The sequence below is a fragment of the Cricetulus griseus genome, chromosome 6 (assembly GCF_003668045.3).
Source record: "Cricetulus griseus strain 17A/GY chromosome 6, alternate assembly CriGri-PICRH-1.0, whole genome shotgun sequence".
NCBI classification, from domain to species: Eukaryota; Metazoa; Chordata; class Mammalia; order Rodentia; family Cricetidae; genus Cricetulus; species Cricetulus griseus.
In genome coordinates this window covers 86,732,098-86,876,276 of record NC_048599.1, presented here as the reverse complement: position 1 = coordinate 86,876,276, position 144,179 = coordinate 86,732,098, and the positions used below count along the sequence as shown (strand labels likewise).

Genomic DNA, 144,179 nt, shown 5'->3' with positions numbered 1-144,179 from the left:
TGATAAAGATGAGAAAATACCATATATGGATAGTAAAAAAGAAAAATTGATATGAAAAAAATCCTTCAAAGTAGTGATCATTATAAATATTATTTGCCAATGTTGAGCTGGAAATTTTAGAGGAGAAATTTTTCCCATTTGACTTTCACATCAAGGGGATATAAAGCATGAGTACTGGAGCATCCAGGCAAATGATTTTAAATTGCGCTGTAGACATGGGCACTACACATCTCAGAAGAATTTTTCTCTTTCTGTCTCATTTGATCTCACAAACCTTGATTTTGAATTATATCGAACAGCTCCAATGTTACTGAGCACATCACTGCCTGTAGCAACTTCTTCATCTGACTTTGTCATAACTTTCCAAAGCTATAACTCTGTAAGTTCCTCATTATCCAAATTGGTTCTTGGAAGATTTACATATACTAACATAATTTTCACAAATATTTTTTTGCCTAAAATGATTTTACTTATACCTCTCACCAACCTTCGTGCCAGCAGCCATGATATATTTTTATAACCCTTGGGATAAACAAGGCAGTAAGATGATGGAAATAGAAAGTGAAAACAACATGGTTTTTAATAGAATGCTTCCTAGGTGATGAGAGCTCTTGCATAGAATTCAGCATCCAAAACCCCAAAAGTATAACATTCAAAGAAAAATGCGTAAAAAGTATGAGAAGGCATGGGATTGGATCATTTTTAAATTGTGATTAAAATAATTGGTTGATACAAAGTGGTCAGCCCTAAAACCATACACACACAAACAGCAAAAATGGACTTAGCAGGTGGTGTTTGCATATTTATGCAGCATTTACATATTTGTGCAAACATACCTCTCTCTCTCTCTCTCTCTCTCTCTCTCTCTCTCTGTGTGTGTGTGTGTGTGTGTGTGTGTGTGTGTGTGTGTGTGTGTGTGTCTGTGTGTCTGTGTGTCTGTGTGTCTGTGTGTCTGTGTGTGTGTAGCCATCATAGTTGAGGAGGAATCTATAGTTTGAGAGTTAGAGGAACATGAAAGGAGTTAGAGGAAAGATACTTGGAAGGGGTTAAGGAGAAGTAGGCAAAGAGGAACAGTAATGCAATTATACTTAATTTAAAAATGTATGAAAATACAAAAACATGCCTCAGTCTGCACCTGAAAAACAAAGATTAGTTAAGAATATTTTAGGATTCTCTCTGGCAAAAAATCTGCAGCACTCTTACTTTATTTCCATCTGTTTCTAGTCCACTATCACTAATTTATACATTTGCATGGTTGACTTCCCAAATACTTTTCAGGTGTAAATGGATACAATCATTCTGTGATTAAGTGATGACTGTAATTCATTTGTTTGTGGTATACCAAAAAATAATCAGCCACACATTGAGGGAGAGAGTAGCAAAGAGGTGAATGCTGGGGTTTCTGGAGCCATACACCTGGATAGAGTGTATAACCCATTCACTTACCACCTTCATAACCCTGAACAACTTATTGACGCTGTCTTTGCCTTCATTTTTACCACAGGGATATCCATGCCATCTACTTCCTAGCATGTTTTGTTTGGCTTTCTTATTTCCTGTAATATTGTCTAAAGTACTTCTCAGCACCTGTGACATCTAAATGAATGACAGACAGCGTGATATTTCTTAGTGTTTCATTGTGAATATCAACTCACAATAAGTCATCAGGATATCATTCAACTTAATAAGAATTTTGGCATACTCAAGTATGTAAATAACAGAATACACATAGCTCCTGAACTACTTCTTGAACACTGATCAAAGTTATGTCTTAAGAATTATCAATTTCTTTATATACCAATATCTACCTTTTAAGAAGTTTATTTTGAATAGCAGCAAGCAATTCCATTCATGTGTACTTGTGGTGAAGACATATGCAGATTTTGAGCTCTCTTAAATGTCATTGTGATGCAGCCTCAACATGCCTCATTCACGTTGCTACTTCCACTTCACTCAGGAGACTTACAGTTGTCATTATTAAAACTTCAAACTCTCCGACTGTTTAACATAATTTACATCTAGCACTGTCTTTCATTTCCTATACATCTTCGTACCTTTTTTATTCATCAATATTGGGTTTAATTAAAACAAGTCTTTAGAAGCCAATACAATTATTTACTTAATAAAGTAAGCTACACCGTAGTTAAGTTGTATGAACCATACTGTAAATTATCAGATAATTGGTCTTATAAAAATTGGAGGATACTATAACTGCCTTCAAATTGAACTACTGTCAACAATTCTCTAGAAAATGATAATGTAAACTTACTAAGATAGTGGGTAAGAAGATATAAGATTACAATATCATGTATATCAATGGAAAGGCTTTCAGAAGGATAACTTTAATCATTTGCAGGAAAAAGGATACAACTAGAAACAATTCCATAAATTGAATTGAATCAGTCTCAGAACATCAAATGACATATTTTTCTACTATTTGTTGCCTTTGAACTTTCAATAGATACATGAAATCATCAGTGTACAGAAGACATAAGAGTAGAAGTAACACTGTCCATGGAAACAAGTAACACATAGTGAGGAAGAGGTGTGAAAGAGAGAAACATAGCTGGGAGTTGGGCATACACTCAAAATACACTATATGCTTATGTGAAAATGGAACTGTGTGAACATGTTATCATAAAATAAATGTGTTTATTCAAATATCCTATGTATAACTACATAATAGTAAACTAACAAATCTGAACAATAACATTTCTAATGCTTCTTTAGGAGTTTCTCTGTGCAAACATACAAGTGTATCTACAGGGGTGATTTTAACATATCCATATATCCTACATTTTATTATCAGAAATAATAACAGATATTTGTTTCTTTATACAACCAACATATGTAATGATATGATATTTCAAATCTTCAAGTTTATAAACCCAATCAGTACCACAAAGACCAAACATACATACTATGCACAGTTTTAAAACAAATTCCCCATTCAGCCATCTTTGTGAGAATATGTAGACTTTAAGTATTTGCAGTATATCACAGGAAAGTTTAGTTAGTATCATTTCTTGGGTGTATCACAAACTCACATGTCCAATCTTATTCTTGTTACAGAAAATCTAAGGTATTGTTTAAACTGGGTTTCCTGCAAAGGCTTTGTACAGACACATGCTGTAGGGGAGGACTGGATGGAGAAGGGAACTGGGATTGTCATGCAAAACAATCCTGTTTCTAATTCAAATAAAAAATAAAAACAAAGATGTGATAACTTACAGATTCTCAGAAAATAATAAAAGACTGGATGAAGAAAATGTACTTCCACATGAATTTCTGTAATCTCTCAGAGGAGTATAAGAGTACTAAATTGAATACCAAAAATATATATTAAAAATAAAACATTAAAACTTACTTAAGCCAAAGTTACATATACATCCGGGGAGAATGTCTTCATGAAAAAAGAAAGACACTCTGTTTCCAGAAGTCTGCAAAAACTCAATTTGGTGAGTATTAATTAACTAGTTTTAACACTTTTATCTACTAGCAAAAATTAAAAGTTAAACAATACTATAATTAACTATGAAATTTGTCTCACTTTATGTAGTTGCAGTGAAGCCATCAGAACAATCTTGGCTTTCAGAGCCTAAAATAGCATTCACAAACAGTCAGTCACCTAATGAGACAAAGGTGCTGGTTTAAATTTTTGAAGACACTAATGATTGTTTCTCCTAAGCATATGTCATGAGTATTTAAATCATTAGAACAAATCTCACTAAGTGAGATTTCTATCTTATCCTTTCTAACTATAACATGTTCCTATAGATGAAAGGTCTCACATACCTTCATAAGTGATGATGAATACAACAACAACAAAAAATGATACCTCAAGAAATAAATACCAAATAAGGCATACTGCAGCTTGGCCAGATTTGAGTCTTCAGAGATGTCTTGTGACATAAAATCAAGAAAGCAATCTTCCATTTATAGTCTCTTTGCAGCCTATAATATTTTGTATCATTTCTATGTTAATAAATAAGCTTGTTAGAATATTTGGAACAAATTCAAATGAACAGATCTCTCTTGAACAGATTTCTTTACCTCAATAATCCCTAGAGCTAAAAGACTTGGATCTTGCCAAGAGTGAGTAACTGACTGCCAAGTTGACTTGAAAAACCTATCAAAGTATATCCAAAGTGTAATGATGAGGATGAAGCCAATTAAAGTAAGACAAGAAATATATAATCTAGCCAGATGGAGGCAGTAGCCTTGGTCCATATACTCAACCACACCCTTGCAACACAATCTCCTGCTGACAGAAGAAATCTGCCCAAGAAACATTGAAATGAAGAAGTGGAGAGATGGAAACTGCAGTCTGTTGAAATCAAAAGTTAATTATCTACTGAATGGAAAGACACAGACATGGTTCTTCCATTCAAGAATGTGGAAGCTTTAAAATGAGTCATGGATCTAAGTGACATGGGATAATAATGGCCTTCAATCTGTTCATTTAACCCCTCAATTTCTATCCATTCTCAACACTGCCCGAGGTGGATGTGCGGGATACCCAGATTGAAATCTAGTGACATGGATGAGGGAAAGAAGCCTTCCCTGTCCACCCCTTGCTACCTGAGACAAGTGAATCAGCTGGCCCAGGGGTAACAAGGGTGAGAGAACTAGCCATGCCCCATACCAGCTGCAGCACACAGGAGAGTGAGACCTCCTTGTTGTCAGTGGTACAGAGGGTATGAGATCAGGAGATCTGACCCTGCCCCCAGTCCTCTTATTCCCTCTGCAACAATCAGGAGAGAGGGCCTTAGACCTTGTCTGAGCAAAACAGTAGAGCTGGCCCTGGGGATGTGAGTGAGGGGGACCCACATCTGAGGGCCCTAGAGCAGGAAAACTGACTCCACACCTTGCTGTAAACTTCCTTGAGTGAGCTAGCAGAGGCAGTGCTGGGTAGTTCATCTGTGTAGTCATGATGAGGCAAAACTTGCAGGCTGATCAACCCAGCTACCACCCAGACACAGAAACAGGGCTATGAGTTGACCCACTAACATCCACCCAATCTATGAACTGTAGGAACATGTGACGGGGATGAACCTACAGATGCAAAACAGCAGGATCTACATGACACCTGACAACAAAATATCAAAGAGGAATCCCAGTGAGCACATTATTGGTGATGTAGCAGAAACCAGGGGCCTCGACCCCGACCAGTGACTTGTGGCAATGAACACTTGCAAGTAAAGATAAATGGACTAAAGTGTAAGGTATGTAACTCAATGGGCTACACTACAGCTTCCATGACAAACTCTTCTTCTTCTTCTTCTTCTTCTTCTTCTTCTTCTTCTTCTTCTTCTTCTTCTTCTTCTTCTTCTTTTCTTCGTTTGCTAGTTTTTGTTTTGTATTTGTTTTTTTTTAATTTGGTTTTAATTTGAGGAAAGTTAAAAGGGCAGAGTGCAGATGTGAAGAAATGAGGAGATAAGTGGAATTGGAATGCATAATGTGAAATTAGCAAAGAATCAACGAAAATTAAAAATATAATCTGATACAGTAACAGTTATTGCTAAAGATTTTTGAAAAGAACATACGTAAAACAACCTTTGTACTATAAACAAATATCCCAAAATATATACATACTAAAAATTTAAATGTTATCCTCCTATAATACAGGATGATGCTCCAACTGAACACCACATGCTAGGAAGTAAAATCCCCAGGAATAGGTTAGCTCTTTTAGAGCTATTGGCTTATGGGGTCCTATAGACCCCAAACAGTAATCTATTAGACAGTTGGCATTTCTCTTTGTTAACACACCCCTAACACTTGACAGTAAGACCCTAATATTGAAGATAACACACACTGAGTCATACAACATGGAGAATGCAAGAGGATACTGACCTGGCTAGCACCTATGGTCCCAGAAGTCGTCATACATGGATCTGAATAAAAAAGTAATTAATCTCACTCATCTATGAATTGTGCAATCTAAAATAATGACTATCCTGAAAAAATATGCCCACTGTTGAAACAGTGGCTTGACTATTATGAGAGTAACCAGCCTTTTAGATTGAATCAAAGGTTCATGAGATGAGACCAAACTTGATTGTTGACATGGCCAAGGACATGTGGCAAGATAGGCCCTAGTGTAGAACCTAAAATTATTAATCTTATAAATAGGGATAATATTAAAATACTGTCTAATAACATATTATAATATCCATAGATCAGTGTATCTCTCAATATTACCCAGAGAAGATTCTTATGCAATAAAGGGAAATTAACACAGATACCTGAAACTGGTCAGCTTGCAAAGAAATAGAATTGGGAGCATTCATGCCTAAATGGGACATGTATATCACATCCCTCCTTACAAGGTTCAGGAACTTTATGGATGATGAGGCAGAAAGGGTGTAAGAGGCAGAAATGGACACAAACTGGCAGCTGCACATATTAATTCACATCTGTTGTGACAACATGTACAGGACTGTACAAGTTCAAGTCATACAAAATCCCAATGTAGAGGAGAGGCAGTGGGAACACAACATCACAATTAGCTGAGGTGTTACTGCTATTTGATAACTTCTAGGAGAAAAAGAATCAATTTTCACTAATGGTGAGATCCTGGGATGTGAATTACACTGGAGGACAGGCCTTACTCCCAAGAAAAGCTGGAAAACACAAAGTGAACTCTATACATCTAGGGGCAAAAAAGAAAACTTGAAGTTGGGCGAGTAAGAAGAAAAGGGTGGATCTGGGAGGAGTTAAGAGAAAATAGTAAATAAGATCAAAACACATTATATGAAATTCTTAACACACACAAAAATATCCACATATGTTTATATGGTGGTTATTCAATTTCTCCATATTCATCCATACAATGTGGCAAGTCATTTTTAGAGATTGAATAATATTCCATATTATTCATATATATATATATATATATATATATATATATATATATATATGGGTAGACATTATATATACATATGTATATATGGGTAAATATTATCTCTTTTATTTCTTCCTATTATTAGTCTCATAACTCTAGCCAGAGTTAGCTAGAGCTTAAATTACTTTGTTATAAAGGAATGGATAGAATTATACACTTGCCTCATTCCTCATCTTAGTGGAAATGGTTTGAGTTTTTCTGCATTGAGCATGGTGTTTGTTGTAGGTTTGCAAATATGCAGCCCTTATAATATTGAAATAGATTCCTACATGCCTAGTATCTCAAGAATTTTCAATGAAAATCTGTTAGATTTTATCAGTTCTTTTTCTGTATCTACTGTATCTATTTCTGTTCTTGAGGCAATTTATGTGATGAGTTACACACGGAATTGCAAATACAATTCCCTCCCTATTCTAGATTTAATGCAACTTCATCATGATAGATGAATTTTTGGATGTTTTTCAAATTTTAATTTTCATTTTCTCCTTTTTTCAGTCCACCCCTACCCTAAGCCCCTTACACCACTCCCTCACAAATGTTCACCCTCTTTTCCTTTGTTATTGTTACATATAAATATATATATATATGAATATGTTTATATATATATGAATAAAACAATGATTCTCTCTCTGTGTGTGTGTGTGTGTGTGTGTGTGTGTGTGTGTGTGTGTGTATGTGTGTGTGTTTGTGTCTGTGTAAAACCTACTCAGTCTATTTGGTGTTACTTTTATGTACATTATTTTCCAGCTCTAAACAATTTGAATTGGATAAGAAAGGAGGGGTTCATACCTAGGAAAGACTAATTTTTCTGCTTTCTCTTTGATAAGGGGTAAAGGCTACATTTATCTTTAGCTATAAAGAAAAACATTTATAATACAATTAGGAATTATTCTGATTTAATAAAGTAGTGGGAATGGGTTCTCAGTTATGATCCTTAACTTTGCTAGCTGCAGGTAATTAGCTAGGTTTCCAAAACCAGGAGTGATTGCACTCCGCTCGATAGTTGTTGGTTACTTCCAAGATATTGCTACAACTATTGCACATTTAAGGATATCTTGCCATTCTGGTAATTATTGTGGCTCAAAGGCATCATAGCTGGGTAAGAATTGTCTGCTTCCCTCCATTTGTAGCTTGTAGCACCTTCCAATACTATGAATGCTTGTCTTCAGGAGGGAAGATTGCAGGTCACATAGAGCCTAGGTCCTCTAATTCCTGTTTGAAACACATGCTGTCTTCAGCAATAGGGACTTATCTTCAACCTCTGGGAAGCAACTAAGAGCAAGACCAACAGCCTACATTGTTTAGGGAGTCTCTTCGATGCCTTTGTCCAACAAATAGAAAGGTGTTTTTGTCCCTGGTCCTGGAATTTTATTAGGTAGTCTAAGGCTTTGGGGTGAATCATTGTATGACCAAGGAGCACATAATTTCATATAACTTATATCTGTATAAGTATAAACATACACTTGTATTAAATGTAGCTTTAGGTAAATAAAAAATATGATTCCTTATGACTTTTTCAAACATGTTTATTGTTATTCCTACCCCAAGCTCCCTTTCCTGTAATGACTTGCCATTTCCTTTCCAATTGAAAATCCTCTCTTATTTTTCTCACATAAGCCTTCATATCAATTACATGCTGGTGTTCACCTCTCTATAGCCACCCCATGGTAACTTTTTACTTTTCTGGTTTCTGCACTAAGTCCAGGTGTCCAGGCTATATGCCCACATCTAAAGGTTGGAGCTAGGACCTATGAATATGAGAGAACATATAATGTTCATCGTTTAGGGTCTGAGTAGCCTCACACCAGATATTTTCTAGTTCTATCCATTTATATGAAAAGTTCATGCTTTCACAATGTATATCTACTTCATTTTTATTATCTACTCATCAAATGATGGACATTTAGGTTATTTCCAATTCCTAGCTATTGTGAATAAAATAGCAATGAGTATAATTGAGTATCTGTGGACTAGTATGTTAAGTCCTTTGGGTATGTTCCAAGGAGTAGTATAGCCTAATCCTGTGTTTTTTTAGAGTTCCACAGTGGCTGTACCATTTTGCCATTCTATCAACAGTATAGGAGGGTAGCCCATTATGTTAGTATTCAAGTATTTAACTAATGTGCCTTTGAAGTTCTGACAAGATATACCCTCAGCTGCTGCCACTAACATCACCACCTGTGCCTATTAAATATATTCCTTTTAAAAGAGCCATGCCCACCTCACATCTCTCTCTCTCTCTCTCTCTCTCTCTCTCTCTCTCTCTCTCTCTCTCAGACACACACACACACACACACACACACACACACTGCTCCTCTCTTTCCTCTCTTCTGCTGCTCCTGTACCCAGAGGCCAGTCGCCCACATCTCCTTTCCCCCTTTAAAGATCTTTTTCCCTCAGTTAAAATCCTCTCCACTTGAAATCTGTTGCATAGCATCTTTCTCTCTTGAGCCACTTTTTCAAGATCCTCTCCAGCATGTGTTGTCAATTGTTTTGTTGATCTCAGTCATTCTGGCTAGAATAAAAGAACATATCAAAGTTGTTTTGATTTGAATATTTTAATGTCTAAAGATAATTAACATTTTTAAGATATACCTTAGCAGCTTTCATTTCTTTTATGAGAACTTTCTTTCAGATACCAAGTATAGTTTCAGAAGGGGTTGATTGGAATTTTTGTTTGCCAGTTTTGTTTTCGTTTCTTTGTTTTTAGTTCTTTATATATTGTGGTGATTAACACTCTGTCAGATGTATGTATAACAAGGATTCTTTTTCCTGTGGTCTCCTCTTAACTGATTATTTTAGGATGTGCAGAAGAACTGTTCAGAAAGTCCTTTTTTAAAACTATAGCTCATAGGGAATACCTGTATTTTCTAAAATCTCTAGGAATAAACCTAAGCACAGAGATAAGTCCTTCACAATGAAAACTTTAAAAAGGCACTAGAAATGGAAATACAGTTCATTCTCATGGGATGGTAGAGTTAATTGTATGGAAACAAAAATTCTAGAAAAATACATTTACATATTCAATGCAATCTCAATCAAAATCCCCATCCTATTATTCACAGAAATGGAGAAAATAGCCAAATCTCAAAAAGAATGTGGAGGGCCAAAACAATCCAGAGCAAAAAGAACAATGCTGAAGGGATTATCCTTCCAGTTTTCAAGATCTATTACAGAGCCATAGTGCTAAAAACAGTAATAATAATAATAATAATAATAATAATAATAATAATAATACAGGCATGAAGACCAATGGAACAAACATGAGTACATTTAACTATAGCCATGTAATATTTGACAAATATGCCAAAGACAACTGGAGGAGAAAAAATAGCATCATCAACAAATGACTCAGGTAAAACTTGATGACTACATGTGAAAGAATTCTATTAAACTTATATCTATCACCTTCCCAAAAACTAACTCTAAATGCATCAAAACCTAAATGAATATGTTTCTTAAATTCAAATTTCAAATATAGTATAAAGAGATCAAAGACATACTTGAGGACAACACATTATACAGCAGTGAATAAATGGACACTGGGAAAACAAGACTCATGTTACAGGCTCGGGCCAATTCATTTCCAATGAGGGTGACTTTGGGCCATCAAATTAACTATGTCTCCATTCCAACATATTACCAAGAAGACATGCTTACAATCACTCACTTTGCTTATTTTATTGTTAATATCATTACTATGTAAAATGTGCCTAAAGTAATGCTCAAACCTTGGGAAAATATATACAGATGATAGGTCTGACCAATAGTTTTGAGTCTTTCACTGTGAACAAAGAGAATTATTTCATCACAAACCCTGTACTCAAGATAAGAAAGACTGTCATAGTTCAAGGTATAAATAAAGTATACCTTGCAATTGTTGAATACATTTGAGGGTGTAGAAAATTATTGTTCAAATCACTAAAAGTAACATAATAAAAAAAAACCCTGCATCAATAGAAGCAGTGGATTTGGATCATTTTGAAATACGACTACAAATGTATCTCAGTTGTGCAATGAAAATTAAGGGACTAAACAAGTTGCTTTTAGAATCCATTCCAATTAATAATCTCAAATACTGATGTTCAGAACTATCCTTTTCTTCTCTGCTATCATTGCTTATGCTTTTCCCATATTTCTATAATCATTTTCCACAATTTCTCAGATTGATCACTTGACAAACTAGAGTGATAGGAACTGAGCTTCAGACACCCACTCAACAAAACAGATCAGATTGGCCTTCCATATCCAAGAAACACTACCAACAACATAATCCAGACTCCTAGGTCTCATCATAAGTAAATAAAAATTAATAACTGAAACAATACATCTGAAACAGAAGTTTGTACTCTCATATTAACGTGCCCCTAAAAGTGAATTAGATGATACATAAGACAATGAAGTCATTAGTCTTAAGGAACCACAACTGCCATGTTACTAAACCAACATAATCCCTAACTACATTCTCCATATTTTCTCTTATAATCCACAGGTAAGTGAAATCCTCAGCCCTCATTAAGAAAAATTCTCTTTGCAGCAGGTGAAGTCCATTACAGAAAATCGAAATGCAGAGGTGAGGAACCTAGTCAAAATGGATTTATCTACAAAACACTCCCATACCTGAGCCATATGGATCAGGGGAGATTATGAAAGAGGAGAAAAAAGATACTGAAAACCAGAGAGGACAAGGGAGTTTTCTGTGGCACTTTGTCTCTTTGTAGTGTCAGAAGGTGCACCCATAAAGTCTCACCAGAATAACTTCATAAGCATGAGCTGAACAAGGACAATAACAATAAATATGCCAAAGGAGATAGGGAAAGACCATGTGGTTTCAACTGTACAAAAGAACAACACGCATGCACACACATTACAATAATTAGTTACAAGAGATGCCATGAATTTGAAAGAGAGCAAGGAGGGATATACAGGAGGGTTTGTATGAAAGAAAGGAAAATGGTAAATGGTGGAGTTGCATTAATCTCAAATGTAAAAGAAAAACAAATAGAAAAGGTACATTCAACTATATTGATTCAAATTATAAAATAATATTTGATTATATTCAAAGACTAGTAAACATAACATGTAAGCAATAAAGCAAATAACATGTTGAGCTGACACAGTGAGAAGGTTTCAGCTGTTATCACATAAAAATAAAGAACATGGACAGCAATTTGAGTGGACAAATTAATATTTTCACTTGAGTAATTCTTTTATTATCTGCATTCTCTATCACTATACTGTGTGCCTTACATACACATGATACAAGATTTATATCAAATCAAGAATACAAAGCAAGGGAACTCCCTTCCTGGGGTCTATGGGCAGATCAACTTGGCCCCTGAGGACCAAGCAACCCTGAATCTGATGAGATCACTGAGCTATTCCTGCCCCCACTCAGGGCATAGGTGAGCTGCTTTGGTCCCTGCATTGAGCCCAACTTCCACCTGGCCACTCTGGGAACTCCTGTCCTGGGGTATGCAGGCTGATAGATTCTGCCTCGGGAACCAAGCAACCCAGAGTCTGCTAATATCTCTGTGCTAGTCCCGCTACCACCCACCTGGAAAGTGAGTGCCTCAGACCCATCTGCACCCAATGGAGACCCATCAGACTATTGGAGGCAATTGCACCCACCAGAAGAGAACCTTGGACCCATGCACACCAGGAAAGGAAGAGACACCACCTGTACCCACTGGAAGAAGAGATGGGAAGACAACAATATAAGAACACATCCAACAACAGAAAAACCAATGATTCCACCAGACTCTAGGGACTCTACACAAGCAAGACCTGAACATCCCAACACAGATGAAGCAGAAGAGAACAACCTCAAAATCAACTTCATACAGATGATAGAGACCCTCAGAGAGGAAATGAGAAAATCCTTCAGAGAAATGGAAGAAAAGACAAACCAAAAGATCCAAGAAATCAAAGAAAGCCAAGGAAATATGATTAAACACCTGAAGGACTGAAATAGAGACAATAAAGAAAATACAAACTGAGGGAATGCTGGTAGTGGAAAAGCTGATTAAACAATTAGGAACCACAGATGCAAGCATAACTGACAGAATGCTGCAAAGAGAAGAGAAAGAAGAGAAGAGAAGAGAAGAGAAGAGAAGAGAAGAGAAGAGAAGAGAAGAGAAGAGAATGATTTCCTGCTTGTACCTGCTTATATATTAACTCTGTCCTGCTATATCACTTCCTGCCTGTACCACATAGCAACTTCTCTTTACTACATTTCCCAGAATCCTCCTCAATTCCTTTCCAGCTGTCTTGCTTCCCTATTGGCCAACAGTGCTTTATTCATCAACCAATAAGAAAAACATATACACAGAAGAACATTCTGCATGATATACTTTCTTTTCAGCACCTCATGGAACCTTGTCAAAAACAGACAACATACTCAGTAACAAAGCAAAACTCAACAAATACAAAAAAAAAAACTGAAATAAACCCCGGTACTCTATCAAATCACCACAGCTTGAAGTTAGAATTCAACAACAGCATTAATTTCAGAAAGCCCACAAATACATGGAAAGTGAACAATGATCAACTGAACCAACACTGCATCAAGGAAGAAATAAAGAAAGAAATAAAAGACCTCCTAAAATTTAATGAAAATGACCTCACAACATACCCAAATTTATGGGACACAATGAAAGCAGTGCTGAAAGGAAAGTTCATAACACTAAATGCTTGCATAAAGAAGCTGGAAAAATCCCACACTGGTGAATTAACAAAAAAAAAAAAAAAAAAAAAAAACTGAAAGTGCTAGAACTAAAAGAAGCAATCTCACCCAGAAGGAGTAGACTGCAAGAAATAGTCAAATTGAGGGCTGAAATCAATAAAATAGAAACACAGAACACAATGCAAAAAATCATTCAGACAAACAATTCTTTGGTTCTTTGGGAAATTCAATATAATAGACAAACCTTTATCCAAACTAATCAACAAACCTTTATCCACACTAACAAAGACAGAGAGAGAATATACAAATTAACAAAATCAGAAATGAAAAGGGGGGCATAACAACAGATACTAAGGAAATCCAGAGAATCATCAGGTCGTACTTCAAAAACATATACTCCAAAAAACTGGAAAATTTTAAGGAGATGGACACTTTTCTGAGATAACAACCCCATACCAAAATTAAATGTAGAACAGATAAACAACTTAAATTCACTTATAATCCCAAAGGAAATAAGAAACAGTTATCAATAGTCTCCCAACCAAAATAGCGCAGGTCCAGATGGATTCAATGCAGAACTCTATCAGATGTTCAAAGAAGATCTAATACCAATACTCCTCAAAATATTCCACACAATAGAAACAGAAGGAACATTGCCAAACTCTTGTTATGAGGCTACAGTTAACCTGATACCAAAGCCACACAAAGACACAACTAAGAAAGAGCATTACAGACCAATTTCTCTCATGAACATAGATGCAGAAATACTCAAATAAAATACTGGCAAAACAAATTCAAGAACTCATCAGAAAAAGCATCCACCGTGACCAAGTAGGATTCATCCCATATGAAAATTCATCAATGTAATCCACCATATAAACAAACTGAAAGAAAAAACACATGATCATCTTACTAGATGCTGAAAAGGCCCTTCAACAAAATTCAACACCCCTTCATGATAAAGGTCGTGGAGAGACCAGGGATAACAGGAACATACCTAAATATGATAAAGGCAATATACAGTAACCCAACAACTAACATCAAACTAAATGAAGAGAAAATCAAGGCAATCCTACTGAAATCAGGAACAAGACAAGGCTGTCAACTCTCACCTATATCTATTCAACAAAGTACTTGAAGTTCTAGCTATAGCAGTAAGACAACAAAAGAACATCAAAGTGATACATATTAGAAAGAAGTCAAACTCTCGATATTTGCTGATGATAGGATAGTTTAATAAGTGATCCACAAACTCTATCGGAGAACACCTACAACTGATAAACACCTTCAGTGATACAGCAGGATACAAGATTAACTAAAAAAAAAAAAAAAAACAGTAGCCTTTCTATATACAGATGACAAATGGACTGAGAAGGAAATCAGAGAAACATTATCCTTTACAATAGACACAAAAAACATAAAATATCTTGGGGTAACTATAACCAAACAAGTGAAAGACCTATAGGACAAGAACTTTATGTCTTTAAAGAAAGAAATTAAAGAAAATATCAGAAAATGTAAAGATCTCCCATGTTCTTAGATAGGATCAATAAAGTAAAAATGGAAATCCTACCAAAAGCAATCTACAGATCCAATGCAATCCCCATCACAAGTCTAGCACAATTCTTCACAGACCTTGAAAAAACAATACTCAACTTCATATGGAAAAATAAAAAACCCAGGATAGTCAAAACAATCCTGTACAATAAAGGATCATCTGGGGTCATCAGCATCCCTGACTTCAAGCTCTACTATAGAGCTATAGTAATGAAAATAGCTTGGTATTGGTATAAAAACAGACAGGCTGACCAATGGAATTAAATCAAAGATCCACTATCATCAATACACACACCAATGAACACCTGATTTTTGACAAAGAAGCTAAAAATATAAAGTGGAAAAAAAGAAAATATAGTCAATAAATGGTGCTAGTATAACTGGCTGTCAACATGTAGAAGAATGTAAATAGATCCATATCTATCACCATGCACAAAATTCAATTCAATCCACACTGATCCTCATAGAAGAAAAGGTGGGAAATACACTTGACTGCACAGGCACCTATATAGAAAATCAGTAACACAGACACTGAAAGCAACAATTAATAAATAGAACCTCCTGAAAATGAGACGCCTTTGTAAAGCAAATAAAATGGTCAATAAGAAAAAACTGCTCCGTACAGAAAGATCTTCACCAACCCCACATCTGACACAGGGCTGATCCTCAAATTATACAAAGAACTCAAGAAACTAGAAATCAAACTACCAAATAATCCAATTAAAAATGGGGTACAGATCTAAACAGAGAATTCTCAACAAAACTATCTCAAATGGCTGTAAGACACTTAAGGAAATGCTCAACATCTGTAGTCATCGGGGAAATGCAAATCGAAACCAATCTGAGATCCCATCTTACACCAACCAGAATGGCTAAGATCAAACCACCAGTGACAGCTTATAGTGGAGAGGATGTGAAAAGGGGGGAGTACTCGTCCATTGATGGTGGGAGTTCAAAATTGTACAGCCACTGTGAAAATCAATATAGCAATTTCTCAGAAAATTGGGAATTAACCTACCACAAGACCCTGCAATACCACTGTTGGGCATATAACCAAAGCATGCACATTCACACCACAAGGACATTTGCTCAACTATGCTCATAGTAGCATCATTTGTAATAGCCAGATCTGGAAACAACCTAGATCCTCCTGAAGAATGGATAAAGAAAATGTGGTATAGTTACACTATGGAGTACTACTCAGCAGTAAGACACAATGAAATCCTAAAATTTTCAGGCAAATGGACAGAACTAGAAAAAAAAAAAAAACTAAGTGGGGAAACCCAAATCAAGAAAGACAAATACAATACATACTCACTCATAAGTGGATAAAAGACCTAAAGTAACCCAGCCTACAATCCACAACCCCAGAGAAGCTAGAAGCCTCTTCCAGAAGCAAATCCAGAAATCTACAACTAACCATTGGACAGACATCCTGGAGTACCATCAAAGTGAGAGAGGAGTGATAATATGAACAAAGAGTCAAGACAATGATGGGAAAACACACAGAAGCAGCTGACCCCAGCTAGTGAGAAAACACTGACTCAGATCTGATAAATCATGAACCTACATAAGACTGAACTAGACTCCCTTGATATAGGTGACAATGGTGTGACTGGGACAATATATGAGGACTCTGGCAGTGGGTCCAAAATCTAACACTAATGCACAAACTGACTTAGTGGAGACCATTCTATTTTGAGTGATACCTTGCCCAGCCTAAACACAGGGGTGTCTGGGTGGAAAGGTACCTTGGCCTGCTTCAACAAGATGATGGGACAGACTTAGTAGACTTCCTAAGAGAGGCTTTATCCTCTCTAAGGAGCAGATGGGAGGTGGGAGGGTGGGGGTACCCTTTGGAGAGGAGGGAGGGGAAACTGGGATTGGAATGTAAAAAATAAATTAATAATAAAAAATAAGTTTAAAAAAATAATGTTGGCTTTAGGAGCTACAATCGAATTTATATGACTCACAAATAAGCCAGATGCCCAACAAGGCAAAGACAGCAACTTAAATTCTTCAAAATGCTAAGATATACACCAAAGTGGAAATGGAAGTCTTCAGTCTTTAATCATTCAGACAGAATCCCCTGGGATTTTTTTCCTTTGTAATTAAAAACATGGCCCTGCATGTGGAAGGTTCCAAGAAATCAAGGCTTATCACAAACTTCATAAGCAATGATAAACAAAGCAAAAATATAACATACCTCAACAACTAAGAATACTCTAACTTGGGCAGATTGTGAATTTGCAGAGACATCTTGAGTCATACAACCAGAAAACATTTCTTTCACTAATATTCACTACATGATCTATGATAATTTTGCATCGTTGCTATTTTAACAGATAATTGTGTTGGTGTATTTGGAACAGATATAAATGAAGTCATCTCTTTGTACAGATTTCTTCACTTCAATAATCTCTAGAAGTGAAAACCTTGGACCTTGCCAAGAATGAATTGCTAACTGCCAAGTTCCTTTAAAAACTCATAATGTTAAAGGAAAATTTCAAAAACATGTAAGAACAAGTTACTCATAATGCAATATTTAAGTAGGCAAGCAATGCTAAACAAATCTGAAAAAGGAAGCAACCTCAACCAGATTACCCAACCATACCCCAGCAAGATTCAAGTCACACTGCCTACAAAGGAGAATTTGCATATAAAGTTTCAGGTGCAGAGATGAGGGGCTGAGAACTGCAGGCTCTATTGCACCTCATGATTCTTAGAAACCCTGGCAATCATAGTTCTGTCCTTCAGGGGTATGAAAGCCTTAGATGGAGGCCTGGATCTGTGTTAGATGAAATCAAAACTACCCTCATTCTTTTCATTTATTCCCTTGATCTATGTTCAGTAGTAGTAGGATAATGGTTTATAAAAGAAATTGTAATTTTCTAAGAAGCAATGGTGCCAAAGGCTTCCAATGTTATTGTATTCTATCAGCTCCAATAATGTATTCTAATGTGTTTAGTTAAACACTGAACCTTTGCTGTCACAAGGGTCTAGATACAAGATCACCAGTATGTGAGGTAAAAGGATTCACCAAAAGGTTTTTTCATTAATTTTATAAATAAATTAAATCCAGCATTCTTAAATATATTATTTTGTAAGATAAACAACATGGCTAATCTGTATTTCTTGTAACTGTAAGTGGAAGAATCATCTGATGTGATTAAATGTCTAAGGAATCCAGAAAACTTTATGTAGTATGTAATATAGTTATAATACACATAAAATAAAAATGATACAGTTCAAGAATACATATATATAGTCAAACTGTATTTTAAAATATGTTTTAATTGAAATAAAATTACATCAATCTTTCCCCTCACTTTCCTCCCTCCAGCCCCTTCCCCCCAACTCTCCTTATGCCCCCACTCTCAAGTTAACAAGCTTCATTTTCTTGAGGTATCATTGTTACATGTATGTATGTGTATGCACAAATATATATTTACTGAGTCCAATTTTGTGTTTGTAAGTATATGGTTTCAGGGCTGACCACCCTGCATTGGACAACCAAACTACAATTAACAAAGTGAGTATTGGAATTAGGTTTCAGGAAGGATGGCTAAAAGATAATCAGGAAGACATAAAAAATCTCATTCAATGATTTCAATAATCTAATAAACTAAAAACATGAATAAAATACATATATTACCAGATATGTATAAAATTATGATATAAAATTTTTAAATAAAAGCTGCAACATACACCTACACCTGGGAAAGTGAACATAATTTACATTGGACCTCCATACCTATTCACTCTTCATATCTAAAACCAGTCACATTGTATACTCCCCCTAGTGAACATAATTAAACAGAATGAAATTGTACTGAATTGGGATTAATATTAAGTATGTTTAAGCTGCTTTTTCAACAAAACATATATTTTTATATAGTTTTATATATGAAATATATGCTTATAAATATATCATACAAAAATATAAACATATATAAATGTATTTAGAAATATACATATAACCAAGTAAAATTATACATAATTTATTATCTTCAATTGCCTTTTCACTGTCTATATCCTTATTACCATATTATATGTCTTAAATATACATACAAAGATTGATTATAAAACAAAAATACAAAGCAAAACAAAATTGTGCAACATACATGAAGTTTCCGTATTAAAATGAGAGCAATTTTATTTTGTTTTGTGATATTACAACCTTGATACATAAGGAAATTTTATAAGGAAAATTTAATTGCTACATGAATCAAAACACAAAAATTGGTTTATAATAACATAAATTATTTGAATTCTACAAATGAAATGTTGAAGCTGAACATAAATGTTAGGAAACATGATGGTTATGCAAAATGTTTCTTTTCCAATTTCTTCACCACAAGAAAGACAATATGAAAATGACTAATGTTTGAAAAATAACAAAATCAAATATGTTAAATAGTACAGAATACTAAGAATATTCTTCTAAGTGGGCTTAGTATGGTCTTTGAGAACTAAAATCTGGTTTCATTAACTGAAAGCTATCTAACAAAATGTTCACTTTGAATATTGCTAGTTAAACACATCTTCTCTCCAAAAGCCCTGAAATGAAACGACATAGACAATTGGGTACAGAATGGTGGTAAGCCTAAAACAATGCTCACCATGTAACTACATAAATATCTTTATGTGCAGGAAGAATAATAACCAACTTCATCTAAGAAGCTCGTTCAATCCCAGAAATTTGCATGTTAGCCGTATTTCCTTCTAGTTAATTATGTGATTAAACATTTCCAAAATTATCACTGTTTCTTCATTTAAAAATTGTCTTCTAAGTCCTACATAATTGAAAATAGCACTCAAAATCAGTTTGTTTCCTCTCTTTCAGCATAATAGTAACTAAACACTATTGTAACAGTAATTAAACGCTGTGCCTTTATTTCCCTTGTGGAAATTCACTACTAAACTGAACCTAATCATAAATAAAAAACCTATCCTGCATTTATATTTTGCAGATAAAAAATTACCCCTAGTGAATTCATTCAGCAAACACAATCACTTACTGTCTGATTATTGCTTTAGAATGGCTATCCTCTTTAACAATGAGACTTTAATACTTTATCTGTATACAACATTTTAGACCAGAGTTTTAGCATAGAACTTTTTATCTCTGAATTTCTTAAGGTGTATATTAAGGGATTCAACATAGGAGTGACAACTGTATAAAAAATAGTAACAGATTTATCAATAGGAAAGTTAGATACAGGTCTAACATACATGAAAATGCAAGGAACAAAGAAGAGGACAACCACCATGATGTGGGAGCTGCAGGTGGACAGGGCTTTGCGCCTCCCTTCCTGACTGTGAGTCTTAAGAGATCTTAGGATGATTCCATAGGAAGCTAAGAGAATAATAAAGACTCCCATACAGATTGCTCCATCATTGGCAATGACAATAAGACCAAGGAAATAGGTGTCAGTGCACACAAGTCCCAATAATGGATACATGTCACAGGCAAAGTGGTCAATGACATTGGGACCACAGAAAGGAAGGTCATATACAAAGAGAACTTGAGCCACAGAGTGTGCAAATCCTCCAGCCCAGGTTGCCACCAATAAGAGGATGCAAACACGGTGATTCATGATGGTCAAATAGTGCAGTGGCTTACAGATGGCAACATAGCGATCATATGCCATTGCCACCAGAAGGAAGATCTCAGTTCCACCGAAGAAGTGTTCTACAAAGAGTTGGCCCATGCAAGCTGTGAAAGAGATGGTCTTTCTATTACATAGTAAATCTATAATCAACTTGGGTGAGATGGTAGTGGAGTAAATAACATCCATGAGTGACAAATATGCAAGGAAAAAGTACATTGGGGAGCCCAAGGAGGGGCTGGCAATGACTGTCACTATAATGAGCAAGTTGCCTGCCATGGTCACAATATATGTGAGTAAAAACACGATAAACAATGCTTTTTGGCCAACAGGATCCTGAGTGAGACCAAGTAGAATAAATTCTGTAACATTGTTATTCTTTCCCATTTACTCTTCTCTAAGGCAGGCTTCAGAGACAGGAGATCAGGAAAACAGTACCTGCCATTGACAGTGAACAAGACGTTGAATTATTTTGGCACAAAGCACATATTCATTACTACCTCCTATGCTGTGTGTTGGAGTTACATGGTTGGCAAGCCTATATTGAGTTCCTCTTGCAAATATCACCACAGAATTCAAATTAATGATGTCATCAGTACTAACTTCTACTGTAGACTTCAATTCATTAGCAACTGTAGACATCTACACAACAGTATCTCAGTCATTCATGTATTTAAAAACACCAAAACACATTTCAGTCTGGTTATCAATCAAAAGCCACCTAAAATATGTTCAGTGCTGGTGTTCTTAGCTAAACCATACACAACCCAAATAGCATGAAATGAGAGGATATAGACACTGAGGTGAGGAATTGAGGTAAACCTAAAATAATGTAACTAATGTTGCTACATAATTCTATTCATGTACAGAGAGAAAAAACATTCAGGGAAAGAGCTCTCCTTTTAAGAATGTTAAAAATGTGTTAAATGCTAAATATGTTGACTAAGAGACAGCAGTCTTTCTAGTTGATAATCTTTGTGGAGGGTCCTTCAATATGATTTGTGCTGCATCCCAAATAGCATGTGTCCTAAAACAACCAGATTGATGCAATATTACACTCCTAGACACAGACCCTCTACACCTTAAAAAATACTTTTATTTATAAATCTCTCTTTCGATCATGAAAATCTGAATTTGAACTGTATCAAATAACCCCAACATTAATTAACTCATTACTGCCTATGGCAGTTTTCTCATCAGACATTGTCTGTCAGCTGTTTAAGGAGGTAAAACTACATTCATCTATGCATGTATCAATACTTATCACAATAATAGACTATCAGAATTTTTGCCAACAGTTTTACCTGACTTCACGTCACCTATGAATGTTACCCAGTATTATATCACCAGCTAGTGTATTTGTTTTAGAATTCTTAGACTAAGCTTAGAAGTAAGAGAGGAGAAAATAGAAACTATAAAGAAAGATACTACAGTAGAGAGTGGTTTTAAGTATAATGCCTCCTAAGTATTGAGAGTGTTCAAATATAAATTCAGCATCTGGATGACCAAACACAACACACTCAACAGAAAATGGATAATCATGGTGGCAAAATATTTGTTTAGATCATTTTTTAATGTTACTACAAATATGTCTCAGTTTGCACTTTGAAAAAATAAAAGGATTAAATAACCTAATTTAGACTCCTTTATAATTTAAAATTTATGACAAAACTTAGACGTTTCATGTCGAGGTACCTTGGCTATCAGTCCCCAGATTTCTTATGTGTGGTTTGAGGTAGAAGCTCAGAATGAGGAAGTGGGCCCTTCCAGGGTTTCCACATGTTTAGTGTCTTTTATATGTTTCCAGTCTGGCTGATTGAGGGGTATTGTACTAAGAAATATTAAACATTAGCCCCAAAGATTTATTTCATTTATAATTTTAGTATGTCTCATTATGACCATCCTCACTCTAAATGATTCCATTTTATGTTATAAGAAGCTTATACTATAAATGTTCACATATCTTCATTATTTCATATACATTTCAGTAAATCAGAGATGCTTACATAAGTGATTTCCATATGGGACTCACAAGGAACCCTAAAATTTAAAGGTAGGAGGCATTTTCAAATGCCTGGTTTGAATAATCAAGGTGACTGACATCCTGCAGTGGGAAAGCTAGTTGTAGATCTGGAGGAGGCATCCCTATGCCCTCTTTCCAGTTCCTCCATGCAATGGTGGACAAATCTTTAACTTTATTTCTTAAATGAGAGTAGAAATACATCAATTATAGTCTGCCTAAAAGGAGCAAAGGGAGCCAAAAGGAGGCAGCAGACAATCCCATTGCCTACCTCTTCTCATTTGATGGGCTTTATAACTCATGGAATGTCGTAGAACTATCTGGAGTTTAGTCAGGAAGGGGAGGAAACAAAAATATGATTGTAACACTTCTCTATTTTAAAATATTCTAAGACTTTCACTACCAATTACTAAAGTACACCTTCTAGGGATGGAACACAGGATTTACTCTGAAGCCACACTCTAGCTTTACTGACTCTCTTGCCCTTTACCCTTTGGTCTCAATCCCCTTGATCTGCTTTACAGTTCATAAGGACTTGGCTCTAGCACTGCTTAGGTTTGACCATGATCAAGTTCAGATCTATCTTTATGTATTGCCAGAAGTGGCGATTTTTATTCTTTTTTCATATTTGTATAATCAAATAAGTTTCCCAACCTTATTACTGTTTGCTGTACAATGTTAATAAAGAAAAAATGGGATGTGGCAACTAGTGTGACCAAATAATACTTTAAATTTCTTGTCCATATGAAATAAGAAGCAAGGCACACTTGCAGAGAGGGAATGAATCATGATAGTGAGCACTCTGGAGTGCTCTACATGTGTGTAGAAGTGTCAGGTTCATTCACTTACTATGTGACACTGTGAAACTTCATCATCTTTTTTGTTTTCATTATTCATCTTACCATACAAACATCAACATCCATAGGGTATTTGATTTGATTTTTTCATGTAATGTGCATAAAGCACTGGTAAAATCGAAATGGATGATAACTCTTGTTGATGTTCATGAGTGTTTCACTGGAAGTATCAGCTCATAACTAACTGTAACATTCTCAGTCGAAAAAAGATTGTGGATATAGCCCAAGACACAAAGAATAGTATATTTAATGTAATTCAGGAACCACTTCAGGAAATGGGTTTAAATATGTGTCTTAGAAATTGTCCATTAAGTATACAAAGATGTTGTAAGTATACAGAGGTACCAACAGCATTTACCTGGATGAAATTATGTTGACTTAATGAATGTAAATTCCATTTACATTCACTTGTGGGGGAGAAGGACTTGTGCAGAGTCAGAGCTTTCTTGAGAGGCCAGTTGTGTATGGGTCTTCCACAAGTCTTGTCCACATCACTGCTTCCATCTGACCCAGAAGGTATTAGTGTCCTTCTTGAAGAAACAAGACTGAAAAAGTATACTTCTTGTAACTCTCAGGAACCTAAAAGAACATAGTCCAACAATGTCTCTCCAATATTTTGTTTTCTGCATAATTTACATTGACATTACTGGATGGCCAGGGTAAATTTAGTGACTAGTGTAATTATTTACATAATAGAGTATAAATGGGGTACTTAAACTATATCATGTTTAAATACAAGTAAACTAAACTGGAAATTATCAAAGATATCATTCTACTAAAAACCTGAATAATATGAATAGCTTCAATTCAAGCTATTGTTAACAGTCTCAAAATAAAAATAATTTAATACAGTTTTTACAAAAATTTTTAAAAACAGATATGTAACAATAATAACGAAAAAGAGCTATTCAATTTGAAAGGGAAAAATGGACACAGAAAGGATTGGAGGGAAAAAAAGGAAGGGGCACTTATATAATTATGTTCTAATTTTTAAAAATATTTAAAACAATAGCAAATATTCATGTGTCATGTGTCAAAATAATGAAACATTTCCAGCCGTTTAAAAAAAGAGCAAAGATGTGTAATTTGAAAGAAACTGTATAGATTGGAGGCAATTGTGTTAAACTCATTAAATCAGTCTCAAAATGATAATTGCATTTTTCTTTAATTTATATGTCCTATAATGACATAAATATAAAACCAAATCTGTGTACAGGAATCAACATGACCAGTGGGAAGAGAGCTGAGTGAGGAAGTAGAGGAGAATTGGCTCAAATTGCATGATAAACCACATGAAAATGCCTTACTTAATCTGGCACAATCAAATCCTTTACCTTGTATAATAACTCTATGTGACAATACACAAAGCATTGCTCTAATTCCAGAAATTATTTTAGGATAAACTTATAAAATCCCACCTAGAACTATCAGAAAAAATAAATATCAGTTTAGCTACACTGTAAACAGTATGGAGGGTCTGTAATTTAGAATTTCCTATGTGTCTGTGTGTGTGTGTGTGTGTGTGTGTAAGTTCATGATACTTTGTTAATATATCATGTAATATATGTTAGCCCATAAAATATAGTAATAGAGGATGGGTTTTGATGTATGGAGCATGTTCCTCTTCTGTGTTAGCATGATAGAAAGTGAACCAAATCAATCTGCAAAAAATACTGGATACAAGATTATAATCTGATTAATCTCTAAGTGTTTCTCCATTAATTTTCCCAGTTTAGAAACTTTTAGCATATATACTAAAGTACCCTCTGTATTTTAGTACATCCCAGGAATATTTAGCTAATTTCTCTTGGTGGCAGGCTCACAACATTCACATCTTGAATCATATTTTTCTCCAAGAAAAAAAAGGCTTTTTTTTTACTGTTTTGGTGACAAATATTTCATTTACCTTTGTGTTTTTGTAAAATGTCTAATTCTGTGTTTTTGTTTAGCAAACACAGGATAATTATCAAATTTAGCTTGTTTGCAGCAAACATGTTTTAGCAAGAGTTCCCATTATCTCTGTCTTTCAAGAAAATGTAAGAGAACCCAAATGAACACCTAGAATATAAAAAGCACTTAAAATTTTTCAAATTTTAAAATAAAAAGTAGTTGAAAATTCTTACCTTCAGGGAAAATGCTTTCATACAAAAACAGTGACACTACATTTGCATGCATATATAAGAAGTTAATTAAGGAAAAACTAGCATGTCCTGCTTCCTTATTAATACTGACAATTATTAATAAAACTTTATCAACCCTTTTCTGTTTTAAATCAGTAAAGCCCTCCAAAGGGACATCTATTTAAGAAGGTGCAAGAGCATCAATGTGCCTCATGAATATGTCATGCAAACAAGAAGCAAAGGCTGTGATCAGTCTTTAAGGAATTAGAGCAGAATCTTTCTAAGGCCCTCCTCTCCATAGCAAAACATATTCCTATATATGGAAGATTCCAGAAACTGAAACCTTCCATCAACTCTGATAAGCAAAGATGAATGCAGCAAAAATATGCACCTCAAGAACTAAATACCAACTGAATGCATACCCTAAATTGAGTAGAATTTAGTTTTCAGAGACCTTCGGGGTCTAACTCTTCTATTTATATTTATGACACAGTCTATGATTCATTTGCACCACTACTATTTTAATAGCTAAAGCTTGTTGTACTATTTGGAACAAATTCAAATGAATTAGTCTCTCTTGAACAGATTTCTTCCTTTCACTAATCTCTAGAGGTAATAAATTTGGATCTTGCCAACAATGGGTAGCTAACCACAAGTTGAATTTAAAAACCTATAATTTGAAAAGAAAACTTCCTAAGTGTAAAATCTGGGAAACTATGAGTTGCACATCATGAAATATTTAAGTAAAGGAAGGAATATTTAGACAAGCCAGAAGAGGAAGCAGTCTTCCATCCATATGCCAGAAAATCATAGTCTTCCACTAAGTATGCTAGACAGTCTGCCCAAGAAACTTTAGTTGCAGTGCTGCAAAGTAAAGAGTCTCTTAGAGTTGGCACTTGAGTTTCTAATTCATGGAAACATAAGCAATAATAATTACTACTGAGTATGTATGGAAACTTTTGCTGTATCCCAGATCAATGTGAGATGGAACCACAATGATATTCATTCTCTTAATTTAATTCTTTTATTTCTATACAATATTAATTGAATAACTTTCTACTGGAAAGAAACTATATTGTCAAAGATGAATTTATTATAAGGTTCCTAATGTTATTCCTTATCTCATGTGTTACTTGTTCCAATGAGCTTGTTATCATAAGTTTACTTACACACTGGATCTTCTGTTTCACAAAGCCTTGATGCAGGAGCTCAACTATCAAATGATGGGCTCCCCTAAATGATGACAGATTGAAGCTTGCATAACATAGGGCCAGATAGGTTATGGTTAAGAACACTTATTATTGCAAATCTGAGTTCAGTCTGAACACACACATGGCAGCTCACATCTGTAACTATAGTTCCAGGGATCCAATGATTGTTTGTGGCCTCTGTGGACACCAGGCATGCACATGGTGAACATATATGCCTACAGACAAACACACACACACACACACACACACACACATAAAATAAAATAATAAATCATTGTCTATGTAACAAATGGAGGGTTAAGTCTACCAGTTTCAAAAGTATTATTTCTTAGGTAAACAGAATATTTACTCCATATGCTTCTTTTATTGGTAATTGGTAGCATCATCAAATACAATCAAGTGTCTGAGAGTTAATTATCATTCAAAGATAGAGAATTAATTCATGTATTTTTAAAGCATCATTCTCTTTGTCTCCCAAAGTTCAAAGAACTTCAGCATTCTGAATTATGTGAATGAAGTAAAAGAACTTTTTAAATTAGATGATGCTCCAACAACCTAGTTGCTGAATTTTTCTTCTGTGAGACAATTATATATCAGCAGATAATGTTGCCTGAAAATTCCTATTCCTATATGCTTGATAACTAAGTGATACATTTTCAGTCATACTGGGGATTCACTTTGTCTATGATATAAAACACACATGGTGTAGCCATTGGAACAGTACAAGGCATATCTATCTATTCATTCCTAATGCATTTCATTGAACAAAGGTATAAACCCTCTTGTGGCTGATACCATGAGTTAGCTGAGAAGTAATTATATAGAAAATGGTTTTCTTCTAAAATACAAAGTAGTAATTTTATCCTTTGCTAAAATTGGGTACAATTGGTCATTAAGATGATAATTATGGCATGTAGAAGAAAAATACAAAAATTGGTGTAAGTACTAGGAAGGATATTATTTTTGTACTACAACTATCTCCAACTCTAGAAAGCCAAATTCTGCACTATTCTGATGTGCAAGGAGAAGTCTATTGGAATAAAGAAAATCCACTAGACTTCTTTTACCTATGTGGGATAACACTACTGAATTTTATTTACTAATCTAATAATTACATGATTTGTACAAAAGATATGCTAATGAGTGGGAAAAGCTATGATGTGATGGGGATAAAAAGATAATCAGTTGGGAAGTTTTAATTAATATAGAAATGCCAAAATCCTATTTGGTAGTATATCATTGAATGTAGATATTTATATTAAGACAAGGACTTTCTTGAGTTTGTTCTGTCTACCATGCCAGGGATTACACACAGGGCATTGAGCATGCTGGGTAAGCACTAATCACTGAATTACAATATTAGTGCAACTATAGTTTCCACTTAAAATTTGAATTGAAGCATTTAATGTGTCATGCCATAAAGAAAAGCTGGAACTTCAAACTCTTAGAACACGAATCTGTCATAGGTGTTGCTAGGTTTTCCATTCAATCATTTTTGATCTTGGCATTTTTTCCAACTTTTATTTCTTGGCAATGAAGACTATCATCTCAGTCTATCTATAGGCAATTTAGTAATCAACTAAATACATGAGGGTTGGACAAGATCAGAGCCAAAGTATCAGCATTGTAAGGCATGAAAAAGTACTTCATAAGGCAGACAGGAACAGTATCATATGCAAATTTAGATTAACAGGAAAAATGAAAAAATAAAGGGAAACAATGTCTCTTATTTAAATAAATCATTCTTTCCTTAAACATTTTAAAATATTTAAGGCAGTATGCTAAGTATTTATAACTAATCTAGCAATAAAATGCAAAATGATTTAAAAATTCTATGGTAAATTAAAGACTTCCCAGAATTCAATGAGAATGAAGACACAACACACCCAAACTTATGGGACACTTTAAAAGCAGTGTTACGATGAAAGTTCATAGCACTAAGTGCCCACATGGAAAAACTGGAGAATAGTCATACTTGAGAATTAACAACACAACTGAAAACTCTAGAACAAAAAGAAGCAAACTCACCCTGGAGGAGTAGATGCCATCAAATTGAGGGCTGAAATCAATAAAGTAGGAACTAGGAAAACATACAAAGAATCAATATAATGAAGAGTTGGTTCTTTGAGAAAATCAACAAGATAGGCAAGGCTTTATCCAAACTTATCAAACAGCAGAGAGTGAACATGCAATTTAACAAAATCAGAAATGAAAAGGAGGACATAACAAGGGACACTGAGGAAATCCAGAGAATCATCAGGTCATACTTTGAAAACCTGTAATCCTCAAAATTCAAAAATCTAAAGGAAATGGACAATTTTCTGGATAGATATTACCAAAATTAAATCAAGAACAGATAAGCAGTTTAAATCCACCTATAACCCCTAATGAAATAGAAGCAGTCATCAAAAGTCTCCCAACCAAAACAAGCCCAGGGCCAGATGGCTTCAGTGCAGAATTCTACCAGAAATACAAAGAACAGTTAATATAAATTCTCCTCAAAGTATTCCACACAATAGAAGCAGAAGGGTCATTGCCAAACTCTTTTTACAAGGCTTCAATAACCTTGGTACCCAAGCCACACAAAGACACAACTAAGAAAGAGAACTGCAGACCAATATCCCTCATGAACATTGATGCAAAAATTCTCAATAAAATACTGGCAAATTGAATCCAAGAATACATCAGAAAAATCATCCACCATGATCAAGTAGGCTTCATCCAAGGGATGCAGGGAAGGTTCAACATAAGAAAATCCACCATATAAACAGACTGAGAAAGAAAAACCTCATGATCATCTCACTAAATGCTTAAAAAGCCTTTGACAAAATCCAACACCCCTTCATGATAAAGGTCTTGGAGAGATCAGAAATAACAGAAACATACCTAAACATGATAAAAAGCAATATACAGCAAGTCAACAGCTAACATCAAACTAAATGGAGAGAAACTCAACTTGATTCCTCTAAAATCAGGAACAAGACAAGACTGGCCATTTTCTCCATACCTCTTCAATATTGTGCTTGAAATTCTACCTAAAACAGGAAGATTTGGTGGATTTTGCAGAGCCCCTGTTGAGGACCCTACCCTGCCTGGGGAGTGGTGGGTGGATGGGGTGGGGTGTGGATAGGGGTGGGGAAGGAGGGAAGGGGGTGAGGGGAGGGAGAGGGAGAAGGGACTTACATGCGAAACAAGCTTGTTCCCTAACTAGAACTAATAAATAAAGAAAAAAAAGAAATTCTAGCTAAAGCAATAAGACAAGAAAAGGAGATCGAGGGGAAACAAATTGGAAAAGAAGTCAAACTTTCACTATTTGCAGATGATATGATAGTTTACATAAGTGACCTGAAAAACTCTTCCAGGGAACTCCTACAGCTGATAAATACCTTCAGCATAGTAGCACGATACAAGATTAATTCAAAAAAATCAGTAACCCTGCTATATGCAGCTAGTCTTCAGTGTATACCAAAATCACAAAAAAGTAGACAAATACCAGTGAAGGAATGAAGCTGTCAGCAAGAGTAAGGGCAAGCAGGCAAAGAGCAAAATCTTTCATCTTCCATGTCATCTATATAGTTTGCAGCCACAAGGTGTGGCCCAGATTATATATGAGTATTTCCTACTTCAAATAATTTAACTATGAAAAATCCCTCACCTATATACTCAGTCACTTGGATTTTAGTTAATTCTGGAGGTACTCCAGTTGACAAGCAAAAAGAGCCATCAAAATCAACCACACACCTTTTAAAGACTATATGATGAGATGATTTGAATGAGAGTGGCCCCCATGGGCTTACATGATTGAGTACTTGGTCCGCAGTTGGTAGAACTATTTGGGAAGGATTCAGAGGAGAAGGTGCATTACTGGCAGCAAGGTTTGAGATTTCAAAAAGCTGGCACATTCTCAGTATGCCATCTCTCTGCCCCCTGATTCCAGATCAGAATGAGAGCTGGCAGCTGGTCCTGCCACCATGTCTTTGCTCTGCCTTTGTAGACTCTAACCCTCTGAAACTGTAAGCCCAGTTAAATGCTTTCTTTTAGACTTTGGTCTTGGTCATGGTGTTTTACAATTGCAATAGAAATGTAAGTAAGACATATGGGCAGCACAAGTTGACTCAATGGGTGTAAAACAGCAAAAAGTATATATAAAATATAACACAGAAGTCTGGAGAAAGTATCGTTATCAAATGTAGCAACAATGTTTCAAGAAGTCATGAATCAGAGAAGAGATTGTAACTGAAATGTGCAAATGTTTAGACAAAATGGAAAGAATATTAAAAGTACAAATACAATTAACCCAACACTATGAGAAAAGTGGATAGCCATGAGACTGCCTTGTCCTTAAGAAGGTTGTGGAAATGACATTCTCCCCACTCTGGACAAACCCTTTACTGATTTGACAACTGATTTCTCCTTAAGCACCCTGCAGAGTTTGACTGCCCTAGTAGAATGAACTTATCCTCCTAGGTCTAAATGGACAAACCATGTACTCAGTGGATTCCTCTGGGTTGTCAATTCCAACCCTCTATAAATGACAGGTGATAAGAGATGTTTGAGACACTCCAGAATAAGGTATTTAGCTACAAATAGTAAATAGTAAATCTGAACTTCGTTATTATTTAGTTTGTACAACTTAGGTACAAACTAAGTAGTACAGAGCATGTCCAGCCCATGCCATATACCATGGGAAAAATGCACAGCTAAAGCCTAAATGAATTTTTTTATGATAAATGCCTTTATTTTCTTCCTCCATTTTTATTACTAACATTTTTTAAAAATAAAACAAAATGGAGTTTTTTTTTTTAAAGACAGCATAGGAAATGTGGAATCTTGGGCCATCGAACAGTCTAAAAGTATAATGCTGAATAACAAATATTTATAACATGTAGGAACAATGGTTTTAGCCACAGAACAAAAATGGCCACTGGAAGGCACTCTAGGACAAGTAATTGTTAAATGGGACACAATGTACTTGGAGATAGGAAAAAATATACTTTGTTAACATTTACTGGAAAAACTATAGCAATGCTGCCACCTACTGTAATACAGAAAATAGGAAACGTACTTAATTTTTTTCTGCTATAATTTCCAAGTAGAATGAGTGCTATGGTACATGGAATAATAGGACACTGATGAACAATGATTGAAATGATTTTTGATTAATTTTTAAAGAAGACCATAGAAGAAAACAAAAGGATACAGTATTTGCAAGTTTCAAAACTAAACCCAGATCTGCTTCTGACCATCTCTAGCAAGACCTTGAAAGTAAAATAATAATAATAATAATAATAATAATAATAATAATAATAATAATAATAATCTCAAGTTTTGAATGTATGGCACTGTGGCTTTTTTAGAAATATAAATGTGTGTGTCTCACAAATCCATAAAGCCAGACAAAAATATTTCCAACAAACTTAAGGTTCTATGCCATTGCACATGGACTTTGCCCCTAAACCTAAATAACGGCAAAATTTAAAACAATGTGGCTTTTATAAAATATCAGTAATACACATGACAGTTCCACATTTCTTGTATTTTATCCTCTTTCTTCCTTTTTAATTTTTTATTTAAATTTGAAACAATCTTATTTTACATATCAACATCAGTTCCCTCTTCCTCCCATGCCTCCCACCAATGCCCCAATCCATCCCCTTTCTGCTCCTCAGGGAGTATGAGGCCTTCCAAGGGAGAGCATCAAAGTCTGTCACATCATTTGGGGCAGGCCCTAAGCCATCCCCCATTTATCTCATCTGAGAGAGTATCCCTCTATGAGGAATGGGATCCCAATGTCCATTCGTACACTAGGGATAAATACTGTTCCACTACCAGATTCCCCATAGACTGCCCAGGCCTCCTAACTGACACACATGTTCAGGGGGCCTGGTTCAGTCCTATGCTGGTTTCCCAGCAGTCAGTCTGAGGACCATGAGCTCCCCTTTGTTCAGGTCAGCTGTTTCTGTTGGTTTTCCCAGCATGTTCTTGACCCCTTTGCTCATCACTTTTCCATCTCTACAACTGGATTCCAGGAGTTTAGCTCAGTATTTAGCTGTGGGTATCTGCTTCTGCTTCCATCAGCTACTGGATGAAGGCTCTAGGATGGCATATAGTGTAGTCATCAATCTCATTATAGGTGAAGGGCATTTAAGGTAGCCTCTCCACTATTGCTTAGATTGTCAGTTGGGGTCATCCATGTAGATCTCTGGACATTTCCCTAGTGCCAGATTTCTCTTTAAACCTATAATGGCTCCCTCTATTAAGGTATCTCTTTTCTTGCTCTCCTCTATTCTTCCTCTGACTAAATCTTCCTGATCCCTCATGTCCTCCTGCCCCCTCCTTTTCTCCCAGACTCTTTCTCCAAAATCCTTCTCCCCTCCTCACATGCTCCCTATTTGCTCAGGAAATCTTGTCTCCTTCCCCTTCTCTGGGTGACCCTCTACATCCCTCTTAGGGTCCTTCTTGTTTCCTAGCTTCTCTGTAGGTGTGTATTGAAGGTTGGTAATCCTTTGCTCTATGTCTAATATCCATATATGAGTGAGTACATACCATTGACTGTTGTCTATATGGCTTTCCAACAGTGTCTGTTGATGGATCCCTTGATTAATTTTATGATTAGCTGTGGTGAACAGTGCTGCATTAAACATCTAAATAACGTCTCATTGAAATACACACTTCAATACATTTGGCTATATAGCACTAGTGGGATATATATATATATATATATATATATATATATATATATATATATATATATGGAGAGAGACATAGATATCACAGAAGTATATTGTGTAGATGTATATCAATTAAATTAAGTTACATTCAAGTGTTAATGCCTCCCTATCGAACAGATACCCCAGTTCCAGGCAAAAAAAAAAATCCTTTGAAATTGTTGGTCAGGAGAGTCCAAGGGACTTCTAAAACAATGCAGACTATCACTGTTACCATTTATTGCCTCTAATAAGTTGAAGATAAGTCTGTGCTGAAGATACCACACACTCAGAAATACAGACAGAACTTGGGGCAATTCAGCTGAATTTGACCCCACCCCAAAAAATTCTTTCTTGATAACTAGATTTCATAACATTAGAAGGTGCTATGCAAGCTACCAAAGGAGGACAGCATTTAGTAGTCCTACCCAGCTGTGAAACACAACAATGACCGGCATTGCAAGATATCACTAAAGGTGCAATAGTGGCACTCATATCCCAGTGGTTGGTAATCAACAGCTGTCTAAATGGATTTAAGTAATCCCTCGAGCACGAGGAAGATCATACCTGGGTATACAAAAATCTAGCCAACCATACATAGTTAGAAAAGTCCTAGGTCTCAGAGAACCTACTGTTGCCACATTCCTAAGCCACCATATTGTCTTACTGCATTCTAAATAGTCTTATTTATCCCCACAGATGAATATGGTTCTCACCATCATTAAACAGCTGAAAGAGACTATGGAAAAAACCAACAACTAATCAAAATGCGGGAACAACTGACTAAGTATTGAGCCCCTGCTGAAGCATCCATGGCACAACACCAACACCTAAGAACCACAGAACACAGTGGAAGAAGAGGCAGAGGAACCATATAATCAGAAAGTCTTATGTAAGTTTGGAAGCTACACCAATAAATCTCTACAATAATGGCTATGCAAAGAAGACCTAAACAATAATATATCATCTAACATGCCAACATGGATGAGGGAAATAGCATGGGGCTCCACCCCTAAGATGAAGAGCTACTGATAATTAAAGATTGCTGAGCTGGGAGAATCAGTCTTCCCCAGGGAGCAGTACCCACAATAAATACCCAATCCCAAGGTGTCAGCCCCCCCCAAAAAAACTACATACAAAAACCATGAACAGGCTCAGCAGATCGAATTTGTATATTTATTTACATATATATGCAATAATAATAATTAAAGAATAAGAGCCATGAATTTTTTTAAGGGAGTGGGGATTCATGTGAGGTGTAGAAGGAGGAGAGGGGAGGGAAAGTTATATAACGTTTTGGCTTTTGTTTTGTTTTATTTTTGCTCCTTCAAGTCTTTCCAAACACTCCCCTCATTTCTACCCACCCAACTTTAAATTCTTTCTCAAAAATTCAATATAACAACCTCCGAATCAGGAAAACATAATAAAACCATGCCCCCACCCAAGAAAAATGTAAACAAATGAAAGCATACACACAAAAAAAGAAAAAAGATGTGAAAAACCTGTGGAGTCCATTATATGTTGGTCAGCTATTCCTATCCTTGAGTGGTTGATACGGCCAGTGTCACTCTATTAGAGAAAACTGATTTCACCTCTCCCAGCAGGTACAAGTGACAGTTCAGTTGTTAACCTTTACCTTTGTGGCTAGGTTTTCATTCATTAGTTTCTTAAAATATGACAAAATAAAATATAATAAGATGAAACAAAACTATCTCTTCCGAGTTGGACAAAAGAAACCAACAGAAGGCAAAGAACTCAGGAGAGGGGACATGAATCAGGGACCCATTCGTTCAATGACTCAGAAATGTCATAAAAACACTAAACTAGAAGCAATAATGCAGAGGACCTGGTACAGATGCAGACCCAGGCAGGCCCTGTGCTTGCTGCTTCAGACTATGTGAGTTCATATAAATTTTGTTCTGTTGATTTAGAGGGTTTTGTTTTCTTAGTGTTCTCCATCCCCTCTGGCTCTTACACTCTTTCTGCCTCCTCTTCTTCAGGATTTCCTGAGCTCTGGGGATAGATATTTGATGAAAACAAACCATTCAAGGCTGAGTGTTCCAAAGTCTCTCACTCTCTGTGCAATGTCTGGCTCTGGGTCTCTATATTTGTCCCATCTGCTTTAGGAGGAAGCTTCTCTGATGGTAGCTGAACAAGGAACTGATTTATGAACATAGTAGAAGTCATTTTATCACTACTTTTCTGTTCTTTCTTTTCAGATTTTAGCCTGTATCATTTGGTTTTTACCTAGGTCCCCGGGCTACCAAGTCTCAGGTTCTTGGTCACCCAAGCAAGTTTAGGTATGGATTACATGGAGTGGGACTTAAGTCAAATCAGTTATTCATTGTTTGCTCCCACAAGTTTTGTGCCTCGATTACTGTAAAATATCTTGCAGGCAGTACACCATTATAGATAATATTTGTGGCTGACATTTATGTTACACTTTTGATAGCATGCAGAATACCTTCATGTACCAAAGATGCTGAAATACAGGGATAAAAGCTCTATGTAGACACCAGCTTAACATCTCCATGTTCAATATAGGGATCATCTTCAGCAAAGGGGCTTTGCTGTCATTTGTGGAAACCCAGGCAATAGCCTGGGTTGTTTGGGGTCTTGCTCAGGGTCCCTTTGATAATAGCTCTATTAGATGTAACCCAATCCTGGTATTGGAAGTTTCCATGGATGACAAGAGATGGCCAGTTGGTATTCTGTCTCCCCCATTATTTTGTGACTTCATTTAGATCACATATATAGATATAGATATTAGAAAGTATCTATTATATTAGGTTTCCATATATTTCTCAATGCCCCTTAATTTTGGCTAACTCTCCTTATATTTACTCCCACATCCCATTCTCCTTTCCCCCTCACTATTGAAGCTCCAATTACAGCACTCCACATCTATCCATATAATCTATTTTATTTCCCTTTTCCTAATGGGATCTATCTGTTCCCTCTAGTCACTTACTGTATATGTACCCTCTATGGTTCCATGAGTTGTAGCTTGCTTATCATTGACTTAACAGCTAATATCCACATATATCTTTCTGGATCTGGGATACCTCATTAAAGATTCTATTTTCTAGTTCCATGCATTTACTTGTGAAATTCATTGTTTCTTTTTTAACAGCTTATTGATACTTCGTTGTGTAAATGTACCACAAATAATTCTTTATTCATTTTTCTGTGAAGGACAGCTAGGTAGTTCAATTTCTGGTTATTATAAATAGATCAACAATGGAAATGGCTGAGCAAGTTTCACTGTGTTAGAATGAAGCATCCTTTGGGTATACGCCTAAGAGTACTGAAATGTATCTTGGGGTAGATCATTTCCCATCTTCCCCTGAAGAGCCTCTACACTCATTTCCTTAGTATCTGTATGAGTTTGCACTTCCACCAATGAATTAGTGTTCCCCATACTCCTCATCTTTGCCACCATGATCTGTCACTTGTTTTGTTGATCTTAGCCATTCTGATGCCTGTGAGATGGAATCTCACAGTGTTGATTTGCAGTTCCCTGTTGGTAAACAATGTTTAACATTGTTTACCTATTGTCTTCTTCCTGATTTTAGAGCATTTAAGCAATTCTCAGCCATTTTAGTTTCCTATTTTGAAAATTTTCTGATTATATCTGTACCCCAATTTAAATTGGGTTGTTTGTTTTGTTTTGATATTCATATTTTTAGTTCTTTAAATATTTTTTATATTAGACCTCTATCAATGTATAGTCGGTAAAGTTTCTTTTCCCCTTCTGTAGGCTGCCACTTTGTCCAAATGACAATGTCCTTTCCTGTGCAGAAGCTTCCCAATTTCGTAAGGTTCTTTTTATTGATTTAGTGCATGTGCTGACAGTGTTCTGTTCAGAAAGTATTTTTCTGTGCCAAGGAGTTCAAGGCTATTCTGTACTTTCTCTTCTATCTAACCTTTCTAAGGGTTACCTGTATTTCCAGGAAATGCCTGCTGGAGTTTGGAGTTAGGATAAATCAATAAGGAGAGGGATGGAAATTTGGAGGGGAAGTTCTATAGGATCCACTGGAGATGGGGGAAGGTAGAGGGGGCTGGTGGTCTGCTACAGAGTTAAGGATGAGACTGGGGGATTGGATTTGGAATAATAGAGGAAAAGATGAAGATTTGCAATTAGCCCACCTGCTTTCCTGGCTAGAGTGGGCTGGGTGTTCCTTTGGAATGCCAGGTGGAGTTGGGAGATATCTGGGGTCTTTTTCAATTAATTAAATTTGGTATTGGTGGAACTGGTCAGCTCTTTGGATAGGTAGTCCTAAAACTGTTTCAAGTTATTGTGAATGAGAATATTTTACTGATTCCTTTTTCAGCAATCTATCCATTTTCTTGGGGATTTTTTAAATATTTTAAATATAGGATCATGCCATAGATAAACAAGGATAATTTGATTTCTTCCTTTCCTGTTGCACCTGTTTCTTTTATTTGTCTTGCCTTGTTGATCTACCTAAGATGTCAAAGTATATGGAGTAAGATTGGGTAGAATGGGTGCTATTGTCTTCTTCCTGATTTTAGAGAAGTATTTTTGTCCTCCCTAGTATAATGTTGGATGAATGTTTCTCATATACATATTTTATGGTTTTGAGGGTTCCTCAGGTTGTTATTCATGAAAGGGCTGTATCTTCACCAAAGACCTTGTCTTAATAAAGTGAGGTGATCATATGTTTCCTATCAGTGTGTTTTACATATCCTTGAATACAATATATTGTATTTTACATATATTGAAGCATCCTTAAATCCTGAAATGAAACAAAGCTGACCTTCATGTTGAATAGTCTTAATGTGCTCTTGGACTTGATTTGCAATAATTTCATTGAAAGAGTTTTAATCTTCATTCTTCAAGAAAATTGCTTTTCAGGGCTTATTGTTTAGGAGGATTTATTCTTATATTTTTATTTAATATATTTTCTTTTTAGAGAATTTCTTATCTAAATAGTAATTTCACCCCTACCTCTCTCCTGACATACTTTCTCTGATCCCTCTACTCACTCTCAAATTCATGAGACTTTCTTCATTGTTGTTTGATATTCATATATGGTTAACCCTTTTCAGGGAAAAAGATAATAATTCTTTCATTTTTGCTTCTGTTTTGAATGATCCTTTTAATGTGTTGTTGAATTTTGTTTGCTAGCATTTTATTGAGAATATTTGCAATTATGCTCATCCAGAGGTTCAGATGTAATTTTCTAATTTGTACAATTTTCTTTTCCTTGTTTTAATAACCAGGTATTGTTAGCTCATAACAACTTGAAAGCTTTCCTTACTTTCTATTTTACAGAATAATTTTAGGGTTGTTGATATTATTTCACCTTTGAAATGTTTGTAGAACTGTGTAGTGAACCCACCTAGCCCTGAACTTCTAAACATAGTGTCAGTGGAAAGGCAGAAAATCAGGAAAGACTTTTGGTTTCTACACTAGGAAAGTTGACACTAGAATTTTACCTTTTATTTAGCAGCTAGCTCTAGCTAGCAAGCACAATAATTGAAAGTGTGTCAGTTTCCAAAATTCATTCCTATGGACTGAATAAATCCTAATACGTTCTAGTTCAGTTCAAAGATTAAATCTCTCTGTCTTCTACATGACCTCAGACTGAGAAAACTTCCCCAGGGACACAACCTGAACAAAACTCTAGGTTGTTATCCACACAGTAATGAGAGTCCTTTATGTCCTAGTTCATGGTCCTCAAGGCATTATGAGATATGTACTTCATCACATACTATCTAGGACCACAGATATAGCCTGTTGATAAATTAGTTTCAACTTCAGGGAAAAGAACTAATCAGTGAGTTGTTTATAAATAAATACATCAAAACATCTGTTCCTAAAATAAAATCTTCAAAAATCATCAGTAATTAATTCCTGTGAGGGTAAAAGTGAGACAGATCCATCCATTAATAACATCCTCAGAAGTCTTTCCATACACAATGATTCCAGAAGAAGCTGTTTGTTTGTTTTTATTTCATTGGCCAAATTAGGAGTTAGAAATATTTGCATCTCTTGTTCTGTAATTGTTTTCATAATAACAGAAAATCAAAAGATTCTCTAATTTCCCCAAGACTTTCAGTTTCAAATTCAACATAGCATTTGCCTTTCTTTCATCCTTTCTTTCTTTCTTTTCTTGTTCATTTTAATAAGAATTTCAAAGACATCAGAGCTCTGAAAGTAAATGTCAAATTCAACTGAAGAATTTTGTGTCGTTTGGCAGTATCTGCTTCCTGAATTGTCATTTAGTCATTATGGAATGGGGATGCAAACCTTACCTGAAATGCTGTCTAAGTGGCTGTATGCAATGATTACTCTGTGGTGCTCTCAGCTGCAGCAGCAGCCAAGGTAAGCTACCAGAATTCTGATTTTTAAGCTATTCATCATATTTTCATTCTCGCCATGGAAGGAGTTTGCAATTAAAATAATTGAAACATTACATTTGAATACCTTCAACTGTTTCAGGAGATAATGCACAAATATTTGATCCCCTAACTACGAATACAGATACATACCTATATGCAATTTATGGAATCTAGGTTTTGTACTATGGTACAAAGAGAATGAAGTGGCAGGGTGGGCCACAGAATATTTCTTCCTGCATAAGACATGTGAATTGTACGCGGAGGTCTGTGCAATTTATTAGTATATACAAAGTCATACATATTATCTTTTGTATTGGCGTTTTCTCCTTTTTTATTTATTTTTCTTACCCACCACAGTTTCCCCTTACTCCTAGCCTTCCATTCCCTCCTACTACCTCCCTTTTACACTGCCCCAATTCACTCCTCTGCCATCTCCATTCAGAAAGGGACAGGTCTCCGATGGGAATCAACATAAAATAATCCATCAACTTTTAGAATGGCTGAGAGGGAAATCTCACCGTATATTAGTAGAAGTAGATATGGGATGCAACTTAGAATTTTGAAATGCTTATTGAAAGTAGGACGCTGACAGATGCATGGCCTTTATAGCCATGAAAACAGGTCAGAGTGGGAAGAAGAAAGAACTCTTTTCAAAAGAACCCTTTAAACTCTGAAGCTAATATCCAATGGTTAATGCATTAAAAATTCTCTCTGAGAAGAGGATTTATTATTCTTAAAATTAGATACAGCTATTTTTTAAAGAATCAAAATAGCTATTGGTAAATATGAAGTGGAAGTTAATCTCTCTCCTTGAGGGCTATTGTTTCCTTGTAAGTATTTATATTGTATTATCCTAAGAAAGGTGAGATTCAGAGGCAGAAAATATCAGTGTTAGAGTTTACCAGACCTGGCTGTTCTTGTCCTCTCTCACTGACTGATAAACTCTAGTTCCTTAAAACTCACCTGCCTGGCCCTTGGCTCTTCAACTTTAAAGTATAATTTCATAAAACACAAGGAATTCTTTTTTGGAGACAGGGTTTCTCTGTGTAGCTTTGGAGCCTATCCTGGCACTTGCTCTGGAGACCAGGCTGGCCTTGAACTCACAGAGATCCACCTGTCTCTGCCTCCCGAGTGCTGGGATTAAAGTTTCCCTTCTTTTCTTTAAAAGTCTGAATTTAAAAGCATCTGCAAATTTTAGACACTGTTGAGATGAATAGGTGAAATATTACACTCAAATCACTCATTATAGTGCCAAGTGCACAGACAGTACTCAATGTAAGGATGTCCCACAGGAAACTTGTGCAGAACATGTGAGCCTCAGCATGCTGCCACAAATGTGGAAAAGAAGAGCACAGCAAAAGCATTATGCCCAAATAGCTGAGCACAGGAATTGAAATGTGACCAGGTTTTCATAGTTTGAGATGAGGTTGCCCATTTATGTCCTTTCTTCTCCATTGTATTCTTTCCTTTTATGGAAAACCAGTCTCTCCTTAATATAACTAAATATATACCACAGGGTATGCTATTAGTCTTTGAACCAGGACAGGGAATAAAACTCATTTATACCTTGAACCAGCCATTGAGCACCAAAGACTTCAGCTTTGACATACTGCTGAATTATTCAGGTTGTCTTTGTGTCTGCATGATGTGAGGAAAAGGGGGAGATCTGAATATTTTCAAAGAATTAAAACATATTCAAATAACTTGAAAATTTGCAGAAAATGGAACTATTAACTCAAGTAATCATGAATGAGACATTACATAAGTAATGATGAATGTGCAGTTTTGATTATGAAATATGATTTTGGCATATGCTTTCTAGAATTTAGGAAATACACTCCATTTTAGTCTCAGAGGTTCTTGTTCCTGGGTGGATTCTCTGATACTTTAGGCTGTTTAGAAGGGAGACTGCAATCCCAGGCTTAAAGATATAACGCTGTTGTGTCAATGAAATATTCATGGGATCACAGAGAACAAGTTCTCTCTTCCATAGTCTTAAATAAGTATCATGCTCTCATGAGGTGGGGACAAATAATCTTACTATTTATAGTCCTTTTGTGTTGGAAAAACATAAAATATTGTAATAAATCTGAAGTCCAGGAAAAATGTAAGACTTAATAATAACAAGGAAGTTTTAAATACTATTTTGAAGTCTGAGTGATATATTCATTCATCATCAAGCAAATAAAATATATTTTATATTAAATGGATTCTAGTTGATTGTTCAGGGTATACTTATTGGATACGTAGGTAAATTGTTGATTGATGATATTAGTTAAAACAAAAGAACAAATTTAGCTGGAACAATAAAGATGACATCCAGCTGAGCACACTATCAAAAAACTTACAACCTAACCTCCATGTATAAGAAAAAAATATAATTTATCTTTTGGGGTCTGGGTTACTTTTTGTTGAGTTTTTATTTGTTGTCTTTTAGTTTGGTTTTGTTCTTTATTTTGGAGGTTGAGATTTTGTGTTTGTTTGTTTGTTTGTTTGAAGAGATAACATAAAGCTGATGACGAGGAAAGGGAGAAGGATCTTGTTTGAGTTGGGGAAAAAGGAAATACATGATACAAATATATTGTATATATAATAATTAAGAAAAAAGATGGCATCCATGATAATGCTAGGTATTGTGGGAAACATTCATGGCAAACTCCCTATTACAATCTTTAAGGCATTTTGTAAACTGGCAATTACAATTTTATAAGCATATTATATTTCTTGAATCCTATTAAGATGTTTCCTGTGTTTCCATGATACAATGTCCTCTGTTCATATCTCATACTTTACTCAACTTAAATATTCATATATTCAATTACAGGCCCCTAAGAAATTATATTTATTTTGTAATCATAAAATTAGTAATTGAATCTGAAGAAATTTAGGAAATAATTAAAATTTAAAAAGGAAAAAAGACAGCAATAATCTCATATCTTGAGCTAAATATCTTAAGTATGTAAATTTATTTATTGTCTACATTTTTACAATGTAGGGACCAATGTGCTTTCAACATATGCACATAGTATTGAACAAGTGGCACTATTTCCCTCTCCTTATCATTCATACTGTGGCACACACACCAGTACTATCTCTGCAGTTAACAGTGTTGGGAATGTGTTAATTTTCATTCTCATGTTTTAGGAATCGCTGTTCTACCTTTATACCGACTTTATTTTATTACTCACATATGGGAAAAAAACATGTGATACCTTTTGGCTTATTTCACTTAACATAATGTCTCCTAGTACTACTTATTCTAGAAAGGATGGAAAGAAAAGGAAACTCATTAACTATGGTTTAATATCCGAGAAATTAAATCTATTTGCAATTTTATGGGAAAACATTCTATTTTAATTTTATTCTTGAAATAAGCCTTCAAAACACAAAGTATTTGAATATTGATTCCATAGTCATTATCACTAACTTTTGCCTCTAGAATATTTACATAATTAAAACTAGGGTAAGAGAACTATTTTACAGTTCTAATTCACCTTATTTGACATATAGTTTTAAGTCTTTCTAATGTCTAAAATTAGTACTTCTAATGATTACACTGGTTTTCTGGAGGAAAACATATTTGCAATTTCTCCTTTGACATTAATAAATGTGATTCATTTCTTCTTCTTCTTCTTCTTCTTCTTCTTCTTCTTCTTCTTCTTTTTGTTTTGGTTTTGGTTTTGATTTTTCGAGACAGGTTTCCTTCTGGCTTTGGAGGCTGTCCTGGAACTAGCTCTTGTAGATCAGGCTGGTCTCGAACTCACAGAGATCCACCTGCCTCTGCCTCCCGAGTGTTGGGATTAAAGACATTCACCACAACCACCCGGCGATTCCTTTATTCTTAAGAATACTTTCTTCTATTGTATCCTTTGGGATAGGAAGGCCTCACTATCCAGGGGGAGCAGAAAGGATATGTGATAGATAGGGTTTTAGTTGGGGTGATGGTGGTAGGGGAGGAAGGGTGGGAGAAGGGAACTGGGATTGTCATGTAAATCAATCCTGTTTCTAATTCAAATAAAAAAAAAAGTTGAAAAAAAAAAAAGAGTCTCTCAGACCTGCCTCGGTGTATGAGGCTCTTATAACAAAATCTATCTTTTCTTACTCTTTTCATTGTATGGTTATAATTTTTTTATGCACTGATTAAGGAGTTCATCATGTATTCTAGCAGTAAAATCACCCTTTATACTAAATACTTTATATTTGCTTTACATAAAAAAAGAATACTTTCTTCTAGCTGGGCATTGGTGGCACACACTTTTAATCCCAGCACTCGGGAGGCAGAGGCAGGTGGACCTCTGTGAGTACAAGGCCAGCCTGGTCTCCAGAGCGAGTGCCAGGATAGGCTCAAAAGCTACATAGAGAAACCCTGTCCCGAAAACAAAAGCAAAAACAACAACAAGAATACTTTCTTCTATAAGAATACTACTAAGATTGAGGAAAAAAAAGACAAAAAACTCAAACAAGAAAAAGATTTAAGATTTTTATTTCTACAAGACTTAGAAAAAAACAGGGTCTCATCTTTAAAACAATAGAATGATGAAGATACAGAATTTTTGGAATATTTAAATTGTTTTATAATTCTTTTTTCCTAAAGGTAAAAATTCCCCTTTCTGAGTTCAAAAACAAATAAACCTCACTACACAGATGGAAAATAAGAGGAACGTGACTGAATTCATCTTGATAGGTCTTACACAGAACCCCCAAATGCAGAAAGTAGTGTTTGTTATGTTTTTGGTTCTGTACATGGTAACAGTTTCAGGCAACCTGCTCATTGTGATCACCATCATCAACAGCCGGGCTCTTAGTTCCCCCATGTACTTCTTCCTGAGCCACCTTTCCTTGATAGACACTATTTACACTTCTTCTTCAGCTCCAAAGCTGATCGCGGACTCCCTTCGAGAGAACAAAGTCATCTCCTTTAATGGATGCATGGCACAAGTCTATGCAGAGCACATTTTTGGTGCTACTGAGATCATCCTCTTGACAGTGATGGCCTATGACCGCTATGTGGCCATCTGCAAGCCTCTGCACTACATGACCATCATGAGCCACAAGCTATGCATTCTCCTGGTGGGAGTGGCCTGGACAGGAGGATTTCTCCATGCAACTATTCAGATCCTGTTTACAGTTTGGCTGCCTTTCTGTGGCCCCAACATCATCGACCATTTTATGTGTGACTTATACCCATTGTTGCAACTTGTCTGCATGGACACGCATACCCTTGGTCTCTTTGTTGCTGCCAACAGTGGTTTCATCTGCCTGTTTAACTTCCTCCTCTTGATGGGATCCTATGTGATCATCTTGCGCTCTCTAAAGACCTATAGCTTGGAGGGCAGGCACAAAGCCCTCTCCACCTGTGTGTCTCACATCACAGTAGTGGTTTTATCCTTTATTCCTTGTATATTTGTGTATCTACGCCCAGTGACCACTCTGCCAATTGATAAGGCTGTTGCTGTCTTTTACACTATGGTGGCTCCTCTATTGAATCCTTTAATCTATACCTTCAGAAATTCTGAGGTAAAAAATGCAATCAGGAAGCTCTGGAGGAAAAAAATGTGAATTCAGATAACAAACAATTAAATAGGGTCTTTGAACATTACAAGCACAGATAATACATTAAATAACTTCCAACTTTTTTATTTATGGATGGGATTGTCAACTATTATGCAGGGGTGGATACTACTTGAAGACAGTTACTAAAGCAGATGGTTAAACTGAAGCATTACATCTTTTCTCTTTTCTCATTCTTTTAACTTCATAGCCAAATGTCTCTTTCTTTTTTAGTTTTGTTTATTTATTTGTTTGTTTAATAAGCATGTGTTGTGTTGTGTGTGTGTGCAGCAGGTGGGTGAAGATGCCCATGGAGGACAGAGAGGCATTGAATGCCCCTGGAACTAGAGTTACAGGGTCTTTTAAGCCACACATCTTGAGTTATAGGTAGCAAACACTCATCTTAAAGAGAGGAGAAAGTGCTCCTAATTGCTGAAGCATTTGTTCATTCACAATTGATTACTTTTTAGTCAATAAATATAAAGTAACTGGAAAAATATCCATGTTCTAAACAATCTAGAATATTAGGTTATTAGTAAAAATAACCTTATGTAATACTGAGATGTTGCTTATTACATACAATGGATAAAACATGTTTAATTATATCTTTTTACTTTAGACTATGGGCTTCACATCAATTCTTTTGTTGATTTTATTATTTATTTAATACCAATTGTACAGCAAAAAGAGACTCTGCTCATCTTATGCCCACAAGCCTGGCATTGTTTCCATATTTTATAATTTAGGGTCCAATTGCAGAACAAACTAAACCAATTCTTTGATTTGAAAATGGAGTTTACACACAGTGCATAAATTTTTTTAGAGAACTAATGATATGAGATTATAAGGTGAATATCTAAATATGGTATATGTTTTGAGAGTAAACTCTTCCCTGATTATGGGATTCTGATATTTTAGAAATATGTAGTTATTATCCATTATATTTTGAAGACATTCATTATATTTTCTTGGGCCAGAATTTGCTTACAGTAGATAGTCAGAGCTACTAAGTAATAAATTATTCTGTGACTGCCAGATATGTGTGCACCTTCTGATAGGATACTGGACAGTTGAGACTGATAAAAGGAACCTATATATATCCTAAATTAATAGACAAGCTAAGTTACAAGTGTACCAATAATGGTAGTACATGTCCAACCTAATGCACATAGACAGAGGACATGAAGTTGAGATGAGTGGGGATAAGAGGTAAATCTGAGTCAGAATGAGGAGCATAAATGAATTTGATAAAAATGCATTCTCTGTATATGCAAAATTCTCAACAAATTAGGAAAATATATGAGTTTATGGGCATCACAAATTGGATCAGATAGATGACAAAAAATTAAATCCTATTTATAGAAGCATAATAAATTAAATATTCAGGAGTGTATTTAATTGATGAGATGAAAACTAGTAATATGTGTACATTTATTACTATAAAGTTAATAAACTGTACTAAAGGCTATAAAACATTTATGTGTGCCATTGAAGGTAATATGCATAAGTGAGATGATATCCCATGTTCATGAATTATAAGTTAATAATATTAAAATCTTCATACAAAGCAAACATGAGTCTTTTTCTAGATAAATGTGGGTCACTAAGAAAGCTGATACCATGTGAATCACAGGGTACCCTAAATCCCATGTGTATCTGTGGACTCATACTACAGAAAGTTGGGTTTTTATCATTATTAAGCAAGCCTTCACTGGAAAGTCACAATTGCCTGCTATTTAGGAAAATGATGCCATAAAATTTATTAGCATCATTTTCCATATTGATTTTGAATTTTCAATTTATCTTCAAGCAGCTAAATAGCAAGTGCTCTATAAATTTAAGTGTAACATTTGATGTGTGTATACATTGCATAAAGATGACAACAGGCAAATGAACCAGGATTGATGTACACTGAATTCCCCAGAACTTGCTCACTCTACTCACCTATGGTCTTTAACACTAGGTAGGATCTGGTCTCCACAATGGCTCTGCAACTTTTCCTTCAGCAACTTCTGCTGCTCAGCTGTGGGTTTCTAGTATGCCTCTGTAGTTATCTTTTTTGTTGTTTTATGCACACAGGTTTTGCATCAGCATGGTATTATTATTAGGTGGTGCCTCTTTGCCAGGTGTTTTGGGTTAAGCAAAGAAGAAAAGTTTGCTGTGATGCTGCAATTAAGTCATTTATTCTTTGGATTTTATTTCTTAGGAAACTTTAATTTCTAATTTAACTTTGTTACTTATTGTGTTACATTTAATGTTTTATATAAATGTATATTTAAATATTAACATTTTAAAAGAGATTTTTAGGTTTTTTGAAAACTGAAATATATTATTTTATTATCCTGCAATCAAGTTATTTTTGTCTCAATAGTGTTTTTTAACTAAATAAGATATAAAATAAAACTAAAACCATCACACCAAAGTTGGACAAGACAAATGAAGGAAAAGAGCCTCCAAGAAGAAACTGTGACCCACTCATTCACACGTACAGGAGTCCCATAAAAGTGCTAAAATGAAAGCTACAATAAATACATAGAAGACCTGGTAAAGACCCCTGAGCTTGCTGTTTCAGTTTCTGTGTGTTCATATGAACTTTATTCAGTTGCTTTAGAGGGCCTTTTTCTCCTGGTGACCTCCTTCCCATCTGTCTCCCACACTCCTTCTGCCTCCTCTTCCACAAAGCTTGCCATGATCAAGTAGATTTTATCCCAGAGATGTAAGGATGGTTCAATATACAAAAATAAATGTAATCCATTATATAAGTAAACTAAAAGAAAAAAATCACATGAGTATTTTCCCCTGGTGTAAGAAGGGACTTTGAGCGCCCATCCCACATGAAGGGATGCACTCTTGGCCTGGACACATTGGGGAGAGCCTAGGCCCGGCCCAGGATGATGTGCTATACTTTGGGGAGCCCCCATCGAGGTCCCTACCCTGCCTGGGGAGTGGAGGGTGGATAGGGTGGGGGATAGGTTAAGAGTAGGGAGGAGGGGGAAGAGGAGAGGAGGGAGAAGGGATTGACATGTGAAACAAGCTTGTTCCTAATTTGAACTAATAAAAAAATTACAAAATAAAAATTCAACACCCCTTCATGATAAAAATACTGGAGAATACAAGGAACACATCTCAACATAATAAAGGTAGTTTACAGCTAGCCCATAGCTAACATCAATGTAAATGGAGAGAAACTCAAAGGAATTCCACAAAATCAGGAACAAGACAAGGTTGTCTACTCTCTCCATCCCTATTCAATATAGTACCTACTGTCTTAGCTAGAGCAGTAAGACAACCAAAGGAGATCAAAGAGATATAAATTAGAAGTAAAAGTATCTTCATTTACACAATATATGATTACATACAGGGAACTCCTGCAGCTAATGAACACTTTCAGAGAAGTAGTTAGGTACAGAATTAACCCACAAAATGACGAATGGACTGAGAAAGAAATCAGGGAAATCACCTTTTATAATAGCATCAAATATAAAATCCAAGAAAGTCAAAGACTTGTATGATAAAATCTTCAAGTCTTTGAAGAAAGAAATTGAAGATATCAGAAGATGAAAAGATCTCCCATGCTTATGGATTGATAGCATTTACATAGCAAATATGGCCCTCCTACCAAAAGCAATCTACAGATTCAATGCAATCCCTATCAAAATTCCAACAAAATTCTTTACAGAATTTGAAAGGTCATTTCTGAAATCTTAGCATTTTTAATATGGGGAGAAATTAATTCATTTATTCTAGATTTTTCCAAACTGCTATTGTATGTTTGTTTATTAAAATCCTTGAAAGGTATTTCCATTTCTCAGGTAATATGATTAATCCCTTTTTCATCTCTGATATTATTTATTTCAGTATCATTGTCCTTTCTTTAACTTTCTAAACTTTACATATAATAAAGGTTTTTATTTTTTATTACTGATTTTATTTATTTATGCCCTGATACCAATTGTTTATTATTGATCTTTTTTGTTTGTTCTTGCTTTCTTAGTTCCCCAAGATGTATTATTATGTTATTCATTTTAATTGGCTCTTGTATGGAGACACAGATGTTTATTGATATAAATTTTCCTCTCAGTTTTTTTTTTCTATTCTGTCATTTTGGTATGCTATGTTTCAATTTTTTGAGACATGGTCTCTACATAGTCCTGGCTGTTGTCAGAGAAAATACAATTGGATTGATTTTGACTTTGTTGTTAATTTCTTGATATTGGATTCACAGGCTAACACAATTTCTATCCTAAAAAATATTCTATGTGCTGAAATGAATATTCTGCAGCTACGGGAAGAAATACTCTGTAGATGTGTGATAAGTATTTCATCTGTGCTGTGTCTAAATTTTTGTATTTTTTTGTTCTTTTGAAGGGGACAGGTCCCCATTTCGGTAGCCATAACCTTGCCTTGGTCACTTAGAGGTCAGATGCCTGCCTCAAGGCAAGGAATTAATCAGAAGTTAGCTGTTGGTGCTGTGCTTTATGGCTCTGGGTGTGCTTTATGGACAAGTGCACAGCAATGATGCAGAGAGCATAGCAACCACCCTGGGAGGGCCTATGGGCCATTACAACCAGTTGACCAGTCAACACAGGGCAAAACCGCCAAGCCTGGAGGCACACTAATTCTGAGCCTGTGCATACCCCTAGACACTCCCCTTACGCTGCTCTATAAAGATCTGTATGCAATGGCTTCGAACTGTCTTTGCTAGCCATCCGACATGGCGGGTGGATCAAAGACCTGAGCTAACATTGGGTTAGCTCGTTAAACTACAATAAAGCCTCATGCAATTTGCATCAAGCTTTTGCCTCCATTCTGTGATTGGGGTGGCCTCGGTCCTGGGCTAAGATCCTGGAAGCCTCAGCTTTTCGAGGGTCTTACATTTGGGGGCTCGTCTGGGATTTGCGACCACCCCTCACCTGAGTGGAGTCGATCTTGGAGGTAAGCAGGTACCCTGTATTGTCTGTGTCTTTGTGTTTTTGTGCGGGCTGAAATCTGGTTCTGTGCTTTGCAGTCGCTCGTGTCTCGGGAGGAGACAGAGTGTGATCAGCAGACGTGCTAGGGGATCACCAACTGCCACCCTGGAAGATGCTCCAGGAAGTCTGTGAGAACCTCAGGGACGCTTGGGAGATTCCCGTCTGGGAGCCAGTGAGGGTACGGTAGTTCTCCTGGATTGGGGAAGTTATCCGTCCTCCCAGCCATCTGTATTTCTGGAGTGGTTTTGTCTGTCTAGGTGGAGACAGACATCTGATAGTTTTTGTCTGTGTGTCTTGGGTTTGTTTTTGTCTTATTTGTGACTTTGATGATGGGACCAACCGTAACCAACCCCCCTCAGTCTGACTTTTGACCACTGGACAAACGTTAAGGACCATAGTCAGTTAATGTTACGACACCCCCTTTCGTTGAGTCACGTGGTGCCACACTACTTTATTTTTCAGTCTTTGTTTCTATATGGTTTCTGTACAAGAATTGTTTAGGGCAGGAGGTTCGGATGACATCTTCTGCAGTCTGTAGGAGCGGGACCTAGTAGGACCAAGTTGCTTGCTCCATCTGTAAGGGGACCCAAGCCGGTCGCCCAATCTGTAGGACAGGGACTTGCTGGGAGCAAGTTGCCTGGTCCATCTGTAAGGGGACCCAAGCAGATCGCCCAATCTGTAGGACAGGGACTTGCTAAGAGCAAGTCATCTGAAATTCCGAATAGGACCCTAGTCTGTGTTACTGTACTGTCTGTCCACGTTTCACCTTTGTGTTGTGTGTTTGTTAAGCATCTCTTTCTGTCCCTACTGTCCACGCATGTGGCATGCATGGGTCAGGGGGTCTTTTCTTGTTGCCCTGAGCACGTGGCACGGGAAAGGAGTTCGGCCATGTGTCACGGGTTAGAATGTGTTGTGTTGGAGTCCCCCGAGGCTGCTTTTCTGAACTCGAACCGCTGCTGCAGCCCTTACAGCTGAGCCTGGCCGATGTAGGTGAGTCTTTCCCTATCCCCACATGCCGGTCTGTGAGGCATGCGAAGTGGGGCTTTCTGTGCCCCAACTACCATCCTGGCTTGCTGCAGGAGTTTCCCTGCTCTGAGGGAACATGGCTGCAAGGCCACCATCTGCCTGGCTGCCCGGCCTTCTTTGTGTTCCACACACGTGGTATGCAGGGGGACTGCAGGGGTCTTTTTCCCACCCCTGCATTGGCCGAGGGTCTGGGATAAACAACCCCCCCACACCCAGGTCTCTTCCCTGACCACATGGAGCTCAGGCAGGTGAACCACCTGTCCTCATCTGGATGTTCTAAAAAAAAAAAGAAAAATTTTGATAAGAGTATATGTAGGAGACTAAAGTAATAGAGAGAAAGAAAGAAAAAAAAAGAAATTTGTTTAAGAATGTCTATGGGAAGTTATAGAAGTTATAGAGGGTTAAAGCAAGTAGTAGAAGGTCAGAGGAAAGTTGTTGAAGGTCAGAGAAAAGGTTGTTACAAGTCAGAGAAGAATATAAACTGTAAACTGTTATGGTTTCTCATGTCTACAAATAGTAAATTTTAAAATTGGTAATATAAGTTAAAATTCTAACCATATAAAGTTAATTCAGTTTTTAAAGTTCTGTTTATTTCTCAAGTAAATTATGTATACTTGTTTTAAAATGTTCTGTTGCCTGGCATAACCTAAGTTTTGTTACAAGACTGACTGGTAGCCATTTTGCTGAAGTTGAAAAAAGATACTTAAATCGCTATCTTGACTAAAGATGATTGCATGGAAATTACAGGTACTATCTTAGAAACAAGTTTTTCAATTAAGATTTAAAATGTTAACGCTTCTGTATATTACAGAAAGACTTTAAGGGAATTTAAATTTTTTTAAAACCAGTTTTTTTAATGTTTGTTTTTATTAATGTTTGTACTTAAGGAGCCTCAATTTAGAATTATTTTTAAGCAAAGCCTGACAATGTAAAGTTCTTGTTTTATAAAAAAATGCTAATCTATTATAAGATGTTACAGTTTATGTTTTCAGAAGTTAAGTTTAGGGTGTTGGTGGCACACGCCTTTAATCCCAGCAGTCGGGAGGCCTAGGCAGGTGGATTTTTGTGAGTTCAAGGCCAGCCTGGTCACTGATCGAATTCCAGGACAGGCTCCAAAGTCACAGAAAAACCCTGCCTCAGAAAAAAGTTAAGTTTAAGCAAACAGCTAAACTTAATGTACAGGTAGCTACTGTTTAAGGAATATAAGGTAGCTCTATGCAGTTTTAAGTTCAGCTGTGCTAAGTTTCAAACATTTTACTAAGTTAAAACCAGTTACAGTCAGACTGAAAATTAATTACAGAAATAAGACATTACCTAGCCACCTGTGTGCTTAATGTGTGCTTAAGGAAAGTAACTAAAACAGACAAACAGACCTCTAATGCTTCAGAGACCTGGAGAATATGGCATTTAAATTGTTATTTTAAAAGTTTATAATATCAGACAGACTGCCAGATCCTGACAGTGACCCAAAGTCTCCAAAGATACTTGTTGCCATTCACGACCTGGCTGAGACTGTGGACAAAGTTGCTGGACACTGGAAAATTGATTGTACCCCTTTGCCTAGACAAAACAAGGTCAGTCTTTTCCATGTCCCTCTTCCACAGAGAGGAAAAAACCTGTCACCTTATAGGCCTGGCAAAGATTGCTGTTCTCGGTCCTGGGCTAAGATCCTGGAAGCCTCAACTTTTTGAGGGTCTTACACTTTTTTAATTATATGGCCTGTCCAGTGATGAAAGTAGGGTTCAGCTCTTCAACTAATATTATTATTATTATTATTATTATTATTATTATTATTATTACTACTATTATTATTATTGTTATTATTATTATTATTTGTCTGATCCTGCATATCTCAGCCTTAAGTCATGAGGTTTGGCCAGAGTGGGGGTGCATGGACCTGGAAACTCCTAGCAACCCAGCGGCAATAAAGACCAAACACAGGCATCTTGTCATCTTTAGAGAGCTCTCAGTTCCATGCTGTAAAACTAGAGTCTCTTGTTTATTTAGCATCTTTTTGGCTGTTTCTTAACCATGCTTCTATGGCCACAAGGAGGCCATTTCTGTCCTTCTGTTCTCTCTGCTAGATGGCTCCTAACTCTCTGTCCTCACTTGTTATTCACACACCTAGCACCTCTGCCCAGTGCAGGCCTATTCAGACACTTAGGAACATAGAGATGCAAACTAGGAGGCATTCTATACTGAGGCTATGGTAAACAATAGCAGACCTGCTAGTATTAGCAATACAATAGTGGGCCAGAGCTTTCGGGTGCTCCTGTTTAGTGAAACCAGAGGCTGGACCTCAAAACATTCCATAATGGAACTATTTGGTCCCCAACAATTATTATTATTATTTTGAGGCCTTTCACTTTAGATATAATGTTTTGTTTGCTTTATAAATTTGGTGTCCTGGTATTGTGTGTACATATATTTTTGAGTAATATAACATCTTGTAGAATTGGTCATTTTATCATTATGACCCTCTATGTCTCTCTTTGCAATTTTGTTTTCAAATATGTTTAACCAGAAATAAATATAGATAATCCTGCATGTTTTTTAATTTTTCTCTTATTATGTGTATATATTTTCTTTTTCTCTTGAATCTCTGTTTTAAATACAAACACCATTTAGCCTGCAAACAATGGAATTGAGTGAGGTTTACATTAAGACAATGAGACTGGTATTAACAACATGAATTAATGGCCAACAGCAGTGCTCTGATTCTATTTCCCTTGTGCTCATATTCACAGACTTGAAATGACTAGTATCACTTATTAGTGCCACTCACAAGCTGGCAGCAGTTCACTCCACTGAAAGCATAAGTGATAATTAGTTTGCATGAAGGCAAGTACTAGCACTTACAGGTGATAAGCTGGATCCTCAAAGCATGCTTGTGTTTCACAGGAAACATCATATTCTTAGAACTGTATTGTTTTTTAAGAGAAAGGAATGATTTTAATAGTGATTTTAATAATGATTTTAATAATGATATGAATGTATAAATCTTAAACCCAGAGATGCATCATTTTTAATATTGAAACACTAAAACATCTCTTAATTCCCCCAGGGTCATTTTTAAGTATTCTTTTTAAGATTATAACATGATTACATCTCCCCATACATCTTTCTCCCCTCTAAACTCTCCCATATATCCCTCCTTTACCTCTTTCAAATTCATGGCCTTTTTTCATTAATTGTTTTTATATGCATATGTGGATATGTATGTGCATATGTATTTCTAAATACATTTCATATGTTGTTTTGTATATATGTTTCAGGATAGATCACTCGATATGGGATAACCAATTGGTATGTTGTTCCCTGGGGAAGACTATTTCTCCCACTCTCAGAATTCCTTAGTTACTTGCAGTTCTTTGTTTAGGGTTGAAGCCTGTAGGTCTTTTCCTCATTTGCTGTGAGATTGTGTCTCCTAGTATTGTCCAAGGCAACACTCATAAAGCCCCAGGGTCATTTTAAGAGCAGAATGCTCACCCTCTTCATGTGAGTATTCATGTAATGACAGAATTAGATTTCTAATGTTAAGAGACTCCTAGCCACCGGAAATCAATTAAGGACTTGTACAGGTTTTCATTGAGTGAGTGAGGCAATGGGATGGGATAATGAATGTCTCCACATCCACAGTCTTTTACAATCTGGCTGACATTTCTGCACTTACAACATCTCACTACAAACCAACTACATGGCCTCCTATTTCCTGCTAGAAGTACCCATTAGAAACTTTTGGAGACAAGTACCACTTGAAGGTAAAGAGCAAAATGAAATCCCAGATACTCCAATATATGTAGCCTGCAATCTATTAAAATTGTATTGCTCAGAATTTTGGAGTAAACATTGCAACATATATCCAATTTGTCTGAGAAACTGTTCCTGAACAGGAAAAATTTCTTCTTCACCAACAAATATTCTACAAAGCACTTTAGAGGGGCTACCACTTGAAATTTGCAAAGGTTCCAATAATCAGGATGGCAAAAGACGTAGTAGTAGCAAATCCCAATAGTTCCTGCAAAAGAGTTTCATAGGTAAAATAAAAATATATAAGATCAAAGTTCTGAGTGATGAAGCAAAATGAAGAGAATAAGGAAACACCACCATCACCAAATGATAAAATTTAACCTCACTAGCAATCAACGGACAGCACCTCTTAATATAGTGCCTGAGAAAACAGCTGACCTGAACAAGGGAGAGCTCTTGGCCCCCAGACTGATAGCTGGGAAACCAGCACGGGACTGATCCAGACCCCCTGAATGTGGGTGTCAATGAGGAGACCTCAGAAATCTATGGGACCTCTTGTAGTAGATCAGAACTTATCCCTAGCATAGGAATGGACTTTGGGAGCCCTTCCCACATGGAGGGAAACTCCCTGAGCCTAGACTCAACGGGGGTTGGCCTAGGCCCTATCCCAAAAAATAAGACAGACATTGAAGAGCCCCTGTGGAAGGCCTCACCCTCCCTTGGGAGCAGAAAGGGTATGGGATAAGTAGGGTGTTAGTGGGGGGGGGGCAGGTAAGGAGGGGAGAGAAAGGGACCTGGGATTGACATGTAAAATAATTTTCTCTCTAATTAAAATAAAAAATTCAGTCTCCATTGTTAGATAGTCCTGCTAAAGGCAAAATTGAACATAGAAAACAGGAGACAAACCTAAATAGGAATACACATACGTGGTATGTTCTACAAAATAACTGCCCCATAGTCTACAAAAATGTCCATCTGGTCAGATACAAACAAAGATTCAATCATGGATTTATGCAAAGGGAAGCTTTGCCAAGCTGTGTGCATGATCAGATGCAGTGTGACACGTTAGGGTCCCATTTGCTATACAGAGAACTTTATTGGGACAGTTGGTCAAAGGGCAATAAGTTGTTTGGCTTATATCAGTGTTACTTATTTTTTAACTTTTATTTCATTTACTTATTGTTTGTGCATGTATTGTAAAAGCATATGTACAAAATATGATTCTGTGGGAAGCCATGGTAAGGGTATCCAAGAAGAAATCTTTCATTTGTATGTATGATTCTGAAATTAAATCAATCATAAAATACTCTTAAAATTTTATTACATTTATTTATTTATTTGTGTGTATGTTCATGTGCTATCATGTATATACGGAGGTCACAGGACAGCCTGTGACAGTCAGTCCTCTCTTTCCACCATGTGAGTCCCAGGAATTTAATTCAGGTTTTCCAGGCTTGGTGGCAGGGGTCTTTACCTGCTGAACTTAAAATTATGTCTTTAGCAGAGGTATGGATTAAAAACATAGGTATATAAACACAGAAAAATGAATATGTATTTTTCAAAAATATAATAGATATGTAATTTAATGTAATACAATTTAAATTAATTTAAATGTAATTTAAAATTTTAAGGAAATAACATTGATGTGACCTGCACAACTTACCATTTTACCTATTTTCCTATTAAAGTTCTCTTCATAAAAAATGTGCTAAGTTCCATACTGAATGAATCATAAATGCATATATATAAATGAAGGCAATTTTCTCAATTTTGGAAGGTAGATCAGAAATTCTTGCCAACTTCCCCTTGTAACCATACCTGCCATATGCAAACACATGCTGAACTTCTGTAATTCAGCTTCTGGCATGGATGTCTCAAGATAAGAACTTTGAGGAGGCTTCTGAACTTTTGTGAAGGGTGCTTGTACATGTAAAAAGTAAGTTCAATAATACTACATACTTAATGGGGTTAATGTTCAGAATAAGTAAGCAGACACAAATAACATGTTTGGCATGATTACTGGAAAATGACATGCATTTTCTAAATTTTAGGCAAGACTTATATATACATAAACCTTCCAAGAAAATATTGTCAATTTCTACTTAAAGTGTGTCAGAAAATAAATTGCTTTAAAATTTTCAATTAACTATTTCTATCAAGTAGTCATTCAAATGATTTACTAAATTTATTACTCTCATGTAGATCCATAATTTAACAAGGATCTTATGTTCTAAAGAGAAAACAGACAATAAAAGCAATTCAAATAAACTATTCAGCATTTTAGCTGGTCAAAAGTGGAGGACTATATGTGGCAGAGAGATTTAAAACATATGAGTGAGTTAACTGTAAAAGGAGGAACCAGTTCATGTTCAGTAGACAAATTTTTATCACTGTCAACCTGTTTAACAGATCCTTCCCCTTATGTGGTAAAGTTTTTTCTTAGTTTTATTCTTACAAAGAACATTTAAGATCTTCCTTCTTATAAAATTTCAAGTATGCAATACATTACGATTAACTGGGTATGCCATGGTATACATTACACTCTGGAAATTATTAGTCTTTCCTTATAAATGTCCATATTCCCAACATCTTCTGTTTACTCAGCCCAAGACATCCATCATTCTGTCTCTGCTCCTGTAGGTATGGCTGTTTTATGTTCCACATAGAAATCACTTTATGCATCATTTGTCATCCTGTTACTGGCTTATCACTTAGCTTGTGTCCTCCATCCTCATCCTTTTCATGAATGATGAAAGATAGCACAGTATAGTCTTAGCATCTGTGAATGATGGCATCCAGATAACTGATAGGTACACTGGTTCTACATCCTTACCACTTATGTGGGTTCTATCTCTACTATTTTTTCTATTAATCTGTCTATTTTCATTTTATAAAATTATGACACCCAAAATTCCATATATAATGTAAGTGAAATCAAATGTTGGCAAGAGTCTAATAGTATTTAAATATTTAACTACTATAAAGTAAATTAACAAAAAAGAAAATTAAAAATGAAACAAGATATGGCAGTGCAAACCATAAATACAGATAAAATAGGTGTAATGCCATAAAGATTTCATTTACTGATTCATTACTTCTTGTTCATTGGTGCCCTACTATATATGTATTATGCCTGTCCAGCAACAGTAATAAAATATTATCCAAGTTGTATTATAACATGGAAACATATTAATAGTAAAACCATTTTATTTCCTTTGTAGTTTTAAGAAATGCTTTATAAATAGAGAAAGTTAACTTCAGGATTTAGAACATATGCATCATAAGGAAACAATGACACAGTCAGATGATTTCCTTCATTGAAAAAGACTCACTTACTTGTGTACTGAAATAACTTTTCTTCTCCAGAGCTTCTTCATAGCATTTGTCATCTCTGAGTTTCTCAGAGTATATATCAAAGGGTTCATCATGGGAGTAATGACTGTATAAAACACACTCAACATTTTGTCAATGGGGAAAGTTTTAGCAGGTCGTGCATACATGAAAATACAGGGAACAAAAAAGGAGACAACTACAGTGATGTGAGAGCCACAGGTAGAGAGAGCTTTCCATCTCCCTTCTTGACTAAGGTTCCTTAGAGAGTACAGGATGACAGTGTACGAGATAAGTAAGAGCAAAAATACAACCGTGCAGATCAGCCCTCCATTGGCCATCACTAAGAGGCCAATGACATAGGTGTCAACACAAACAAGCTTTAATAAGGGGTACATGTCACACATAAAATGATCAATGATATTAGGACCACAGAATGGGAGTCCATAAATAGTACTGAGCTGAATTACTGAGTGAAAAAATCCTCCAATCCAAGATAATATCAAGAGCACAATACAAACCCATTGTTTCATGATAGTCGAATAATGCAAGGGCTTACAGATGGCCACATAACGATCATAGGCCATTGCCAGCAGAAGAAAGACCTCTGATCCACCAAAAAAGTGTTCTGTGAAGAGCTGAGTCATGCAAAATTTAAAGGATATTGTATTTTGACCAAAGAACAAATCTGAAATCAATTTGGGAGAAATGGAGGATGAATAAATGATATCCACAAATGACAAGCTAGCAAGAAAGAAATACATTGGTGAGCCCAGGCTGTTACTAATAGTTACAGTCATAACAATGAGCAGATTTCCCACCATGGTCAAAATGTAGGAGAACAAGAACAAGACAAAAAGTCCTTTTTGCACCTTTGGATTCTCTGAGAGGCCCAAGAGGACAAAGTAGGTTACATTGCTCCTGGGTTCCATTTACTCTTTTACTGGTTCTGATTTCAGGTATGAGAAGATCTTACCTACAAAACAATGAAAATATGCTTAGCATATTATAAAATCAGTGCTTCCTTATTCATCTATTTACATAAATATATGACACAGATATTTGTGTCAAGATCCCTGCTACAAATATGTTGATTTTCAAGTCATTCAAGGCAAGGTTCTCTGCCCTAAGTGATTTGATATACAATGGTGGGGTCAGTCACTAAAGATTAGTTTCACAAGTATCATCACAAACATTTGTGCCACGCTATAGATTCACAGTATTTGTATTTCTAATCCACCAGAGCCTGGGAACACTTCTCAGAGGAAGCAAGTTTACATGAGTTTAAAGAAGTAGAGAGCAACAGAGAACAGAAAGGTGATTCCATGACTAGATCCACCACTGACTAGATTCACTAGATTTAAAATATAATTATGAATTTTAGAGTGATTTGCATATTCAAAGTAGAATGAACTACAAATACATGACAATAAAATAGTTGTATCAGTTACTAGCTGTGCTGCTTTAAGACAATGAATATCTTCCTTCTAGTTTCTAATAACATTTTTTTCATTTCTATTTGAGACATCAACCACAACTACCTTAACATTCATGATTCTGAGAAAATTCTGTTCAGGATGTGTGTATATGAGAGAGTATGTGCATGTGTGTGGGTGTGGGTGTGTTGTGGGGGTATGGGAGGGAATGTAGAGATGGAGTGTGTGTGTGTGTGTGTGTGTGTGTGTGTGTGTGTGTGTGTGTGTGTGTGTGTATGTATGTACATTTGCAGCTCTCTCATTTCTATACCCTCAGCAAATTCACCTTTCCATGTCTATACTTCTACAAGCAAGCAGTCTCTTTCTTCAAGGGAGTCCAGGCTTTTTTTTTCATGAATCCTAAAATCCTTCCAGCATCTTCCCAATACCCACTTCTGCAGCTTTAGATTTTTTTGCAACAATACTTTTCAGTTCCAGAATTATTGTTATTTTACTATATTTTCTGTTAAAAAGAAAAGAAAATGAAAATTAACACAAACTGGAACATGTATTGTAAGAGTTCTGAATGCTAGAAATTCAAAACCAAGTAAACACAGTAACAGTCCTTCAGTAGACCATTAGGAAACCATCTACTCCTGTCCTCTCCCTGGCATATCCATCACCAACTTTGCATTTACATGGTGGTCTCCCTGTACCAAAATGTCTTACCTTTTTAATTTTTTTTGAGGCAATGTCACATAGCCTGGGATGGCTATGTATTTGAAGATGACCTTGAACTCCAGATCTTCCTTCATCCAACTCTCAAGTTTCATAACTATAAATATTTGCCACCATGCTTAATGAAATTTCCCTTTATAATAAAAAAGTCAAATCATAAGGGACTGTTATCTTCCATAATGAATTAACTTGGTTATCGTACCAACACTCTGTCACAAAGTAAATTAAAATTCTGAACTCCTGGATGTTAAGACTTCAATGTATAAATATATGAAAGGGATAACAATGAAACTGTAGTGTTTTGTGTGATACAATATGTGGTCCAAAACTAACAGAATCTCAGATGCCTAACAAGGTCATTGACAACTCCACTTTGTGTATTAGGTATCCCTCCTTTTCCAAACCTATAGATGTGTAAAACACTCCAAAATAGTATGTCTTCAACATTCTCTCTCCCCTCATTTTCAAACTGCTATCTGTATTTCTAATTATATATCCATTGAGTATTCACAAAAGTAAATTTAAACATGTTCAGAATGAATCCATTCCTTCCAAGTTTTATCTAGTGAAATAATACCTCTCTCTTTGCTAGATTTCAAAACAAATTCTAAATGTTTCCTCTCTCCTTCCTTGTTTTCATGTTACTTATTCATCAGTTTATGAACTCCCATTGACTCTCCTTGTCCAAAACACTTTTATGTTACCCTAGCTTTATCTATTCTTTTCTATAGACTAATTTCAAAGACAGGAATCCTGTAATGACATCTAAAATAATGATAAATACAAACCTGTATTTAGCAAGTGGCTATAAGTACACACATTACATTGTGATGTTCAAGATAGACTTCCAGACAGCAGGTATCTTATATAGGTTCAAGGTCTATACCAGGATCTCATATCAAAAGGCAGAAACCTTGGTATTGGCTGTGGAATCACTTTTCAGAATGACTATTCTGCCTTACAAGTTGGAACTGTAACTTTTAAGGATATAAAATATGCACTAACAATTTTCTTTTGTTTTCCAAAACTACTCATTTACATGTCACATGAAATCTTCCCAGTAACTTTGTGCATGCAGAACTTTCTTCAATCTATTAATTATCAGAAACTCAATTGATATGATTATGCAGTGAAAAGTTTACCCGGTTGTAAAGTCTGGTTTCTGCTACTAATTGCTAAAGTCTTACCTTTTGACTGATTTTTTTTTTCAGTTTGAAATGGACTTTCTACTTCACACTAAAATACCTTCTTCGGTTGGGTATGCACACAGGAGAAAAAAAACTACCTTATTTCCTGAAGATATTTTTGTAACCTTGTGGCTTGTTTTCTGGTCTTCTGAATACTTCAAAAAATCATTGTCTACACTGTAGAACTACTTCAAATCAGTTACATAATGCAAACAAAATTAATATGTTGATGTTAGAAAAACATAAATTCAAATATCCTGTGTCCACGTAGTAAGACAGCACTATCCTTTATAACAAGGATGATTTTTCTCTCTTATTTTCTAGTAACTTCAATAAAGAATGGCTGCCCTCCAGGTGTTTAGCCCACCTTCTCTCCTTTGGACAAATGCATCCACTTGAACATGGGAGAAATCATTCATGTACCTTTTTCAAATCATGCTTTAGGCAAAAGAAAGTGTTCCTGGGCAATAATATCAGTTACAAAGAGAGCTGTACATTCTGCCTGGCAGGAGCAAAGATCACAAGAGGTTTTTATACCTGACAACTACACTTGTCATGGAATATAGTCCCTGGAGTATGTCCAAGACTGACTCTTAAGGAAATTCACTGTGACTTCCCATTAATATTTAAAAGAATACCTATGCATAAAATTGCATTGTATTAATCAAACACTTACAGACAGGGGCATATAAAAAGGAACAAAAGTCATTTTAGATATATTGTAGGACAATTGGCCAACAAGATTAAATTATCAAAGCCCAGTTCACAGTGTAGTGAAGATAAATTTTTTGCTCTCTGTTTGGTTTGTCAGAGCAAATTATTTTTCCTTTTACTTAGTCACTTGGTTTGTCCATACCAGTGTATATATAGTTGTATGTACTGTTAGATATTTATTTACTTACTTTTAGAAACTTATCTATTATGAGTCTCTATTTTATTTCAAGTCCTATACAATTAGCTGGATATATAACAGTTACCAGAACAGACCAAAAAAAAAAAAAAAAAAAAAAAAAGAATGTAGTCTTACCTATGCTGACTTAATATCTTTTTGGTTTTTTTCATTCTTCTTTACCAAATCTAGGGTTTTTAATTTTATTTTTGAGATTATAATATAATTATATATCTCCTTTCCAAAATAAAAATCTCCCTCAAACCCTCCCATATGTTTCTTTTTGCTCTCTTTCAAGGTCATGGCCTCTTAAAACAAAAATGGGAGCAACTTTTAAAATATGATTACTATCCATCACTGCTAATAAAACAATCATTCAAGTATTATAACAAAAAACGAGATAAACTGTGACTAAGGTAATTATAAAAGGTCATTTTAAAAGCGATAATTGAGCTGAAATTCATAGGTGAGATGGGAATCATCTTTATATGTAGGCAGATTCAAGATTGTAAAAGGCCAATGGCTTAGTATACAGTTTAGTAGAGCATTAGGAAAACCAGCACAATGCTTTGCATTCTGTCTGCAGCATTTAAATAATAGATAAGGAAGAATAACAGAAGGTAGAAACAAAGAAGAGGAAGAGGAGGAATGGCAGAATTGGGAGAAAAGAAAATGCAAGGAGAAAGAAGAGCGGAAAGGACACGAGAAGAGAAATGCCTCAGCCCTCTTTTAGAATTTTTACTTTTTTATTTTTAATTTTCTCACTAACTAGTTTCCTGATAACATTTCCATATAATTCTTAGTTGCTTTTGGCTTTCTTTTCCTCTCTCCATCTCCTTGCTCTCCCCCTTTGAATTTTGCACCACATATGTTCCCTTACCCTTCCTAATCAATTCCCCCTTGAAGCCTGTTTTTCCATCCTCTCATAGTCCCTTTCTATTTTCTGGAATCTGCTCGTGCTCACTACCATGTACACATATATAAAGATGAGAAGCTAAGACATGCATACAATAGAGAACATGTGATACTTGTCTTTCAGAGCCCTAGTCACTTCAATGTATTTCCGTTCCTATCTATTTTCCTGAAAGTTTTGTAATTTCATTTTTCTTTATGGTTAAACAAAAGTCATTGTATGTACAATATTTTCTCTATCCATTCATCCATTAATGATCTAACATGACTGCATTTCCTTGCTATTTTTTAAAAGGAAAAACTTTAGTGGAAGTAGAGATCAACAGATGTAATCATTTAGGAGAAAGTAAAATGGTGTAACATAGAAGATATTCACTTTAGTGAAACTACTCTGAATGATGCTGCTAGTGGATACGTATCACTGTACTCTGTATGATTATGCTGATGGATATGTAACGTTGTACTCTGTATGATGCTGATGCTGATAGTGGATGTGTATCATTGTGTTCTATATGATGATAATAGTGAAATGTGTGTCATTGTACTCTGTATGATGCTGATTGCGGATGTGTATCACTGTACTCTGTATGATGATGATAGTGGATTGTATCACTGTACTCTGTATGATGCTATGATAGTGGATGTTTATCCCTGTACTCTGTATGTTGCTGATAGTGGATGTGTAACATCATACTCTGTATGATGCTATGATAGAAGATTTGTTTCGCTGTGAATTTTTCCAAGGCCACAAAACACACAACCACAAGTGTGCTCCATTTTAAACCATTAACATTGAATGATAATAATACTATTATGAACTAGTCAATTGTTTGAAAACCTAGCCATTTGTGATACATGATACTGACATTGGGCACTATGGTTTGAATGTGTCGCCTAAATTTTATGTATGAGAAACTGTGACACAATTGAGAGGTGAGAGCATTGGGAGTCAATGAATGAGTGAATGCTCTAAAACCTAGAGGTTGCATGTGAATAGGTTCCTAATAAAATCAAGAAAGAATATGTAGCACACAGCATTTATAGTAACACAATATAATATATATGAACTCCTTACATTATGACAGATACACAGAGTGTAAAAACTTTTTGTGCTTCTTTGTTTTTTTTGTTGTTTTTTTTTGTTGTTTTTTTTTTGGTTTGGTTTGGTTTTGGCTTTGTTTTTTAATATGAGTGACTTGGGAGGTGATTACCTGTGGTTGCGTTCTGCTTGTATTTATAGTGATGAGTAATCCTTGGGTCAGAAAAAGAGTACACTTTCAGAGACATTACTGTAAGCACATGGTCAAGGTCTCTGCACTAGCCTCACATCCTCCAGAAAACCTACTTTAGCAAATGTGCCTCAGCAAGTTATTCCTGGAAGTTCTTTCTCTCTGTGATTCTAGCCCTACAGTAGCTATGTAGCCAAATACAGGGCACATGATAAACCCCTCCTACTAGCTACAGATGGTCCCGTGTAATTAAATAAGAACCCTGGCTGGTATGCTAAACTGATCCTAATGTCTCCATTTCAATTTATTAGCAAAATTAAAAGTGATCAATGTTATCAAACATCTCTTTTTAAAATGAATTTATTCTTGAATGTCAAATGGAATTGATGAACATTTACTTAGTGCTATACCAAGTCTAGGTGTTACAAAAGTGGTAGTGGATAAAACAGTCAATACCCCCACGTTCAGAGAATTTATTAAGGAAATAAGATACACAGATGGTGAAATGTTACTGAGAAAATGTTAAAGTTGTATGTGGTGATTGAAAGAGTGAAGAATGACTTTACATGAGCAGTCGATGACCTCTAAGGAGGTAGGACTTAATTACAGAATAAATGGAGTTAAGGATATAGCCTTTTATTACACATTCATGAATACCTAAGTTTGTTATTATCACCAGTTTTTTAAGGAGATACTTTCTCATTTATTTTTTAACATTTTATTAATTGTGAATTTCCTACCATGTATCCTAATTCCACTCATCTCTCCCTCTCCTCACTTCCACCCTATGCCCTTGCAATGTCCCCCAAAACAAATTTAAAATTTAAAAGCAAAATCCCCACAAAAAACAACAAAACAAAATTTAAAATTCTCAGCATGGAAGTTGTAGTATGGTCCAGTGAGTCACATAGTATACTCTTTAGTCCATACACTTTTATTTGTAAGTATTCATTGCAACGAGTCATTGGTCTGGTTCAAGGCCTCTGTCTTTTGCTATGCCGTTGATACTGGGCCCTCACTGGGACTCCTCTTGGATATTCTGTTATTTTCCTATGTCATGAAGATTCTGCAGTTTTGGATATATAGGTCTAGCAGTTCATAGATGAGTTGGGTGTTGTGGTGGGCTACCTAGTTAGCAGTCCTTGTTCTGGGCCTGGGAGGTAGCTGAGTTGGTCAGATCCCCAAATTGTCCTCATTGTCACCATCGAGGTGAGCTCTCCAGCTCATCACCCTTCCTAGCTTTCCCAATGCATCAGGCACAAAGAAGAGAGTCCAGTTCTCCTGCTGGAACACCTTTGGGTCCAGCTCACTGCACTCACACCACTAGGGCCAGCTCTACTGTTTTATCCAGGTGAGATGCAAGGCCCAGTCTCCAGATTGATATACTTTTGATAGACAGGACCAGCTCTTCCATTCCCACGGCCCCAAGGTCAGCTCTCCTGCCTGTCGCAGGTGAAAAAGAGTAGATTTGCTATGAAAGGTATAGCCAAAAAAGTATTTAATAATACAGTATGTTAATAGGCAAGTATATTATTTCTCAGAGTGCATATATAGGAAATATGTTTATATGAATCCAAGAAATTTACAGCAAATGAAGAGATATGTCTGTCAACAATTTCCCTCCAGCCTCAAACTACTAGAACATACACTTCAACAAGAACCTTAACCAACACTCACAGTACACAGAAGCAAGCAAATAAGCAATGAACAAATCTAAGTGAGATATTTTTGCAATCATAATTTAATGTATGATCATTTCTTAAAGAGCTTAACATACTAACAACACACTTTAACATATATTCTTAACCTAGCTCAGAATCTTTAGTGGTATTTTTTTTTCCTATAGACTTTCTTTGAAAGATAATTAATGTTGCATGATTCTTTCTCCATTTAAGTCAACTTTTGACCCAGAATTTCTTCATAGCACTTTTTACCTCAGCATTTCTGAGGGTATAGATTAAGGGATTTAACATAGGAGTTATCATGGTATAAAATACGGCGACAGCTTTATCAACAGAGAAGGTCGTTACTGGGCGCAGATACACAAATATGCAAGGCACAAAGAATAAGATGACCACAGTGATGTGGGAGACACAGGTGGAGAGGGCTTTGTGCCTGCCCTCCTTGCTGTGAGATTTCAGCGCATCTAGGATGACTATATAGGAGATCATCAGAAGTAGAAAGTTTAGTAGACAGATGAAGCCACTGTTTGCAGCAACAAAGAGACCCAGGGTATGTGTGTCCATGCACACAAGTTTTAACAATGGTGTCAGGTCACACATAAAGTGGTCTATGACATTGGGACCACAGAAAGGCAGCCAAACTGTGAAGAGGATCTGAATGGTTGCATGGATAAAACCTCCAGCCCAGGCCACTCCCACCAAGAGGCCACACACAAATCTGTTCATGATGATCGTGTAGTGCAGGGGTTTACAAATGGCCACATAGCGGTCATAAGCCATCACTGTGAGAAGAATGATCTCAGCGGCACCAAAAAAATGCTCAGCAAAAACTTGAGTCATGCATCCACTGAAAGAAATGGTTTTTCTCACAGAGAGAGAGTCAGCCAGCATCTTTGGAGTCATGGACGAGGAGCAGCAGCCATCAATCAGAGACAGGAAATAGAGGAAGAAGTACATCGGGGATCCCAGGGCCTTGCTGCTGCTGATAGTGACCATGATAAGCATGTTGCCCGCCAAGGTGAGCAGATAGACAATGAAAAACACGACAAATGAAAATATCTGAAGCTCCATATTTTGAGTCAAGCCGATAAGGATGAATTCGGTGATGTTATTCATCTTTGCTATCAATTCAGCTCAACAGACAGGTGAAAGTCCTAAAAATAAACGACATACTCACAAGACTTAAATTCTCGCTGCCTTGTTTCTTTTGGTTTTACGAGAAACAAAAGCATGCTCCGGTAGGAGGCCTACACCCTCATACATTTGGACATCACTAACTAGCAGTTAATAAAAAATATAGGCATAAAGCTGGGAGGGGGGCGGTTACGGAAGATGTGGGAGGAATTGGGGGGAGATAAACATGATCAGAGTTCGTTGTGTACATGTATGAAGTTCTCAAGAATAAAAAAATTAAAGCAAGTACAATGTCATAACAGCTATTTCATTTTTTACATTACATATGTGACAGTGAAAGTATGCTTATTTTATTTGTAATTTCTCTGATATTTTCAATTTTTTAAGTTTATAAAAAATGTGATTTTTGAAGTCAAAAGAGAACACTACGATTCATGAAGTTTTAAACAAGGAGGACCCTAAAAGAGACAAACATTTTCCCTGGAGAAGGGAAAAGGGTCACCATCCCCTGAGCAAATTGAGAGCATGGAAAGAGCAAGGGAGGGAGCTACGAGAATGAGAAGGGAAGAAGAGGAAGGATGCAGAGGTCATGAGGGAGCAGAAAGGTGAAGATTAGAAGAAAGGATATGTGATAGGTAGGGTTTTAGTTTGGGGGGGTGGTAGGGGAGGAAGGGAGGGAGAAGGGAACTGGGATTGTCGTGTAAATCAATCTTGTTTCTAATTCAAATAAAAAAATGATAAAATAAACCCAATCCATGATCTGATCATATATGTCTCACACAAAATCTATATATTTTAAAAATCAGTGCATTTTACCTGAAAGTTTGTGAACATACCAGAGAAAATCCTTTTTTTGTTTTTCTTTCTCTAGTTTTACTTCATATAAAAGACTCAAGGACACTCAGAGTCTTTCATGGGCCAGGTTTTTTTTGTTGTTTTTTTGTTTTGTTTTGTTTTGTTTTGTTTTGTTTTTTGCCTTACTTGTCTGGAAGCTTCTCAGTTTCTTTAGCATTCAAGCTCAGAGGTTGCAATAAATATCCATTACAGAAACTGTCACACGGTCTCATGCTCTCCACTCAGCACTCAGCAATAAGTCCTTGAAGGCAAAAGTCCTGCTTACTGAATTTTCGTCCTAGTCCTGGCTAAAAACATAAATGCTCAAAGCATTTCCTGACAAAAGTGAAAAGAAAAGGAGCAAAAGAGAAAGAAAGGGAGAGAGAAAAAGAAAAGGAAATTTTGAATTTATTTAAAAAAAAATGGTCAATGCACTTAAAACCACAGGTGCACATTTTGGAGTCCTGAATCTAATATTATTTATTATTAATAGATAAATATAATATACATAATATAATATACATAATATAAACATAAGACCTTATATTTCTATAAATATATTTTAAATCTATCAACCTAAGAGAAAATATACATAAATCTGGATTATTGAAAAAGTTAAAATTGTGTTTAATCTATTATTTTATTTTGTTGTATAATTTCCCAGTTCTCAATGAAATATTAATAAAGAAAACTTATTTCTAAAGCAACCTCTAAACATGTCTAAAGGAGAAAGAATGTGAAAACAGGGGCTAATGAGGGACTAACCCTCAATTTTCTGAACAAGACAGAAAAGAATGAATGTCAAAAATAAAGTTCATCATATTAAAAGGTGGAGGAAAACGTCCTTCACAAGACAATATATTTGATTCATTTTTCTTATGTTGAAGCTATGCATTTCTGGATTCATTTGTTAAAGCCATATGCCAATTCATAGAAAATGCATTTCTTCCACCTTGGCTCCTGTAGCTAAAGGTGGAGACAATTACATTAAACCAAGTTTACTATTGAGATAATACTGAGTTTGGATTTGTAACTACAGAGCTGGCCTAGAAGCTGTAAAACACTTGAAGACACAACAAGCAATACATGCACATAGGGGAATGGTGAGACAGAACAGATGAAGCAGAGAAAACAGTAAGAATAGAAGAAAGAAAAGTGAGAAATAGGAAAAAAAATGAAAGAAAAGAAAAATGAAGAGGAAACTTAGGAAATAATGGATGTAGAATTATCAGAGGAAGATTCTTTATAATTGGAGAGAAAGAGAGAGAGAGAATGTGTCTGTAATGGGATAAAGTGAGGCCAGCAGACAACTTTGTGGAGTAAATTGACTCCTCCCTTCCACCTTTACGTGGGTTGTTCTAGGGATCAAACTCAGGTTGGCAGACTTGCATCTTATCAACCCAGATTCATTTTTAAGTAGATATTATTTCAAACAACTTTTGAAATTTAAACAATTTTAAATCTAAAACTTTATCAAATGTACTTTGATAGTTATGGCCCTTAGGATTAATGACAGAAGAATATACTGGTAAACAAGTATCGTAGGTCATTCTTGCAGCCTGCAAAGGGACAGGGTTCAATTTGTATAATTCCATACAGAGTTAAAAACTACACCCATTGACATAGATGCAACAACACATAAAATAGACTCTATCAGAATTTGCCTCACTGAAAAATATGTGCAGCCAGAGTAATTTTCATGTCAATTTACTGTTTAAAACAGTGTTTTTGTAAAATAAAATCATGAAATAAAATTTAAAAATAAGAAAAGAAAATCTATGTTTGTCCTACTTACCAACATTTATGTTCTCTGCAGGTCTAAGACTTCTTATTCCAGCCAATGATGAACTGTCCCAGATAGTAGATATGCTGACACTGTGTTTAAACACAATTCAATTTTTAAATTTTTCTTTAGTAATTGAGGTTATAATTTAATTATATTTTTCTTCCCTTGCCTTACTGCAAACCGTATCATAAACAACCACCAAACTCCCCTTCAAATTTGTGGCCTCTGATGTTGCAAGACAGGGATGGTTCCAGCAGCACTGATTCACTTAGTTCTCTGTGAGACTCAGAGAAACCATAAGGTTTACTAATTTTCTTCCAGTGCTTTCCTCAACAGTCTTGATCTGGACAGTAGGACTAGGTCATCATACTTAAAGAAAAGCAAGACCAATTTCCAGGTATCAACAGCTGATGCAGCATGACCTGGGTGAGAATCCTCCTGGAGCCAATGCCTCCAAGCATTCCTTTAGACTCTCAGTCTTAGAGCCTGGATGGGAAGCTCCAAGAATGGCACTGGTTGGTCCTTGAGAGTCAGACTTCTTCCTCTCAGCTTTCCAGTTGTAAATTCAGATTGTGACTGAGAGGAAAGGCAGCTCCTTTGATATAGACTCGACCCAGAAATCCTAGCAGCCTGCACTCTCATGCTTACATTCTTAGAATATGAATACATGAACTTTATGCCAGAGATAACTCCACCCTGGGCCATTTCACAGGGGAAATACAATTAATTTTAAAAGCCATTGCCAAAATGTCAAGCACTTATCCTATCCTCTTACTATCCCTCTAAAAGTGAATAAGACTGGCCAGAAATTCATCTACAGCACTGAGCTAATCGTCAACCTGAAATCAGAGTCTGAATAATTTATCTCTCCAATTTTTCTTCAATGAATGTTATTTAAGTAGCTAAAAGTGACTGCAGTGTGAGTGACCAACTTCTCTTTGGTAGGATCCCAGACTCACTCTGAAGAGTGAGAAAAAGTGGGGAAAAGAGGGACCAATGACTGGCACTGTGGGCCTGGCTAACAATCCAGGTCTTGAGAGGTAGTAGGCCCATGTGAGAAACTTATGAATAAAGTATAAATAAAATCACAGCAGCAAAAACTATCTAAATACTTGTATTTCTAGTCATAGGCAAAAATGGTTCCCAGCCTTAATCAGGTAAGCTTCCTCTTCTAAGATACAGAGTAAACAAATGTGTTTTCAGACACTAAATAAGACCCACCCTATGAGGCTCAGCAATCATTTCAGAAGAGGTGAAGTTTCTAAGAGTTGGAAGACAGACAGGTGAAGAGTCACAAAATGTCATTACCCAGAATCCACACAATTGCAATTATTAGCTCACACCAAATGTAGCTACCTGTACTGGGCCCACACAACGCTATCCCTAACAATAATCAAGAAAGGGAGAGGTCACAGGTTCTACTGTTTTTGAAGATTCTTTTAATTTTATTTGTGTGTGTGCTTGCCTAGTTTATGTGTAACCACATACATGCAGGTGCCTGCAGAGAGGCCAGCCAGTGATGATTCTCAAGGCGAGACACTAAAGTTAAAGGCAGTTGTAAATTGTCTGATTTGGAAGCCACAAACTTAACTCGGGTATCCTGCAAGAGCATAAAGTACTCTTAACTATGAGTCATTTCCTCAACTCCTAAGCCTTTATTCATTCTTTGGCAATTTCATTTGATGTATTTTTATCATATCCATTCCCCTCCTCAACTTCTCTGAAGTCTTCCCTACTTCTTTATCTACTTAATTTTAAGAGCCCAACTAATGCCCTCCCTCTGCCTCCTTCCTTTCCTTTCTCCCTCCGTCTTTCCCTCCCCTCTCTCTCTCTCTCTCTCTCTCTCTCTCTCTCTCTCTCTCTCTCTCTCTCTCTCTCTCTCTCCTCCCTCTGTGTGTGTGTGTGTGTTTCTCTCTCTCTCAATAAAACAAAAAATGGAGTGTGGTTTGTACTGGCACCTAGGGTGAGACCTTCTCTAGAGTGTGGTTCTTACAGCAGGAATCTATGTAGCAGGTTCTATTTTTTTCTAAGAATTTCATACATGAGCACAGTGTTTCCCTCATTCCCTCATCCCTCTTCCCACTTCAACTCATCCCTTGTCCCTATTCCCTCTCAAATTCGTGACATATTCTGCAATTTCTGTGTAGATGATAGATAGATAGATAGATAGATAGATAGATAGATAGATAGACAGACAGATAGATAGACAGCCATTAATCTCCTGTGGCTCTTCATCTGTAGCTAGGGCCTTGTGAGATTTTTCCTATCCATGTTTGCATATGTTCTGGTCTTCTTTAGGAAGTTACCTTGTTGAGATTTCGTGGGTGCAGCTTCCCTGTCATATATAGAAGACACTATCTCATAGCAGATTTCCTGACAATCTGGCTCTTACACTCTTTCCACTCCTGCCTTCAGGATATTTCACAGAGTCTGAGATGTAATAGTTGTGTCACTGATGTCCCAGTTTGGGTTGGGTACCTCATGGTCAGGTGTTCTCTGAAGTTTGAGCAGATGTACATTTCTGCAATGGTCCCAATCTGCTTCATAAAGAAGCTTCTTTTCTCATTTTTAAGGGTTGAGTGGGGGGTGGGTAGGATGTGGGTGTGTATGTACATGTGTTCTGGGAACCTATAATCAGAAAAGGGAATCAGATTCCCTGGAAATGGAGTAACAGGTGGTTACTGTGGGTGCTCATGTGGATAATGAAAACAAAGATTTTTTTACAAGAACAAAAAGTTCCCTTACCCCCTGAGCTAGTTCTCCGGACTCAAGAAGCTTCTTCTGTGAGAAATCAGAGATACACTTAACTGTGGATATAAGAATAGGTATTTAGAGGCCCATAGCCTAGGCCAACACCTGAGGTCATGTTAGTCTTTGAGGGGAAAGCTGCCACCAGGGCCATACAGATTTGGGTGGCCTGTGCTACCACGTAGGGTCATATAATGGTATAATCTGGACCCAAACTGAAGCCAAGGGCCATGTCTAGATCCATGGTCCTACTGTAGCCAGGGTCTATGCTTTTATCTGTGATTCCTCTTACTGTCAAAGGCCCAGCAGATTTCTGGAGTCTAGATTGCCACCTGGGGACATGTTGGCTCTCAGTAGCCATGCTGCCTCTGGGCTGTGCCAACCAGAGTGACCTATGATGCTAAAAAGGGCCACAATGACAAGGACCATGTCTGGGTCCATGGTCCAACTATATCAGGGTTTGTGCTAACATCCATGACCTGTACTGTATCCAAGGGCCATGTAGATATCAGGGGCCTGCCATCTAGGACCATGTTAGTGTCTGAGAGCTGCCTTTTCGGGGGCTATAGATATCTGAATGGTCTGCACTGTCACCTGGGGCCAGGGTGTTGCCAGTACCTGAACTGCCACCAAGGGCCATGTCTGGGTCTATGACCCTGCTGCAGCTGGTCTGTGGTGATGCCCCTGGCAGAGTAAGTCCCACTCATCACTAGCTGCAGCACTAGGGAAAACAGACCCTGCTTCTCACCAACTGCAGCACTCGGGAGACTGTGCCTGTGCCTGGCTTTGTCAACACAGTAGAACTGTCCAGTTGGCAGGGGTGTGATGAGCTGGCCCTGAAGGTGCAGGAATGGGAGAGCTAGCCCTAGGTGGCATGGGTGAGGGAAAGATACCCTTTCATCCCTTGATCCTCACCCCTCACCATCCCCTGCAGGTAGCACAAGTTGACCCTAAGGTCATGAGACTGAGAGAGCTGACATTGCCCCTCACTAACTGCAGCACTCAGGAGATCAGCCATGTACCTCACCCAGAGAGCACAGTAGAGCTCACCCTGTTGGTGGGTGTGGAGGCAATCTGGCCTGTGAACATGCATGGGAAATCTGGCCCCACTCCTCATCTTCCATATGGTTGAGTGGGTAAGGGAGAGAAGACCTTCCCTCTCAAGAGAGAAGGAAAGAGTAAGCTAGCCCTGCTCCTCACCGGCTGCAGCACATGGGAGAGTGGGCTCTACACCTCATCTGACAGAGGGCTGATCTCCAAAATATACAAAGAACTCAAGAAGCTAGTCTCCAAAACACTAAACAATCCAATTAAAAAATGGGGTACAGGCCAGGCGTTGGTGGCACACGCCTTTAATCCCAGCACTTGGGAGGCAGAGGCAGGCAGATCTCTGTGAGTTTGAGGCCAGCCTGGTCTCCAAAGCGAGTGCCAGGATAGGCTCCAAAGATACACAGAGAAACCCTGTCTCAAAAAAACCAATAAATAAATAAATAAATAAATAAATAAATAAATAAATAAGCAGAAGGAAACGAGCCCAAGAAAAGGCAACAGGAACAAATTTAGACACGGAGATGCACTTGTTTGCACATTCAGGAATTACATAAAAACACAAAATCAGAAGACATTATAAATATGCAAGGATCTTTAGGGTAGAAAAGTAAAATAAATAAAAGATAGGATGTGGCACTATGATTTGGGTCTATTCTTAAGTCTAGTTTGCTTCTCCAGGAAGACTTCCTTGAAGAGAATTGAATTTTCATTTGCAAGTGGCTGTCAATTGGAGACAATAGCATCTGGTTTAGGGATGAGAGCATGTGTGTGCTCTCTAATTGTCTCTGTTGTAGGACTGCATCTTGTGTAGACCCATCCAGGCTCTGTACAAGCAGCATCAGTCTTTGTGAATTCATATTAGAAGGCCTTGTTTATTTGGTGGCCTCTATCTCCTCTGCCTCTTACACTATTTATTCCTCCTCTTCTGCAGGGTTTCCTGAGCAATAAGAGTAGAGATTTGATGAAGACATCTGATTTATGAATGAGTGTTTCAAGGTCTCTCATTTTCTGTACATTGTCTGGGTGTGGGTCTCTGTATTTGTGTTATCATTGTGCTTGCATATCATGCAGGCAGGACAAAATTGTAAATTGGAGAAGTTGTAGCTGAGTTGGTATTTATGGTTTTCCTTTAGTATTGTCCAGTACCTTCCAGTAGCAAGTAGTCTAGCCTGTAGTGGTGAAGACTCTTTGTAGGCACCAGCTCAACTTCCTCATGTTCAATGATATGTGTATGTGTTGTGTTCAGCAACAGGGCCTTGGTGTCATTTTATGGTGAGTAACATAAAGCCTTGGCAACAGGTTGGGTTTTTTGGGAGTTCCCATGAAGCCTCTTTGGCCAAAAACTCATTTAGATACTACCCGTTTCTGATACTGGAAGCATCATCTGATGAGAAGAAATTTCCAGTTGGGGTTCTGTTTCCTCTGTTATTTGGTGATTTTATTTAGATATCTTCATTTATGTATCTGTTTTAGGAAGATTTTACTGTATTGGGCTTCTATACTACCTATCAAATGGCCCTTAATTTTGGTTGTCTCTCCCCATAACTCTCCCTTTTTCCCAAAGTTTCCTCATCATTCACCAGTGTTTACGTTTGAGTAACCCATTCTTATTTTTCTGCAATCTCCCAGAACTATCTAGTAACTCTCTTTATCTCTTCTTATTACTTTCAGTTTGAATCTATGTTGTCAGATACTAGGTTTGAGATGCCTGCTTTCTTCCTGGTCCCATGTATCAGAGTATCACTGTCCATTCTTTTACTCTCAAGCAGTGTCTATATTTAAATTATGGTTTGCTCTTTTGTAGGCAGCTGGTAGATGGATTTTGTTTCTTGATCCATTCAGTCAGTCTATGTCATTTGATTAGAGAATTGAAATGACTGATATTTATCATTACTAAAGTGTGTGCTAATTATGGTCATCCTGTTGTTTATTTTTGGAGTTGTTCTTGTTCTCAGTGGTATTTTGTGTTTTAATAATTATTGAAATAATCAGTATTGGCTCAGGACACCCCAAGACCAAGTTCTCTGCAAAAAGTAGATTTATTTGTCCAAGTGACATGAAGAGCAGAGAATAAGAGATAAGGACAGGAGATAGAGGACAAGGGAGATTGGGAGAGGAACAAGGGAGAGGGAGAATGGGTATTTGCCCTGGAAGGACAAAGGACTATTTCTGAATAGAGAGGAGGCAGACATGGCCTATGGACAAATTGTACCTTATAAAGGTAAAAGGGGAAACTCATTGTTAGGATAAGTTTTTATTTTTGATAGAGCAACTTCATTAGGTGAGCTCTAGGGGCCTTTTGGTTGCTGGACTTTAGTGGTCAGCCTCAGGAGGAGGAAGTAGCCACATAAGGTAATGGACCTTGGTGGCTAGCTTTAGGAATGTAATCTAATGTTGTTTTTGAGGCAGAGAGAATGGGGGGAAGGGCAAGAACTGCCAGAACCATGCTCACCATGATTGGGATGGCTAGAGTCCCTTCATTCCTACCATTTTGATATATTATTAGGTTGCTGGGTGTTGGGTAAGTGTGTGTTTCTCTATCTGGTTGCTTCCTATTGATTTTTGGGGTGTCATTGTAAGAAGAGCCATGGAATCTGGGTTGCTGGTTTTCTTGTTATTGAATTTCAAATCAGCTCGGCTGTTAGCTGGTTTTTATTGGCAAGATTCAAGGCTTTTATCTCTATGGATTATTGAAAAGAAGAAGTCTGTTCAAAGAGATGATCTCATTTGAACATGTTCCAAATATTTTAACAAGATTATTGATTTAAATAGCAATGGTGCAAAAAAAAGACATCATATTGAAAAAAATGGAAGAAATGTTTTTCTGATTAAATGGCCAGGAAGTCTCTGGTATTTAACCCTTAATGCATCCTGTCCTTATGCTTTACTCATCATTATGACAGTCTATGGAAGGTCTCAGTTTCCTACTGAGATTCTTTCCTATGGAGTCTTCTACATACGGGGAAATGTTTTTTAAAAGAAAGAAAGGAGTTCATAGAGATTCTATCTAGTGACAGAGACCAAAGGCTTCTGAATGTAGTCATGAAAACTTTCACCACTAATGCTTCAGTAACTCAAACCACTGATTTGTCATGTTGAGTACCTGGCTTATTTGTGAGTCACAGAAATGCTGCCGTACTTCATAAAGTCAAGACCTTTTGGATGCCTTTAGTATTAAAAGAGATAAATTCATACAATTAATTGTAATGTTTTACACTTTTATTTAAATATGACCACATAAAGAGGGTTAACACTTTGAAATTATTAGTCGATATTTTATACACATGAAATAATAAATCTTCATAGTTTTTATGAAGAAGAAAATTTTTATTAAGAAGAAAATTTTAGGATGTGACAATAGTCATCTATTTTTTGAGTGAGTTTTGACATTACATTTAAATGTTTTGTATTTAAGTTTTAAATTGGATATTCATACATTTCTCTGAAAGACTAAGATAATATAAATTTTTGTAGAAATGTGTTTTCTGCAGTGTCTTTGTGTCCTTCATGTGTTGAACATTCATATGCTGTCATGTGATCTGTGAAGGCACATAGGTACAGGAAATTATTTCAGCTATACTAGAAAAGGAAGTCTTGATTTTTCTGGAAGAAAGCTAAGCACCATGTTGTGAGTACATGAGACCACAAACAAGGCATGCTAGCTTAAGATTTCTGGGATACACTGAGATAAAGCTGATGTTAGATTTGTGCTTAAATTAAAGGTGTGCTCTCTGGAACAAAAACCATGGAGAGCATAAAGAGTATATTAATCATAGAGTTTATTATGATGGGAGAGCGAGAAATGGAAGAGCAGAGTAGGGCAGGGAAAGAGAGAGAGAGAGAGGTACAGAAAAGCATTAGAGAAGGAAGAGAAGAGGAAGAGAAGAGGGGCAGAGAGCATGGGGTGGGAGAAGAGAAGAGAGTGTAAGTGTGCAGGGGTCTGTCTTTTATAGGGGTCCTCAACACCTGCATGCAGACTAAGTTCCCATGGAACCCTGGGGTGACCAGGGTACTACCTGAGTGGATTCTACCAGGTAACAGGGGCAGGGCAGCATAATGCCTGAACCTTTCAGCTGATGTTTTAAGTCATGTGTTTTCACAAGCAATATTGAAATTGGGAAAATTAAGATGCTACCCAAAGAAATTAATAATAAAATATAAATATATTTGCTATTAGTATTACAGATTGATTTTTTGGTGGGTTATGTAACAGTTTAACAAAAGAAGTTGAAATATATTATCATTGTCTTAAATATTATAAAGTACAGTGATCTATTATTTTTATTTTATGGGACATTGTGTTTTATGTGCTTTGTTTAAAAGAATGCATAGTCAGTTTAGATATATTGAAACGGAGAAATTAAAAATTCAGTATCCTCATAAGTACTTAAAGTGTACAATATTGAGTGTCTATTATATTTCTGTTGCTTGATGCTGTATTTTATGTGTGTACTTTGAAATTGCCCAATGAATATGTTAGTATAAGTAAATAGAGAAAACCATATAAGAATACCTCACCTTCTACCACAGAGGTTTATAGATTGTTACTGAGCAGTACTCTACAGGGTTGTTATAACTGTTTATTGGATAATAGACATTTTGGTAAACATATTTGTAATTGGTAGAAACACTGTCTTGCATATTTATACTCTTCTCCCCTTCACGCTTTTGTTCCCTTTAAATCCCCTTTGTTTTCCTGGATACTTTCCCTTCCTCGCTAAACTCTTTTTTGAATATATAATTTTATGTATCTACTGAGAATCTAAAACTCACACATGAGAGAAAATGGAATACTCTTCCTTCTGATACTGAGTTAAAATGACTAATATGTTTATTTTTAATTGTACCTTTGTTTTGGCAAGTGTTATTACTTAACTCTTCATTATCATTGATAAAAGTTCAGTGCTAGGCAGAGTACTTTTTAAAATATAAGGCTATTTTTTTCAAAAAAGACATGTTCTTAATAAATGGACTAAACTATTATTTTTCTATAAATGTGCTAATAGTAGTGCAGGATTTGGTGAGAGCCATGGGTTAGTTCATGCAAGTAAAAGTGCTTGTGTAAAAGCTGCTGGTGAATGTAATTTTGTTACTAATAAGCATGTGGAATCATGAAATGGAACTGTAACTACTGAACCATGTCAGAGTCAGACAGAGTAATTCCTAAAGCTCTATAATATTGGACCTCTTTTTTTTCCATTTTTAAATTTCAATTTACATTCCAACCCACAGTTCTCCCTCCCGCATCTCATCCCAAACATCCCCTGAGTTCTTTGATTCAGTTCAAAATTTACTTAAATTTTTAGACAGGGTGACCTGAGGGTAATTTAAGAGTCGGGGACAGGTGTGGGAAAGCCCCTCTTTTCCCTACTACTTTGGCTTGCTCTGCTTTCCTGCTGGTTGGCTAGGGAGCTCTGTAAGTAAGGCATTTTCTCTAATAAATATATATCCTAACCATTACCTGGTTACTTATTGGTAATTCACCAATATGGTTCTCCATGGCAACTTCTTTCATGTTTCTTGTCTCGGTATCAGCTTGTTTACATGTAAATGGCACAAAATCTCCCTAAAACAGCACAGCATTTCATCAATAATTTTTTTCTTGTGGTTGCACGTTGATCAAATGTAGGATTACTCTCAGAATTAGGTAAATTTATCCTCTCTAGTCACATATTACAAGTAGAATTAAACTAGATATGAGGCTTCCCTGAATTTCTTACTGATAAGACACAAATGTCAGGACTAACTAAGATACTAAGCTTTTCCTTTCAACAGTAAATTCACCCAAAATAAGATGAACTTCTAGTTTTCATTGACAAGTTGAAGAAAGTATAATATATTCTTCTAAATAAACTAAATGAAAAATTTCAAGTATGAATTAGAGTTGTTACAAATGAGCTGGTGGTATTTTATACCTCATTCTCTCTTTCCATAATACATACACAAAATCATACCGAATAATTTTACCAGCCTACTCCATCTTCAAAAAAATAAAATTCTAAATACAGAGGTCAGCACAATGTTTCAGCCCCAGTAGAGTGAGTAGAAGAGAAAGTGAAGAGAATAAAGAGGTCTTCAGGATTCCTTATAGTTCCTTAGTGTCTCCTGATGGGGGAAGTACTTCTGTGTATGTTTATCTTATTGATTGTTTAATTAAGTTCTATTTGGCCAATAAAACAGCAAGTTAGACAGGACTACGAGTCAGAGAGGATTCTGGGAAATGTAGTAGAGAAGTGGTGATCCAGGCCAGAAGTGACATAGCAAGGAGACTCATATTTGAGCAAGGAGAAACAGGAAGTTCCCTCCTTTCCTCTTCTCCTTCTCCAGCAGCGGGAAGTGAGCCACCGGCAAGGAGGGACACCAATAAGGTGTCCGATAAGATAAGTCTTATAAAATATATAGATTTATGATAATTAAGACTGAGCTAACAGATGAGAATCATAGTCATTGGCCAAGAGCTTTGAACCTAATACAAGTCTCTCTGTATATTAATTGGGGCCCTAACTCGGGAGGTTGCCTGGCATAAAGTGCACAGGTGGCAGTAGGGCTCGGGCAGCTTTTGGTGGAAAGATTTATCATAACAGTCTCCTCTCTGCTAATGGCTTCTCTAGACAGGGTCAATGTAGTTAATCATTCTCTATAATTTTAATTCACAAATCCTAACTTCAAAGTGACAATGTTGAAATCATGAGAAGGAAAAATGCTTCAAATCATTGCAAAAAAAATTATTGTCTAGAATTTAGTTAGATGTAGACATTTTTATGATCTTGCTACTTTATTTCAATAGTAAAACTCTAACACATATATTATATATTCATATATTCAATCAAGAAAGAAATAAAATCTCTATAACATAAAGCACATAAAAATTAATTTGGCCTATATCAATATTAGTTGAGTACATAAAGATAATGTGTGGATGAGGACACAGATGAAATCTCAGATTAATGCAGAATCTGATGTAAGTTGGTGTGATCCTGGCATGCAGAAGATATGGAGCCAACAGAATTGAACAGAAAATCCAGAAATAAGCCCTTTAATGTACAGTCAGATTTCTTTTAATGGAGAAGTCAGATCATTCAGTGGGATGTGACCATCTATACAACCACAGTGCTGGATATCCAGGTGACACTCTTACCAGAAAAAAAAAAGATAGTAAAACAACTCAAAATGGAAACAACACATAAGACTGCAAAACTCAGAAGAAAAAAATCAGATAATTTCTTGGATATGGCATCAACAGTACAGATAATATAAAAGGAAAACAGTAGATAAACTGGAATTCATGAGACAGTTATGTGTAGACATTAACAACAGCATTTTAGAAGTGATTCCAATTATTCTCAGTAGCACCTGATTAAATAAAATTTCCAATGGTATTTTTCCTATGGCTATTTTCATGCTGTTGCTTCAAAAGTCATTTTCACAGTAAAATACTAAACTTAAAGTCAAACTTCAAAATCTACTTCAGTGAGAATAAATTTGATAAATCAAATTATTCTGCTTAAATTTGGGTTAAAAATGATTCAGTTTTCACTTACCAGGTTGTAGTTGGTTGTAGTTTTCTCTGTTGTTTAATTGAAGTCATTATTTGTTCCCCTCTGGGCACATCTACCATAGTGTTCAGTGAACTCTATAAGCTGACACTGGATGTTTTGTTTCTTTTGTTTTGTTTTTCAAGACAGGGTTTCTCTGTGGCTTTGGAGACTGTCCTGAAACTAGCTCTTGTAGATCAGGCTTGTCTCAAGCTCACAGAGAACTCACAGAGATCCACCTGCCTCTGCTTCCTGAGTGCTGGGATTAAAGGCGTGCACCACCACTGCCCAGTTGACACTGGGATTATTATCTTTCTAGACAATTTTCTAATTTAAACAATTTTCATCCTATTGTCATAATATAATCCAAAATTGAACTATTTCAGTTAGGAATGTTGATATTCTTAGGATTTAATTCTTATTTTCTTGATTCCCTGTGATTGGTGGGTATAAACACACACACACACACACACACACACACACACACACACACACACACACACACGCCACATTAATAGATTATATTGTTTCCAGATAACAATGCTGAGAATAAAGCCCAATTACTCAAATCAGGAAACAGTATATTCAACTTTAACATATTTAATTGAATAAAATCAAGTTGGTTGGTCATGTTTTGTTGTTGTTGTTGTTGTTGTTGTTGTTGTTGCATTGTTTTGTGTTTTGTTTTGTTTTTGCTTCCTAGGAGTCTATGAACAAATGGAGAGAGAATTATTGTCATTCCTCAACTCCAGCTCCTCATTGACTCCATCTCCTTAGAAACCTACCCACATTGAGAGTAGTTTCCCTTAAACAAATCTTCATCTTATTAATTCACATTCTGCTCCAGTCATCAATGCAATGACCCTTTGTTTTGATTCTTCTTTCCTTGATGCTTAAGAAATATTTAAATAGATTTGTACAGTCTGGGGGTTCTGGTGAGGTTTTGGCTCAGCAAGTCCCCAGAAGATGGAAAATTGCCTCTTTTGAAATTTTTGCCAAGGCCTTTTGCTTACCCCCATTTGCTCCCCAAAGACATCATTAGCAGTGGCTACTTTGAGAAATGCAGTTGGGTTGTTGATTGAATTCAGATAATTTTATATACTAGGTAAGATTTCTACCACTGAACTTCATATACAACCTCTCTTTGTGTATGCCCTGTTTCACTTAGAATAATGATTTATTTCATTTGTGTTAGAGCACATGCTTAACTTTGATTCCTTTCTGAGACTGAAGCAGGTCCTCATGAAAGAAAGACAGAAAATTTCTGAACAGGATGGCTGCACTTATTAATTCCTCCAACATCTTACAGAAGATCTATAACAGCACTTTTTGAACTCTTCCCCAACATTGAGAACGAAGAATACTTCAAAACTCATCCTATGTAACCAGCATTTCACAGAATACCCAAACTAAAGAAACTACAGAAAACAAAACAAAACAAAAACAGAAACAGAAAATTTGGACTTCTGGGTAAGATGTCAGACTAATTAATTGTTCATCAGTGTGAGCCAATGAAGGAGGGAGTCAATAACAAGGAAATAGTAAGAATGAAGAGACTTACATAGAGAGAAACTGAAGAACTTTGGAAATCCATGGGAGAAGTAACATAATAACAAAGCAGGGCAAAACAAAAGAAAACAAAACCCACACTACTGCTGCCATGAAGACCAGCCTCCAGCAGCTCAGGGTTTGAACCGGAGACACCAGAGTCAGCAGACTATCTCTCAACTTGACTTTTCTATCTGAAGGAGTGAAAATTAATTCTCAGTGGCCAATAAGGGGTGCTAAACTTAACTCTGTGGGGCCATCAAAAAAATGGAAAACACATACACACACTCTTAGGGTCTTTCTCTTTCTCTCTCATGTCTTTATCTTTCCTTTACATCTTATATATTCCAATAAAATCTTTCAGGCAATATAAAAATTACAATATGGTTACAGTCTATTTTCCAAGTGAATGGTTATAATGAATGCAGGTTTCTCATTGCTCTTACATGATTAAACATTCTAATTTTATAGATCAGAAACAAATTATCCCAAGAACCCCCATATATCCGTGTCCAAGCAACTTGTTGTAGATTAGGAGTGTGTAAGGAAGCAAAGTATTTTTCCCAGCCACTTATTTTACTGGCAGGCTGCATTGGGTGGTTACAAAGAAAGGATCAATCACTTTATTATTTATCTCAAAAGATAATGTTCTAAGGAATATAAACTTTTATATATGAAAAAGACTCAATCATCTCTACTTTAAATTCTCAGGGTGCATACCCATTTGTCAACAGTTTTTTATATCAGGAAACTGAGGGCAGAAATAGGCAAAAGGAATTAATCATCATCCCATCCTAGTAAGAAAAGTATGTCATCCAGGTATCAAGGGCATTCTGTGTAGTCTGTAAGAAGAGAATAGAGTAAAGCCCGAGCTGACCTCAACTTAGTGAGCTGACCTCACCAAAGAGAACAGGTCTATGCCTCGTGGCCACATCTCCAGAAAGAGGAGCTACAAGATAGCTTTCATAGAACTTGGTTCAGTTCTTGATGAACAGAGTACACATGTACAACTTTTTGTTTCAAGTCTTTAATGATTTGCATCTTACAGTTTGTTAGAAAAGTTCCTTTTATATACGTCTTTTTCCAAACCTATTATACATTTTTTCTCTATTGATTTTTGTATCTCTAGCTACATACTATCATTCCTACCCTATCCTATATTATTCCATACCCTATCATCCCTTCAATAGTTATATACTAGATTATGTATACTTATATTGACTTACATATTATGTTATATATACTTATAGCTAGATTTACCCAACTAGAACTATAGTAATCATGTCTACAACTATTACAGGTTGACAAATGAAAAGCACATTTTCCTCTCATTTAGCTAACACTGAGACTTTTCTCAAATCACCATGATAGTTACTGCAATTAATTTTATTCCTGAACACAAATCCAAGAAAATACAAGTCACCAGGAGGACTGAAACAAAATAAGACAAACAAAAACAGGGAGAAAGGAATAAGGAAATCTATAATTTTGTATATATATATATATACATATATATATATATATGAATATAAAAATACAACAAAGATACACAAAAACATGAGACAACTCTCTAATATAACAACCTAGTAAATTAACATCCCCTCAACACCAAAAAACAAAGATAATGAAAAAGCTGAACTTATAGATAATTTTATCAGTGTGCTTACTAATTTTATTCTTATTTAAAATTTTTATACATATATACAGTGCATTTTATTCATATACATCCCCTGTTCCATGCCTCTAGCTTTCCTTGTCACCTCCAATATACTTCTCATCTCCCTTCCAGCAATGCTTTCAAAGTAATAATTAACTAGATCAAACTAGTGCTGCCCATACAAGCATAGATTCAGGGTCATAGATTGAGGAATGAGCATCTTAACAATTGCCCTGATACCCCCTAAGAGAAGTAACTCTCCCTCCATCAACAGCCATCAAGTGTCATTAGCTTATTAGCTAGGAGTAGGGCATCAGGGGCACCTCCTCATTCTGTGCTTGTTATTGTGTGGGCCTTATGCAGGTAACAGCCATGCCTTGTATGTAACAACATACCATGTCCAGAGCCCAGCATTCTTCATCACCTCCAGCTCCTCACTAGTGTCTTTAGGGTTCAGAGATCAAGCAGAGAACCTGACTAAGCAGACAAGGAACTAAACTAAGACATAGAAAAGAAACTAATGAAATCAAGTACTAAATACACATTAGATAAAAGAACAGATAGCACCATCAACAGAGTTCTGGGAAACCTGAATATCCCCATGTAGAAGAATGCAACTAGGTCTTCATCTTTGACACTGAAGACAAATTTACTCCAAATGCATCAAGGACTTCCATGGAAGTTCCAAAACTCTGAAAATACTATTTGGGCATTTTGACTAGTTGTTGGTCTCTGTAGTAGCCTCGATGTGTGGCCAAAAGAAATTTCTTCTAATGGAAATGAGGGCCAGAGCCATTTATCTCTAAGGAGAATTATTTGGAACATAGTCATAAGCTACATTGATTTAGCATAATGAGCACACCAGTTAACATGTAAATGTAGATGGGGGAAACTTCACAACGTTCCACCCCTAGATGAAGAGATATGGGATGACTTTTCTACTAGATTATACCCAGTAGTCATCTCTAAACACATGTACTGATGAACAACGCTGATGAATTCAACACATATACACACACAAACACACACACACACACACACACACACACACACACACAAACACACACACACACACACACACACACACACACACATCCCAATAATAATCATAGAAAAAGAAATATAAGTAATTGGAGGCATAAAACAGAAACAGGTAAAAATGATGAAAATACAGCATTCAAGTAAGAAATTCTCAAACTAATAAAAAATAAAGAAAATGTACTATGTCTACTGCTATAACAACATTCATTTATGAAAAGAATGGTATTTTATTGTTTGTAGCAACCTGCTGGAGGATGTGACATAAGGGTAATAGCCAGGCACAGAAAGCAAACTCCTGCATGTTCTCACTCAAATGTAAAAGCCACAAAGTTTTATCCCATTGAAGTTGAGAGTAGAATAGTGGTCATAGAGGCTAGGAAAGAGGGGAATATTGTGAGGTTGGATAACAGGAACCAAAATACATGTGCACCTGTGCATCAGAGGAACACATACTAAACACTGGGATGAACATGCTTTGCAACCATTTATTATGTGTTTTATAAGGAACTAGAACAGAGTTTAAAGGATTACAGAACAAAGAAACCGTGGTCACTTAAGGGGATAGAAACATTTACCACCATGATTTTCTCATGTTTATTATCTACATGCACTATCACACTGTTCTCCATTCAGAGATATAATTAATATTCAATGAAAATTGGGTGCAGATAGGATATAATTCACCATCATCATTTTAACCATTTAAGAAGGATAACCAATGTCCATAAAACACTACACATTTTAAAACACAAATCACCAGGTTTATGTATCACCAGCTTTCCTCATTTGACCCCAGAGCTTCTTCATAACCCTTTTGACCTCCTCATTTCTGAAGGTATAGATTAAAGGGTTCAACATAGGTGTCACCAGAGTGCAAAACACAGTCACAGCTTTGTCAGTGGGGAATGAGGTCATGGGCCTTAAGTACAGGTAGGAGCAAGGTACAAAGAATAAGACAACAACAGTGACATGAGAGGCACAGGTAGACAGGGCTTTTCGACGCCCTTCTGAACTGTGATTCCTCAGTGAGTAAAGAATAATCACATATGAAGCAACCAGCATAGAGAAAATGAGTAAACACAGTGACCCACTGTTGGCAGCAATCAGTGGCCCTAGAGTATGAGTGTCAGTGCAGGCCAGCTCCAGGAGTGGTATTAAGTCACACATGAAGTGGTCAATGATGTTTGGGCCACAGAATGGTAACTGGGCCATGAATAAAATCTGTATTCCTCCATGGATGAATCCCAGGACTACAGCAGCCCCCACCAAGAATACACACACACGTCGGCTCATGATGGTCAAGTAGTGCAAAGGCTTGCAGATGGCTACATAGCGATCATAGGCCATGGAAATCAGCAAGATGATTTCAGCTGCAGCAAAAAAATGCTCAGCAAAAAGCTGAGTCATGCAGCCATTGAAGGATATGCTGCTCTCCTCAGAGATCAAGTCATAGATCATTTTGGGTGCTATGGAAGAAGAGTACAAACCATCTATGACAGACAAGTAGGAGAGAAAAAAGTACATGGGAGTAGCCAGGGCTGGGCTGATGAAGATGGTGACTGAGATGAGCATGTTACCTCCCAGTGTGATCAAATAGATTGCTAAGCACACAATGAATAAGAATTTCTGCAGATCTGGGTCCTGAGTCAAGCCCAGGAGAATGAATTCTGTGATATTGTTCATCCTTTCTGTCCATTTAGTTCAGGCTGTGAGCATAAGGTAATCGAGGGAAAAAATTAGACTGTCCCATTAATTATATTTTAAATACTAAGCTGAAATATTTTGTCATCTCATTGTTGTAAATGATGAAATGGAAAAGCTACATTTCACTTAAGATCACTTTACAGATAATTTTGAGATGAGAAGTAGGTTAGCTTACTACTAATACTTTATTATAACATCACAAATAGCAAAGTCTTATTAAGGTTGTTGGCTAAAGGTTAACTGTCAATCTTTTTTTTAAAAAAAACAAAATCCTTGAAATAGTCTCAAAGGGGTATGCAGAAATTCTTTGGGACACTGAAGAATGAAAGACTGATGCCTTGTTGAATACAAGGCTCCTGTGTTCTGCATGTATGAATTCTCTGTATCATATGATGCACATGGACTCTGGACAGAAACAAAACTACAGGAAGAATGACTTACTTCCTGGGGACAGAAACAGAACTACAGCAGGGAAAGTGACTTACTTTCTGGACAACAGGATTTTTTTTTACAGGTAATTGAGTATAATTAATTCTAGAACAGCAAATTTTATGCCAGACTTCCTATGGCCCCTTCATTCATGATGCCCTTTTTGCATCATTGGATGTAAAGGCTCCAAAGTCCTTCTAAGGCCTCCCAGTATTTCATAAATTTTCCCAAATGATCAGTGACTTCCTCATTTAGGATTATCTTCAAGGTTATACAAGGTGAGGGCACCTATGAGAGGGCTGGCTAAGAAAAATATACTCTCTGTTTTTGGTGTATATCCAACCAAAATAGATAAATTTACAGTTTTTACTGACAACTGTTAGAAGTGTTGATGCCATACAAAAATGTTATCTTTCAATTTCTGTATGTGTACTTTCACTAACATGTCAGTGTTTTTACAAAAGAGATATTTTATTCTTTCTCTTCCCCTTTCTGCCTCTTTCCACAACACCTGTCAAAAAATGTGACATGATTTTCTTCCCATAACATCCACATTCAGCATAGAGAGGTCATCATCAAGAACCCTCAGTCACAATACAAGTGAGGAAAATATACTTGGTTTTTAGGGTGGCTTAGTCCCTTTTATTCATTGGACCTGTACATGGCGACGATGTAGTTCATCATTCACACTGTACTTAACTTAAAGTTCTAACTTCAATGTAGCAGCCTGGAAATTAGAAAAGTTGAAAATGCACTCAGGCTATTACACATAACACTTCAAAATAAGTGTATTTAGTGAGACTACTGGACATAGCATTTTAAAAGAGACTTCAATCATTCTCAACAACCTGATATGGGGTTTCCTACAGATTATTTAATGTTATTGTGTTTCACTCTTTCATTTTCATAGCAAAACTTTATACTTTGAGCCTACTGTAAGACTACAAGTTTCACTTCAGTGAGAACAGATTGCCCAAATCAAGTCAATCTGCTTAAAACCTTTTAAAGTAATACAGTTTTCACCAACCTGGGTGCAGTTGCATGTAAAGATATCTGTGTTCGTAGATTTAGTGCAAGCATTGTTTCTTCCCCTCTTGGCACATGCAGCACAGCTTTCAACAGACTCTGTGAGCTGATGACTCTCTAGACAGTTCTCCAGTATGTATCTTTTCATTTTTTATTCCCGCTGTCACAATTTACTCTAAAAATGTGCTGTTTTAACAATGGCAATGCACTTTGCCACTTTCCTGGAATATATTTATAGCCATAAGTGTTTCCATAATATGAAAATATTGTATTTTAAGTTAAAAGCACTTGAAATAAAGTCAAATATCTCAAAGCATAAAGCATTTGTGTATTCCACTATAAAATGTATAAAAGAATAGAATAGCTTGAATGGACCTGGTTTTCCCTATCACTTTGGGCACCTGTTTTGCCTCCTACTAGCACATGAACATTGCACAGGGAGAATTTCTTTCATTTCTAACTCAAGTTTTCCTGTAACTTACCTCTGTAGAAACTCACTGAGACCTAGTAGTATCTCTTAAACAAATCTTGCTAAGACATGTGTAATCATTGGCTCACAAACCTCTGGAATTCTTTCTCTCTTGATTCTAAAGAATTGTTTAAATAGACTTTTGAGAAAAATATAGGATCTAATAATGTTTTGATGTATCAAGGACCCAAAGGACTGATAATTATTTCTGTTGAAATCTTTGCCAAGACAGTAGTCAAGGTCTTCTGCATACTCCCACTTGGTACCTGCAAACTTCATTAACAGTGACTTATTTTAGGAATTCAGTTGGACTGGGACTAAATAGCTATGTGCACTACAGTTTAGGGTAACATCTGAGTGCTATACTTTTGAAAACTCCTTTATTAAATTTTTATAAAAAAAACTTCTGTTGCTAATTATAGCTTTGTTGATATTGGCCTAGTATATGGAGTAGTTTTAAGTATAGTTTAGAGTTCAGAGAATGGATTTCTCTCAAAAACACTTGACTAGTCTCAAGGATATCATTACTTAAAGACTGAAAAGGCAATATCCAAGAGTTAAAGATTGTGATATTTCATTAATGACCCATGTAGTCAACAGGATAATGCAGGACACTCAGCTACCATAGACTGAACAGGATTTTTTTTTAAACAATCAGAGACACCATTTTTCATCAGTGTGATTGCCTACATTATATGGTATTCTATGTAACTAAGGAGCATGGAGTTTTTCTCTACTCCACAAAGAAAAGGTACTGGTTCATAGAGTTAGGTACCATATTCTCAATAAGTAGGCATTCGTGGGGGGCGGGGGGAGGTGTGTGTGTGTGTGTGTGTGTGTGTGTGTGTGTGTGTGTGTGTGTGTAGATTTAGGGAACAGAATCATTCTACAAAAGAGGTCCCAGTAGCTTCTGAGGTGATGTCAAACTCATTGAACCATCACACATAATCATCTTTCTGTTGATGTTATCAGTCTTTACATTTAAACCAAGGTAATGTACCCCTGGATTTAAGGACCAGTGAATCAATGCAAGTTTTCCAACTCTATTATTAATAGTCAATATTTGTTGCCTTTATTTATGACCAATCTTATTCACAGGCCTCTCTATATTTAACAAATGTAAAAGCAAAGTTTGGTTTCATGCTATTCAGCATTTTAATAGCTTTGTAAACCATCTTCCTCATCCATACCTATGAAATTTTTTGTCCTTCCAAACTGTAGCACAGTAAATAATTGACCCAGAGACAAATATTGGAGTTTAAGCTTCAAACTGAAGATCAGAGAAGAAAAACAGCATATCCAGTAGATCTACCAGCTGAAATGGCAATCCTGTCTCCACAAATCCTCAGAGGCAAAAGGCTCTCATATCCTGTCTCCTTCTCTATATTCCTTTCTCTACCTAGCCATATCACTCCCACACTGGGATTAAAAGCATGTGATCCCAGGTGCCAAGATCATCTTTGTGTGAGCTGTTTCTTTTAGGACCAGTGTGGCATTAAACCAACAGAGATCTGTCTACCTCTTATTCTGCCAATGGAATTAATCCAGAACTCTTCACAATTGCAATAGTTACTCGATATCCTATTCTGAACTTAATATCTGTAATTTTCTAAAACTGAAGTTAGTAAATGCTGTGAAATATTTGTTTACACTGTGAAGATACCTCTTTGACAAGGTGTCTTCTGATTGGCTTAATAAAGAGCTGAATGTCCAATAGCTAGACAGGAAATGGATAGGCAGGACTTTCAGAAACAGAGGACTCTGGGAAGAAGAAATGTTGGGTAGTGAGCCAGACACAGAAAGGATACTGGAGGTGCAAGATAGAAGAAAGATAATGCCATGTGGCAGAACATAAATTAAAAAATAAATGGCCAAAAGACATTTAAGAAAGTGCTCAACATCCTTAATCATCAGGGAAATTCAAATCAACTCTGAGATGCCATCTTACACCTGTCAGAATGGCTAAGAACAAAATAATGAGCACAGCATATGTTGGAGAGGACGTGGAGTCAGGGGAGCACTCCTCCACTGCTGGTGGGAGTGCAAACTTGTACAGCTATTTTGGAAATCAGTATGGTAGTTTCTAAGAAAATTGAGAATTGATCTATCTCAAGACCCAGCAATAATACTCTTGGGCATTTACCCAAAGGAGACTCAATCATACCACATAAGGACATTTGTTCAACAATGTTCATAGCAGCATTATTCATAATAGCCAGAACCTGGAAACAACCTAGATGCTCCAAAACCAAAGAATGAGTAAGGAAAATGTGGTACATTTATGTAATAGAGTACTACTCAGCTATAAAAAAATGAAATTTTCGGGCAAATGGATGGAACTAAAAAAACAAAACCAAAAAACAACCTTAGTGAGGTAAAACAGACTCAGAAAGACAAATGTATTCACTCATGAGTGGCTATTATATGTAAAGCAAAGGATAACCAAACTAAAATGCACAGCTCCAGAGAAGCTAGGTAATAAGGAAGACCCTAAGATGGACACATGAATCACCTAGGAAGAGAAATTAGAGGATATCTGCAGGGCAAACAGGAGGCAGGGGAGTGGTAAGAGGGAGGGGAGGAGAATGAGAGCATGAGGGAATGGGATGGCCTAGGTGAGGAGAGATGTAGTGGAAGAGCAATGAAAAAGGTATCTTAATAGGGAGAACCAGTATGGGCTTAGGGAGAAACCTCATGCTAGGGTAACTCTCAAGAATCCACAAGGAGGACCCCAACTAAGACTCCTAGCAATAGTAGAGAGGATGCCTGAACTGGCCTACCCCTGTAATCAGATTGATGAATACTCCAACTATCATCTTTTGATGAAACAGACTCAGAGATCCACAACCAAGAACTAAGCTGAGCTCAGGGAATCCAGAAGAAGAGAGGAAGGATGAAATATATGCTCAAGGGAGGGCAAGATCATGATGAAAATATTCTATAGAGACAGCTGAACCAAGCTCATGGAAACTCATGAACTCTAGACCTACGACTGTGCAAACTCCAGGAGACTGAACTAGGTCTTCCATATGTGGAAGACAGTTGTGAAGCTTAGACTATCAGAAGTGCTTCTGGTGTTAGGACCATGATACAAACCTGGTACATGAGCTAGCTTATTGGAGCCCATTCCCTATAGTGGGATTCCATGCTCAGTGTTAATGAATGGGAGAAGGACCAGGCCCTGCCCCAACCTATTGAGCCAGATTATGTTGACTCCTCATGGAAGCCCTTACCTGTGAGGAGGAATGGACTGGGGGTGGGATGGGGGGAAGGGGAAGGGGTGGGAGGATGTGAGAAGGGTGGGAGGAGGGGTGGGAGGGAGAACTATGGTTGAAATGTAAAATGAAATCAAAATAGAAAAAAATATGTGTCGAGTTATTTTAAAAAGCTAGATGAGGCAAGCCTAAGCTAAAGGCCAAGCTTTCATAATTAATAATAAGTATCCAGTTTATTATTTATAGGCTGGCAGTCCAAAGATAGTCCAACAAGAATGCTTGCTACATATGGCATCCAAAATGGGGAAACATATTTCCACATAGGATCTGAGAAAGAAAAAAAAAAAGCTTCCAAACACACAAACATGGAGACAGACATGGCTGGCACATGGCTTCCTAGTCCTACAGTCTCTCAGGTGAGCCACAGCAGTGTATGGAGATATGGCTCCCTACTGATACCTGTGGGCCTGAGCCAGCCAATGCCATGTTCAGCGCCAATTGTCAGGTTTTAGACTTGGCTCACATGGTCAAAGAAGGTTGCAGGCACACAGTAAAGCAGATCAGACTGAAAAAAAAACCTTTAAACAGATAACAGTAAAAAAAATGGGTATAGACAGTCACAGAAAAGATAGTTTAGGAATAACGCAAAATCTTTAAAGAGAGAGTAAAGTAATATTAAAAAATTAAGCCACATAGGGATGGGAAATACATAGTCAGTCTGCATTTTGTAAGGTACTCTGTTGACTGTGAATTCTTTAAATGCTGATGAGTGATGGCAGCTACTTCCAGACACTGAATTATGGAAGGGACTTGTAGGGTGAATAACAAAAACTCAGAGACAGATATTGGAATTAAAGATGAAGATCAGATAAGGAAAGAGGCCAGCCACTTAAGAATTCTCACCTCTACCAATGCTTAAACCAAAGGGGTGATCCTGTCCTCAGATTGCATCTCTAGACTGTACTGCTCTCCACCAAACCTCAGAGTGCCTCTCTGTCTTACATTCCTCTAGTGCTTGGATTAAAGGTGTGGGATCAAGTGCTAGAATCACCTTTGTGTGACCTCTGTTTCTCTTTTAGACTGATTTACTCTCATGTAGCCAAGAGTGGCCTTGTTCTCACAGAGATCCATCTGCCTCTGATTCATCTGTCTCCTGAGTGCTGGGATTAAAGGTGTGGCCACGAACGCCTGGCCTCTATGACTAACTAGTAGTTAAGGTGTGTGGCTAACTAGTGGCTTAGATTTGCACTCTGATCTTTAGGCAAACTTTATTTGTTAGATTACAAACAAAATATCACTACAGACTCTGATGAATTAAACAAGCCTATATACTTCAGGGATATCTTGGCTCCAAAATGGAAGTTTGGAATGGGAAATGTGTTGTATTGGAGAAGAGGTTATACCTTTGTTTCCACAGGAAACAAAAAGTTGTTCTCTTCAAAATTAATAATGATCAGATTTGATAGGGGGAATGTAGCAGCATCTTGCCTGTGAATCTGTAACAGTAGCCACACCCCTTTGGACATGGCTTCAGGTGCAGATAGAATCCGAAAGAGAAAAGCATGAGGCTTGGTCTCTCTCACAGCTCTCTTTCTCTTGGGTCGTGGATCCGATCAGAAAGACAGAGAAATGCTGCAGCAGTTCTTTATTGTTCTGTGTAAATGAATTAATTAACTCTGGCTCTCAGTGGGAGACTTCCTGAGGACCTTGACTACAAACATGAAGAAAAAAGTCAGTAAAAACTACAGGACACGTGATGTATATGCTGATTCCACAACATGGGAACATCTCAGAGACTGGATGAGACATGATAAATCTTGTTAGCCACAGAATCTTCATGACTTATTACGTGCCATCCTTTCATATGGTATTGATAGAGATGTATGTTACAGGTTGATTATATAGTCCAAACAAACTCATAAAATTGGCAGATGCCTTTTACCTGCTCAAACAGAACAAAAAGATCTTTACTCAATTTGTTTACACTGCACATTCCATACTTGTGTTAATGTAGATATATGCTACCTTTAAAAGTTTATGTGGTTTTCTTTCAGGAAAAAAAGAACCAGACATCAATGAAGACAAGTATTCCAGATGGTCCAGCCTCTCACAATGCCTCTGCTGCAGTTTCCTCAAAATTCTGCATCCAGGACACCTTCAAAGCTGCTAGCTGAGATAGTCCAGCCTCACAGACTATCCAGCCAAGACTTTAGATAAGCTCTACACTTTCCCATCAAATACAGACTGGTCAAGAAATGATATAGCTAGCTTTCCCAGGGCTTTTCCAGGGTCCGCTGAAGTTTCTATCACTCCCAGACAACAGGAAGCAATCTAAAGAACATGGCACCCACATTCCCAAGAAGTAAAGTGAGTGTGTATTGATCATCTGGTTGCTATAGATGTTTGTTATCATTTAGGGAGGTTGGTTAAAAGCTATTAATGCTCGTGGTCAATATTAAAACACTAAATAAAAGACATTAGATTCAGGGATGTCTTTCTAAAGGAAAAGGGGGGGTTATAGCATAGAAACAACGGGATAAAAGGATGGATTGTTGAGTCAACTTTTGAACAACCACTAGTCTCAAGTACTTTACATTGGTATGGATTTTTAAGGTTATTTTTATTATACTGTAAATTTGTTTCTACTCTTGTTTAATGTACTGTACCAATTCAGCTCATTTAAAAATTTAGTGTAAAGTTTTCATACTTGAAAGCTATTTAGGATAATGACTAATGCATTTGCAAAGTACAAAAGAAGTTCCACCAAGCAACATAAACCATCAGCACAGTGACAAGACAGCCTACAGAAAACTATGCAACAGAAGGCTATATCTAGCATACACAAAAATCCAAAAATGAAGGAGAAAAAGTTACCCAATCAATAAATGTACTAATGAGCTATACTGTTCTCAAAAAGAATTATAAATACAAATAAATATTTGAAGAAGGTGTTAAACATGCTTAACCATCAGGAAAATGATTCTTCCTGTGTTATTCATAATTGATGAAAATTGGAATCAATTTAATTGCCCACCAAAGTATGAATGAAGAGTGACACATAGATATTGAGAGGAGATTGTGTGTGTGTGTGTGTGTGTGTGTGTGTGTGTGTGTGTGTGTGTGTGTGTGTGTGTAATGCCATTCCATCTTTAACATGAAGGAAACATCACCATTTGAAGCAACACTGAAGGACCTGGAAGGCATTACATAAAGTGAAAAAAATCAAATGAAATGCAAATACCCTATGATCTCACCTACATATGAGTGCTGAAAACATCAATGTCAAACATAAGAGTAGAAAGGTAATTGCAAAGAACTTAAGATAGATGAATTCTGGAGAGGCAATGTACAGCTAAGTGACTGTACTTAGTGATTCTATATTACATATTTGAAATTTGCCATGAGGGTAGATGTTTCTTACTATAAAAAGGAGTTGGCCAGAATGCCAAATTCCTTATTAAGCTTGCCTACTGTCATTATGTTATATCATGTACATGTAAAAGAAAATTAATTAGTAAATATTAAATTTAGACTACTTTTATGAAATATACTAAGATATAGTTTGAAAGAAAACCAACATTTGGAGAAAAGTAGTTTAAAGGTTCCCATTAATGCTCTCATGACTTTAGCAAGAAAGGGTGAATTTTCAAAGAAAATTTGATACTTATAAGAAAATTGAAGCTGCTTCTGTGGTTTTCCACCTTAAAGTTATGCCACTTTTATATAAATACTGCTTTTGTATTTCTTAACCTGTGATAACATGGAGAAAAGTATGTTGCCAGCTTTCATTCCAATTCAGAGAATATAATTCCCCACTCAACATTTTTTTCCAATGATGTCTCTCCAGAATATCTGCTTCCAAGACAAATCCTTTCCATCAAAAGATATAATTAATCCCATGAGAAAAACCAACAGCTACAAGACAATGCCTCTGCATCTTTGTGAGCCCTCTTTAAATATCTGTATAGTCCAAGATAAAAACAGCTTTTGCTGTTACTATCTCCAGGTCAGGATTCATCATGAGTAGAGTGATTTACCTAATTTTATTTCCACCACACTATCTGCCTTCTACACTGCAACAACAACAGTTTTGCATTGACTATCATTTCTCTATATAAATCTATTAGAAATTCAAATCTCAAGGTTTTTGTAATGTTTTTTGAGGCTTTAGGCTAGAAAGGAAGATTTGGATTAACAAAGACTCAACTTTTGATTTCATATCAAATTTTCTGAGTGATTCTTTTTCTAAGTATGGCATTTGTTTCACATTGAAATTGATTATTCTAATAGAAGATCAATTTGAAGATGGCAGTGTGTTTCAATATTCCCAGACATTATTAGAACCATCTAAAATGACTAAGGTAAGTTTTAAAGTGAGATTGATAATTATAAAAGATTCTTACTTTCATTGTATGATGAAAATTATTTTTCAATGCTTTTCAAATATACCTATATGTTATTTTGTCCTCAACTTATGTCTTTGACATGTAAGCATTGAGCTTCACTCATATTACAATTGAAATTTAAATTTTTAGAGGATTAATAGGGCACAGATTTCTGAAGCCAAACACCATTCATTTGCCAGGAAATACCAAACCAAAAAAATCCAGACAAAATATGAAAGAAAGCCTCAGTACATTCTATATATGCACAAAAGATTTAAATACAGACATCAAGTGACATAAATTGTCAAAGGTTTACTCCACACACATAGAAAACCCTTCCTGGGATCACTGCTATAGAGTTTACATGAATTTACAGTATCTTGAAGAGTAATATCAGTAATGACTCTCCATGAGCTTATCAAGTAGTCAAATACTTCTCTATGGTATTGTTCTACTTTTGATTCTGTGGTATATTTTCCTATGGTATGGTTTCTCATATATTCCTTGCAATAATTCTGATACAAATGTATAAAATGTATCTTAATATTTTCACTTTATAGGTGATGAAATAGTAACATGCCAAGAAATGCACCTAAGATAAAAGAAATTGTGCATGGAAGAACTAGGACATTAATCTGGAGTTGGGATTCTAAAATTAATGTCCCTATGGCTACTGCTGGAGGGTTTCTCAGCATTTTGAAGGATAATCTTGAAGCCTTCCTTTTGCAATTATAGTAGAGGTGAGTGGGACCATGAAGAAGCCAAAATCCAAGACTTTGTCACTAAATGCAATACCACAGTTTTCTTAATATTTGAGAGTGGAAAATGACATTGTGTGCATTGGACAATATGTTCCATACAAATTTAGTCTGAAATAGTACTAAAATAATTGTATTGCTCTTGTCATAATAAATGATTAAATAAAAAGTAATTAACGTTTACTTAGCATAACAACATAGAATGAGTCAAGAATTTAAAGTAAAATAATAATTACATAAAAATAACCTGAAATGCACATTTTACTGCCCTTTATTAATTCTTTGATTTTGAACTCAATTGATAATTCCTCTGGCTCTGTTTTCTAGTATTTTAAATAATGTAAAAATAACTGTCATGACCATCTCTTAAGAATATAATGAGAACGGAATATGGAAATATCTACAAATTCAGAATAAACTCAGTGATCAGTCATTTTAGTAATGGTGTTCTTGTTGGTGTGGCAAATAACATTTAATCTTCATGATTCTTGCCTCATTTGAAAAATTTATAAAATAATATCAACCACATAAGTTGTTGTAAACATTAAGGAAAGAACATTTGCACAGGAAACTGGGTATCATGCCTCATAAAAAATCAATCACATGAAAATATACAGTACTATTGTGAAGTTATTAGAGTCAATAAGCATTGTGATTTTTAATGGTCACATTTTTACTAGAATACAAAAAGTCAGGATTCATTATGTCATTTTTCAAGAAGAAATGTGTTTGTTCTGAATCTTCTCCCCTCTTTTCACACACTCTGTTCCTGTTTTTGCCATCCAGACAGCCCTTGCATCCTCTCTATTCCCAGCAATTACATCCTTGAATGTCTATGTCACTTACTCTAAATAGGATCTGAACTCTTCTCTCTGGCTTCCTTTCTGGTACTCAACCTCAGACCTTCTTATTAGTAGCCAATATTTCTCCTTCTGCAATTTCCTCTTTACCTTTCTGCTCATATTCATTCACCTGCTAAGTTTTATCATTTCATATGTACATAGAGAAAAATATTTAGCTTTGCACTCATGGCCTTTACATACATCATCCATCCCCTTATTAAAGCTTAGCTTCCACTAGCATAAAATCTACTACAAGTCAGATCATTAGTCAGAGCAGGTGGACCTGTATATTCTGTTGCCCTTTGCCCTCACACTCATAAAAATTCCTCATATTAAACTGATAAGAACAGATACTACACTTGATCTTAGCCAAAAGGCCGAGAAGCGATGGTGGAAGTAGAATCAGACACCCATAACTAATCACCGATCTGAACTGGAACCCAGATGCAGATAGCTGGAATACCAGCATGGGACTGATCCAGACCCAAGGAACATGAGTTTCTGCGAGGAAACCTCGGAAACCTATGGGACCTCCTGTAGAAGCCCAGTATTTATCCCTAGCATAGGTGTGGACTTTGGGAGCACAGTCCATATAGAGGAATACTCCCTGAGCCAAGACACAGGGGGGGTGGGCCTAGGCTCTACCCCAAAGGAAACGTAAGACTCTGATGACACCCTGTGGAAGGCCTCACCATCCAGGGGGCGCAGAGAAGATATGTGACAGATATGGTTTTAGTGGGGGGGGGGAGATGGATGGGAGAAATGAAATGGGATTGTCATGTAAAACAATCCTGTTCCTAATTCAAATAAAAAAATTGGAAAAATTCCTCATATTAGTCTCTTAAAAGAGTTGCCACCTGAGAAGCAATTTGAAGAATTCAGAATCTTTTCTAGAAGACAAATAAAAATCACATGAAAATTCATAGATAAATAGAATATAGAGATTTGAGGCTTATTTGGGTGGAGAATTTTAATAGATTCATGGTTGCATTGATATTTTTTCAGGTGATATAACAAGTTATCACATGAAAAAAATGGAGAACCAAAACAATGTGACGGAGTTTATTCTTCTGGGGCTCACAGAGAACCCAAAGATGCAGAAAATTGTATTTGCTGTGTTTTTTCTTATCTACATCTCTTCTATAACAGGAAATGTGCTCATTGTGGTCACCATAATCTCTACATCATTATCAAAGTCACCCATGTACTTTTTCCTGGCTTATCTGTCCTTTATTGATGCCTGCTATTCCTCTGTTAGCACCCCTAAACTAATAGTAGATTCGCTCAGTGAAAAGAAGACCATTCTATTCAATGGATGCATGACTCAAATCTTCGGGGAGCATTTGTTTGGAGGTGCTGAGATCATCCTGCTAACTGTGATGGCCTATGACCGTTACGTGGCCATCTGCAAACCCCTTCATTATGCAACCATTATGAGTCGACGACTGTGTAGCCTGCTAGTGGGAGTGTCATGGTTGGGAGGTTTTCTTCATGCCACCATACAGATCCTGTTCATTTTCCAATTACCCTTCTGTGGCCCTAATATCATAGATCACTTTATGTGTGATCTGAATCCTTTGCTCAATCTTGTCTGCACTGATACTCACACTCTTGGACTCTTTGTTGCTGCTAACAGTGGCTTCATTTGCCTGCTAAACTTCCTCCTACTGCTGGTCTCCTATGTGGCCATCCTGCGTGCCCTGAAGAGCCACAGTGCTGAGGGAAGGCGAAAAGCCCTCTCGACCTGTATTTCACACATCACAGTGGTTGTCTTATTCTTTGTGCCTTGCATATTTGTTTACATGAGACCTGTAGCTACCTTACCTATTGATAAAGCAGTTGCTATGTTCTATACTATGATAACCCCAATGTTAAATCCCTTAATCTACACCTTGAGAAATGCTCAGATGAAAGATGCCATTAAGAAACTGGGCAGCACAAAAGTTGTGTCAAGTAATAAGTGAACATACCTGGAGCACAGCATGAATTAAATGGAATCATAAAATAAAACAGGTACTTTCTATAAGATAAGGAGAAAACTAGTTATGAAATTTATTTACAAATTCTTTCACCGAAGAGAGTAGAAATGGGTAAGAAACTACAGCATCCACCCCTTGCATATTTGGGGAATTCTACAAAATTGAAACTTTTTCAATCAGTCATCCTTGTATAAGTAGTCATTTATTACCATATAACAAGAAGTGAAGAAATAATACACATTAGTGGTGAAATATAATCTCTGACAATCCAAAGGTGGGTACTGATAGTCTTCCCATTTTCAGGGACCCACAGAAGGGAAAGCACCAAAACCCTAAGGACTGATGAAACAGCGGCCATCATAAGACTGATTTTTCAGGCCATTGCCCCATTATACTCTGTGAGCTTATGAAATTGGAATGGTTAGATAAACATGTATTCTCCACATATGTATGATAATTTTTCTTTAAGATTCTCTCTCTCAGCAAAATTTTATTTTCTGAAGAACAATGCTCTCTCTTTTAACCACTTTGCATTTCAGTACATTTAGGTAATATTTTATTATTTAAAATGTGCTTATCTTTAGGATTTGAGGGAGTGAGCCACAGAGATTTTGTGTTTAATAGACATATGGGTGAAGCTGAATTGGCATGAATGAAGCTGAATTGGAGGTATAACTCCTTATGTTCCATAATATTGTGTGGGTGATGAAAGTTTTATGACAATTAATTGAATTTTCTGAAATATTCACTAAAGAATAATTAGATGTTCCCAGTACAAAGACATAACAATGTCTGAGGTGATTGATATACATGTAATAAAGTATCATACTGTTCCCCATAAATATGTGCAACTGTTATGTCAATTAAAAATAAAGTACATTTAAAATGTATATGTCTCCTGTAGTGGTTTAATTGAGAAATATCTCCTATTGGCTCAGATACTTAAACACTAGCTCTCAAGTTGGTTGTGCTCTTTGGGGAAGTGATGCAGCCTTGCTGGAGGAAGTACATTACTGGGGATGGAAATGAAAATTCATGTTTTGCCCTACTTCCAGTTTGCTCTTCCTGCTTCTCCCTCACAGTTGTGAGTTTTCAGTTTCCTGCTCCTGCAGCCTTATCTGCCATGAACTCTTATCCTCAGAAGCCATAAAGTAAACTATTTCTTCCATAAGTTTCCCATAGTATTTTATCACAGCAATAGAAAAATAATGAATACATACAGCTCCAAACACACACACACATGCATTTCAGAATAAATACTTTCTAGTTTTTATGGCTTTTATGTGCTAATCAACAATTACTCTGAGCCCAGTGAATGAATTTATCAGAATCAGTAACATTTATTACCACTTTAACGGTAAATAAGGGAAAATCCAGGTCTTCCCTTGATTTAGCTTATTACCCACCAGGACATTCTAAGAATAAGAAAAAACTGATAACTTAATAATATAAATGAGAAGAAAGTAGAAGTGCATTATGCTTTAGCACAAAATTAGACAACCCAAGAAAGAATTCCTACATAAAGAAACAGCAATATGAGTCAAAACATTACAAACGGAATCAGGAGATGTGCAAGCATGAGAACCAGATTCCAGCTCCCCAAAACCCTACCAGCAGGTAAGGAGAGCCAGAAACATGAGAAATAGTCTTCCCTGGGGAAAATCACACCCATTGATTGTCCAATACCAAATGGTCATTCCTGAAAACATACATACTAGTAGCATTATACAATCTTAGCAGATTATATTTATGTATTTAGGAATGTACACATATGCACATTGATGTATGCAATAACAGTAAAAAGTAGAGAGAATTAATTTGAAAGAGAACAAGAGGGGATATTTTTGATGTCTTGAAGAAAGGAAAGGAAAGTGGTAAATGATATAATTGTATTATGATTTCAAAAATAAAACATTTAAATGCTGGATAAGGGTTACATGATTCTGTAATGTCAGCACTTGTAGAGCAGAGAACAAAGCATCACTGTCCAGCCTCCACTGAGAGACCCTTCCTCAAAAGAAAAGGATAATGATAGTGGATGATCCCTGGCATCCTTACATGTATGTACATATATGCACATATACCTACATACATACAAAAAACATAAAGACGCATGCACGTAGCACACATATGGAAAGTATCAGTAGAATGAATAGGCATAAAGCTGATCTGAAAGTATTCAAGAAAAGGGAAACATTTAAAAGGCTTTCTATGAGAGATTTTTTTCACAGAAGACTTCTTAATGTTTTGGCTCCTATTACCTTCAGAACCCCTCTTCCTGTGGTGTTCCTTTGAGACAGAGATGCAATAGCTGTGATGAAGATGTATCCACTGAGGCTGAGTTCCCCATGATCTACTCTAAGCACAGCACTGGAAATGGATTGAAGGAAACAAGATTAGAAGCATTAGAGTACCTTCAGCTTATTGTAATGATTTAAGTGTAAACGCTGTGTGACAGATTCTGTTTCATCCCTTTTAAGTCTGTGCTACTTGGCTAGCACACACCTATGCTCCAAGCACCACAAGTCTAGATCACTGGTTATAGACCAACTTGTCTCTAGACAATGCATGAGAGAAAATGGAAGGAAATATTGTAACTATTTCAGAGCCCCCAAATGTCAAATAAATATATGAAAACAGTTGGCTCCTTGTCTCCAAGGGAAACCAGTTCTGTAGCACACTCCAAAGCTTTCAGAATTCTCAGTTGAAACCAACCACAGTTGAGACCACATCCTTTTCCATTACTATAGTCAGCTTCTCTCAATTCCTTCTCCTTATAATTCATTTTCATCAAAATACCAACCTCAGGATCTCCACTTATGCACCTCCACCTTAACAAATAGTCTGAGATAATTCAAGAAATATGTACTAGTTATAAACAAAAGATTTTGATGTAAGATGAATGTTAGTGGAAGTCATAAATAAAAACAGTTTCTGGTTTATATCACTGGAGAATGAGAGATCTTAATATATAGATAAAGTACAACACTTTTCTTATCCAATGGAAGAAGCTTCATCCAATCAATTAAAGGCTTGCATATATCAAAAAGACAATAAATAAATTTCTTCATCAGCCTGACTTCCTTTGATCTGTTTTTCCTGTCCTTGATTGGAACTTTAAGAGTGCTTTTCCTGCCAGCATTCACTCTGAAGCTGCACTATTGGCTGTCCTTATACTGGTATCAGTCTTGGACCATAATTATACTGCAAATTTTGCTAAGTCACCAGTCATTTGTAGATCTTTGTATCTTTAAGCCTCCATAACCATATGTAAGATTAGAGATATGACTGAGGTATAGCCCTTATCCCTCAAGGCCCTGAATTCAATCATAAAGTTACATAACCACAGGACCAAATGTATTATATGAAACATGCATGCCTTATAATATATACACTTCATGTAGTTTATTATAATTAATAAATATGGCTATTTTTTCAGAGCCTTTTTTCATTAGTTTGTTCTTCAAACTGAGCTGATCTGAGGATCAGAGAACCCAGAACAAGAACTGGTGTGCATATCTTCATCCAAGCTACTCAGGAAACTGAGGAGGGGAGACGACAAAGTGAAGATTGACCTGTCTCAAAGTAAAGAAGGCTAAGGGTATTAGACCAGTGGTAAAGATGATCTGGTAGTTTTAGACTCTGGGGTCCAATCCCCAATACCAGAAAAATGAACAATCATAGCCCAGCATCCTTATGTGTAACACCCCATCACATTAGCTGGGTAAAGATAGTCTGATAAGACAGTTGTAGTTTTGAGACATATTAGAAGTAACTCCTCCCTAATGTCTTGGACAGGTATAAGTCATTACTAAAACATCATCAAACACTCTGAAATGACTACAATATTAATTATAATCATTCATTGTATTCATTCCATTTGATGTGTATTTTTTCAATGAATAAGCAAATATGTTGGGAGTGGAGTGATTTGATTCTCTAACAGATACTAAATTCTTGCCTGGAGTCCTTATAAGCAAAGGACTGTTAGTCAAGCAGCCATCCAGTTGCCATATACTACTAGTACTGTCATAATGATGCTGGAGCAGTAGGTAAGCCCTTACATCCTGATCCAAAATGTAGAGGCAAAAAGGGAGAGACTGAGAATGGCATGAGCTTCTAGAACCTCAGAGCCTTTTCCCAATAACACACCTTCTCCAAAAAAGTCATACCTCCTAACTCTTCCCAAACAGGTCCACCCACTGGGAACTACATATTCAAACATATGGGCCATGGGGGCTATTCTCCTTCAAAGCACTACAGTGGCCCCAGTTATGCATAGCTAAAATTGTTTGCTTCAGTCCTGCTGCAACTGTTCTACCAAGGCCAGGTGTGGAACACCTTTTCTAGTGATCCCAGTGGAACATTTGCTGTGATTGGTATAACAAAGACAATGCCACAATTGATATAAACACAATCCCTCCTTTTAGGAAGATCTACTGCAATTTATGGATTTGTGCTAATACCACTTTATGGGCTGTATGAAGACTGTTTGGTTCATGTTACTAGCTGGCTTGGCATACTCTCTTGCATCACTTATCTCCCCACCTACATCCTATGTTTCAATATTAATAAAAGGAAACTCTCAAGCGGTATGCTTTGTCTGTTTTTGATTACCACTATTAGTAAAGCAAGGTGAGTTAGAAACATAAGGAAAGAGGCAGAAGCAGTGGCTGATCTTACAGTGGTGACTACAGTGGCTGCAATGGCAACCATGACACAGGTAACTGGAGTTCCAGAGAGTATCCAGGGCAGAACAATGGGGAACAGCAGAAGTCAAGGAAACTAAAGAGAGCTGAGAACGAAGGCTGAAGAAGTCAGGTTATATGGATTCATATAAGAGAAATCAGGCATTGGCCAATTACAAGATCTCTGCAGAGCTGTCTTTCTTATAGCCAGGAGATTTGGACACCATAATGTTATAGCAAGTATCAAGACTAAGATCTCAACAACCTATCCTTGAGAACTTTAACACTAACTGTAGTCAATGCTGAGGGATCTGAACTTCCCCCAGAACTAACATTTGTCACCACAGGGCAAAATGTCAGTACCCTAGGCCTGTGGAAGAACCATAACAATTGTCACCATAGCTTTGAGTAAGTCCTAATACCCTATAGCCATACAGAAGAGTTTTAACAATTATCATCATAGAACTGAATTCTAGTACCCTAGGCCCATGCAAGAGCTGTAACAATTATCACCACAGGACTAGGAGTCTTGATGATGCCTGAGGCCTCAAAAGAGCTTTACAGTCAATGACCTCACCTGCTGTGACTTATGGAAGTTGACTGATGTCACTCCCTGCTATTATATGCTCAGAGTTACTGAAGATGCCAAGAACCAGCCCAAAAATATGTATTCCTTACTCACAAATGAGTCCTATCTACATAATACAAAGAGATCCAACCTTGTGATTGATAACAGTAGTGGAGGCTGACACAAACCCACTGAGATATTAATGCTGTAGGAAATGTGGGCTATGAACTGGAAGGGAGTAGAGGGCACAGCAATCAGTGACCTTGTTCTCTGTAACAAGAACTGTATCATTTTTATTTTATTTATTGGTAGCATATTTGTGTATCACATGCCACAGGTGAATATATGGCAGTCAGAGAACAATTTTGAGGAGTTGGTTCTCTCCTTCCATCTTTATGTAGATCCTGGTAATATACCAAGAGATGTGTTTAATTATATGTATTCCATTTATCTCTCCTTTTCATAATCTCTTTCTCCCTTCTTGTTATCCTTTTGTTGTTTTATGCTTTAAAAATAAAATAAACACACACACACACACACACACACACACACACACATACATTATAAATATAGCTTAAACCTACAAGCCCCATATGAGAGAAAATATGTGGAAATGACCTTTCTGAGTATGGCTAATTTCACTTGGCACAAAAATTTCCAGTTGGATTCATTTTCTTGTAAATGTCAGGACTTCCTTTTTCTTTACAACTGCATTAAGTTCCATTGTGTGTGTAAAACACCTTTTTGCCTGTTGATGTGTCGATGGACCTCTAGGCTGGTTCTGTTTCATAGAGATTGTGAAGACTAAAACATAAATCTTGGCGTGCAAGAGTACTGTTACATTGTTGTCTTGAATCCTTTGGGTACATATTACATGTTTTGCATGGCTCTATCATGTAGTTATACTTTCTCAGGGAGACTGCCAGCCCACAAATAATGATACTGCGACTTATTATTAACCAAGAAAGATCAACATTAGCTTAGGCTTGTCCCAATAGCTATTATCATTGTTATTATTATTATTATTATTATTATTATTATTATTATTAATTTATTTTAGAAGCACTCTTACTTACATATCCACCCCCCCATTTCCTTACCCTCCCATCTTCCCATGCTCTGCCACCAACCCCCAACCCACCCCCCAACCCCTCCCCAGGGATAGTGAAGAACTCCAGGGAGGACTGTCAAAGTCCATCACATCATTTGGGGGAGGCCCAGGCCCTCCTTCCTATATCAGGGCTGCAATAGTATCCATCTATAGGGAATGGGTTCCCTAAATCCATTTGCGCTCTAGGGATATATACTGGCTCCATTGTTAGAGGTCTCATAGACTGTCTTGGCCTCCTAGATGGCATGTCCCGCGCCCGCTCTGTATTCCTCGCCAGCAAGAAATACACGCAGGACACTCGGATCCTTCTGTAGACAAGCTTTAATGCATTTTACCAGAGTGGAGACTGAGCAGAGACTGAGCAGAGACACTAAACTAAGAAAACCATCCCTTATAAAAGGCTGACCAGCCGCCTGGGACGTATTACCCTATGAATGGCTTCAGCTCCTCAGGCAAAAATGAGCCACGGGATAGGCAGAGATCAAAGGAATGGAAATTACCCAGCGCCTGTGAAGTAATTTACACCTTGGTGTCTTCAGGCAACATTATAATGCAGGAACCGGCTTCCTACAATGGCACCCACATTCAAAGGGCTTGGTTCATTGGAACCAATGCTGGTTCCCCAGCTTTATGACTAGGGTCTCCTGCTCTCACTAGATCAGGTCAACTGTCTCTGCGGGCTTCTCCAGCACAATCATGGCTCCTTTGCTCATCATTCCTCCCTCTCTGCAACTAAATTCCAGGAGGATAGCTCAATGTTTAAATGTGGGTGCCTGTATCTGCTTCAATCAGCTACTAGATGAAGGCTCTAGCAATGGCAACCAAGGTAGCCATCAATCTCATTATAGGGGATGGGAATCAAAGGCAGCCTCTCCGCCACTGCCTAGATTCTTAGTTGGGGTCATCCCTGTGGATCTCCTATGACTTCTCCTGTGTGACACATCTCTCAAAACCTGTACTGTCTCCCTCAATAAAGGTATCTCCTTTCTTGCCCTCTTCTATTCCTCCTCTGTCTCAGTCCTCCTGTTCTCCTCCCTTCCTCCCCTTCTCCCCCTCTCCCCTTCCCAAATCCTTCCTCTCTCCCACCGAGCTCCCAATTGCTAAGGTGTACTTGTCCCCCTTCCCGGCTTTGAGGGACCAATTTGTGTTGTTGTTGAACTCTAACTTTAAAGCATGGTGGTATGATAAGATACAGTGGATTATTCCAATTTTTTTGCATCTTTGGAGGTTTGCTACGTTGCCAAGTATGTGGTCAATTTTAGAGAAGGTTCCATGTGGCGCAGAGAGGAAGTTATATTCTTTTGTGTTTGGGTGGAATATTTATAGATGTCTGCTAATACCAATTGGGTCATAATTTCTGTTAGTTCCTTTGTTTCTTTGTTAAGTTTCTGTCTGGTGGTCCTGTTTAGTGGTGTGAGTGGGTCTTGTAGTCTCCTACTATAAGTGTGTGAGGTTTTTTATGTGATTTGAGCTTTAGTAATGTTTCTTTTACTAATGTGAGTGCCTTTGTATTTGGCATAGGTGTTCAGAATTAAGACTTCATCTTGATGGACTTTTCCTGTGATGAGTATGAAATGCTCTTCTTCATCTCTTTTGATTGATTTTACTTTGAAGTCTAATTTGGTAGACATTAGGATGGCTACACCAGCTTGTTTCTTGGGCCCATTTGATTGGAAAATATTTTCCCAACCCTTTACTCTGAGGAATGTCTGTCTTTGAACTCGAGGTGTGTTTCTTGTATGCAGCAGAAGGATAGATTCTGTCTTTGCATCCATTCTGTTAGCCTGTATCTTTTTATAGGCAAGTTAAGACCATTGACATTGAGGGATATTAATGACCATTAATTCTTGATTCTTGTTTATTTTGGATTTGTTTTTGGTGATGTTATTATGTGTGGATTCCCCCCCCCCTTTTTGGTGTTTGGTAAAGTTGGATTATGTATTGCTTATGTTTTTGTGAGTGTAGTTATGTTCCTTGGGTTAGAGTTTACATTCCAGTGCTTTCTGTAGGGATGGATTTGTGGATATGTTTTGTTTAAATCTGGTTTTATCACAGAATATATTGTTTTCTCCATCTGTAGTGACTGAAAGCTTTGCTGGATACATATTCTCTTACCTTCTGTAGAACATTTATCGAGCACCTTCTGGCTTTCAAAGTTTCCATTGAGAAGTTGGGTGTAATTTGGATAGGCCTTCCTTTATATGTTACTTGGGCTTTTTCTTTTGCTGCTCTTAATATTTTTTCTTCATTCTGTAAGTTTGGTGTTTTGATTATTATGTGGTGAGAGGACTTCTTTTTTGTGGTCCAGTCTATTTGGTGTTCTGTAAGCTTCTTGTACACTCGTAGACATATCCTTGTTTAGGTTGGCGAAGTTTTCTTCTATGATTTTGTTGGCCATGTTTTCTATACCTTTGAGCTGTATTTCTTCACCTTCTTCTACACTCATTATTCTTAGATTTGGCCTTTTCAAGTGCATCCCTTCATGTGGGATGGGCTCTCAAAGTCCCTTCTTACACAAGGGAAAAATACTAATCCACTATCAAGCCCCCCCTAGAGTGCCATCCATGTTCATCCATGTTCAGGGGTCTGATTCAGTCCTCTGCTGGCCTCCCAGACAGCAGTCTGGAGTCCATGTGCTCCCCCTTGTTCAGGCCAGCTGATTCTGTGGGTTTCACCAGCCTGGTACTGATGCCTTTGATCTTCATTCCTCCCTCTCTGCAACTAGGTTCCAGAGTTCAGTTAAGTGTATATCTGTGGGTGTCTGCCTCTGCTTTCATTAGCCGCTGGATAGGACTCTAGGATGGCATAAAAACTAGTCATCAGACTCATTATAGGGAAAGGGAATTTATGCTATCCTCTCTACCATTGCCTAGATTATCAGTTCATGCCATCCTTGTAGATCTCAGGAAATCTCCCTAGTGCCAGGTCTCTCCTCCGACCTATAATGTCTCCCTCTGATATGGTATCTCTCATCCTGCTCTCCTCTATTCTTCCCCCAATTCAACATTTCGGGTCCTCCATTTCTTCCTCTCCCCTCTTCTCTTCCTCTCATTCTGGCAGCTCCCTGTCCCCTACCCTCATGCTCCCAATTAGCTCATGAGATCCTGCCCCTTCCCATTCTCTTGGGTCCATGCATTTTTCTCTTAGAGTCTTTCTTGTTTCCTAGTTTCTTTGGTGAAGAGGATTGTAGGCTGGTAATCCTTTGCTCTATGTCTAAAACTCATATATGAGTGAGTACATACCATGTTTGTCTTTTTGTGATGGGTTACCTTACTCAGGATGATTTCTTTTATTGTTTCTATTTCAGCTTTCAAGCCTTGAACTGTTTGAAATTTTCCTTCACTTATTTTATTGTTTTTTTTCTTGGCTTTCTTTAGATTTTTTAAGAGATTTGTTTATTTCTTGAATTATTTTCTCTTTTCCTCCATTTCATGTATATTTGTTTGTTTTTTCTTCTATTTCTTTAAGAGTTTTTCTTGTTTCCTCTTTAAGGTTCTCTATCATCTTCCTAAGATAGTTTTTAAGAGCTGTCTCTTCTTCCTCTGCTTTGGTCTTTTCAGGTCTTGCTGGTGTGGAGTACTTAGACTCTAATGGTTTCATGTTTGTCTTTCTGTTGTTGAGTGTGTTCTTATGCTGTTGTCTTCCCATTCATTCTTCAAGTAGGTGCAGGTGGGGGTCTCTCCCTCTCCTCTAGTCCCCTGGTGGAGTATGTGGGCCAAGACTTCTGTGTCTGCAATTGTGGATGATCTGGCCTCTCCTGGTATACTCTTCACTCGAACAGAAGGTGGAGGTTAGAAATGGAACCAAGAATGAGGTGTGTCCAGACTCAGAGTATTCCTCCCTGCCTGGATGGGCTACTCTATACAAGGAGCAGGCCCAGGAAGATCCAAGGAGGGGATGATAGTGTGAGTTGGGGCTGGAGGAGAGCCCAGATTCACCTCAAGCAGAGGGCAGAGGGCAGATGGGGGCTAAGGGTGAGATGTCCCCAATAACTCTTGTAATTTAAATTAACCCATTTATTTTAGTCTATGTTCTGTGTTATGGCTTGTTACCTCATTTCTCCTTACTGCCCATGCTGGTTCCTCTGCATCTGGCTGCTGACTCTGGGCTTCTTCTTCCCAGAGTATTCTCTGTTCCCAGAAGTCCAGACTAACCTCTTCCTGCCTAGTTATTGGTCATTCAGCTCTTTATTAAAACAATAAGAAGGTAAGTTGGCACAAACACATGTTAAAAGTATAAACTAGTATTCTGCATCAAGGTCATATGGTAATATATTTTCAGTTTTTTGAGAACTCTCTATTGATTTCCATAGTGGCTAAATAGGTGTACATTCCCAACAACAGTAAAAGGGTTCATTTTGCTCACATTCTCACAAGCATTTATTGTCATTTAGTTTGTTGATGATAACCGTTCTTAATACTGTGAGAAAAATATCCCAAATAATAGTAATATCATTTCCCTGATGACTAAAGAAAGTGAAAACTTTTTCAAGTATTTACTGACCATTTGAATCTCTTGTGAACTATCTACTCAGTGTCTTTAATTTTCATAGTAGAAGTCTTTTATATCCTTTATTATGATTAATCATGCTTTATTGTCTTTGAAAGTATTGTGAACAGGTTATTTTCATAATTTGTTCTCAAAAGTTCATTATTGATTTATAGAATGGGTACTGATTTTCCATATTAATTTTTGGTGTGTGTATAAGGAAATGCAAGTGATCCATAGAAATACTTTAATTTTTTGAGATTATAATATAATTGCATCACTTCCCCACCCTTCAAATTCTCCTATATAGCCTTCCTTACTCTCTTAAAAATTCATGGTTTCTTTTTTATTAATTGTTACTGTATGCATACATATTCCTAAATATAACCAGATAATATGCTAAATATTATTTCTATAAATGTATTCAGGTCTTAATTTTTTTATATTTGATAGCCAAGTGGCTTGCTCTCCCCTGAGGAAAACTGTTTCTTCAACTCTCGGTATGCCTTAGTTGCCTGTACTTCTTTTTGTAGGGTTGAGGCCCCATGGACTTTCTTCCATCCACTTTGTCATGTTATTGGTGTTGTATTTGTCCAGCTCATGTTTAGGCTGTCACGTTAATGAGACATAATGGATGCAGCTTCTGACATTACTAGGAAACAATATCACAGCCCTTCCAATCTTCTTTCCTTTCTTCTACAATCTTCCCTGAGACTTAAGTGTGGTAGTTGATTTGCATATATATCTTGGGACTGGGCTGCACAGCTCTGAATATTAATTGGCTGTGGTTTTCTGTAATGGTCTCTGTCTGTTGCAAGGAGAATTTTTCTTGATGAAGGGTAAGGACTACACTTATCTGTATGGAAAAGGACAGAGATAGCTAGATTTTGTGTTGCTTTACTAAAGTGATGATAGTAAGTTCCCTTTCAAGATCCATGACATCAGTGATCCTGGGTAGTTGGCAAGTTTTCAGAACCAGGCAAGATTTCCCTCTTGTTGAGCAGGTATTATGTCCAATTAGAGCTGTTAATTACCATCAAGGTTTGTGTGTCACTACTGCATCCTTAGTGTTATTCTGCCATGCTGGTTGTAGATATGGTTAATCTGCATTATAGCTGGTTAAGGCTGATGGCAATGTCCCTCCTTTGGAATACTGTACAATGCCTTAAGGTACCACATAAGACAGTCTTCAGGGAGCAAGCAGACATTAAAGTCAGTTCCAGCCCATAGATCTTTGGGTCAAGATTCTGAAGTGCAATGTGTCTTCAGCAATAGACCACCTCTGGAAGACAACCAAGGACAATATTGCTGAATACCTTTGGGGGTATAGAAAGTCATTGTTCAAATACGCAAAAGCAACACAATAAAATGCATTCATAGGAATAGTGGATTTGGATCATTTTGAAATACGACTACAAATGTATCGCAGTTGTGCAATGAAAAATAAAGGGATTAAACAAGGTGTTTTTAGAATCCTTTCCAATATAATAATTTCAAATACTGGTGGTTCAGAAATATCCTTTCCTTCTCTGCTATCATTATTTGTGCTTTTCCCATATTTCTAGAATCACTTTCCATAATTTTTCAGATTGATCACTTGACAAACTAGAGGAATGAGAACTGAGCTTCAGACACCCACTCAACAAAACAGAGATCCGACTTCCATATCAAGAAACACAATATCTCTGGGGAATCCACCAAGTCACGACAGATCTGCTACCAGTCACTGCAAAAATCCGTTCAGGTCTCCCTGGACCTCTTTACAGCTTTCATCAATCAGTCAGACGTGACTGATGAGATGCTGAGCTTCTTCCTCACCTTGTTTCGAGGCCTTAGAATACAGATGGGTGTGCCTTTCACAGAGCAGACAGACCTTCTTCAACATGTTTAACAGTTGGCTGAGAGCATCCTCCATGAAGGCAGCACTGGCTACCGGGTGGTGGAGAAGTTCCTGAACATCCTACAAGTGGTCGTGCAGGAGCCTGGCCAGGTATTCAAGCCCTTCATCCCCAGCATAATTGCACTCTGCCTGGAGCAGGTGTACCCCATCATTGCTGAGCACCCGTGACCTGACGTGAAGGCTGAGCTGTTTGAGCTCCTCTTTCGGACGCTCCATCACAACTGGCGGTACTTCTTCAAGTCTACATTCCTGGCTAGCGTGCAGAGGGGCATTGCTGAGGAGCAGATGGAGAATGAACCTCAGTTCAATGCCATTATGCAGGCTTTCGGACAGTCCTTTCTTCAACCAGACATCCACCTGTTCAAACAAAATCTGTTCTACTTGGAGACTCTGAATAGCAAGCAGAAACTATACCACAAAAAGATCTTCCGGACCACCATGCTATTCCAATTTGTGAATGTGCTGCTCCAAGTCCTGGTTCATAAGTCTCATGACCTTCTACAAGAGGAGATTGGTATCGCCATTTACAACATGGCTTCTGTGGACTTTGATAGCTTCTTTGCAGCCTTTCTTCCAGAGTTCCTGACCAGCTGTGATGGTGTGAATGCCAATCAGAAAAATGTGCTGGGGCAGAATTTCAAGATGGATCGGGACCTGCCCTCGTTCACCCAGAATGTGCACAGGCTGGTAAACGACCTACGTTACTACCGACTCTGCAACAACAGCCTGCCCCCCTGGCACCCTGAAGCTCTAGGAGTGCCTGCTTGCCTTCCTGGATGCTCACTGCTCCAGGGACATGCCTGTTGCCACCACCACCTACACTACCTGCACCTGTGCCACAGAAGTCTGTGACAAGCCTGGCCACTCTCTGGATGGTCATGCCCTTAGCAAGTGGCCTGCCTTTGCCCTCCCCTGCTGCCACCAACACAGCAGGCTTTAGGGCTTTAGGGTCCATTTGGCACTGGTAGTGTTGCCAGGTCATGTGGCTGGATGCCAGGGAGGCACCCAGAGATCCCACGGCGTGGTCCATGCAGATCATGTTTCTATCAGTCCTGAGTCAGAATAGCCAAGGACCGCTTATGACAGTGCCACCTTCTGACCATTCTACCAACCCACCCCTCATGGCCCAGGCAGCCCAGGAGAAATGCCACAGCAGAACTGCTTATGTCGAGCCTTCTGCCCCTCCGATTGCCTTGAAGTCTCTGCTCTTTGTCAGAGATTCGCCAAGACTCGCGTTTTTTTTTTGTTGTTGTTGTTCTTGTTCTTGTTTCCTCATCATTCCATTGTGATACTAAGAAGCTTAATGGATAAATAAAATGCTTAAGTTGTTGTTATATAAAAAGAAACACTACCAACAACATAATCCAGACACCTATGTCTCATCAGAAATAAATAAAAATTAATAACTGAAACAATACATCTCAAATAGAAGTTGGTACTCCCATATAGATGTGCTCCACGAAAATGAGTTAGATGAGGCATAAGACAATGAAGTCATTAATCTTAAAAGAACCACAACTACAATATGACTAAACCAACATAATCCCTAACTACATTCTAATATCCACAGCTAAGTGGAATCCTCAGCCCTTATTAGGAAAACTTCTCTTTGCATCAGGTGAAGTCCATTACAGAAAATCAAATTCAGAGTCATGGAGCCCAGTAAAAATGGATTTATCTACAAAACACTCCTGTACCTAAGGCTCAAGGAAGATTGTGAAAGAGGAGAAAAAAGATTCTGAAAAACAGAGAAGGTCATAGAGTTTTCTCTGACACTGTGTTTCCTGGTAGTGTCAGAAGATGCACCAATAAAGTCTCACCAGAATAACTGCATAAGCATGAGCTGAACAAGGACAACAACAATAAATATGCCAAAGGAGATGGGGAAAGACCATGTGGTTTCAACAATACAAAAAAAAAACCCACAAGTAAATAAAGAATACCAGAATGGAAGATATAGTCTCCAGGGAAGAGCACACCAACTGGTGATGGAATGCCCAATGGTCAGCCCTGCCTGAAAACATTCTTATGAATAAAATTATCAGACTTGGCAGATTATATGTAGGAACACACACACTCATTCACACACACACACACACACACACACACACACACACACACACACACACATAACAAAAATTAGTTAAAAGAGATGCCACGAATTTGAAAGAGCAAGGTGGATATATGGGAGGGTTTGGATGAAAGAAAGGAAAATGGTAAATGGTGGAGTTATATTAATCTTAAATGTAAAAGAAAAACAAATAGAAAATGTACATCCAATTATATTGACTCAAATTATAAAATAATATTTTATAATTTGATTATAATAAAATTATTATAATAAAATTCAAAGACTAATAAACATAACATGTAGGCAATAAAGTGAATCACATGTTGAACTGACTCAGTGAGTAGGTTTCAGATGTTAGCACATAAAAATAAAGAACATGGATAGCATATTGAGTGGACAAATTAGTATTTTCACTTGAGTAATTCTTTTATTGTCTGCATTTTCTATCACCACACTGTGTGCCTTACATACACATGACAATCACTGTCCCCACGATGAGCAGGTTTCCCACCATTGTGACAATGTAGATGAGTAAAAACATGACAAACAATGCCTTTTGCCCAGCTAAATCCTTAGTGAGACCCTGGAGGATAAAGTCTGTGACATTGTTCCTCAGTTCCATTTAGTCTTCTACCACGCTTGTTTAAAAGGCAAGGGCACAGAACAGGACCTGCCAAGACATTTTGAACAAGATTGTGAATCCATTCTGTCACAAAGCATATCCTCATCAATAACTTTTACAGTAAATAAAGAAGAGGTAGGCACTTGGTGAGCATCTGCTTAATTTCTCTGGCAAGTATGTCCACACTCCGGGTGTTAATACTTTGAAAAGTACTTAGGTTTTGCCTCAAGATCTCAGTAGAGACAAAAGTGCCTCTGTCATATGTTTAAAACCACTTTCTCAATGTCACAGATATTAGCCACCACCCAGAAGGAGTCCTCCAAAAGCAAAAACAAACCTAAATGATGACAGCAAGAAACTCAAAAAGTAGAGATATGAATAAACTCTTAAGTATATCATTGGATGCCATGCCAGTCTTTTAAACTGTTAATATTTTGAGGAGTACTTTATAATATGATCTTTGTAGTACACAAAGTAGCACCTATCCTGATGTGTCCAGCTTACTACTTCCATGCTGTTTTATCAGAAGCAGATCTTATAGATCTCTAAATGTTTTCACTCTTCATTTATATTTCATCCTGTCTCAGATGACTAGACCTCAATGTGTTTTAAATAAATCCAATATTATTTAGTGTATTTCTGTGTGTAGCATATGATTTTGATTATCAAAATTTTCAGGATCTCTATTTCTGTTTGAATATGTTAATTCTTAGCACCATTACAAGCTATTGGTATTTCAGCAAGTATTTTTATAGCTGAGCTAACCTGTTACTTTTACCAACTGCTGTACTGACAAACTACATACTGTTTCAAAACTATCAGAATAAACTGGATAGTGATATAGGAGAAAAGAAAAACTAAAAGGAAAGTTAGTGAGCAGTGGCGCATGAATTTATATTAATGCATCCTAGGTACTCAGATTGCTCACAATAAATTCAGTAATAAAATTACCAAGGACAGCATCCTCTAAGGAAAAAATGCAAGTGGTATGAGAAGACAATGTGTAGGGTCATCTCTATACATATAATTATAATTATGAATATGTTTGCTTGGATTTCATTCTGAAAATGAAAGGGATTAGAAAAGATGACCTCAGAATCATTTTCTTTCCATCTGCAACATTGTTGGTCCCTGTCCACCTTTTCCTACTCTGCTATTTTTTTCTTTTTTCTTATTTGTGTAATCAAACTATTTCCAATCTTGTTTCTGTTTCCTGAATCATACTAATTGAGTAAAATGGAATGTTATAACTACTGTAATCAAGTAATGATTCTAATTTATTGTTCATGATATATCAAGCTAGAACCTAAGCCACACTTGGAGATGGAAAATATACCAGTCCTAAACACTGAGAACTTTGGAACCATGAGCTAGATGTGCAACCTCCTGGTCATGTACATACTATCTCTGTGAACTTGAGCAACTCAATAAAAATCCTTTGCCTCTGTTTCAGCATTTGCAACAGAAACTTCCACATAGTCTTCATTATAGAGTGTTTGTTTGATTTCATTGTTTCATAAAAGGCACCTTAAGTACATGCAAAATCTTAAGTGAATAGTGGCTGTGATTAATATGCATTGGTCCACACTGAGCATCAGCTCAGATCCTCACAAGGATCTCTGTCCACTTAACAAGAATTGTACAAATACTCCAGAATAGAAACAAGAATCCTGTGTGCTTGGTGAACCATGTTTCAGATGTACATTAAAATTATATGAGTTAGAATTTATATATTCTATTATATGTGAGTACAAGTAACATTTATCTGGGAAGAAATATACTTTGACTAGAAGCAAGCAAGTTAATTCCAATCTGCTCTTCACTCGTCATTCTCTGCATCTGGATTCCAGTTCAGTTCAGTGATTAGTTGTGGGTGTCTGCTTCTACTTCCACCAACTGCTGGATGTGGGCTATGCATAAGTCAGTCATCAATCTCATTATCAGGTAAGGGCATTTAAGGTAGCCTCTCCTCTGTTGCTCAGATTGTTAGCTGGTGTCATCTTTGTAGATCTCCAGATATTTCCCTAGTGCCTTATTTCTCTGTAAACCTAAAATATTTCCCTCTATTATGGTATCTCCATTCTTGTTATCTTCTATTCTTCGCCTGATTCAACCTTTCTGCTCCCTCATGTCCTCTGCATCCCTCCTCTTGTCCTCTTCTCATTCTCCTAGCTCCCTCTCCCTCTTCCCGTCCAGACCAGGCTGGCAAAACCCACAGAAACAGCTGGCCTGAACATTGGGGAACTCTTGCACCCCAGACTGATAGCTGGGATACCAGCATGAGACGGAACATGGGTTTCAATGAGGAAACCTCAGAAATCTACGGGACCTCCTGTAGTAGTTCAGTATTTATCCCTAGCATAGGTGTGGACTTTGGGAGCCCATTCCACATAGAGGAATACTCCCTGAGCCAAGACACCCGAGAGTGGGCCTAGGCCATATCCCAAAGGATACGATAGACTCTGATGACACCCTATGGAAGGCCTCACCATCCAGAGGTAGCAGAAAGGATATGTGACAGGTAGGGTTTTAGTTATTGGGGGGGAGGGTAGAGATGGACGGGATGGAGACAGGACCTGTGATTGTCATGTAAAACAATCTTGTTTCTAATTCAAATAAAAAAAATCTGGAAAAAAAAGATAATTCTACTCATACAGACTTTATCGTAGAGAAGGACACATGCAGGTCATCTTTTTTTCATTCTTATTTCTGTTTTCATCTGGGTCAGAAGATCTATAGTTGTTATTTATGAAATATTAGACTGATAACAGCATGCCTTTCATAGATCATAGGGAAATAAAATAACTATGTCCAATTCTGTCTCTTTTGCTTCTTATTCTCTATGCTTTAGTGCATCTCATTTTTTATCAATGCCAGGCTTCAACAAAACAAATCTTCCAGAGAGCAGTTAGTTGTTTACATAGCTGAATTAAAATAGAATGCTGGCTTGCTCCTTTCAGAGGAGACTGAGACCTCCCCAGATCCCAGGAGAAATCATCACAGTCTCTAAATGAAATGGATTTTGCATTTTGCTATCAATAAGGTACTCATAATTCTGTGAAACAATTAAAGTATTGTTTCCTATTCCTAACAACAGCTTTCAATGTAAAGTAAAATCTTAGATGAAGAATAAACAGTGCTCATGTTAATTCTGACTCTTCCCTTAATAAGTTAAAGGGAATACCTCCACTATCCTTTCTGTGACCATTGTGTCCTGGAAAAGTGAAAACATCACTACTCACCAATATTTTAATCTATACTATGATATTTTTAGATGAAAATGAACTAGAATAATAGAAATTATGGGGTTGGAGAGGTAGCTCAGCATCCAAAAGCATCACTCCAGCTGCTCTTCCTGAGTACCAGGATTCAATTCCTACCACTCACATAACAGTTCACAATCCTCTGTAATTCTGGCTCCAGAGATCTATCAGCACTTTCTGACCTTTTTGGTACCAGAAATGCATGTAATGCACAGACATCCATGCTGGCAAAACACTCATACATATGAGATAAGAAAATAATAGTTTAGAAAACATGTACATTTTTAAATAAAATAGTGTGCTTAATCCACAATGCACTTGAACTAATGTCAACTATTCTGTAAATTATCCAAGATTTGATAGTATAAAAATAGAGAATAATATGACTAATTTAAGCTTTAATTATTGCTAATCCTTATGTAGACAAAAATAATTTAACACAACTATTTAGAACATAGGTCTTCAAATATATACACTTAAGATATAGTGTATAACATGGACTGTTTTTCAGCCACTAAGACTGTGGAGTCATACTGCTTGTAGGAAAATGGATGCAGCTGCAAAAAGTCACAGTAAATGTGTTAAGAAAGACTCAGAAAAACAAACACCACAAGTTTTCTCTCATTTGTGGGTCTTAGGTTTTGTATGGACACATAAAATCTCAGTTGAACAGGTGCCATGAAAACAAAAGCAAAGTGTGGAAGGACACAGAGGGACTGACTGGAGGAGGAAGGAGGACAGAATGATGCAGTGGTTGTGTTCAGAACACAGCAACAACAGCAGTACAAAACAGCATCAACAAATACATTTATACATCTTTTCCCAATTACCTCTACATTTCGGTTGATGTTGGCTGTAGGTTTGCTGTATATTGCCTTTATTATGTTTAGGTATGTTACTGTTATCCCTGATCTCTCCAAGACCTTTACCGTGAAAAGGTGTTGATTTTGTCAAAGGCTTTTTCAGCACCTAGTGAGACAATCATGTAGTTTTTCTTTTTCAGATTGTTTATATGGTGGATTACATTGATAGATTTTGGTATGTTGAACCATCCTTGCATCCCTGAGATGAAGCCTACTTGATCATGGTGGATGATTTTTCTGATGTGTTCTTAGATTCGATTTGCCAGTATTTTATTGAGTATTTTTGCATTAATGTTAATGAGGGAAATTGGTATTAGTTCTCTATCTTAGTTGTGTCTTTGTGTGATTTGGGTACCAAGGTAATTGTAGTCTCCTAAAAAAGAGTTCGGCAATGATCCTTCTGTTTCTATTGTGTGGAGCAATTTGAAGATTATTGGTATTAGCACTTCTTTGAATTACTGGTACAATTCTGTGCTGAAACCATCTGGTCCTGGACTTTTATTAGTCAGAAGACTGTTGATGACTGCTTCTATTTTGTTAGGGGTTATAGATATATTTAACATTCATGTGTTCTTGATTTAATTTTGGTAAGTGAGATCTATCCAGAAAATGGTCCATTTCCTTTAAATTGTCCAATTTTGTGGAGTACAGGTTTTCAAAGTATGACCTGATGATTCTATGAATTTCTCCAGTGTCTGTTGTTATGTTCCCCTTTTCATTTCTGATTTTATTAGTTTGCACGTTCTCTCTCTCTGCCTTTTGGTTTGGTGGATAAAGGTTTGTCTATCTTGTTGATTTTCTCAAAGAACCAACTCTTTGTTTCATTGATTCTTTGTATTGTTTTCTTTGTTTCCACTTTATTGATTTCAGCTCTGGGACATAGATGTTCAGAATTGAGACTTCATCTGGAAGGATTTTTTCCTGTAATGAATATGAAATGACCTTCTTCATCTCTTTTGATTAATTTTAGTTTGAAGTCTAATTTGTTAGACACTGGGATAGCTATACCTGCTTGCTTCTGAGGTTCATTTGATTGGAAAATAATTTCCCAACCCTTAACTCTGAGGTAATATCTATCTATGAAGGTGAGGTGTGTTTCTCCTATGCAGCAGAAGGATGTATTCTGTCTTCATATCCATTCTGTTAGCCTGTGTCTTTTTACAGGTGAGTTAAGACCATTGATATTAAGGGATATTAATGACCATTGATTGTTTTTTATTGTTTGTTTTGGATTCATTTTTGGTGGTGGTATTGTATGTGAGTTTTTCCCCTATTTCTGGCTTTTGGTAAAGTGAGATTATCTATTCTCTATGTTTTTGTGAGTGTAGTTAACTTCCTTGGGTTGGAGTTTTTCTTCCAGAACTTTCTATAGGGCTGGATTTGTGGATTTATATTCTGTGAATCTGTGAATCTGGTTTTGTCATGGAATACATTGTTTTCTCCATATATAGTGGTTGAGAGTTTTGCTGGGTATAGTAGTTTGGGCTGGAATCTGTGGTCTCTTAATGTTTATAGAATATCTATCCAGGACCTTCTGGCTTTCAGAGTTTCCACGGAGAACTCAGGGGTAATTCTGATAAGTCTGCCTTTAGGGTGCATGAATACAAGGTAGTACATCAAATACAAAACACTGAAATATAATGTGAAAGCTTACTGTAAATGGTAGCTGGATATTGTAAACTGCTGGAGAAATCTGTTCTTATAAAAAAAAAAAATGATGTTCCAAATTAGCTCAGGAGATCTTGTCTCTTTCCCATGATCTGGGGGACCATGTATGCCTCTCTTAGGGTCCTCATTGTTTCCTAGTTTCTCTGATAGTGTGGATTGTAGGCTGGTAATCCTTTTCTTTGTATCTAGAAACAGACACCCACAGCTAAACAATGAGCTGAACTCCTGGAATCCAGTTGCATAGAGGGAAGAGTGATGAACAAAGGGGTCAAGACCAGACTGAAGAAACCCACAGAAACAGCTGACCTGAACAAGGAGAATCTCACAGACCCCAGACTGATAGCTGGGAAACCAGCATAGGACTATTCCAGACACCCTGAATGTAGATGTTAGTTTGGAGGTCTGGGCAATCTATGGGGCCTCTGGTGGTGGATCAGCATTGATCCCTAGTACACAAATGGACGTTGGGAGCCCATTCCACATAGAAGGATACTCTCTCTGCCTAGACACATTGCGGGGGGGGGGGGCGCGGTTGATATAACAGAATGCAAGATTCCCTCATGGAAGGTCTCACTCTCCCTGGGGAGCAGAAAGGGAATAGGATAGGGGGATAGCAGGGGCGGGCAGTGGAGAAGGGGATGGAGAGGGAACTGGGATTTACATGTAAATCAAGTTTCTTTCTAATTTAAATTAAAAAAGAAAAAAGATGTTATGTGTGAATAACTTTGTAAAATGTATCTTGTAAATACAAATTAAATGAATAACTTGAAACAAGTAACAATATCATTAAATTTAACTGTGTGAACTTTTAAACATTTCAATCACTTGAAGTGAAACTCTTAAAAAGTATTGCCATTATTCAGACAGGTTTTATTTATATGTATATACATGTAGTAACAATTAGTGAAAAAAGAGACCATTAATTTGAAGGAGATAAGAGAGGGGTAAATGGGAAGGTTTGGAAGGAAAGATTATTATCATAATCTTAAAAATACATGCTAATTTTTAAAAGACTGTTGGTGGAGATACTCCACTACCACAGCAACCACTGGACCCTCAACCCCATCTACACTTCCAACAAGGAGGGTCCACAGGAGCTGTAGCCCCACCTGACCTCAAGAGTTGAACACCTGTGCATTGGGCCCACTTCCACCAGGAGGAGCATTTACTGGAAGTTCTGCTCTTCTTGTGCCTGAAGGAGAAGTCAACGGAGCCACAGCCCCCAACTATACCACCTGGAAAAAGAGACACTACTGAACCACAAGTTCCACCTATATGAATTAGAGGAAGAGATGTGTGACAAAGTAAGAACACACTCAACAATATAAAGAGCAATATGGCACTGCTCAAAACTAGAGGTGCTACAACAGCAAGACCTGAACATCCCAACACAGATGAAGTAGAAGAAAACAACCTAAAAAATAACTTTATGAGGATGATTGAGGCCTTTAAGAAGGAAGTGAAAAATTCTCTTAAAGAAATGGAGGAAAAGACAAACTTGGAAGACATCAACAAGTCACTTAAAAAAAAAAGTAAAGCATTCAAATAAATGAAGGAAACAATTCAATACATGAAATCTGAAATAGAGGCAATAAAGAAAGCACAAAGCAAGGGAATTCTGGAAATGGAAAATCTGAGTAAATGATCAGGAACCACAAATGCAAGCATAAACAACAGAATACAAGAGATAGAAGAGAGAATTTCAGGCATTGAAGATAATTTGGGGGAGATAGGTTCATCTGTCAAAGAAAATTTTAAGTCCAACATATCCTTAACTGAAAACATGCAGGAAATCTGGGACACCATGAAAAGACAGAAGCTAAGAACAATATGGATAGAAGAAGGACAAGTACAACTCAAAGACACAGAAAATATATTCAACAAAATCATAGACGAAAACTTCCCAAACCTAAAGAAGGACGTGCCTATGAAAATACAAAAGGCTTACAGAACACCAAATAGACTAGACCAAAAAGAAAGTTCCCACACCACATACTAATCAAAATATACAGAATGAAGAAAGAATATTAAGAGCTGCAAAGGAGAAAGACCAGGGAACATATAAAGGCAGGCTTATCAGATTTACACCTGACTTCTCAAGATGGGGGGGGGGACCAAACCAGCCAGCATCTGCTGCCATTGTAGTCACTTGCACTCAATGGGAGAGGTGAGTTTGGGGCCTTCTCCTGCCCATCTTTCCCCCTCCTTTGAGTATCCTCACCAGGGGAATGCACATAGTTCCATCCAGCCCACTGGATCCCCCAGAGACCTGAGGGCGGACCAAACCATGCAGCCATTGGAGTCTTGGATCCACCTGCACCCACCGGGAGAGAGCATTGAAGTTCTTATCATTCAGGTCTTTCACTTGGTTGATTACAGTTACCCCAAGATATTTTATATTATTTGGGACTATTGTAAAGGGTGTTGTTTCCATGATTTCATTCTCAGCCCATTTATCCTTTGTATATAGGAGGGCTGTGGATGAAAGTTTCTGTCCCACCCAGTCCTGCAGCCATTCAGTTCCAAATAAACACATAAAGGCATATTTAATTATAAACTACTGGCCTATTACTCTGGCTTATTACTAACAAGTTCTTAAACTTAAATTAACCCATAATTCTTATCTATGTTTAGCCATGTGGCTTGGTACCTTTTCTCAGTGAGTCATTCTCATTTTGTTCCCTCTGTGTCTGGCTATTGACTCACTCTCTGCCTTCCTCCTGCCAGCATTCTCCTAGTCTGGTACCCCCACCTACACCCATCCTGCCCGGCTACTGACCAATCAGGATTTTAATAACCTAATAGGAGTGACAAATCTTTACAGTTTACAACAGCATTATCCCATATCATTTCCCCCCTTTTTGCCAAAATGTAAATGGAGTTCTTAATTGGTCTAAATAATAAAAACCCAAGTGAAATGTAGAGGAAAATGCTGAGATATCAGAGAGAAGAAGGAACAAGCCAAAGCCACCTTTACCTCATTAGCTTCCCAGCAGAAAAAGAGAGTGAGTTCTTGTTTCTTCATGCTAATATCTTCCACCCAGCCATCTCACTTCCCATCTCTGCTCAACCACCTCACTTCCTCTTTCCGCCCAAGCATCTCATTCTTGACTGTCTGTACAGACCTCCAGAACTCTATGATTAGCTATTGGCAAGCTCCACCCTTTGATCTCAGACAAGTTTTATTTGTTTAAGGAAGGTATCATCACAGAAGGCTAGTGTGGTTTTTTGTTGTTGCTGTTGTTAACTGGTATCTTGCAACTTTGCTGAAGGTGTTTCTTAGCTGTACAGGTTTCCTTGTAGAATTTTGAGGGCTTCTTATGTATATACACCAACCCATTATCTGTGAATGATATTTTTACTTCTTCCTTTCCAATTTGTATCCCTTTTATTTCCTTTAGTTCTCTTACTGCTCTAGCTAGAACATCAAGTACTATATTGAATAGCTATGCAGACAGCCTTGTCTTGCTCCTGATTTTAGGGAAATTACTTTGAGTTTCTCTCAATTTAATTTGATGTTGACCACCAGTGTGCTGTATATTGCTTTTATTATATTTAGGTACATCCCTTATATCCCTGATCTCTCTAAGACTTTTACTATGAAGGTGTTTAGATTTTGTTAAAGATTTTTCAGCATCTAGTGAGATGACCATGTATTTTTTTCCAGTTTGTTTATATGGTAGATTACACTGACAGATTCTCATATTGTGAACCATCCTTACATCCCTGAGTTAAAGTCCACTTGATCAAGATGGATGATCTCTTTTATGTATTCTTGGATTTGAGTTATGAGTATTTTATTGAGTATTTTTGCATCAATGTTCATGAAGAGAAATTGGTCTATAATTATGTTTATTTGTGTGGTTTGTGTATCAGGGTGACTGTGGCTTCCTAAAATGAATTTGGCAATGTTACTACTGTTTCTATTTTGTAGAATAATTTGAGGAGGATTTGGGTTAGCTTTTCTTTGAAATTCTGGTAGAATTATGCATTAAAACTCTTCCTGGACTTTGTTTGGTTTGGAGACTTTCTTTATTTAAATTAGAAACAAGCTTCTTTTACATGTCAATCCCAGTTCCCTCTCCATCCCCTCCTCCTCCCCTATTCCAAATCCTTTCTGCTCCCCAGGGAGGGTAAGGCCTTCCATGGAGGATCTTCAAAGTCCGTCATATCTTTTGGAACAGGGCCTAGACCATCCCCCATGTGTCTAGGCTGAGAGAGTATCCCTCTTTGTAGAGTGTACTCCCAAAGTCCATTTGTGTACTAGGGGTAAATACTGATCCACTACCAGTGGCTCCATAGATTGCCCAGACCTCCAAACAGACCTCCTTGTTCAGGGTGTCTGGAATAGTCCTATGCTGGTTGTCCATGAGCAACCCCTTGTTCAGGTCAGCTGTTTCTGTGGGTTTCTCCAGACTGGTCTTGACCCATTTACTCATCACTCCTCCCTCTCTGCAACTGGATTTCAGAGTTATCCAAAAGAAACATAGTCATACAACAAGGACATCTGTTCAACCATGTTCACAGCAGCATTATTTGGAATAGCCAGAACCCAGACGCAACCTAGATGCTCCTCAACTGAATAGAGGGAGAAAATGTGGTACATTTAGACAATGAAGTACTACTCAGCAGAAAAAATGCAATGGAATCTTGAAATCTGCAGGCAAATGGATGGAACTAGAAGAAACCATACTGAGCAAGGTAACCCAGTCACAAAAAGACAAACATGGTATGTACTCACTCATATATGGATTTTAGACCTAGAGAAAAGGATTACCAGCTTACAATCTACACCACCAGAGAAGCGAGGAAACAAGAAAGACCCTAAGGGAGACATCCATGGTCCCCTGGAGAAGGGGAAAGGGGCAAGATCTCCTAAACTAATTGGGAGCATGGGGGAGGGGAGAGGGAGTTAGAAGAAAGAGAGGTTTGGAAACTTTCAATAACTGTTTCTATTTCCTTAGGGGTTGTTGATCTATTTAAATTGGTTATGAGATCTTGATTTAACTTTGGTAAGTATATCTATCAAGAAATTTGTCTGCCCACAGTCCTTCGCCAGATGAGACCAGTGTCCTGGGCACTGGCTCCTCATCTCACTCGGGCCTATGCCAAAGATGTAAAATTTGTTGCGGATGCTCGAGCCTTAATGCTTCAAGGTGTAGACCTTTCAACTGATGCTGTAGCTGTTACAATGGGGCCAAAGGGAAGAACAGTGATTGGGGAAGTCCCAAAGTAACAAAAGATGGGGTCATTTTTGCAAAGGCAAAATATTGATCTAAAGGATAAATATAAAAATATCAGAGCTAAACTTGTTCAAGATGTTGCCAATAACACAAATAAAGAGGCTGGGGATGGCACTACCACTGCTACTGTTCTGGCACATTCTATTGCCAAGGAAGGCTTTGAGAAGATCAGCAAAGGGGCTAATCCAGTAGAAATCCGGAGAGGTGTGATGTTGGCTGTTGATGCCGTAATTGCTGAACTAAAAAGACAATCTAAACCTGTGACAATCACTGAAGAAATTGCTCAGGTTGCTACAATTTCTGCAAATGGAGACAAAGACATTGGAAACATCACCTCTGATGCAATGAAAAAGGTTGGAAGGAAAGGCATCATCACACTGAAGGATGGAAAAACCCTGAATGATGAGTTAGAAACTATTGAAAGCATGAAGTTTGACAGAAGATATATTTCCCCATATTTTATTAACATATCAAAAGGTCAAAATGTGAATTCTAAGATGCCTATGTTCTGTTGAGTGAAAAGAAAATTTCTAGTGTCCGGTCCATTGTACCTGCTCTTGAAATTGCTAATGCTCATCGGAAGCACTTGGTCATAATTGCTGAAGATGTTGATGGAGAAGCTCTAAGCACAGTGGTTTTGAACAGGCTAAAAGTTGGTCTTCAGGTCGTAGCAGTCAAAGCTCCAGGTTTTGGGGACATTAGGAAGAATCAGCTTAAAGATTTGGCTATTGCCACTGGTGGTGCGGTATTTGGAGAAGAGGGGCTAAATCTAAATCTTGAAGATGTTCAAGCTCATGACTTAGGAAAAGTTGGAAAGGTCATTGTCACCAAAGATGATACCATGCTTTTAAAAGGAAAGGGTGACAAAGCTCAAATTGAGAAACGAATTCAAGAAATCACTGAGCAGCTAGACATCACAACTAGTGAATATGAAAAGGAAAAGCTAAAAGGTTTCATTTGAAAGACTCGCTAAACTATCAGATGGAGTAGCTGTGTTGAAGGTTGGAGGAACAAGTGTTGTTGAAGTGAATTAGAAGACAGAGTTACGGATGCTCTCAATGCTACAAGAGCAGCTGTTGAAAAAGGCATTGTTCCAGGAGGGGGCTGTGCTCTGCTTCAATGCATCCCAGCCTTGGATTCCTTAAAACCTTCTAATGAAGATCAGAAAATAGGTACGGAAATTATTAAAATTCCTGCAATGACAATTGCTAAGAATGCAGGTGTTGAAGGATCTTTGATAGTTGAGAAAATTCTGCAGAGTTCCTCAGAAGTTGGTTATGATGCTATGCTCGGAGATTTTATGAACATGGTGAATTTAGGTTGTAAGAACTGCTTTACTGGATGCTGCTGGGGTGGCTTCCTTGCTAACTACAGCAGAAGCTGTAGTGGACAAAATTCCTAAAGAAGAGCAGGACCCTGGAATGGGCGCAATGGGTGGAATGGGAGGGAGTATAGGAGGTGGCATGTTCTAACTCCTAGAATAGTGCTTTGCCCTTATCAATGAACTGTAACAGGAAGCTCAAGGCAGGTTCCTCAGCAATAACTTCAGAGATGTCACCTGAAGAAAATGAAGAGAAGGCTGGCTGATCACTATAACCATCAGTTACTGGTTTCCATTAACAATACATAATGGTTTACTGCTATCATTGTCCATGCCTACAGATAATTTATTTTGTATTTTTGAATAAAGACATTTGTACATTCCTGATACTGGGTGCAAGAGCCATATCCAGTGTCCTGCTTTCAACTTAAATCATTGAGGCAGTTCTACTATTCTGTTACAGTCAGGATTGTAGCACTTGTGTGACCAGATGAGAAGTTCAGAAGCAGCCTTTCTGTGGAGAGTGAGAATAATTGTGTACAAAGTAGAGAAGTATGCAATTATGTGACAACTTTTGTGTAACAAAATTTTGTTTAAAGTTAAACAAAAAAAGAAATTTGTCCATTTCTTTATGATTTTCCAATTTTGTGGAGTACAGGTTTTTGATGTATGACCCAATATTCTCTGGATTTCCTCAGAGTCTATTGCTGTATCCCTTGTTTTATTTCTGATTTTGTTACTTTGGATATTCTCTCTCTACCTTTTAGTTAGTTTAGATAAGGGCTTGTCTATTTTGTTGATTTTCTCAATGAACACATTCTTTGTTTCATTAATTGTATTGTTCTCTTTGTTTCTATTTTATTGATTTCAGATCTTAGCTTGATTATTTCCTGCCATCTGCTCCTCATGGGTCTACTTTTTTGTTATAGAGAGTTCTGTTAAGTGTCTAGTAAAATAATTCTCTGATTTCTTCATGGGGAACTTAGTGCTGTTAACTTTCCTCTTATCACCACTTTCATTGGGTCCTGTTTGGGTATGTTGTCCATTCACTTTCATTGACTTCTAAAAAGACTTTCTTTATTTCTTCCTTGACCCATTGGTATTTCAGTAGAGAGTTGTTCAGTTTCTGCTTAATTCTTTCTTCTTGTAATATTTTTGTTCGAGTTATCTAATTGAGATGTTGTGTTTTTTACTTTCCTCTTCATTTCATTGAGTCCTCCTCAGTGTTTCTATCTCTTTATTGAATTCTGTTCTCAAGACCTGGATTGTTGTCATTTCCATTAATCGTAAAATTTGTGTTTTCTTGAACATCACTCAGAGATTTATTCTCCTTAAGCTCTCTTCCTTGATTCCATTGACCTGTTTCTTTGTGTATTTCTTAAACTCCTTGAATTCTTTGATGAAGATTATTATTCTTTCACATTCTGTTACCTGAGGTCATCTAGGAAATTCTCATTGGCAGACATTTCTATAGGGCTGGTGAATTGTGAATAGTAAACACTGGCTTGATCTTTCAAATTGTTAATATTTAGGGAATAAGATGTAGGCATATGGGCTTCTTTTTTTACTTCTAAGTGTGATGTGAACAGAGCATGCTAGGGCAGAGATAAGGGTGTGTGGCCAGGTTGGACCTACAGCTTCTAAATGTCTTGGGTGTAATAAAGTAGACAGATAGGACTGTGCTGGTGTACAGGTGTGCTTCCTATTGTAAGCCTGGAATGTGAGGGCAGATCTTTCTGGGGTGATAGGTAGAATGTGTGGTAGGAGGGACCTATGGGTTGGGAGATGGGTAAGGAGGGTCCAATAGAAACCTAAAGATTCCCTTTGATATCAGAATGGGAGGCCAGAGGAGGCTGGGACACTGGATGTGAGACAAGGGCTACATCTGGCTGGTTGTGGATAAATTCTAGAAGGGAAAGTCAGTGGAACTTATCAGGCTAGCCTCATAGAAGGCAGTTGGAGGTATGTCTGCATATAGAGGTTGGATATAGTTCAGAAAGGACATATTGGATGTGACAAGTAGAGTGGGCACTATCAGAAGCCAAGTTGGTTGTGGCACAAGTAGAGATAGTAAGATTAAGATGTGGGAACTAGGCTATATCTAGAGGATTGGGGAAAATATGTGGATGGGGAGTTAAGAGAGATTTGATAGTCTAGATCCTGTAAATATAAGTGAATGGCTTGGTTCTATAAATTAATTTTTATCATTCACCTTTGATGAAAAATTTTATCAGGTCTAAGAGTTTTATGGTTGAGACTTTTAGAATATTATAATATTTATTATCTGTAATAAGGATAATTTTTTAATTCTTTTCTTATCTATATCCCTTTTGCTTCTATCTGTTAATATTTTATTATTTCTTTGAGAATTTGGAATGTGTTTTGATTGTACACACTTCCTTCTCTTACTCTTTCCAGACCCACTCCACCTTCCCTATCCATCCAATTTTGTGTTCAGTTTTTAACCCAAGATCAATATCTGCTACATACCCAAGTATTATTGGGTTGGTGACTTTCCTCTAGAGCATGGACTACACTTTGATGAAAATTACTGTCCTTTTCCCAGTAGCTAACAGTAGCTCTTTGGCTAGGTGTAGAATTTCATGCCTAACTCCTCCATGAGGGAATGTGACCTGATTTTGGCTTGCTCAGGTAATCTACCACATAAGTAAACTAAAAGACATAAACTACATGACCATATAATTACATGCATGAAAAGCCTTTGATACAATCCAACATCCATTCATAATAAAAGTCCTGGAGAAATATGGATACAGTAGATCTATCTCAACACAATAAAAGCAATATATAGAAAGCCATAGCCAGCATGCTCCTAAACAGAAAAAAAATACAAAACATTTTCACTAAAGTCAGGAATAAGACAAAGGTCTCCACTCTCCCCTACCCTGTTCAATATAATATTTGATGTATTAGCTAGACTAATAGGAAAGTAAAAGAGCTAAAAATAGGAAATGGAGAAGCCAGAGTATACTTATTTGCAGATGATGTATTTTTATACATAATATACTCTGGCAGAAAACTCTAACAGCTAATAAATACATTCATCAAAGTAGCAAAATAAAAAGTTAACACAGAACTATCAGTAGCTTTCCTACATGTAAATGACAAACTTTCTAAGAAAGATATTAAGGAAATAACATAATTTACAATTGCCTCAAAAAAAGATAGGATACTTTGGAGTAAATCTAACCAAGGAAATGAAAGACTTTTCCAATGAAAACTTGACAGGATTTTGGAAAGGAATTGAAAGTGATACTAAAAGATGGGGAAAACTCTTATATTCATGGATTGTAAAAATGGCCATCCTTAAAAAAAGCAACTTATAGATTCAACACAATCTCCATTTTAAAAAATTTAACAGAGGGATCACATAAAAAACACAAACCAAAAGCTATAATATATACTCAAAGGACCTGCAAGGTACAAAATAGTTCTCTAACAAAGTATTATGCAACAAAGAGCCCCTAAGAATGGCATTGAGTTCATTTTGTGTTGGCCATTTATATTTTTGACATTTATATTTTATGAGAAAAAAACTATGTTCAATAAAAGAAAAATAGAAAAAAATAAATTTTAAGATTTCAACACAGTTCTCCACAGAATTTGAAAATACAATCTTAAATTTAATATGGAAATACAAATGATCCAAGAAAACCAAAATAAACCTGAACAACAGAAAAATTGCTGGATGTATCTCAGATTTCAAGTGATATTACAGAACAATAGTAATAAAAACAGCATGATACTGGCATACAACCCAGCTCATTGATCAATGAAGTAGAATTATGGACCTGTATATAAACCCACACTTCTACAGCCACCTGAGCAAAGCTTAACTCCAAATGGATCAAGGGCTTTGACATAAGACCTGATATCATGACTTTTGTAGAGCATAAAGCAGGGAAAGAGTTTGAACTTAAGACACAAGAAACTGGCACAACCCCAGTTTCATAGGTATGAAGACCAACAGTTGATAGATGGAACCACATGAAACGTAAAAGCTTCTTTATAACATCACTTGAGTAAAGAGGCAATCCACAGAATAGGAAAATGTCTCTACCAACTAAGTATCTCACAGAAGGTTAATATGCAGAATATACTGTTGGAAATGAGGGAAAGGACTGGCAGATTTGAAGACGTGGTTATTCAATGTCCATCAAAAAACATTTATACCCTCACTTTTCTAGATCTCAAGTAAGCAGTAGTGAATTTTCAGAAAAGACCTAATATTGAAAAGAAAACAACAAAAAAATACATATAAATCCACACACTGTATCTATGGCCCTTTGTTATTCACATGGCATCCACTGTCTTAATAATGTGGTTCTAAATGTAGGGAATATAAAATCCCCATTCAAGAATAGGCTCCTCCTGAACATGTCTCTCCAGAATACATAATTTTAGAAAAACAATTATAAAAATCTTTGCATCAAAGGAGGTAATTAATTCCTAAGAGAGAAATAACAATGTCCCTGAACCTTTCTGGAACCTTTGTAACTATCTGTGCAGTGTAAAGTGGAAATATTTTGTTGCCATTTAAGTAGATTTGTCATGGGTGAGGTGGCCCATACAAAACCATAAGATTCCTGCAGACTTTTGTTTCCTGCTTAATAGGACCAGAACCACATACAACAATCAGTCTTTTATGTGTTACAAGTAAATCCATTCTGCTTCAAAATCCAGATTTTTATAAAAATGTTTTAAAGACTAAGCTAGATGGAGTAATTTTTACTTTCCAGAGTATTTTACTTTTTGATGTATTACACAGCTTTACTTTTTATAAGTGATCTACAAAAATTAATGTTTGATGTGTATAATTTCTTAAAAACTGTTTATTTACTATTGATTCTTTCTCCACAATGTCACATCTCTAATAATGAGGCTTGCAAATAACAAAAGGAGTTTGATTTCAGATGGTATTTGTTCCCAATGCCCCTAAGCAGAATTAGGATCACCCTCTAACTACTAAAATGACTAAGGTAAGTGTTTCAATTGTGTTGATCTTATTAAACATTTCTACTTTCAATACAGTAAACATTATGTTTCAACACCTTAAATATAGTAATGAAACCTTCAATTTTCACACAGTTCTTCAAAAGATGGTTGGTAAAACATGATTAACCTAGTTTAGCAAATAAAATTTTGAGGTTTAGAAAGATTATGTAATTTGTACCATATAGCTTTCTGGCATGTTTTTGCCATGGAATATTTCCCTATCAAGAAAGACTGATCATGGGAAGCAAGAAATCATTTAAATGTACTTCCTACACATAAAAAACTATGTGTGAATGTTAAACATAGTTAATATACAAAAATTTTAGGAACGAACACAGACAATCCTTCCTGGGATTGACTGCTGTTGATGAGTTTCTGTGCCTTCTGTGAAAGTAAATTTGAAGATAATTCTTCCTGGATTACTATAGGGTTGACTCTTTAGCTCCTGTCACTGATTCTTCTCATCTTTTAGGAATGTACAGTTCATAAAAATAAACAAAAATCCCATGTGTGTCAACAGCACGGTGGTGTGCATTTTATATGCATTCTATTAATTCTTCTAATAATTTTAAAGTTGTGTTGTTATTTTTTACTTTGTAAAAAGCAGTATGAAAGATGCCAAGAAATATCACTTAGGAGAAATCAAGACTATAGTAAATATACTTATAATTCTAAGTCCAATAATCTGTGTACTGTGATAAAATATTAAACATTTCACCAAGGAATCAGGAGATAAGAGTTTGGAGGGGAATTTGAGGAGGGAAGAAATAGGACTTCAGAGAGAACAATATAAAAGAACTTATGCTTTCCAAATGTTTGGGAATTCAAAAATGTCATCATTAGCATTCACGTGCATGTGCACACATGATAATAAAATTTCTCCATGAAGCTTTGTCCTGGATAGAATAATAAATGTTTACAGTTATCCTGGTTATATTAAAAGATTACTTGCTCAGGATTATCTGATTATTATAATTATATAGAACCTAAGTTTAGAAATTAGAGGAAAAATGATTAACAAGTATAATCTGGCTATGACATTTATTAGTTGTTTGTTTTCAAAAATAATACTTAGTTGCTTTATGTATTTATTCCCTAATATGTAAAATTAAATATAAAAATTGTATTAGTATCTATTTTATTTCAGTAGCAAATGTTTGTGAAGTTTTTAAAACACTGTTATTCAAACAATTCAATTCAGATTACTTTAGTTATTATATAATTCAATTTTTAAAATTCATAGATTATGATGGTTATTGTGTAGATGTTGTAATTAGTGTCTGAAATCATTGCCTCATCTACAAACCAGATGAAATGCAATCAACCATGTGGATTGTTATACATGATGAACAAAACCATAATTGTAAAAACTTTACTACAGTGCCTTGCACAGAGAAATTATTCACTGAAAGGTGTACATTTTAACAATAATTAGGTTAATCGGATTTAGAAAATAAATGTTATGAACTGCTTCACATTCCCATTACCAATGCCTACTTACCCTTATGCCAAGTGTTCTAAATACCCTACTCACCATAGCTCCATGTCACTTCATCCAAGAGAAACACTACACCAACATTCCAGGTGTATATTCTTCAACCTGCTCCTATTGTTAATTATCTATCCCCATTTACCTTTTATAGAATAAAGAGTATTGAAAGGTATTTTTTTAAAGAAAACAAAGTTATATGTGCAGAGAAAATGGGATCTGGAAAGAGTTTGGGAGGAGCAAATATGATATACACCATTTTTTTTCCTTTTTATTAGAAAGCAAATTATTTTACAAGTCAATCCCAGGTCCCTCTCCCTCCCCTAATCCCCTGCCCCTCCAACTAATGCCCTACCTATCCCATACCCTTTCTGCTCCCCAGGGAGGGTGAGGCCTTCCATAGGGGGTCTTAAATGTCTGTCATATTCTTTGGGATAGGGCCTAGGCCAACCCCTTTATGTCTAGGCTCAGGGAGTATTGCTCCTTGTGGGATGGGCTCCCAAAGTCCATTCCTATGGTAGCAATAAGTACTGATCCACTAAAAGAGGCCCCATAGATTTCCAAGTTCTCCTCACTGACACCCACATTCAGGGGTTCTGGATCAGTCCCATGCTGGTTTCCCAGTTATCAGTCTGGGGAGCAAGAGTTTTCCCTTGTTGAGGTCAACTGTTTCTGTGGGTTTCACCAGCCTGGTCTGGACCCCTTTGCTCATCAGTCCTCCTTCTCTGCATCTGGATTTCAGTTCAGTTCAAGGTTTAGCTGTGAGTGTCTGCTTCTATTTCCACCAGCTGCTGGATGAAGGCTATAGGATGGCATATGAATTAGTCATCAATCTCATTATCAGGAGAGGGTAGTTAAGGTAGCCTCTCCTCTGTTGCTTAGATTGTTAGTTGGTGTTATCTTTGTAGCTCTCCAGACATTTCCCTAGTGCCTGATTTCCCTTTAAACTTATAATGTCTCCCTCTATTATAGTATCTCTTATCTTGCTCTGTTCTGCTCTTCCCCCAACTCAAACTCCCTGTCTCATCATGTCTTCCTCACCCCTCCTCTTCTCCCCTTCTCATTCTCCTAGTTCTCTCTCCCCTCCCACCCCCAACCCCGTGCTCCCAATTTGCTCAGGAGATTTTGTCCCCTTCTCCAGGGGAGCATGTATGTCTCTCTTAGGGTCCTCCTTGTTTACCAGCCTTTCCGGCAGCCTGGGCTGCAGGCTGGCAATCCACTAAAATTTTTTAGAGAATTAATAAAATATCATTTTTAAAAATGATAAAGAGAAAATTCCATAGCTTTATGGACCTTATATCCCTCTTCGGTCTCCTGTTGCAATTTTAACTGATTCTATATATCCAATCAACTATTTCAAATTATACTCCTAGCCATGCCAAATGATGAAGTATGCATAAGTGACTTCCTGAACTGACAGAAAATATAGAAGACAATTTGAGTAATCTTCATGATCTGAGAACATTTACTTTCCTCTCAAGAAAAAGTTTTTTTTTAAAAAAAAAAGTCATACCTCAACACAATTGAAGTATTTGCTATTTGTTTTTATGACCAAATATACAATAATATTTTTCAGATGATATAATTTAATAATACATGAACTACATGGAAATTAGGAACAACGTGACAGAGTTCATTCTCCTGGGACTCACCAGAAACCCAAGCATGCAGAAAATTGTATTTGCTGTCTTTGTTGTCATCTACATCATCTCCATGGTAGGCAATGTGCTCATTGTGGTCACTATCACTGCCAGTCCATCACTGGGATCACCTATGTACTTTTTCTTAGCTTATCTCTCTTTCATTGATGCCTGTTATTCTTCTGTCAATACTCCTAAATTGATAATAGACTCACTACATGAAAAGAAGACCATCCTATTCAATGGATGCATGATCCAGGTCTTTGGAGAGCATTTTTTCGGAGGTGCTGAGGGCATCCTGCTTACTGTGATGGCCTATGACCGCTATGTGGCCATTTGCAAGCCCTTACACTATACAACCATCATGAGCAGAAGGGTTTGTGGCCTACTGGTAGGAGTGGTATGGGTGGGAGGTTTTCTTCATGCAACCATACAGATCCTGTTCATCTTTGGATTGCCATTCTGTGGCCCTAATGTCATAGATCACTTTATGTGTGATCTGAACCCTTTGCTCAATCTGGCCTGCACTGATACCCACATTCTCGGGCTCTTTGTTGCTGCCAATAGTGGTTTCATTTGTCTGTTAAACTTCCTCCTTCTATTGATCTCCTATGTGGTCATCCTACGTTCACTAAGAAACCACAGTGCAGAGGGGAGGCGCAAAGCCCTCTCAACCTGTGTCTCCCACATAACAGTGGTTGTCTTGTTTTTTGTGCCCTGCATTTTTGTGTACATGAGACCCTCAGCCACTTTATCTATTGATAAAGCAGTTGCTGTGTTCTACACCATGATAACTCCCTTGCTAAATCCTTTAATTTACACCTTGAGAAATGCTCAGATGAAAGATGCCATTAAGAAATTGTGTGGATGAAAAGCTATTTCTGTCAACAAGTAAATGTTTCTAAAGTTCAACATTTGAGGCAAATATCAAAAAGAGAAACATCAAATGACATTGTATTTGAAAATAACAAAAATATGTATAAAATAAAAATTATATTCATTCATGTATTCTGCATTGGGGTTAGAAATGAGTCTAAGAAATGTGAAAAAATTAACCCAGGACTTATACCAAATTCTACCAGATTAGAAATCAGTTTCACAAGCTTCATTCAATATATGTTGATAGGATTTTCTTCACACAAAGAATAATAAACTTTAGTAGTGTTGAAGAATAATCTCTACAACATTTCCTATTGTCTCCATTTTACAGTAAAGATGCAAGAGAGAAAGAAGTTATCAAAACATATATTGATGACACATTAAGCAAATTTTGACTAATTTTCTGGACCATACTCTTAATTGTGAGGTTATGCTATCAAAGAATAATGATAATCATGTCAGACAAATAGACTGCTTATCATTTTGTAGTAAGAGACTAATATGTTATATATTTTTTCATTACTATATCTTTTTATAAATAATACTTGATGGCTGTTAATCTCCTTTACCATTTCAAAATCCAAATAGTACAGGGTTATAGCATCAATGGTTTACTATCTAATAACTAAATAGGAAATTTATCAACACCATCTTTCAAATTGTCCCTGTAAACTTTAGAAATATTTTCTATTTTCTTGTCACCTATATTACATTGATATTCCAAAAACAAGAAAAAAAACACTGTCAGTATCTGACAGAAATTTCTATTTATTAGGTATACAATTATGCCTATAAAGTGCTTACCAGCTAGAATAAAATATCTACAAATTAGTACAATGTCTAATGCATAATAAATGGAAATATTAGGAACGATGAATTCTACAACATTTAGAAGCAAAATAATGTAAGTTGGGGAATTCTTTCTTATCTTTTTAATATTAAAGTCATAGTGATAATTCTAGTTAGACTACCAACAATTTGGTTAAACTGACAACTGAGAAAGAAATTGAAATAGATTCTCAGGATATAGCAAAATTATTTGCCTTGAAATTCTCTCTATTCTCAGTAAAATATTATTACCTTTGGTTATGAGATATTTGGGTTATAATTTCCTGTTAACCATTATGATTTTTGGCAAATCTTATGAAAAACTATCAAAAATATGTGGTTTACTATAGATGCAAAGCCATATCAAAATAAAAAATTATTTATCCTCTTTGTCCCTCATTAATTTGGCAACCATTTTTTTCTAGTAATTAAAAGAAAAAGCCTGGCTAGCTCAGTCAGTAGAGCATAAAACTCTTAATCTCAGGGTCATAGATTATAACCTCATGGGTAGAAGTTTCTGTCCTGCCAGGGCCCACAGGGACAGGATCCAAATAAACACACAGAAGCTTATACTAATTTTACACCATTTGGCCTATGGCTCAGGCTCCTTATCAGCTCACTCTCTAATTATTAACCCATTTCTACTATATGTATGTGTCTCGACGTAGTCTTGTGTTACCAGAGAATGTCCAGACCTCTTTCTCCCTCAGCAGCTACATGGTGCCTCACTCCCTGTGTTTTTCTTCCCAGCTTTCTCCTAGTCTGGTAGCCCTGCCTATACTTCCTGCCTGGCTACACAAATACATTGCCAAGTGTATGTTTCAACACTGTTAATAGCCTAAAGATGAGTTCCTTGTTTGTAGCAAGTTATTTCTTCAGACACATTTAATATTCTCTCCTTTTTTATTTAGTGTTTGACAAATTGACAACAGTATGTCTTGGCATAGGTTGTTTGGAATCATTCTGTTATTTGCCCATTGAGATTCCTGGATCTTGGTTTCTATCTTTTTCTAATGTTCTAATGGACAATGGAGACTATGTTGACAATCCAAAAGCTAACAACACATTCAATAGTAAAAACGTTTTTCCTCTAAAGTCAGGAGCAAAATGGCAATGCTCACTTTCTCCAGTTATGTTCAGCATCATAAAGGAATAAGGCAAAATAAGAAATAAAAGTCATCTAAAGTAGAAAGAAAGACATTAAGTTTCCTGCTTGATGATGATCTTGTAAATTGAAAACCATGATGATACCACAAAATACCCCAAAAATCTTACAACTAATAAATTGAATATGGTTTCAGAATATAAAATCATCAAACCAAAATTTTCTATGCTAACAAATAAATATTACAAAAATGAAAATTTAAGTTCTATTTATAAAAAATTAAATATTTAGGACTGCATTTAATTGGAAAGATAAAAGCTAGAAACATGTGTATACTGAGAATTGGAAAATATTGTTGACTTTCAAATATGACAATATACACAAATGCAAAAATATTTTATGTTCATGTAGTAGAATTAATATATCAAAATATCCACATTTTGCTAAGTAATCTAGAGATTTAATAATACAGTTACTACTAAAATGTCAATATTATTTTCACATAAATGGAAAACATCCTAAAATTTTCATGGATTTAGAAAAGATGACAGATAGTCAAAGCAACCTTAAGTAAAATGATGACTGGAAGCCCTCCACTCCTGAATTTCAGCATAACTTACAAAACTATAGTAATCAAAATGACATGTTAACAGTATTTAAATATATGTAAAGACATAAGGTGTATGAAAATGAAATTCCAAAAATAAACTCAAGTGTATAGGTTATTAATGTTTTACAAAGATGCTAAGAACACTTAATGGAAAAATAGAGTTTCTTCAATAATCATGGGGGGGGCATAAATATCCACATGAAGAATAATGAAACTGAACACTTTGTTTTCTCATGAATAAAAAGAAACTCAAAATGGAAAAAAATCTTAAATGTAAGGTCTTTAAACTGTAAATCTATATTTAACATCTTGGTGATACTGGTCACCAATTTCATTAAACTAAAAACAAACAAACAAAAAAAAAACCATCTCTCATACAAGAAAGGAAAAAGTTAACACAGTGAAAAGGGCAATGTATAATAATGGGAAAAATAGTTGCAAACAATATATATGGCAACAGACCAATAACTATTATATATGAAACATTCAAACAACCCAGTATTTTAAAATAGGAAAAGGACCTGTATTTATATTCTTCAAATGACCAATAAGTTTATGTGTGTTGGGAAGATATTTAGCATCCCTCATAGTCAAAGGAATGGAAAACAGCCTTAGTGTACTGTCATCTCACACCATTTAGACAGCTGTCATCAAAAAAGACAAAAGATAGTGGGTATCTATAAAGATATGGTAGTAAAAGAACTTTTCAGAATTTTATGGGACTAGAAATTAGTAGAAAACAGTGAGGAAATTCATCACAAAAGTTAAAAATAAAATGCAGTGTCAGATTACATGTCCAAATATACATGAAAACATTGTCTCAAATTAATATCTATTACTTCATTTCTATTACACAATTATTCATAATAGTCAAGAGAGTAATCAGCCTAAGTGCTAAAAATGAATGAATAAACACTCTGGGATAGTATGTATTTGCATGCATACAATGGAATACTGTTTGGCCTTAAAGGGTAAAGGAAATTCTGTCATTTGCAATGACATAGACAAATCTAGAAGACACAATGTTAAGTGAACTAAACCAAGCTCTTTTAGATCAATACTGTGTGTTATCACTTACCTGTAGAAATTAAAATTTCATTCATGTAGGCAGAATGGAAGTTGACATTTCATCAAAAAATTAGTATCAATATAAAATATGGGACACAAGTTAATAATACTATATTGTCTTGTTTGAAATTTGCTCAGAGAACAGATCTTAAAGCTTACCAGAGAAAATATATAAGGTAGGCAGTGACTGATTTACTAATTATCTTGATATTGGTAATCATTCATATATAATTTTACTTGACAATAATAGCCCAATAATATTTCACATAGCATTATTTTATAACACATATTTAGGTTTTTATTTTTAAATATCAATAAATGTGATTATTATCACCACAAATCCAAATTGTTATTAAATTGCAAATTGAGCAGTTTGGTTTATCTTTGATAGCTCATCGAAATGATTAGCATGAAATCAAAGTACAAAAATATGCTAGATGATCAAGAGATAGAAGCACGCAGGGTTAAAAAGTATCAAGTCAGGCTTACAAAACGAAATGGATATTAGCTGTAAAGTAAAAGATAGCCATGCTAAAAGAAGCTAAGTAACAGGGAAGACTCAAGATGTTGGGGTGGAGGGGAACACCTAAATCTCACTGTGAAAAGTAAATAGAATAGACATCAAGGTGGACAGAGGGATGAATCTCAATGGGTGGGCATGGAAACATGGAGGATCATGGGGGGATGGAGGGAGTACTGAGGAAGACAAGAATCAGGGGCATCTCAGCAATGAGCTAGAAACCTAGCACAAAGGAAACTCCCAAGAATCTATGATGATGACCCCTGGCTAAGACTCCTAGCAATGGGAGATATGGAGCCTGAATCCTCCATCTCCTGTAAGCAGGCAAGACTTCCAGTGGAGGGACTGGGGTACCAACCCAGTCATACAACCCTTGACCTACAATTTGCCCTGCCTACCAAATATGCTGTAGTAAAAGTGATGCAGAAATTATAGGAGTGGTCAACCAATGACTGGTCCATCTTGAGACCCATACCATGCCTGGAGAGCCAGGACCCAGAGACTAGATAGCCCAGAGTCCTAGGACAGAACCAAACATGACTGTAAATAGTCAATGAAATGATTCCTAATGATATTCTCCTATATTCATAGACCATTGCATAGTCCAGGACTGCACAGGACCAAAGAAACAAACAACAACCAAAAAAAAAAAAAAACCTTCAACATTGAAAAGAGAAAATGAACACAAATTCCTACTTCTGATCAAGAAGTTATTTGCAATTGATAAATGCTGGGAAAGGGAAAATCAGTTTCCTCCAATAAAGTATCACTGGATATATCAACTGTGTTCCAGGGTAGACCCCATACCCAGGAGTAGCTGACCAACATAAAACACACTCCCATATTGTATTTTGTTTAGTTTTGTATGCTTCCTATGCTTTTTGGTTTGGTTTGGTTTGTCTTACTGTTTTTTGTTTGCTTGTTTGTTTTGATATTTTGTTTGGGGTTTTTATGAGAAAGAACATGTAGCTGGGTAGGTAGGGAGATGGGAAGGACCCAGAAGGAGTTGGGGAAAAAGAATATGATCAACACATATTGTGTGAAAATTTTAATGAAAAAGAACCATAAGAGTATGTTAAAATTTTAAAACTGCCCTCTTTTCTATCCAAGCAGGCCATCTGTATTAACTTATTCACAACCTGAGGATAATCTGAGAGTACTATAGAGTTGTGCCCATCATCTTCCAGACTGCATTTTTATCCATCACTCTCAAGTGTCTTAGGCACACTGGTGTAAGGGATTTGTATTATTCATTCACACACACACACACACACACACACACACACACACACACACACACTATATATATATATAATTCTGCCAGATTGATTTTCATTCACCTTTTGTAGTCAGAGTTTCTTTTGTATTGCCAGCTCCCCATTAATGACATGGAGACACTTTATACACTATGAATGCTTGGCCTTAGTTTAGACTTGTTCACACCTCACTCTTAAAACTTAAATTTATGCATTTATATTACTGTACATTCTGTCACATGGCTCATTACCTCTATTCCATGCTGTGCTAAAGTGGGAAATTACCAATACGGAGCCAAGTAGAAATATAAGGGTATTTAATAGGAAAAAGCCTTACTTACAAAACAACGTAGCCAGCTGGCGCAACAGCAGTCTGTACAGCAAGCTGAAAAAGAAACAGAAAGTGACAAGCCACTGAATCTCTCACTCTACATCACCCTGACCATGCCCTCAGAGGCATGGTCAGACAAACCTATAGCCAGCCCCTAACTAGGCATGGCTACAGCTTCCCCTAACCCTTTTAGTCTAAAAGAGGATTAAGACTTAACAGTGTAAAGTATCCAAAATTAATAATCATAAAGGTGAAATATAAGAAGACATAACAATCTGCTTATGTCACATCCTATCTATTTTAACTAAACCTTAAAGTCATCTGAAAGAGGTGTCCAAGCCTGAACACCTCCTTTCAATCACAACCATAAACAATAGGAAGCTATCTTTAACTAAGTATATACACTATCATAAGTGACAACAATGTGGAAACGGGGCGTAGCATCCTCCAATTTACTTCCAACTGAAATAGGATGATGATAGCCTTGTGGGGTCCTGTAGGAAGAAAATGTTAGACTAGTGAAAGTCTTGAATGGATTGTATCCAGTCCATGTTAGATGGGATTTTCTTGATTGAAATCCACAACTTGATTGAAGTCAGTACCCAAAGCTCTGGAGGGAGTGTCAGTTGAAATGGAGCAAGTTGGATCCAGTGCAGTCGAGGAGGTGTGGCCTATTTTCTTTCCAGGATGTCCAGGGATTGTTGTCAGGCAGGTCTTCATTGGCTGTGTGGGACTCAAACATAAACAGTTAGCAGAGAAATGTTTGCT

The 144,179-nt window shown here is 36.8% G+C and overlaps 7 protein-coding genes and 3 pseudogenes across 8 annotated transcripts; 5 read left to right on the top strand and 5 right to left on the bottom strand.

Annotated features, from left to right (window-relative positions):
- Positions 1-20,203: 20,203 nt before the first annotated feature.
- LOC100765732 (olfactory receptor 4A5) lies at positions 20,204-21,148 on the bottom strand. Its single transcript, XM_027421061.1, has one exon. It carries the CDS (start codon positions 21,146-21,148, stop codon positions 20,204-20,206), a length of 945 nt encoding a protein of 314 aa, XP_027276862.1.
- A 23,529-nt stretch (positions 21,149-44,677) lies between these two features.
- LOC100765444 (olfactory receptor 4C12) lies at positions 44,678-45,604 on the top strand. Its single transcript, XM_027421060.1, has one exon. The coding sequence runs from the start codon at positions 44,690-44,692 to the stop codon at positions 45,602-45,604; it is 915 nt and encodes a 304-aa protein (XP_027276861.1). The 5' UTR covers positions 44,678-44,689.
- Positions 45,605-52,329: 6,725 nt separating this feature from the next.
- LOC100756351 (olfactory receptor 4A47) lies at positions 52,330-59,603 on the bottom strand. 2 transcript variants are annotated; one of them, XM_027421059.2, is made up of 2 exons: positions 58,711-59,603; positions 52,330-52,511 (listed from the first exon to the last, which is right to left on the bottom strand). In XM_027421059.2, the coding sequence occupies exons 1-2, from the start codon at positions 59,601-59,603 to the stop codon at positions 52,484-52,486; spliced, it is 921 nt and encodes a 306-aa protein (XP_027276860.1). In that variant the 3' UTR covers positions 52,330-52,483. The 2 variants fall into 2 exon arrangements, with proteins under 2 accessions (XP_027276860.1, XP_027276859.1); XM_027421058.2 differs by lacking the exon at positions 52,330-52,511 and having other exon boundaries at positions 58,611-59,603.
- Positions 59,604-66,936: 7,333 nt separating this feature from the next.
- Positions 66,937-67,845, bottom strand: LOC100765153 (olfactory receptor 4C12). Its single transcript, XM_027421057.2, has one exon. The coding sequence runs from the start codon at positions 67,837-67,839 to the stop codon at positions 66,937-66,939; it is 903 nt and encodes a 300-aa protein (XP_027276858.1). The 5' UTR covers positions 67,840-67,845.
- Positions 67,846-86,818: 18,973 nt separating this feature from the next.
- LOC100756064 (olfactory receptor 4C45) lies at positions 86,819-87,739 on the bottom strand. The gene has a single exon (XM_027420909.1). The coding sequence runs from the start codon at positions 87,737-87,739 to the stop codon at positions 86,819-86,821; it is 921 nt and encodes a 306-aa protein (XP_027276710.1).
- Positions 87,740-99,103: 11,364 nt separating this feature from the next.
- On the bottom strand, positions 99,104-99,273 carry LOC113836445 (annotated as a pseudogene).
- A 636-nt stretch (positions 99,274-99,909) lies between these two features.
- On the top strand, positions 99,910-100,848 carry LOC100755766 (olfactory receptor 4C13). The gene has a single exon (XM_027421056.1). It carries the CDS (start codon positions 99,910-99,912, stop codon positions 100,846-100,848), a length of 939 nt encoding a protein of 312 aa, XP_027276857.1.
- A 4,729-nt stretch (positions 100,849-105,577) lies between these two features.
- LOC113836340 lies at positions 105,578-114,470 on the top strand (annotated as a pseudogene).
- Positions 114,471-114,598: 128 nt separating this feature from the next.
- Positions 114,599-128,820, top strand: LOC113836339 (annotated as a pseudogene).
- Positions 128,821-136,770: 7,950 nt separating this feature from the next.
- Positions 136,771-137,685, top strand: LOC100755472 (olfactory receptor 4C46-like). Its single transcript, XM_027421055.1, has one exon. The coding sequence runs from the start codon at positions 136,771-136,773 to the stop codon at positions 137,683-137,685; it is 915 nt and encodes a 304-aa protein (XP_027276856.1).
- The last annotated feature ends 6,494 nt before the right edge of the window (positions 137,686-144,179 follow it).

Bases quoted from the DNA above. Each gene is read 5' to 3' on its own strand.
- LOC100765732 (XM_027421061.1), bottom strand. From the start codon at position 21,148: ATGGGAAAGAATAACAATGTTACAGAATTTATTCTACTTGGTCTCACT.
- LOC100765444 (XM_027421060.1), top strand. From the start codon at position 44,690: ATGGAAAATAAGAGGAACGTGACTGAATTCATCTTGATAGGTCTTACA.
- LOC100756351 (XM_027421058.2), bottom strand. From the start codon at position 59,603: ATGGAACCCAGGAGCAATGTAACCTACTTTGTCCTCTTGGGCCTCTCA.
- LOC100765153 (XM_027421057.2), bottom strand. From the start codon at position 67,839: ATGAATAACATCACCGAATTCATCCTTATCGGCTTGACTCAAAATATG.
- LOC100756064 (XM_027420909.1), bottom strand. From the start codon at position 87,739: ATGAACAATATCACAGAATTCATTCTCCTGGGCTTGACTCAGGACCCA.
- LOC100755766 (XM_027421056.1), top strand. From the start codon at position 99,910: ATGAAAAAAATGGAGAACCAAAACAATGTGACGGAGTTTATTCTTCTG.
- LOC100755472 (XM_027421055.1), top strand. From the start codon at position 136,771: ATGAACTACATGGAAATTAGGAACAACGTGACAGAGTTCATTCTCCTG.